Below are 144,179 nucleotides of genomic sequence, written 5' to 3' on the forward strand. Positions count from 1 at the left end.
ACATGTGTATGTATATGCATATATGTGCATATATATACATGTATATATATAATGAGCTGGGCTGGGGATATGGCTCAGTAGTTAAATGTCCCAGGGTTCAATCCCTGGTACAAACAAACAAAGAAATCAATAGCAAATCACAAATCCAATGAGATATCACCTCGCACCCATTAGAATGGTTTCTACTAAAAACAACAGAAAATGACTGGTGTTGTCAGCATGTGGAGAAATGGAGAGCTGCACTCTTGGCTGGAACGTGAAATGGTGCAGCTGAAGTAGGATGACGAGGCTGGAAACCAGGGAATTGTCAGGAAGCAGGTTTATTAGCTGCAGCGATGGGCTGGTGGGGTGGGGCCGCAATCAATTGCTTTTGCTGAAATCAATCAGTCCCTCTGAACCTCTGCAGCTAATAAACCTGCCAATTCCTCAATGTCCAGCCTGGTCTGTCCTACTTCATTTTGGTGATCCAAATGGGACCAAGGAGGTAAAGACAGCTTTTCTGCCTCTCTTGTCTCTGGGGTGTGGCTTCCCCTTAGCCCACATAGGTGACTCTTTGACTGAAGGACGAAGGAAGGACTCACCCAGTGCCCTGGAGCACCATGGAACCCAGGAGAGGCAGGCACCAGGATTAGGGAATTTGGAGCACCGCCCAACTGAACAGACAGGACCCGGATCCATTAGTGGTAGCCCTCCCGACTTCCCCATAGAGGCCTGAGCAGGTGGAAGAGAGGCTTGATCAGCCTCTGTGGGTCCTGAGTACCCTCAAAAGGGGTTGGAGTGGGAAAGAACCTAGGGGGTTCCCCAGTAGTCTCTGTTCTGGTCAGCCAGCAGAGGGGAAACGTTGACTCCCTTTTTTGGCTTGGAGCCTGTGGAATTTGGGGGATTTGGGTGGTGTAGAGATTTTACTCTATGTTGGTGTGAAAGTGTGTCCTGACCCATGATTCCGTGGTACCTCATACAGTCAATGGCGGATTCCACCATCCAGGCAGAAAGCTCCAGGTCTGGGGTTGATACTGACCTGCAAGGCTAAGAGGACCCTAAATCCCGCCAAGGGGAACAGCCAGAGATGGCAGAAGGGAGTCTTGTCCTAAATGTGTGACGCCGATGTAGGATAAGGACATGGGAGGCACACAAAGTAAACTGAATTCCTTGAACCTCTTGGAATGTATGTTGAAAAATTTTAAGAAGGGTTTTAAGGGAGACTATGTGGTGAAACTCATCCCACAAAGGTTGCGTACTGTCTGTGAATTAGAATGGCCCACCCTAGGTGTGGGCTGGCCATCAGAAGGATCTTTAGATGACAGAGTCATTGCTGAGGTCCTTTCAATAGTTGTTGGAATCCCTGGACACCCAGGCCAGTTTTCTTATATTGATTGTGTCAAGAGATAGTACAGAAACAGCCCCCTTGGTTGAAAGCCTGTCTAGATGGACAGTCCAAGCTGCTGTTAGATTGGAGCATAGCAGCCTCTAAGACCCAACAGAAGGCCGCTAAAAAGAGAAAACCTGACAAAGAAAAGACAGAAAAGGACCAGTTTTGCCCAGTGAGCCAGAAGAGAACTGACCAGTTTACGTGGCGCTCTACCCAACCTTACGGAGACTGCCCCTCAGACCCCTCGTCCCCAGAGGCAACAGATGATGGTCCTTCAATACCAGCCACTCCTTCCTCCATGGTGTCCTCAGAGCCAGAGGTTTCCCCAGAACAAAAAAACTCCTCTTCCACCCCTCGAGACCAAGATGAAAACCCGTCCTAAGACCAGAGCCAACCCAGATGAGAGCTCTCCAGATGCCCCTACAAGACGCTAGAGGGCCTGCCTGTGTTGACCAGGAAATAAATGTTCCAGGGGGACAATGCATTTATATGTATCAGGCTTTCGTCTCCACTGATCTTTTATATTGCAAAAATCCCATTCCCCCTACATGGAGAAGCCCCAGCCATGACTGATTTGATGCAATCCATTATGCAGACTCACCAGCCTACCTGGGTGGATTGCCGCCAGCTCCTTCTAACTTTATTCAATACAAAGGAGCACAGACAAATGACCTTAATAGCTTAAAATGTCTAGAGGAACATGCTCCAGATGCACAAGGCAACATCCAAGCCTATGTCCAGGCCCAGGTCCCTGATACTGACCCAGAGTGGGGCCCCAACAAAGAGCAAGACCTCTAAAAGATAAAGAGATATCAAGTAGCCCTCATAAGAGGCCTAAAGAAGGAGGAAGGAAAACCCTAAACATGAACAGGATATCAGAAGTGCTCTGCTTCTGTGAACGACTGTGTGAGGCCTTGTGATTCTTCACTCCCTTTGATCCTGAGGCACCAGACAGCCAGTGAATGATCAATGCAGCCTTTGTGGGACAGCCCCAGAGTGACATTTGCAGAAAGCTACAAAAACTAGGGGGCTTTGCTGGGAAGAATGCCAGTGAGCTGATTGAAGTGGCCACCAGTGGTTCATCAGTCAAGACCAAGAGGCTAAGCAAGAAGCAGATCAGAAGATGAAGAAGATGAATTTCCTTGCAGGTGCTCTTACTGCAAGCCTAGGAGTCACCCAAATTGGGGGTTCCACCAGAGCAGAGCCAAAGCAAATATCAAAATTGGGGCCAAATGCAAGGCCAGAGGAGGATCTGGTTGGAAGAACCACTTCACCCCAGGAATAAACTGAGACCAAACCAGTGCACCTACTGCCATCTAGAGGGCCATTGGAAAGGTGAATGTCCCCAACTGAAGGAGGACAATTGGGCTGCTGCTACTCCTTCCCAGGATAAGAGAGGTGAAGTCATTCAAGGGCCATACCAACCCTACAAATGGGTCCCCCGTGATACTCAACACCACAAACACCTATCTGATACCCCTGAGAAATCTGTGGGACTGGCAGCCATGGAAAATTATGATGAGGACTGGGACCAACTGGGCTCCATTCCTTTGGGCCCCCAGGAGCCTATGTTCTGAACAGGACCATAGGGAAGCCAACCTATGGACTTTATGGTGGACACTGGAGCTCACCATTAGGTGGTGACCCAACCTGTGGGCCCACTTTCAATGAAACAGACCACAATTGTAGAGGCCACAGGCAACAAAGCTCGTCATCCTTTCCTGTTGCCCCAGCATTGCAACTTAGCAGGCCACGACGAAGTGACCCATGAGTTCCTGTACATGCCAGATTGCCCAGTGCCATTGATGGGTTGGGACCTGCTGGGAAAACTCTGGGCCCAGATAACTTTTGATGCAAGAGGCCAGGCAGCCTTATCATTGGGAAAACCTGAAGCAAGAATTTTAATCCTCACACTTCCCCAGAAAGAGGAGTGGCATCTCTTCAGTCTAGTAAAGGCACCACAACAGGGACCAGAGCTTCTTTTCCAAGTACCAGAAGTTCGGGCAAAGGACAATCCACTTGGCCTAGCCCAAAACATCCCCCCAGTGATGGTGGAATTAAAACTGGGAGCCATACTGGTACACCTGACACAATGTCATAGTCCTCATAAGGCACAACTTGGAATTCAAAAACTTTTGGACAGACTTTTGCAACATGGGATTCTCAGGCCTTGCCAATCACCATGGGATGCACCTCTTTTGCCTGTCCAGAAACCAAGAACTGGTGATTACTGGCCAGTCCAAGATTTACGTGCAGTGACTCAAGCCACAGTCACCTTACATCCTATGGTCCCCAATCCGTTTACTTTCCTAAGTCTGCTCCCGGTGGAGGCAGCACATTTCACATGCCTGGATGTGAAATAAGCCTTCTTTTGCATTCAACTAGCACCACACAGTCAGCCACTCTTTGCCTTCTGATGGGAAGATTCTAATGGGAACAAAGGCCAATTGACCTTAACTGGGCTACCACAGGGTTTCAAAAACTCACCAACCATCTCTGGGACAGCACTGGCTGTGGAGGGCCATCAGTGGGCTGTGTGTGTGTGTGTGTGAACTTTGAGCATGAGCACATGAGTGGACTGGATTGAAGTTGCCTCTCTGTTTGGGCTGGTGACATATGTGTCCTTTTTGCTTGCTGTGATCCCCACACAGCACCTGAGATGGGTGTGGCCTCCCAAGATGTCAGTCAATCTGCTGACCACAAGACAAGCTAGACTCAACCCCCTGAAACCTAAGCCCGCCTCATTTGGGGTGGAACTTTCTCAAGTGTCTTCCTCTCAATAAAAAGGGGCTTCAGAATGTCCTCCTCATCTTTTTTCTGCCTCCCTGTGAAAGCAGGAGCAGAGGAGCCCTCACTGAAGAAACCCAAGACAAAGGTATTTTCTCTGTCTCGGTGTGGTTATTTGGTGCCAACCCAAATTCACCTGGAATGACCCTGAATGATTTAGTCACATGTTGCGGCAGTTGGACTTAAACGCCTTTCCTGCAAAACAATGTGGGTGCACATTGCTCTAATATGATCTGTGCTGGCCAGAACAAACAGAGAGGGCAGCTTCTCACTCGCCTGTGTAAGGCTGGTTACAAAGTTTCAAAGAAGAAAACCCAGATATGTCAAGAAAAAGTCAAGTACCTTGGTTTCTATCTGACTCAGAGACAACAGCCATTGGGCCCCGAGAGGAAACTAGTGATCTGCTCAATTCCAGTCCCTTCAACCCATTGTCAGATTAAAGAGTTTTTTTGGAGGGACTGCTGGATTCTGCCATATATGGATCTCCAACTTTTCAGTTATGGCAAAACCCCTCTAGGAAGCCACAGAGTGGGGAGAACAGGATTCTCTAACATGGGGGCCAACACAGCAAAAAGCCTTTGATGATATTAAACAAGCACTCACCAGTGCACCTGGACTAGGACTCCCTGACCTCACGAAGCCTTTCTTTCTGTATGTCCATGAGTGGTCTGGAATAGCTATAGGAGTCTTAACTCAAATGCTGGCACATGGCACCTTCCAGAGGCCTACCTGTCCAAACAGCTGGACTCTGTAGCCCAGGGCTGGCTACCTTGTTTATGGGCCTTTGCAGCCATAGCCCTTCTGGTGTTGAAAGCTGATAAACTGGCTGTGGGACAAGAATTGGTTGTCAGGGTTCCTCAATGAATTTTGACATTATTAGGCCACAAAAGACAGTACTGGTTGAGTAATGAGAGGATGGTCAAATACCAGGTCATGTTAAGTGAAAATCCACGTATCCATGTTGAAGTCATCCGGACTTTAAACCCAACAACTTTGCTGCCCATTGGACCTGGATGCCCTGATCACACTGTGTTGAGGTCATGGACGAAGTGTTCTCCAGCAGATCAGACCTGACAGACCAGCCCCTCAGGGACCCTCATGCACAGTACTTCACAGATGGAAGCAGTTTCATAAAAGATGGGGTTCGTTTTGCTGGATATGCAGTGGTCACTCTGGACTCCATTGTTGAGGCAGAACCTCTGTCTCAGGAACTTCAGCCTTTTGTGCTGAAGGTTTTTTTTTTTGGGGGGGGGGTGCTCTGACCCAAGAACTTCAATTGGCAGTAGGAATATGGGTAAATATATACACAGACTCAAAATATGCTTTGCCACCCTTCATAGTTCATGGAGATTTGTATAAAGAAAAGGAGCTAATTAACTCAGGAAGAAAAGACATAAAATATGAACAGTAAAATCTTAATCTTTTAGATGCAGCATGGGCTCCCAGGAAAGTTGTGGTTATACATTGCCAAGGCCACCAAAGTGGAAACACTGTGGTTACTCAGGGCAACCGGAGAGCTGACAGAGAGGCCAGATTCGCTGCAGGCAAGAAACAGGGAGGAAATCCAGTCCCAGGTTTAAAAGCTGTCCTTCTGCCTGACCCTCTAACAGAATGGGGGCTAAAATATTCCCAATATGAAAGTAATTGGTTTAAGAGTAAGAAAGGAAGGCATCTCCTGAAAGGATGGTGGAGATTTTCTGATGGCTGTGTAGCCATTCCTGAAGGACTAGCCCTTGCTTTTACCAGACAGTTCCACGGGGGAACATATATTGGTACTTCGGACTGTTCTGAATTGGCATTTCTATGTCCCCTAGATCACAAGCACCTCTTGGGTGATCAGTGAACAATGTGAGGTTTGTGCCTACAACAATTCTCACCAAGGGAAAAGGTTTCCACTAGGAATCCAAACTATAGGAGAAGCACCCTTTGAGGACTTGGAAGTAGACTTCACTGAACTACCATGCTCACAGGGCTATAAATATCGTTTGGTTTTTGTATGCTCTTACTCTGGCTGGGTAGAAGTTTTTCCAACCTGCATTGAAAAGTCTAGGGAGGGAGCCAGGATGCTCCTCTGAGAAATGATTTGATATCCCAATAACTATTGACTCAGATAATGAATGGGCCAGCTTTTGTGGCAGAGGTGATAGAATTATTGGCCAAGAGTTTAAATATCAGATGGAAATTACATACTGACTATAGGCCATAGAGTTCTGGTAAAGTTGAAAGGATGAACAGGACTTTAAAGGCTCAATGGGGTAAGCTGTGTCAGGAGACTCATTACATTGGGGTGAACTTCTCCCTATTACACTGTTGAGGATTAGATCCACTCCCACTAGGAAGACTGGATTCTCTCCTTATGGGATAATGTCTGGAAGGCCTCCCCCACTTATCATGGGATTACAGGGAGACTTAAGAGAAATAGGAGAATTAACCCTGAGATGACAACTTCAGGCCTTAGGGAAGACTTTAGAGGTTTTCAACCAACGGTTAGAGAAAGATTGCCAGTAAGTTTGACCTCAGATGCACACTCCTTCACGCCTGGAGATTCAGTCTGGGTCAAAGAATGGAATATTCAGCCCTGAAACCTATTTTGAAGGGTCCTCTCACTGTTATTTTATCTACCCCAACTGCAGCAGCAATTTCAGAGATATGTCCCTGGGTTCATTACACCAGACTCAAGCCTGCAGCTGTGGACTGGGAGTGCTCTCCAGACCCTGCTACGCCCATGAAGCTGACCATCCAAATAAGGAAGCACTGGAGAAGCTTGAGGATCAGAAGGACAACAGCCCTGCTCTAGTCACTCCCGAAGCTTACTAGCCTCTAGCCTGTGCATGTCTGAAGCTTCAGGAAACTACAGCCCTGCTTCAGCCACTCAGGGGCTGGCTGATCAATGCACAGCATGCACAGTGGAAGATAGACTTACCACCAGGATACATGGCTCTTTCAGCCTCTAAGATAGTTCTTATACTGTAATGCATTGATGCCTCTTACTTCTAGCTGTATATATATAGTTCTCTGTTCCTTTTTTGCTATTGTTTTGATAACAGTAATTCCTACTGACTGGGCTCTTGGTAACAAAACTTCATTTATACTTTTTTATCTTGCTTGTATAGGTTTTCTAGGTTCATTTGGTATTATTAATTTGGCTTTGTTAACTTACACTGTTTAACCTACGCTAATCAAAATGTTGGTCTATCATTTAGTTTGGTTTCCTTTGATAATCTTAGGGGGCTCTGCCCTACTCGTGCCCCAACAGTGGAGATCATGATTATATCTATTATAATCAAGAGGTGATAGAAAACATACATTTAGGACCTGTCCCACCAGAGAGATGCTCTAGGTGGATGACTGTCTCTGGAAAGGACAAAGAGTCTACATGGCTTGGATTGAATCCCAATATAAGGGGGGATATAACTTGCCAGGGAATTTCACTCTTACCAGTGGAATTTGGTATTGCTGGCCACTGGACTTTCAGCCTCTGACATGGGAAAATTTTATAAAAAGTGATCCAAAACCAACTGCCCCAAAACCTACTATAAACCCTTGCCCTGATGCTAAAGTTTATGAGGGGTTGAGTTCAAATCTCAACCTTTCTTTCTTGGGGAAAAAAAAAAAATCTCTTTCTGGACCTAGCAGAGAGAATTGCTAAAAACCTTGGAGTTCAAAACTATTGGGTCTGTGGAGGGGCCCTCATGAGGGAAGAATGACCCTGGACTTGAATTTGTCTAGATGCTTATTCCCTACTAATGTGAAATAAGACCCACATGGAACTAAAAATTGAAAGGCCCCCAAGGCTGGGTCCTCACCTCAGAAGTATTTGGTAAAGAGGTCTTGGCAGATTTGGACCCCACAATACCCAATGGGTAGGTGAAACCCCAAGTAATAGAATATTGTTTGGGAACGCTACCTGGTGGCCAGAGAAACCTACGTGGTTTTGGGCAGATAACCCAGGCTGGCTGGGGATTTATGATTTTATATGCAGAAAGCCCTCTAAGAAAAAAAAATTATTTTTAACCATACCAGTTACCAAGAGATCTCCTTGTATGAGGATCTAGGGCCAAGGAAAGAGAGGTCCATTGAGAAAGGACTTGATCTAGGAGGTCACCAATTTTGGGGTGAAGATGACTGGCCACCCCAGAGGATTATTGCCACTTATGGTCCCACTACCTGGGCACGAGATGGCAGTTGGGGATATAGAAGTCTTATTTACATGCCAAACAGAATTATTGACTTACAAGTTGTACTAGAAATTATTATTAATCAGACTACCACAGCCTTTGACCTCCTAGCCACACCGCAGACCCAGATGCAAGCAGCTATATCTATCAAAACCACTTGGCATTAGGTTACCTACTGGCTGAGAAGGGAAGAATATGTGGAAAGTTCAACAGCTCAGACTGTTGCGTCCAAATAGATGACTATGGACAAGCGTTAAAGACAGCCAAAAACATAAGAAAATCTGCCCATGTGCCAGTTCAAAGCTAGCAGGGCATTAAAGCTTGGGATCCAAACTCCCTATTTGGAGGATGGTGTTTAACTCTTGGTGGATTTAAAAGCTTAAGTGGTATAGTGGGTATTCTGCTGTTAACCTGTTGATTGCTCCCATGTTTGGCTCCACTGTGTTATTAAAACCCTTAGATCTACTGTACAAGCAGTTGTTGAAAGAAAGACAACAACTAAGCTTTTGGCATTATATAATGCTTTAAGCCAAGAAGATGGTTAATTTAAAAGATTAAATTTTAGGAAGCATCCTTAAAGGGAAGAATTGCTGTGGTACACCCCTTTCTAAAGAAAATCACAATTAAGCTTCTCCAGAGACTCTCAGCATAATTGTTCTTAGACCATCAGCAAGGATCTTTGCAAAAGAGTTTTCAGGCAGGGGGTCTGTTTGCAGAAACAGAGTGCTTAAGGGATACTAACTCAAGGTCTTCACAGAGGTGAAAAGGCCTTTACAATCCAATAGATAAGAGTAAATGTCGAATTAGGGCCTTGGAAACCAGATGCCGGGTGGGGAAGGGGAGGAGAACTCTCCCTTTCCCAGGCACGGATTTTCACAGAGTGTCCTTGGGGTTATTTTTGTAAAACCTGGCCTGAGTTTATTGCCCAGAATGGTAGGGAAAAAAAGCTCTACTTTTATGCGGACTTCTGCAGATTGTGAGCCTCTGAGCCCCTCCCTCTACACACTGGCTATAAAGTTCTAAAATTTTCTGAACTCGGGGTTCAGAGGGATTGATTGTTTGTGGTGAAAGCCCCCCCACCCACTGGACTGTTGCAGTTAATAAACCTGCTTCCTGCCAATTCCCTGAAGTCCAGCCTGTCTCCTACTTCACAGCCCCTAGTGAAACCGCTGTGGAGGATCCTCCAAAACTTAAAATAGAATTACCACATGATCCAGCAATTTCATTCCTAGGTGTGTATCAGAAAGAATTGACAGCAGGATCTCAAAGAGAGATTTAAATACCTGTTAGAGTCTGTAAACAAGTCAAAATAACACCTGGCATTTAGCCAGGGGAATGTTAAAGTTCGTAAACAAGTCTGGATGGTGCCTGGCAAAATGCCAGAGGGAGTGGTTTGAGAAGTAACAAAAACAAGCCATTAAGTGTGGAGATTCCTTATTGGTTGACTGATGTATCTAGTTTATGCTAATTAGATAAGCTGTGTGGAATGTATAAATACTGCTCCTGTCCTGCAATAAAAGGCTCCTACTCCTGCTGTATCAAGTACATAAGTTATTCGTCACCCCCCCGGTTATTCTGCTGCAGCCGGACTGCGGCAAATACCCATGCTTATGGCAGAATTATTCATAGTAGCCAAAAAGTGAAAGTAACCCAACTGTCTATCAACAGAAGAATGGGGAAATAAAATGTGATATATATACACACAATGGAATATTATTCAGCCTTAAAAAGGAAGAGAAAAGTGTTTTTTTTTTAAAAACCATCTTCACAGAGGCATTTGCATTTCAAAGGACAGTAGTTAGATCCTTGGGAAAATCCTTTACAATCCAATAGATAAGAGTCAACATTGAATTAGGTCTTTGGAAACCAGCTGGGGGGTGGAGAGGGGAACTCTCCTTTTCCCAGGCACTGGGATGGGTATAAAGGCAAATTTTTATGTTAGGAGTATCTTATCACAATTAAAAACATATTTGAGTAACCTGGAAAATATTATCTGAGGAAAAAAAACCAAGATTGAGAAAATGTATGGAATCAAAATAGAAAACTTTCTCTGCCCCTCCCTTTCCTGGAGTGTCATTCTTGATTCTGTTGGGAATCATATATACAAATATGCAGCTTTAAAATATATGATACGTAGGACTAGGTAATCTGCCTTTTCAACAGTGTCCGCCACCTTTGGGAGACTTTCCCATGTCAGTATGTATGGAGTGACGTCATTTTTAAAAACCATTGCGTAGTATTTCAAAACATCCATGGCATAATTTAAGCATTATTCTATTGATTGACAGTTACATCATTTCTGATCTCCCCTGCTACAGACAATACTGCAATAAACATTCTTTTACTTCCTTATGTTCTTTTAGGAGCACTTATTTAAATATTTTAAAAAGATTTCCTCTTGACCTTCCAGGACCCAGGCTACCCTGCCCGTGTTTTTCCTTGCACTCAGTGGCCAGCCAGCTAGACTGGGCTCTTAAACTCTCTCCTTTCCTTGCCCTCTGCTTTCTTTCTAATCTCTTCCATGTGAAGTGGGCTGCCTTGCTTCTACCAGCAGCTGACGCTGCTGCTGTCTCCCCTCTGCCTAGAAACCCCCAATTAGTCAAGCCTTGTCTCATTGCTTACAAAACGTGTCCCATTTCTTAATCTGGAGCTATTTGGATGTTCCCACCAAAATATCCCTAATGGCAATGAAGAGTGAATGTACAAACTGGGATATTTGGGAAGCACATTGCAAATGGTTACAGGGAGAGGGAAATTTCTTTGAAGTCTCTTGTTTGATCTAGAAATTCTTGTATTAAAAAAAAATGTTTTCAATCCTGTCTTGTTTGGTTAAGCTTGGGTTCCAGGCGATGTTCCAGGTTTGACCTATGGCTTGCAGGGTGTCCCTGGTATCCCAGGTAGACAAATACAATTTGAGTTTTATGTTCCCAACTGGGCCTGAAACTCAGGAAAGGGAATCAGAGGGGGGCTTGCCTTTCTGGCTCAGGGGAGTTGGGTAAATGCAGTGCCTTAGTGGTGGCTGCATTTTCTGTCACTGAGTTGTTCAGCAGAGGGGAAGGGCTAGCGATAGAGAGAATCAAAGCCTTGAATGGCACTATGTATGTGTGGGGCTCATGCCACGCTGATACCTGCTAAAATGTACATTAGTTCCCTAAAGATGTTCTAACAAATCACTACCAACTTCTTGGCCTAAAGCAACACACATTTGTGTGCCAGAAGCCTGCAATCTGTTTCAATGGGCTAAAGTCAGGATGGCCCCAGCTGTCTTTGGAGCCTTTAGTGGGGAGTTTCCTTGCCCCTGAAGGGCACCCGAGGCTGCTTTCATCCTTTAGCTCTCGACCTTTCCCCACCTTCAAAGCCAGCAGCTTGGCATCTTCAAAAGTCTCTTTTTGTCCTTCTTGATTCTGTTTTCATCCTGCCATTTCACTCCTTTTGTTCCCTTTTTATAAGGACACTTGTGATATCATACCTGCTGGGACAATCCAGGATAATCTCCCCATCTCAAGATGTTGAACTTGATCAAGTCTGCCAAGCCTCTTTTGTCTTACAAGGTAACACCCATAGGTTCTGGGGAATAGAATGTGGACTAATGGGCGGGGGGGGGGGGGGTGTGTTTCTTCAGCCCATCACACACTGCAAAGTCCGAGAAGTGACAGCTCGCCTTGGTTGCTACTTATCAGCAATGACTTACACATTGCTGGGCACATGGTTCAGAGTCCCTAACAGTCAGTCATGAAATATGCAACTTTTTTTCTAGAAAAATCCCATATAACATTTTAAAGGAGTCCCGGATTCCTTGAAGTCAACACACAGACTCCTGGTTAAGCATCCTTACTGTAAAAAATTCCAGAATATTCAGCTGCCGCTGAAATTCCAGCGAGGGACCAGGGAAAACCCGGCTGAGTCGCCCAGGCTGAATTGCAAAGCAACTTCACTTCTTTACATTCACGTCGCTTAGTCTCTTTGGACAGCAGGTGGCGCCCGCGTCCGCCTCAGCGCCAAGCTGGTCGGATTCCCAGCACCTGCTTTTGGGAAAGCGGCGTGGAGCGGTCTCGGTCACTGCAGTGTCTACAGAACTGTTTCTCAGTCTCTGCACGTATGGAAAAAGGATGCCCTGTTCAGGGGGCGAGAAGCAGCCCAGGAGGCTTCGCCTTCTTTGCGGCACGCAGCTGGAGACGCCGCGGAGCCTGGTGCTGAGCCCGCAGCAGAAACCCCGCGCACCTGGGCGCGCCCTGCGGCCTCGCCCGGGGCCTGGGAGCAGGGCTCTGGGCAATAGCAGAAAACTCAAAAACCCTTAGGAAATATTTATGAGTTTCCAAAGAGGGAAGATGAAACCTTTCCGATGACTTACAAGCTATGAAAGCAATTGCTGTTTGGTTTCTGGAAACAGTTCCCCAGGGCCATCTCTTTAGTCCTCAGGCCAGGCTGTGGCTCTTTTCTGGCCCTGGGCACGGGTGTGGATGTCCATCGACTTGGCCAGAGGAGAGGCTGAATTTCTCTGAAGCCATTTTAGGCTCTCTGAAGCTTTAAGGCAGAGGTTAGGTAAAAGTTAAAACCTGGAGACAACATATGGGCTTGGGGAGAGAGGAGCACCCTTCCAATTTAGTGTTCGGCAAAGTCAGTCCCAGAAGACAGTAGGTGTTGTAAGCCACCCAGGGATGGGCGATAGGGGGTCGTGAAAACTAGCCCTTTCCCATTGGCATGTGTGTTGGAGTACCTTGCTTCTCAAAGTCTGGTTCATGGACCAATTGCAACATTTCCTAAAAATTCAGATTACTGGGTCTTCTACCTGCTAAAACAGATGGAAGGGGCTGAGGGTGGTGACAACCTCAATATTTTTAATAAGCTCCCTGAATGATCCTCCTATTCTCTGGGTTTGAGAACCACAGCCCCAGCTCTCAGTACCCCAAAGTGGCAGTTCAGATAAAATTCCTTCCACGCAGCTGCTTGGGAGGCTGAGGCAGGAGGATCGAAAGGTCAAAGTCAGCCTCAGCAACTTAGTGAGGCCCTAAGCAACTTAGACCCTATCTCTAAATAAAAAATAAAAAGTTCTGGGGATGTGGCTCCGTGGTTGACCGCCCTTGAGTTCAATTCCTGACAAAAAGAAAAAAGTTCATTTCCCAATTGACTCTAATTCTAGCAGCCAGGGGTGCAAATTAGGTCACCTAAACTGACTAATCCTTATTTCCTGTCTAGTAGTCCTCATCTGTGAAACCTCAGGTTCTCTTTAAAAGTCTTCCCCAATTGTTCTGTGAGCCCCTGCGGGTTCCTTTTCTCCCACTACCTCCCTAATAACTGCTTCCTGCAAGTTTCATTAGAAGTAACCATAAGAGTGACTTCTGCCGTTCTTGTTCCTGGTGCATCTGTGAGCTCTCTCCTTCCTTCAGGGTTAGCCCCAGCCCTCCCAAAGCCTCAGAGACTCAAGGGCTAGATGGAATTATCTTCCCTTTGGGTCTCACTGTGTTCAAGTCCTGCTTTGTTCCAAGCAGAATCCTCCTGTTTCCAATGCAGGATTAGACTTTGTCACTAAGGCCCAGAAGCAGCACTGTATCTACTTCAGTGATTCAAAGTCCTTTGAGGAGGGAGCCTTTCCCAAGATTGTATCCAGTACTTTCTTTGACCCACCAGTTAGCTGGAAACATCTCTCAAAACCGAAAACCAAAAACAATCACAAAAAGCCCTAGGACTCTTGATTTTTCCTGTCTCCGCCAAGTAGATCATGCTGAGCTATTTCCAATACCATTGACCATTGGCCGATCATTTCTTATATTTCCAGCCTTTCTGTGCCCACATTGGCTCATATATTCCTCACAGTGATTGTGTGAAGAAGATTCTACTATTGTGCCTGTTTTATCAATGAGGAAACTGAGGCACAGGGAGGCTAGAACTCTTTTCTGGGACCACACAGCTGGTGAGTAGCAGAACAGGAATTTGAACTGAGCTCTGTCTGACCCCAAGTCCCACTCCTTAGTGACCAGGCTGTCCTGCTACTTTCCCCTGATATCTTCTGGACATTGGAATCTATCAGTCACATAACAATCTAGTAAGAGGGAAAAAATTCAGGGTTGGGGCCAGGCAGTGTAGAGTCTTGTTCAAGCCCTTCACTAGCTTGGTGACCTGGGAAAGAAACTTTCTACAGCCTCAGAGATTCTTGTACCTGCTCAGCCTATCATAAGAAAATGGTGATGAGGCAGCACCGTGGACATGGAACTGCTTGGTTAAGTCCTCTGGACACCTACGCTGTTACCTCTCACTTTCTCTAGATCCTCCTTGTTCAGATCTTCATTTCTAGCCTGTCATCATGGCCTCGGACAAGCACCCCCCACACACACTCCAGCCTGGAGTCCCTTCTCCTGTCACTCTCTTCTGCTGCCCAGCAATCCTTGTGAAACACAATTTGGTTGTCTTCCCTTTTCTATTTGCAGATCTTAGGCAGCTCCATGTACATTGGTGTGGCTCCTAGGGAGGCCTTGACCTCCTCTGGCTTCCTTCCGCAGCCCCATTTCCCCCTGTTTCCTCTGCTTCTGTCTCTTGCCCACGTCTGCTCTGCCAAATCCTTCAGACCCTGCTGAGATGCCATCTCCTCCACAAGTCTTTTCTGATTCTGTGCAGATGGATACGAAACCTTGAATTCCCAAAGCCCTACTCCAGTGGCACCTAGTAATAGCAATAGCTGTTCACTGACCAATTACCATGTGCCCGGCACTATGCTACGTATGTCACATGCCCTACCATAACTGATCTTCCTAACAACCCTCTAAGATGGTATAACTACTCCTACTTCAGAGAGCAGGAAACTGACCCTCAGTTAGTCACTTGCCCCAAAAGACACAATTAGTAAATGGAAGAATCATGACTCTCACCCAGTTCTGACTCTGTGGTTCTAATGTTTAACCCGTGTTACATAAACTTTTTTTTCTACTTTGTGCACAGTTTTTAAAAAGATGTTTTTTTGAGTGACAGTCCTATCTCTCCTTTCAGACTGAAACTGTCATGAGAGCAAAGACTAGCTTTTATTCTCTTTTGAGACAGTGGGATCACAAAGGAGATCAAGGTGATTGAAGATAGTTGTTGAGTGAATGAAAGAACAAATGAGTGAGTGAGGCACTATACATGTGTCAGTGGCTGCTGGGTTTCAGGCGGCAGGTAACACTATAGGAGAGGACAGTCCCTAGGTTTCAGCACTTTTCTTTGGTCGCTGGCAGATTTGGATGCCTCTCTTGAAGACGCAGTCTGAATGAGGCCATCAGCAGGGCCAATGCCGTTTGTCTTTGCTAATCCCAAAGAGGTTTTCTTCCTCAAATAGCTTGTCTCTGAGGATTGTGCATTGAGGAGAGAACAGGAAGTCAAGACCTGCAGAGTTTCAAGGTTGTGTCTGGCCCAGGACAGACAGTAGCCTGGAGAGGGGCAGGGACTTAGAGGCCAAACCAGGACCAGAGGCTTGGCCTCAAACTCCTACCTTTGCCAAGGGACAAGGGAGAGAGCACTGATCTGGAAACAGCAGCGTGGTTCAGCAGCAAAGGCCCAGATGAAATTCTTCAGATGTCTTTCCTCTTCATCAGAACTGTCTCCCACCTCCACTAAGTTAGAGGGAAGACCCCCTGCATGTGTTCCTATAGCACTCTGTGTAATCGCTGTTTCCACACTCAGGGCAGGAAACTACATGCGCATTCATTTGAAAATATTTATTGAGCACCTACTATGTGTCAGGGACTGCTTTAAGTGCTGAGAATAGAACTGAGCAGAACAGGCAGAAATCCCTACCCTCAGGGAATGCACATTTCCAACATGTGTGGGGAGATAGACCACACACATGTAAATACCTTCAAAAGGGTAGACTAGGTGGTGATTAGTTCTATGGAGAAAAGGAAAGTGGAGAGGGCGGTAGGGAGTGCTGGGTGGCAACGGTAATGGGGAAGTCAAGCCAGGTGACCTCTGAGAAGGTGACACTTGAGGAGAGAGGTGAAAGATGTGAGGGAGAAAGGGGCTCTAGGCAGATGGAACAGCAAGCCCAAAGGCCCCGAGGGGGGAGCCAGGCTATCCCCCATTTGAAGAAAAGCAAACAGGCCAGTGTGTCTGGTGAGGTCAGAGAGGGACTGGGAACCAATTGCACCTGTGTCCCCTTCCACCCACACTTTAGTGAACTAACTGGTGGTGGTGGTGGGCCTCAGACTCCAGCCAAATCAGCTGGAAGTAAGTGCCCACTGGGAAGCCAGACAAAAAGTGTCAAATTCTTGGCTTTTAAATTTCAAAGGGTAGGTCCACAGTATAGGATGGGAAACTGGGAAGATGCAAATTCTTCCAAATCCAACCCACATATGGGGCAAGTCCCCTTCCAAGAGCCCAGAGCACTCCACCATCCTCTCCCATCCTCCCCAAAGGGAGGTGGAGCTTGATGGTCTGGACAAGGGAAGGGTGGCAGACCACCCTAGACCTTGTCCCTCTTGAATAGGATCACTCGACTTTCTTACCTCTCAGTGAGACTGGGTCTGGTCTCCGTTGAAGTTGTATTTGCAGAGCTAACAGGGGTCCAGATTCATGGCCTTTGTGTGTTCTCTCTGGATGGGACCACTATATATTGCTGGAAGGCAGTTGTGCCAAAACAGGAATTGGGACCAAGGGGATCTAGCAAAACTATTGTCCACAGACCCATGGGAGGGCCCTGCGTGCAGCTTCACTGTATGATCGTCCAAAACCCAGAATCCATTCTGACCTGAAGGGGAAGGAAAGAAACAGAAACCCCAAAGCCCCGCTTGTCACAAAGTACTCAAAGGCGCACAGGAGAAATGATCTTTAATGTCTGACTTTGTTTCCAATCCCATCAAAGTGCCATCATTCATTGAAGAACAAGGAGGGGCTTAAGAGGTACGAAGTCACGAGACAAACAGCACCCTGGCTGGCTGTCTCCGGGGCGCACACCCGCTCTGCCCGCGAGGGCGGCCCCCAACACACGCACACATGCAGACCACACGTACACCGCACAGACACACGCACGTGTACCCACAGTTAAATACATGAAGAGAGAGACTCGTTTATATATATACAGAGAGAAGAGAGAGAGAGAGAGAGAGAGAGAGAGAGAGAGAGAGAGAGAGAGAGGTAAATCCCGGCCGGCGTCGGGTCCCCCAGGCTCTCAGCATGCTCGGCCCAGCTCGCGGCGCTGTACCTGGCACCCATGCCCCTGCCAGAAAAGCAGCTGCCCCTCTCCCGCCCCCCTCCCCCGCTCCCTCGGGCCCTGTCCCCCGGCGCTGACACTCCCCTCCCGCCCTCCGCCCGCCCTCCCCCCACGGTGGCTCCTCCCGGGGAAAGGAAGCTGTGCCGGGGCCTAGAACTGCCCGGGCGCCAGGGGCATGTTGCTCTTGAAGCCCGGCTGCCCGTTGGCCACGTCGGCCTCGGCCTCGCAGGCCCCGATGGCGTCCCCGTCGGTCCCGGGGCTCTCGGGCTCCGCCAGCAGCTTGAAGGTGAAGAGCGGGCCCGAGTCTTGGCGGCCGCGGCGGCCGGGCGGCTCGGGCAGGCTCAGGAGGGCTCCGGGCGCCTTCCACTCGGGGAAGGCGTACAGCTCGACGGCCGGTGGCGCGCCGCGGCCCAGGTAGCCCGGGCTCGGCGACGCCGAGGGTAGGGTCCGCTGGCTGCCGCTCAGGCAGCTGCCGCTGTCGTCCAGCGAGTCCTTGCGCGACTGCGAGCGCTCCAGCGAGCCGCCGCGCGTCCACGGCCGGTAGGTGTAGGCGCAGCCGCCCAGGCGGCGGCGGCGACGGCGGCGGCGGCGGCCGCGGCACTGGCACCCGAGGATGCGCACGAAGGCGCGCTTGAACTCCTTGCTGGAGCACGGGTAGATGATGGGGTTGAGGCAGCTGTTGAAGTAGCCCAGCCAGAACACCACCTTGAACACGGCGTCGGGGGGCTTCAGGGTGGAGAACAGGGAGCCTGCAGCGGGAAGGGGTGGGGAGGGCGCGGGCAGAAACAGACAGCAGCTGGTGAGTATTCGGCTCTCTCCTCCTACCTCCCCCTAAGCAGTGCCAGCCCGCGCCTTTCCTGATCCCTGCACTTTCCCCAAGCCACTGTCTGCCTGGAAGGACAGCCTTTCTTTTCAAAATGAAAGAATCCCACGTTCCCTCATAGGGACAACCTCAGTCATTTCCCTTCTGTCCTGAAACCTTTCCCGATTGAGTGAAACAGCTTCTGAGCTCCGTTATATGTAGGTTTACACATAGGATGTCTATGTATCATCTAACATATAGATGGCAGTACCCCACTCTACCCATGTGACAACAATCCCCATCATTGCACATGTCTTTGGGGGACAGGCTTTGTGGCAGGCACTCTACCTATAAATATATGCTGATTTGTTTCCATGGCAGATAAGAGATGTGCGAAAGACCTAAATCCAAAAGGCAGACTTTTAAAGGTAAAAAATAAAGGCAACCTAAACGACTATCTTTTTGATCTTGGGGGTGAAGAAAAATGACTTAGCACTTCAAAAGGATAAACCACGAGGCAAGAATGGGAAGAAGTTATTTACAATATCCCAAAGAGTTAAGGGATTGATATTTAGAAGACAAGGAACTCCTTATATAAACAAGAAAGAACATTCCCAGGAGAAACAGGAGAAACATGGGCAAAGAAAATTTATGTAATAGGAAGCCCAAAGGCTAATGAGCATATGACAAGATGCACAAAATATTAGGCAGTCAAATAAATTACAATGAAAACCACAAAGAGATGTAACATATCTGTTAGGCTGGCACACATTAGGAAACTGGATAGGCAGAGGTGCAGGGACATGGATAGCTTTCTGCATGGCTGAGGCTCAGACATTTTGGAGAAGACCTTGGCACCACTTGGTCCAGTTAAGTGTACACGTTGTGACCCAGCTCTTCTGCTCTAGGCTACAGATGTCAATGTATTTTCACAAAGTCTATAAGGGCACATGTACAAGGATGCTCAAGGTAGTGTAGTTTGTGGTGACAGGGAGTTGGAGAAAACCTGGGTGTCCCTCCATGGGAACGATAGAATGAGGTAGATGCACTCATGGAGATTAAGTAGTGCTTAGAGACCCAGGATGACATGTCCACAGAGTGATATTGAAGGATCTTAAGTACATCATTCCTTATGAAAAAAAAAAAGGAGGAAATAGAATGAGATTTATGACAAAATATCACTTAAGTAATTCACCACACAACCACAAGCATTTTGTAGAAATACTCTCAAATTAAAATGACATGTTAAACACAGAATGTTTGCCCAAGGGTAAAGGCAGATGGACATGGGAATGGAGAATGGGAATAAAAGGAAATAAATCATTAAAATAAGAGAGAGAGAGTCTGCCATAGACTGATGAAGATGAGATGTTATGAATCCCGAAACATGATTAACTCATTCCTCTGAATTTGAGATCCAAAAACATTTTATGACAATATCAAATTAAAAACCATTTCCATTTTAAGTATAAGGCAAACAAGACTCGGAGAGGGTAAGTGTCTTGCCCCAGGTCACACAGAATATTTGCAATATAGCTAAGATTTAAGCTATTTGAATACAAAATATGTTTTTGAAATAAAAAGATGATATCAGTAATACTTTTTTTGGAAAAGATGGGAAAATGCAAAAAAGCCAAAAGGAAGAAAAATATTTTTAAAAAGTAAGCATAACCCTGCAATGCAGAAAAATCACATTTTGGCACATAAACTTTCAGATTTTTTTTCTGTTGTATATATACATTTGCATATTAAAAATGGGATTGCACTTTACAGAATATTTTGTATTTCTAAGCCACATCTGAACCCTGTCACCCAGACTGTGGTGTAAAAACTTTTATTTTCCTCTGTCAGACTGTGAGTTTCCCAAGGACCTGATCTGTGGGATCATCTTTGAGTTTATTTATTGAATGAAGATTGAGGATGCCTAGATATCTGAATGGGGGGTGGTTAGCACTTGTCAAGACCAGCCATTTTGCATATGGAGACAATGAAGATCTGAGAGTAGCTGAAAATTCCACAGGTGATGGCACGAAAGAATTCCTATTTTGATTTTGGGTTATGCTTGCATTTCCCCCTTGGAGCACTTCACCTTCTTGATTGTATGAGGTTTGGCTATTTTACAGGGAACCCAAGTCTTCTCTGCTTAGCAACCCAGTGGTGGTAGCTGGTGGGAGATGACTGGGCTTCTGGTGCAGGACCGAGGTAGTCAGGGATTTAATCTGGGAACAGGGTCATCCATACCTGGAATAGAAATGCTAACTCCCAAGTTCTGGCCTCTTTTCTAAACTCAGAGAGGAGATATGAGAGACGGCTACATTCTAGGTTTGCTGTGGTGAGGCAGATGGCAATGTCACCTCATAGTCTGATTTGTGACAAGGGCCAGGTCATTAGGTTTGCATCCTACCACTGAAGACAGTCCTTTGAATTAAGGCACCACACAGAAGGCCCTACCCGAGATGCAGCTATGACGTGTGAACACCTAGAATCCCAAGATGGAGTGGGCTGTCTTTGTCCATGGTGATGGGCTTGTTTGCATCACTGCATCTGAAGGGCCTAAGAAACTAGTCTTGACAAAGTGGGAAGCAGGAGAGACTGAGGTAAGGCTAGGGAGCCTTGTGCATTACCCCAGGAGGGTAAATGTTGATGAGCCTGTGTACAGGTGGCACGTCCTCTTGTGTGAGGACATGAGGGATGGCAGCTGAGAATGAAAAGACAGTTGTGGCCAAAGGTTGGGAGGGCCTAGAGCAGGGAAGCCATGTTTACTGAGAGCAATAACTTTCCTTGGTGCTAACTCTGTTGAAGATGGTGGTGAAACAGGGAACAAATGAAATAGTGGGGACGCATCCCGGGGGGTCAACTCTTATGAAGAATGTATAAATAGCAGTAATGCTAATAGCCGCCATTCACATAGCGTGTGTGCTCTACAGGAAATGTGCTAAACTTTTTGCACCGTTAGCCCGTTTAATAATCTTAGGAGTGGGAAGTCAGTCTTGAGGAAGGTGCTATTGGGTCCCATTTTTTGACACCAGGACACCAGCATATGATGGTGGTAGCTATTTAAATTTTTAAACACTCATCCATTTTTTTCATTCATTAATTCTTTCCAGAATTACTGAGCTCCTGACACGTGCCAGGCACTGACAAGCTGTGAATATACAGAGCTGAGTTTGGGATGTGGCATGTGCCCTGCAGTAGCTAAGGGGCCATTGCAACAGAGTACACGTGGCCTTAGGATATGGGCATAAATGTCACTGTGTCCCCCTGGGCAGCATAGCATATCTTTTCAGATTCTTCTTTACCTTCTTTATTACTGGAGGCACTTTGCCACGAGCAAAGGCAGGTTGGATCTTTGCCTTTATTTCTTATCAAGTATCCTTCCAGGACCATAACCCTGAAAAGTATTGAGCCTAAGTAAGGGAGTGCAGATGACCTTTCTCATGAGCATTTATAGCACATTTTGAGTTTGGGCACTTTGAGCTGTTACTCCTCTTAGAAGAAAGCCGTTTTTTTGGGTCCTCAATTGAGGCAGTGTGGGCAAGTGGTTGGAGCACAGGGTTTTGGTTGACATGAACCTACTTGTTATTGAATGTCCTCTTTAGGAATTTGCTGTTTGGTTTTAGAAATGTTAATTAGTTAATTAGCTTTCTCAACCTCAGGTTTCTTATGTGCAAAATGGGAAACATATCTGTGTTAAAAAATGCTTATGAATACATGAAAATATCCATGTAAAATACTTTTTCTGATACCGGGGATTGAACTCAGGGGTACTTAACCATTGAGCCACATTCCCCAGCCCTATTTTGTATTTCATTTAGAGACAGGATCTCACTTAGTTGCTTAGCGCCTCACAGTTGCTGAAGTTGGCTTTGAAGTCATGATTCTCCTGTCTCAGTCTCCCAAACCATTGGGATTATAGGCATGTGCCACTGCGCCTGGCCATGTAAAATACTTTGACACGTGGCCTGACAACTTGAAAATAATAATAAATGGTGACCACTTTGAAGTATGTAGTTTTCTGTCTACATGTTCAGGAGATTGGTTCTAGGACCTCCTGTAGATATCAAAATCTGCAGATGCTCAAATTCCTCATATGAAATGGCATAATATTTGCATATAAACTATATACATCCTCCTTTATACTTTGAATAACCTCCAGATTACTTATAATATCCCAAAGGATGCCAACACTATTTAAATAGCTACTACACTGTACTCTCTTTCTCTCTCTTTTTTCTTTTCTTTCCTCCCTGCCATCCTTGCTTCCTTCCTTCCTTGCAGTGATTGAACCCAGGGGTTTTTAACAACTGAGCCACATCTCTAGCTCTTTTTATATTTTATTTTGAGACAAGGCCTTGCTTAGTTGCTAAGGCTGGTGTAGAACTTGCCATCCTCCTGCTTCAGTCTCCGGAGTCACTGGGATTACATGTCTGCCACCATGCCTGCCTATACTGTAGTCTTTAGAGAATAATGATAAGTAAAAAAAAAAAAAAAATCTGGACTTGTTCAGTATAGATGCAATTTTCCCCCTGAATATTTTCAATCCAGGGTTAGCTGACTTGGATTCAGATCCCTCAGATACAGAGGCTGCACTGTGCTTCACAGCTAGCTCAGTCAACTTCCACAGGAACTCTGTCCCATCAGCCCCATCGACATCAGATGGAGTTCTTTCTTCTGCACCCCATATAAAATGTACAAGCAGATCACCCTGTTCTCTTGTTTGCTTGTTGCTATGTTAAGCCATTCCCGGGCTGGCTGAGTCCTTGTTCACCACCCAGGTTGTAAATTCCTTCTGGTCAGGAGACATATTTTCATTTATTTTCTTTTCCCCTCCAGATCTGTATATTTTTATTACAAAAATGATACATGCTGTGTTAAAAAATTACATGTTACAAAAAAAAATCTATATTGAGTGAAAATTCTTTCTCCATTCAAGCACCAGGGACCAGAGTTAACAGCTTTGTTTTTATTCTTTCTAGATTAAAAAAAAAATGGAGTCATATTTGCAATACCTTTCCCTAAATTGCTTTCTTTGCTTAGAGTGTTTGTATTTTCCCAGGTCAGGATATATTATGCTATTTCACCCCCCCCCCCCGCCCTTGTCCCTGCAATACTGTGTATTTAGTAGTTTATTTAACACCTTCTCCAATGCTAGTCAAATAGGTGATTGATTTCCAATTTTTGACTGTTACAAACTGCAGCAATAGAAAGCCTTAAGCAATTCACATTCTGCATGTTTGAACATTTCTGTAGAGTAAATTCCCACATGAGGAATCACTGGGTCAGCCCCCCATTTATACACTGACAGCTAACTAAATTGCCTTCCGAACTGGTAGTACCAATTCACCCTCATGCCAAGCAGCCTGACATTCTCCCTACCTCCCCACCTCCCCAGTTTCCTTTAGCCTTTTTTTTTAACCCTGGAATGTCTGTAGGTGAACAAGGGCTTTCCCTCTTGTCTCATTTGCATTCAATTATTTTCTTCTCCTGCAGACCCCCAGCATGGCACCTCCCGACCCTTGAACAAGCCCTCAGTGACTTCTGACAAGGAGTCCCCTTTCTTGTTGGAATGGCACTTTTTGGGATGGAATCTTGGCTCTTTCACCATATGACTGGCAATTTTCGTATTGTCCTTGATCCTCGGGTTCTCATTAGAAAAATGGGGCTTATAATGTTAGTGACCTTTTGGAGTTGTTTCCCCCTCCCTCTTTCGAGTCTCGGTTTGCTAAGCACCCATCACTCCACCACCTGGACTAATTATTTTTTTAATTAAAAAATTTTTTTTAGTTGTCAATAGACCTTTATTTTATTTATTTATATGTGGTGCTGAGAATCGAACTCTCCTGAAGTTGTTTCAAAGTATGTCAAGTCCTTTGGGGCACCCTGAACACTACTAAGTGCCTGCCACCCAATCAACTCCACATCCACAGTAACTCACCACATAATAATGATGAAACCTCTGTATCACTAACTGGGCTGGAAATTTCACTTTAGAAAACCTATGTTTGGTAACTTGCTTTCCTGTTCTGGACCTCAGATTTCCTCCTTCAATTTCCTTCTTTAATTTAGTGGTTTGAACGGGGTCCTTTCCAGTCTTGAAATTCAGAGTCTGCATGAACCAGCGGCGCCCAGAGCCCTTCCTGTTCCTGCCAGGATACTCCTGTTTCCCCAGACCCACCGCAGAGGGGCAGTGTGGGTCAGGGACTGGATGACCAGGCCACCAGCGTTTCCCCCTCCCTCTTCCCTCTACCCCCAGCAACTCACTAGCTACTAGGATTAGAGGACTTGTTTGCTGCGCCAGCCTCTCCTGGTGGGAGCCAAAAGCTGAAGTTAATTAGGAAAGGTGCTAAGCCTCTTTGGCATGAAAGAGGATGGGTGACAGGGATCTCTTTCCCTGGGCGCCCAAACAGACTTTTTACTGGGCATGAAGCTGCCAGGAGAGGGGAGTCAATACAACAGGAAATATAGGTTTCTGGAAGGCTGGCTCTCCGTGCTGGAAGTCAGGCTGAGCTGGGTTCTTTGACAATGTCACCAGCTTGCTTGGCATGTCCCTGAACCTGGCTCTACTTTTCTCACTCATGACATAATCCTGATGATTGACCTGCCGGGCTGGGCGGGCCTCCTTCTTTTACTGGGGCTTGGTGAAGGTGAGTGACTCGCACAGTCACTCCACGGTTACACAGCAGAGTCACTAGGACATGTTCAGGTGGCCACTCATCTCATCAACCAATGTTTATGGATCGAGGCAGCAGGTTTAAAGTGTTCAGATGCCACAGGTCGGTAGATCTGGGTTCAAGTTCTAGCCCTGGCATTTCCTGCAGTGTGACCTTGGAGATGAACCTGGTGATAGCTCTCCTCTGGGTGGATGAGGTGAGCATAGGCTTGGCAAAGGCCTGGCACACTGAAAACACTCAGTAAATGGATCTGTTAGGACTGATTCAAATGTGCTGCTTCAGGTCTGCCCACCGGCTGTTAATCCCAGAGTGACTGCCGCAGAGGGGAGGAAGGCAGAGAAGAGGATGATGAGGTTTTCTGTGCTCACCAGGCATTGGGGCTCTCGCCCTCGGGCTCTTTCCCACACAGGTCCTGAGCCTGCTAAAATTGAGTGTAACATTCATGCATTTTTCTAGCAGGAGGGCCCATAGGGTCATTATGGTCTTAAAGGGGTCAGTAACCATTATGGTCTTAAAGGGATCAATAACTCCCCTGGGAGGGCTATGATTCACTCACCTCAAGTCTAGGTTTGCTAAGCATCTATCACTCTGCCACGTGGACTTCCGTTTTTTTTTTTTAATTAAAAGAAATTTTTTTAAGTTGTCGGTGGACTTTTATTTTATTTATTTATATGTGGTGCTCAGAATCAAACCTAGTGCCTCACATGCTAGGCAAGTGCTCTGCCACTGAGCCATGACCCCAGCCCTGGACTACCATTTATTTATGTTTTTCTTTCTTCTTTCTTTTTAAAAATACTTTTTATTGGTACCTTACAGTTGTGCATAATGGTGGGATTTGTGGTTACGAATTTGTACATGTACACCACATAACAATGTAATTTCCCTGGTGCATTCTCGCTTTTCTCTAAACCAATTCACTTTTGGTATCTACACTAAATTCTTTTGAAGGAGGCTTTCTATCACTGTTTTAAAACCTGCATCATTTGTCACAAATGAAAAGTCATGGTAGAGAAAAATAAGATGAAAACAAAATCAATTTCAGTACTTTCTGAATTGCTCCAGGAGGAATTGAGAGGAGTTGAAGACATTTTGGGCCCTAGAGCGGGAAGTTTTCCTCTTTGTGGATTCTAAAGGATGGAAACAGACGTGAACAGATAATCACTTTCTCACTGGAGAGCCGACAGCACATAGTAGGTGCTAAATAAATATCTGCTCATGACTGAATGATGGAAGATGGGACTCAGAGTTTCTTGTACCATCTCTAGCTGTCATTTCAAGCTATCTTGTACACCATCCAAATCCATTGTGAACTTGACCTGCAGGTGAGGTGCATCCCTGGGAAACCATATGCTGGTCGTGGTCCCAAGTCCCCACTCTGGCACCCCCTGCCTGGCAACCTCTAATTTAGGCTTATTAAGCAGATCTAAAAAGAAGACACTTCTGGAAGGGCTTAGAGAGAGTGAAAGCTCTCTACCTACGTGAGGCATTTGCATTATTTTACCCTATTTATGATGGGTGGGGGGAGTAGGAGACGGAGGTTGGGGAGAAGGGACTTTTGAGTGGCTAAGGGTGATTTAGAGGGATTATGAAGTGTGAGATTCAAAGGCTAATGCTGGGCAGCACCTGCACAGGGAGAAGCAGTTATTGGCAGGACATGGTTCTAGCAGGTCACCCTTAAGGGGCCATCTCACAAATCTGAAGAGTAAACAGTGAGCAGTGAAGGTCACAACCCTGTTGAACCTCTGCTCTTTAGAAACATGGGGGCGTGTTTGTAGAATAGTAGGTCCCATTTATCAAACGCTTCCTCTGTGCCTGGCCCTGGGCTAAATGCTCAGCTTTTCTTGGCCTTCCTTTGACCCCTTCAGCAGGCCGAGATCCTGGGACAGCTCCATGTGACTGTGCCCTGCTCAGCTCTATGGTTGCCATCCACACCAACCTCTCCATGCTCCAACCTCCATGCTTGGGCCTGGACACCATGATTATTACACCCAGGAGAACAGAAACTCAGGTTACCGAGTCACAGAGCTAGTGGGTGACACAGAATTAGAATTGGAATCTCAGCAGCATCTAACAAAGGCTTTTAATCACCCTCAGTACAGTTCATAGGCAAACAATGTATATGTTTATGGATAGAAAGGTCTGGAAGGATATATGCTGGAACATCAGCACTGATTATCCTCAAGTGGGAGAATTATGGATGGATTTTCCTTTTCTGTGCTTTTTGGTGTTTTCCAAAATTGTCTCTGTAAACACAAACTACTTCTGTCATTGGGAAAATCCAGTGAATATTATTGAAAAGTTAAAAAAAAAAAAAAACCAACCAAAAGATTCTGTGGTTAACATCTTGTTAGGTGTCAGCCAACTTTCTTTGCCCTATTTCATTTTTTTTTAATTATTTTTTTAAATGACACAATCATAGAATTTGCAGGGAAATGGATGGCACTAGAGCAGATTATGCTAAGTGAAGCTAGCCAATTCCTAAAAAACAAATGCCAAATGTCTTCTTTGATATAAGGAGAGTAACTAAGAACAGAGTAGGGACGAAGAGCATGAGAAGAAGATTAACATTAAACAGAGATGAGAGGTGGGAGGGAAAGGGAGAGAAAAGGGAGAGAAAAGGGAAATTGCATGGAAATGGAAGGAGACCCTCAGGGTTATACAAAAGAACATACAAGAGGAAATGAGGGGAAAGGGAAAAATAATACAAGGGGGAGAAATGAAGGTCAGTAGAGGGGGTAGAGAGAGAAGAGGGGAGGGGAGGGGAGGGGAGGGGGGATAGTAGAGGATAGGAAAGGCAGCAGAACACGACAGTCACTAGTATGGCAATATGTAAATCAATGGATGGGTAATTGATGTGATTCTGCAATCTGTATATGGGCTAAAAATGGAAGTTCATAACCCACTTGAATCAAAGTGTGAAAGATGATATATCAAGAACTATGTAATGTTTTGAACAACCAACAATAAAAAAAATAAATAAATTATTCTTTTAATTTATATATGACAGTGGAATGCATTACAATTCATTTTACACATATAGAGCACAATTTTTCATACCTCTGGTTGTATAAAAGGCATATTCATACCAATTTGTGTCTTCATACTTGCATTTTGGATATTAATGTCCATCACATTCCACCATCATTTCTAACCCTATGCCCCCTCCCTTCCCCTCCCACCCTGCCCTTTCATTTAATCCCCACGGCTCTATGAGGAAGAAGGGATTTACCCTACCTTATAAATCAAGAGATGAACTCAGATGGACAGCAGCACGTGACCAAGGGCCCCACAGGTAAGAGAAAGAATGCTTTGAAATGAAACTTCTTATTGTTAAGCCCAGCAGACTTCCCTATTGGTTCCCAATGTGTGCCCTCTTCCCCTTTCTGCAGGAAGTAAGTGAGCTGATCTTTTTATTTTTTGCATATTCCGTTATTTACATATGCATCCATAGGCCTTCACTGAGTATGGGTTGAAAGAGTGAGCCAATGAACAGGTGTGGAGACTGCAGCGAGGCCTGGGGACCTGCAGCATCATTTATCTGGTCCAAGGAATGTCAATATTGGGCCGAGTGGTTTCTAAGATCCCTCCGGGTGCTGACATTCTGTGAATCCAGGATTATCAATTTTGAATTGACTTATTTCACAAGTTAGTGTCAGACAAGCCCATGCCCTCAGGGGAGCAGTGGGTGGTGAAACCATTCTGATCAACTTGTAAATGGAGAGGAACTTTTTTTTCCAAAGTGGTTCTTACTAGGAACATTTGGTTACACCTTCGGCCAAGCCATGAATCTTGAGCTGACAGAATTCGGCCCAATAAAAACTAGAAAATTTTTAAAGAGTTTCTAATTCTTTCAGCACTAGCTTTGTGAGAGGAAGTTCCTTTGGATTTGGAAATTCCCTTCGAGGGTTTTACATTTTCATTTATCATTTAACCCTGGAACATAAACTTGTCCAACAAATATAGTATCTTTGGGGTCAAGAAACCCATGTTGAATTTTAAAGTAAATGCTGAAAACAATGATAATCACCAAAGGCACCCTTTACAATAACTGGTTCCTAAACCAGTCATTAGGTAGTGTTTGTAAACATTCTCTAAAGCAACCCTTCCAGCAGTCCTGCTATTATGAATTTCATTTTAAGATAAGGAAACTGAGGCTTAAGAGGTCAATGAGATCACGTGCTCAGAAAAGGGTGGGCTGGGATTAAAGTCCAACCCTGAAGCCCAGGTTTCCTAATCATAAGAAAAAGATGCTTCCATTCATTTCAATAAATTCTAGGCAATTTCTCCCTGAACTGGGAACAATTTCTCTGCTGACTTGTCCAAGTGCTTTTTCTGAACCTAAAATGTGGCATTTATCATTTCCTACCTTGAATTATAGTTGCTGGGGTTTATGTCTCATCTTCTCTGATAAGACGGTGAAAGAGATAAGAGGAAAGAGAGGTTCTTCTCTCTGCTCAGGGCCTAGCATAGTTCCTGAACTAAGACAAGCACTCAACCAACAGGTGTTGTGTGAATAACAATAGTAATAAAAATAGTAAAATGGATATGAGCCCCGGGTTACCTGGGTCGAGGTTCTCAGATAAACAGCACCTAGGTGCGGATGCAGACCCTCTCAGCCAGTGCATCAGAATCTGCTTTTTAAAAAGACCTGGAGGTGAGAAGTATTGCCTTAGCCCACATTGCAACTTTATTTTTTAAAAATTGTTTTCCTGAATATCTTGGGATCCAGTGACCAGCAAAGACTGGGCTGAGAGCCACCTCCCCATGGGATGGACTCCCTTGCCCCCAGTCCTCCAGCAGCTCTTATAGTTAGTAGGATAAAGTTCAAACTGCTTAGGCTGGAATTTAAAACCCGTTCAACTTGGCTGCAATTAAGGGACTCTTGTGACACGTGCTCACTCTTCTGGCCCCTTTCGCTTGATTCATGCAGTCGCTGGTCAGAGCGGATGCCCTTTCCCTGTCCCTCCCCCCTTCCCCCTCTCCCTCTGTTCTGGGCCCTGCTGGAATCCTGCTTCTCATAACCACTTTCCTCTGGAGTGTGACAGCAGAAGGACGTAATGAACGTGCTGAGAAGGACTGCCACAGCGTGGGTGACACCTGAGCTCCCTGATTTCGTCCTCACAGTGGGCAGGAAGTCGGGGGTGGATTTTGTATTTCTCCATTTACAGATGTAGAAGTCGAGGTGCTGCCTGTTGGGCCCTCACCCAACATCACACAGCGATGACGAAGGGGTGGAATTAGGATTCAAACCTAGATCTGCCTGGCTCCAATCTGGGCAGTTCCCTTAATACGCAGGAATTTCCCCTGAACTCTGAGTGTATTTCTGGGGTAGCGGAAGAATCACTTTGTTTACTTATGTCTTTTGTGGTTGTGTCTTTATATATTTTTTATTTGGCCATCAAACCTCAAATGTGCATCTAGAAGATAGGAACTCTGTGTCTCTCTGCCCTTCTGGTTCTTTTAAGCTGGCAATTTTTACTGGTCAACCCATTAAGTTCCAAGTTTTCAATTCTGTGACCATAACAACCATCACTTGCAAATTACTGTAAATGATGCATTTATTGCTCAATTTAAGTTTTGATAGGTGTTCCACATCTGGGATAATGGAACAAAAGGTGCTAGCCAGATAAATTTAGCTCCATACATTTCCAGGGATCCACAGGCCCACTGAATGCCATCCATGTATACTCAAGAAGCACTCGTTCCCCTGAGTGAGAACCTCAGCTACTGTCCCCCCAGAGTTCTATTGTAATAGCTACTGAACTTTATTTATTTATGGGAGTATCATTTTCCTTGCTTGTACACTCACGGAAGCCAAGTCAGTCTTTCTTATTTTGTTTTTCCTAGCACTCAACACAAAGTCTGATTTTTGCAAATGTGTAAAAATATTTGCTGAGCCTGTAACTCCTCTTCACAGGTGCCTAGCTCAGCAGCAGGTTCATGGAAGGTGCAGACTCAATGGTTGTTGATTGGTTTCCCTGCTTGTATTTTGCTTTCTTTCTTTTCTTTACTTATCCAAATGGTAACCACATGCCACCATCCAGCTCAGTTCTGATCTCTTTGAAAAACTTCCCTGACTGCTCTTAGCCTCTTGTTTTGTAATTTACCACCAGCATCCATAGTACATGGGTTAATATAGAACTTCATTGTTAGAGGATGTGCCTCTTTTCTCTTTAGACAGTGTGAATGCTCCTTAAAGACAGATCTAGGTTTTATACTTCCAGCATAGGGCTGGGCATACAGTCAGTGACCATTGATTACCCGCTGATTAATAGATGGGTCCATTCCAACTTCCTGTGGGGGAGCTACCTCCTGGCAGAGGCCCATAGCGGGGAGCAGATGGGATAGAATGGTTTCTGCAGCACCCATGGGGCCATCTTTGGTGCCAAATGAAGGTTCCATATTTTGATCTCATGGGAAATAGCAATTTCCCCATAAAATGCTTTTAGAAACTGAACATTGGTGAGACTTATGGGAAGGAAGCCATAAAATTTTATAAGGAGCATAAAAAGAAGACATGCATAAACGGAGAGACATAGTTTGCTTCTGTAAAGGAAGTCTGTATCCAAGATAACTTCAGTTCTCTCCTCATTCCACTGGAAGTTCAAAATGATCTCCTTGAAACCCCAACAAGAAGGGAGAGAAGATAAATGATCCAGAATCAAACATATAGAAATATGGAATATAGCAGAATAGACATGAGAAAAATATCTGGGTAAATGGAAATGAAGAGGAATAGTGGGGAAGGATGTGGGAGAAATGGGTAATTTCACCCTTTCCATAAAATCATAGCAATTAAAAATACTTTGGGCAGAAAGTGGAGGAAAAGACAGAACTATCAATAAAATTTTATAGTTTAGAAAGAGACTGAAATAACCACAAGAACTTTATATGCCATTTCAATGCTTGTGGGAAAAAATAGGTTATTCTATAAATGATGTTGAGGCAACAGGATAGCCATTTATAAAGAAATAAGGCTGGATCTTTACTTTATTTCTTACACAAAAATAAACTTGGACTGACCCAAGATTTTAAATATAGAAAAACCATTAAACTATCAGAAGAGGGTATAGGAATATATTTTTATAATTTTGAAACAGGAAAGACCTTTTAAGGTATAAATTTGTCTGGGACTTTTTTTTTTATAAGGCTTCAGACTTCAAAAACAATGTTAAAAGAAGAATTGAAAGAAGTATTTGTATCTCAAATAACAAAAAAAGCTCTCTTTGCAATCAGTGAGAGAAAAACAACTCTATAAAACTAAATGAATCACATGGATAAGCAAATAACAAGGTAAGTATAGTGCATAATGAATTAATGCAAAAAATAAAATTCCTTTACAAAGTAAATAATGCAAATAAGAAGCAGCTACATGTTTTAGATCTATTAGTGTAGAAGATACTTTAAAAAGTGCTAGGCTCAATTAGGCAAGGGTAGGGAAAAAACCAACATTTTCATACATTCTCAGTGGGGGTAAAAATTGGGGATAGGAAATCTGCATTATCTGATAAAATTATCTCTTTTTTTTCATCATCTGATAAAATTTAACTGAATATTTTTAAACATTCAGTACTAGGGATCAAACCTAGGGCCTTGCGCATGCTAGGTAAGCATTCTAAAACTGAGCTGCATACCCAGCCTTTGATCATGGATTTTGATCTAAGTCCAACATTCAGGAATTTACCCTCCAGAAGTACTCCCCAGAGGGAGCCAAAGTGAAAGTATAAGGAAATGCAGCAGACAGTTCCCCCAAACTGGGAAATAACCTAAATTTCCAACAATAGGGGATTGTAAAGGAAATCATGTAGCAGTCACATAAAAAAACCACACATCTACTAAAACGGTAAACTAAGTCTATGATGTAATGTTGTACATAACAGAAACTTCAGGGAGTTATGTCTAATACAATCTAATTTTTTATATAAAAAACTGTGTGTGTGTATATGTGTGTATTCACAGAAAAAAAATCTGGGTGAATATGTACTAAATCATAATTGGGGCTACCTCTAAAAGATGGATCATGTGAAGATTTTCACTTTGTATTTAGAATTTTTTTTTTTTTTTTTTTTTTTTGCAATAAACAACAATTGAAAATATAGGAAGAAGAGGAGTCAATGCAGGGCTGGAATCTGGCATTTAGGCCTGGTCTTGTCCTCCCTCTGGGCCCCAGTCTATGTACACAAAAGGGGGCTTGCATTGCTATCAGGGCCTCCTCCCTCCTGCTCTCACCCTGTGGCGGTGGAATAGAAGTTGGGGGAGAAGGTTCAAGTACACTTCCAGACAGCTCCTTTGAGCCCAGAACACACAGGCCACACTGTGCTGGATCCTTCCTTCCAATGTGGCAGGTGAACCTGCCAGTGGGCTGAGGGACCCAGGAGACTGGGATGAAAGGTTCCATGAGAGAACAGGGACAATGACTGGCCTTGGGGAGCCAGAAGGTAAGACGGTGCGCTTGGGCCACTGGGACCATCAGCCTCCACACTTGCCTTTCATCCCTTCTCCCAGAAGCTGCTTGCTGCTTTCATGATGTCCTCTTTCTGACTCATCTCTTTGTTCTGGCCTTGGCTGGTGGAGATCAAAACTTTTCCTGTATCCAAATTGGTCTGCCAAGAGTAGGTTGGCCTGGGACCCGTGTATGGCTCTGCATCTCCTTTCTACCTGCCTGGCCCTCTCTTTCCTGACAAATACCCTTAGGGGACCATGCTGTCCTTCTCATATGCAGCCCTCAGTTCTTCTGAACCACAGTGAGTAAAGCCAGTCCACCATCTCCACGGGTGGGGCTTGTCTCTAGAGCTTTCTCTTGCCTTGCTGTATCCCAAGAGCCAAGTACGTTGCCTGTCATCATGACTGTCGTCTAATAAGCAGATTAATTTTTGCTGCCGAATGGGTGTTGTGGTACAAATTCTAGCAAAATGGGTTTTGCGGTACAAATTCTAGCAAAATGGGTTTTGCATCCTGCTCCTCAGTCTAGATCTACAGGCGTGTCATGAAATGACTCTGGGTACCAAGTTACAGTTCAGGAAGCTGTGGTGTGCTATTGCACAGCATGATGATGCACTGTGCATTTCAAAAAGCTAGAAGAAAGGATTTTGAAGATTTTCACCATAAAGAAATGATAGATGTGTGAGGAGATAGATGTGTTCACCCTGATTTCAACATTACACAATATATACACATATTAAAAGATCACATGTGTAATTTTTATGATTTTGTGACTCAATTAAAAAATAAAGTTAAAATTTAAAAAACAAAATGACCCTGAAATTCTTGCCCTCTCTCAGAGCTTGAAGGCTGTGCACAGCCAGGAAACTTTCCAGATAGAGACACCTGGAAAATATTTCATTGCTCAACTCACAGATGTCCTATAGGACACAGAGCTGAGGTGGGCTTGCTGTGGCCGCAGAATGTTTTCCGAGAATTCCAATGAAAGAAGGTCTGAATACGTTCAATATTACTGCCTGTGTTGTTTACATGTGTCACCCAGATATCAGGCCTTTGCACCCCTTGCAAATTAGGTGATGTGATCTCCTGTGTTCCTTTTCCATAACCTGGAAGTTTGAAGCTCTCCCTGGGAGGGACTAGATTCCTGGAGTGGATGAGGGTGTCCCACTTCAATCTGGCCCCTCCTGCTTCTGGGACTCCATACCCCTTGATGATCTCTCTGCTCACATCATGGCAAGGGAATGATTTCATAGGAGAAAAATCACACACACCATGGCAAAGGTGTGCGTCCCCCTAAAATCCACATGTTGAGGCCTCAACTCTCAATGCAGTAATATGAAGAGGTGAGGCCTTTGGGGGTATTTGGGTCATGACGGTGGAGCCCTCAAGAATGAGAGAGAGTAGTGGCCTTTTAAAAGGGACCCCAGAGTGATCTCTAAACTCTCTTTCCTCCGTGTGAGTTTACAACCAGAAGTCAGTATCATGCAGTCAGGAGGAGACCCTCACCAGAACCCAACCATACTGGCATCCTGACCTTGAACTTCCAGCCTCCAGAACTGTGAAGGAAAAGTGTCTGTTGTTCATAGACAGCTGGTCTACAGGGCTTTGCTACAGCAGCCTGAGCCAAGACACCAGACACATGGGAGAAACACTTGATGTTGGGCTTTCTGACCCTGGCCTTGTCTTCGTCCACCTCTGCTCCTCTTCACCTTTCTCCCAGATTGCTCCAGGAGACTCAAAGTTTTGTTTCTGTTTTAAATTCTCTTAGATTCCTCTTTTAAGAGCATCTCTGCTCTCATTTGTGGCGGCTTGGGCACAGGCCTCGCAGGGGAGGAGGTGATGGTGGGAGGTGGGTTTCTTCTTCTAGCTCTACCTCTAAATAGGACATTTTCCAGAAGTCACTTCCTTTTCTCCAAGAAAATCTAGATTTTTTTTGGAAAATATGATTTTATCTGCCTTCTTTCATGTAAGCAAAGTCTCCATTCTCAATCTGACATAGGCTTTTGGATTGTAACTCTCAGTGGGAAGTCGCCGAGCTTTGCTCCACTTTGTGGTAAGCCTTTATTGAGTGTCTCCTAGATGTCGGCAGCTGGGTTGAGCATCCAGTCACGGAGATTAACATTGATTTGGGGAGCAAGGAGATTTCACTGATTATCTGATTCAGTCCTTTTAAGCTTATGAGGTTGGTACAATTATTATGTCCAGTATATATATGAAAAAAAGAAAAAGGTAGCTAAGAGCGATAAAGTAAGCTGCTCAAGATTATACAGTGGCCGAGACGAGATTCAATTCCAGGCCTGATCCAGAGCTTCTCTGGGTCTGCTACCCGAGTCTGACTCCCACAGACTTATATGTCTAGAGGAGCAATAAATGTGGAGGTGTCTGGAAGAAAATTGGGAGTGCTGGTGATGTAAAGGGAAGGAGAGATATGTGGGGGACAGTTAGGGAAGGAGGTGCTATTTGACATTTTACTTTCCAAGAATGTTCCTGAAAAAATGATTCCATCTTCACATACTTTAAGGAGACAGGAGCTGGAAGGGCAGGGAAAAGCACCCCCTACGTGGGTGGGGGTGTCAAGGCAACAGGGCAAGTATTTTAAGTGACTGGAGAAGGTCCTTAGCTCTTGAGAGAAGTCTGACTTCCTACACAGTGTCCTGATTCCAGAGAAGGTTGGGAAATGTGTGCAGACTTTCACTATAGCTAGAAAATGGTCTCAAGCTTTACAATGTTTTCAGAGAAAATATAGAAGATGGTGATCTGAATTTAATAACAATAACGGAAATAATGAAAGAGGTTTAAGAGCCTACAGGTGGCAAGTGTTATAACTCACCCCTAAAGTTCGTTACCCCACATTTCTATGTGGGAGCTAACATGAACTGTCCCCATTTTACAGATGTTGAAATTGAGGGTCAGAAGAGAAGTAATTTTTTCAGACTCACAGAATTATTTCGGAACAACCCCTGAGTTCCTCCTCTCCCATCTACTGCCACTCATGAGATAAGATCACCAAGGAATCAGGTACTGACAGGAAATTAAAGTAGAGCAGATTCCACAGGGGAGTGGAACTTGTAGGAGGCTAAAGAAGAGCCGTGTTTGGATGTGAATCTACTCGTTTTCAGATGACTCATCTTCTCTGCCAAATTCGAGAGAAACTGTAATTATTTAGAATTAAAAGGTCATCCTCTGCCATGCCCAGTCTTTGTGAATTAAAGTCCCAGGCTCCTGGGAAGGTGGGAAGATAAGGGATAATTAACTCACAAATTCTCCCATGATCTGTAGATGGGCAATGCAGAGAATGAAAATGAGAGGACAGGGCGAAGAAGAAGTCTTGGCTGGATGGAAAAAACAATAGACGAAGAGGAAGGACTAAACCAGTCCGTAAAAGAGCAAAATGGCCCACGCTCCCATTCCTACTCCTTTTTTATTTCTGAGCAGGATGAGATGGTCCTGTGTGCAGTGAGACCCCAGACATGGATGTGGCCAGGCAGCCAGGCCAGGGCAGCTCAGATTCCAGTCCCAGCCCGCTGCCTGAATTCTTGATGTGTGTCATGGTGGCCTGGTGTGCCCACTCAGATGGAACTCAGTTCTCCACTGGGTCACCCATAAGAGCAGTTCACTCAAGCTCACCAATTCCTCTGTCTACCTCCTTCCTTACAGGCTGGAAGCAGATGTTCCACCCCTAATTCTGAAAAGGTCACTGAGTGTTGATGGATCATTATGAAAAATGGTCCCATTCCTCCCAGAGGCACGTGCTCAGGCCAAGGAGAGAGCACAGAAAACATCTGCCTGGCACAGCAGCATTCAAAGCAGCTGGGTGGGCAGGCCCTGGACTTCTGTCTCCCGATCCCTATGCCCTAATCCACGGCTCATCATGGAAGGAGGTGGGTGGAGTTGCTGGAGGTCTGACTGATCCAAGCCGAGGCTTTGCAAACCATAAAGGAGCAGGATACAGGGGAGATCATGAAAATCATTAGCGAGTGAAGAAGTGAATTTGGCAAGAGGTTCACAGGTGTGTTCTGAGGTTGCTCAAGTCCATCATAGGGTCAGGCTGGTGCTGGCTGGTCCAGCTGGTCTGCCATCTTAGTGAATTGGTGGAGGACAACATGACCTCAAGAGTCTCTTGACCTGCCTCCCTCCAGTGCCTGCACATTTTATTCCAGTCTCTCCTGATCTGCTTCCTTCCCCTGCAGGATTGTTAAAAGGAATCATGTGGTAAAATCAGCATTTGAAGACTGGGTTTGTTAGTTCTTCTTTAAGTTTGAATTTCAGTGTTACTGAGGCATCTAAGCCTCTCGCCAGCCTAGGAGTTCTCAATGGTGTTTGTCAGCCACTGAAAAATCAGGGGCTATTTGATGTAGTTAGGTATGCCTTCTCTGTAGCTGGCTTCTGTAAGATTTTTCTAAAGGGCTCATATAACAACAAAGAATAAGAACCATTGATTCAAAGAAAATGACTGTCCCAATCAGTACAGGTTTGCACGTGTGCTCCAGGAGCAGGAAGGAGCTCTCAGAAGATTGGGCTTCATTTCTCTAATGAACAATACAAATTTGATAGCACCCTGTGTTCATGCTGATGCAAATACAGGAACATTCATGCCCTGATAGTAGGAGTATAAACTGGTGCAAGCTTTCTGGAGGGCAACTGGGTAATATGACTCAGAGGCCTTAAAGTTTTATGTATTTAGTTTCCATGAAATGAAAATTCTAAGAACTTATCTTAGTGGCTAATAAGTGGCTAGCTTTTAACACTGTCACTTATTGTCTATGTCACCATGGGTAAATTACTTAACCTTTAGGCCTCAGTTTTCTCACCTTTAAAATGGAGATGATATTATGTATTCATAGGATTCTTAGGAGGATTAAATGGAATAGTACATATAAAACACTTGGTACAATATTGGAGATGGGGGCTGGGGTTGTGGCTCAGAGGTAGAGGGCTTGCCTCGCACATGTGAGGCCCTGGGTTCGAACCTCAGCACCACGTAAAAATAAACAATAAAGGTATTGTGTCCATCTATAACTAAAAAAAATTTTAAAAAATTAAAAAAAACAATATTGGATGTGTAATTAATGCAAAATAAATGTTAATTATATTTGCATGCAAATATTTCATTGCCATTTTATTTATCATAACTAAAAATTGGAATCAACATGAAATAGCCAACAAAGGTGGGTGGCTTAATGATACATACCACACAACCCAGTAGGGAATGAACCAAGGAACTGATTAGAAAGGTGTTCACAGTGATGGCTGAATAAATATGTATCAGTCATTTCAGCAATCATGTTTGAGGGATGGCTTTTTGTTATCTCCTATGTGCATTTTCCTCTAGCATCTAAATTTCCTATAATGAACTTTTTGCAATAAGAAAAAAATAACCCAATAAAGTTCCTTTTTGGAAGGAAAAATGATGAGTAGTCTCTGTTGAGAAACACCTTAAGGCTTTGAGAGGCCTTTCTGTGAAGGCTCCTTTCTTCATAATGAGAATGAGAGTGGTTTCTTTTCCTTGTTGAGATCCTGGGAAACTTAAGTGGGAGGGGGAGAGCAAAAGTGTTCTGCCACTTGGGAAAATCAGGGCTTCTTCACTGGAAGGACTCTCAGGAAATTACCTGCATTGAGGACTCCAGAGGCCCAGCTATCTGGACTTTGAGAATGTGTTCCAGTCCTGGGATAAAGGCAGTTGGGCTCAACACAGGGGAGCTTGGTATGGATTGAGGATGAAAGGTACCATGACTCTCAGCTATGAAAATTGGTCTGCAGGCAGAATCCCAAGTTTAATCTCTGGAAAACCGATGGCCAAGTGTGGCCATGCTTACTAATTAGGCAGCAGAGATGTAATTGATCAAATCAATTCCCTTCATGACGCAAAGCCAAAGAACCCAGGAACAGCTTAAGCTTGCAGGAGCTTCCAGAAAGCCGCAAAATGTGAACCCCTCTCCTGGAGATGTGAACGTGATTAGTCTAGATTGCTTTGCTAATTGCTGGCTTCTTTCTCTATCACCAGTAATACAGGGATGCACCGTAGCTTCCAAGTCCCTCAGGTGGCCAGGCCCCGGGTTAGGGGCGATTTAAATTGTGCTCATTCATTTCTTTCCTGGATTTACGGCAAGCATTACTCTTCATCAGGCTTAAAGCGCCACTGCTTTCTGAAAAGCAGCAGAGTCATGGCCCCTTCTCCCATTGCATTTATGAATAGCTTTGCTGTTAATTTGAAAGCCTGTGGTATTAAAAAAGAGTGAAAAGGGAAATCACTGGAAGAAACAGCTTAATGCAGCAACCAAGTGTTGAGACCAATGTTTTCAATCTATTTAGTGCAGATCAAAGGAAGAAAAGCACAAGAGGAGCTGTTTGGGTAGAGTGAAATGGGATTTGGCGGGGCCGACAGAGCTGGTCGTAAGCCACTTGTGAGCCCTGAGAACTCGGGCCAATTATTTTACCTTTCTTATCCTTGGTTTTCTTATTTGTACAATGGAGAGAATTACTCCATCCTTGAAGGTTTGTGAAGGTTAAATAAGTTAACACACTGAAACACCTAATTCAGGGCTGGGGACATAATAAGTGCTCAGTAAATATTAGTTTTCTACCAGTGTCCTGTCCCCTGAAGACAGCCCTGAAATTGCATCTTCAGTCTCTATTACAGGCCCACGGATCTCAGTCCTACTGTCCATGCCATTGGATTTCCAGCCTGTTCTTTTGGACAATGCAACCTGCAGGCTCTCCAGAATTTGTGTCACATTTATTTGTGCGAGCTCTGATTCTTAAGAGGATTCAGAATGGAGGAGTAGGAAGTTACACCAAGTTTTAAAAAAAGCATATTCAATATTACAGCTAATTTTAAATGTGAAAACCCTGTTTTCATGATACATACCATGGAATGTAAACTTCAAGTATTTTTGTCTGATGGTATAAGAAAATCCCTAGTAGAAGGGGAAGCAGCTTTCAGTTTGGAAAAGGGGGGTGTGGGTTAAGCAAGACTGAGAAAATGAGCATTTATTTACATAATGTCATTCTGGCAAAACATGTCACATACATTTGGAATGCTAGAGATTGACGGGAAGAAGGCAGGAGGGGCTGCAGGAATATTGATTATTTTTTCTTTCTTGTTTTGAGTGCAGCTTACAGGAATGTATTTACTTTGTGAAAACTGATAGGACCATGCCCTATGATCGGTGCATTTTTCTGCAGGTAGGCCCCCCTTCAATCAAGTGTTTATTTAAAGAAAAACAGTGGCACACACTTTGCACACATTTATTCTGAGGTGGGATGTCTCACGTGAATTACCAAAGAAGGTGGAGGCATCCTGTGTAAATCTGGATCCCGCTATTTCCTGGGTAGTCTCGGTTTTTATATACAGGAACAGATGGCCATCCCAACCTGCCATTACCTCCCTTTTGGACCTCATAATTGGCCTCTCTACCTCCACCGGTGAGTCTCTATAATTTATTCTTCTATCCAATGAGGTCTTTAAAAATGGAGATCAGATTATGCTAAAACCCTCCAGTTTCCAAAACCTTCCAGTGATTTTCCATTGCACTTAGAGAAAACTCAGACCTCTTTACCACAGCCTACAAGGCCTTACAAGATGTCCATGATACCTTCCTGTCTGACCTCATCTGTCACCTCCCTCCTTCCTCTCTCCAGGGCAGTGCCCTGGCCGCCATTTTCCATGTTAGCCACGTCCAACACAAATCTACCTTCAGGCTTTTGCATTCGCAGCCCCTGATGCCTGGAGTGCTTTCCCCCAGCCTGCAGGACTGGCTCCTTATAGTCTTCAGTTCATGCCACAAAGCGTCATTCTCTCCTGCTTCTCTTTATTCTGACTACCTTGCCTCTCTCTAGCATCCCAACTCACTTAATTTCTTCTCTAATATTTACAATTACTTAAGATCTATTTGTCCAAGACTTAAACTTCATTAAGGTGGAGGCTTGGCTAATCTCCTTTACTTTGTAACTACTGTGCCTAGAAGAGTGTCGGGTACATAGAAGGTGCCTGTGATACCTTTATAAACCTCTCACTTCTGAACTGCAACTTTCACATCTGTAAAATTAGGCTAATAAAACCCTTTCCTGCAGGGTTGTGGTAAAGATGGAGGGAGATGATACAGGTGAGGAAATTAGCACAGTCCTGGCACATGGTACAAATGGTGGCTGTGTTCCCTGGGTGCCAACTATAAGACTCAGTTCAACCCACCAGAGACCTCTCCGATTCATTTATCATGAACAAGCTATCATCTTCTATTAAGGGCACTTTGACAAAATGGTCTAACGCTGCCTGCCCGAGACCAGGTTTCTCTCAGCACAATTCTGATGTTTCCTTGGCTAAGTGTTAACCACTCTCTGTGTGATGTACAATAATTAATTAACAAAGACCTTGTGCTACTTTAGATCATTCTTCAAAAGACAGGGTGGATGGAATTTGTATCTAGAAGGATGAGCAGCTTGCAGGACACTGCACTGTGGGCATGCACCCAATAAATGCAGAGTAGGAGGCAGCAGCCGGCAGGAACAGTGGAGATCGTCAAAGCTTTCCACAGTAATAAATGGAGCCAGTTGTTCCTGGGGCAGCCTGAGTAAATGGGTATCTGTAAAAGTATTCTGTTGAAAAAAAAATTGTTCCAAAATTCAGAAGAGAACAGGGCTGGTTGGCTTCAATAGTCCAAGTTTGGCAAGGTGGAAGTGCACATTGTGAGGTGGTGGGGCAGATAAATGGAGAATTCTTGGGTAAAGAGCATTGAAGGAAGAGAGAAGCTAGAAGAATAAAATTGTGGGGGTGGAGAGGGGAGAGGAAGAGAAAAGGCAGAGGGTAGAGGTCGGGGCTGGGGGAGGAACGAGTGCCAATTGTGATTGTTAGTCACCCGGGTAACAATATACTGATTGGGAGAAAATCACCACAGAATTGTAACTACCAGGTGAGTTAAGTGTTCTATTGTATTCTCTTAAAATTTTATCCTTTTCCCCACTTTGTGATCTGAAAAAGGAAAAGATTGGGAAAAATTGGTGAAAAATCAAATGAAAAGCAAATCTCTTTCATTCCTCAACTCCTAAAAAAATAAAAAAAATCTCCTAAGTAGGACACAGGCCACATCCTTGATTGTGTCAGCAGAAGCTCAGGCTATCTGAAGCAGAAAAGAATTTCCAGGTGATTTCTAGGTAGATCTGGTTAGGGGGAGGTGATGTCACCCAATTGATGAAAGTCATCCAACTAACTACCTCTAATCAGATTGGAAATGGGAATTAGGAACATGGGGCTAAAACCAGAGGATGAGCCTCCAGGTGTATTTTCAGCCCTAGAGAGCTCGGGGCTAAGCAAAGTTTAAGTTAAGTTTGTTTCTCTGGGAGAATAAGAGAACTTGATTAACAAACAGAAGAACCAAGAGATGATACTTCGGTGGTTTATTTCTTTGAAATTTGTTCTTTATTCTATTTCTCTTTATTCCCCCAAAGAGATAGTTCCATTCATGTTTTCATTTTAATAAAGAGTGAATTTAGAATGATTAATTACAGCCAGGTGTGGTGGCGCCTGCCTGTAATCCCAGGGGCTCTGGAGGTTGAGGCAGGAGGATCACAAGTTCAAAGCCAGCCTCAGGAACTCAGTGAGGCTCTGAGCAACTTAGTGACACCCTGTCTCAAAATAAAAAATAAAACAGGCTGGGGATGTGGCTCAGTAGTTAAACCCTCTGGGCTCAATTCCTGGTACTCCTCCCCCCCCAAAAAAAGTTAATGTACATTTAATAAATGAATATTTTTTTCTTTTAAAAATTAAGAACATACTCATTGGCACTGTACCAACCTAATCCCAGGACCTTCCTTCAGTGTTAACTCTTGTGATCTTTTTGGTGCACACCCTTCTAGTTTTGGGTTTTGATGTATTTCCATATGCATACTTATAAAAATTAAATTATTTTGGAGTTTTGGTTTTTCAATGTAACATTTCATACTACACTCTGAAAATTGATTTTTTACCCTTAAAGTTTTGTCTCAAATATTTTTCTTAATAAGTACAGATCTAATTCATTGTCTCCCCTGCATCATGGTTCAAGGCATGGATGGATTAGAATCTATTTTTTTCACTTGCCTATGGATGGATATTTAGGTTTTTTTCCCCTCCCAATTTGAATAGTATTTTTTAAATAAATGAAACAGCTTCATTGAACTATAAAATGCACATAGCATAAAATCCACCCTTTGAAAGTCTACAAATCAGTGGATTTGAGTATATTCGTGGAGTTGTACATCAGCATGGCTGTCTAATTCTGGAACACAGTTATCACCCCAGTTTAGCAGCCGTGCTCACTTCCCCTCCCCAGCCTCAGTAAACACCCTTCTCCTTCCTCTTCCATGGTTTGACTGTTCTGGACATTTCATGTTAGTGGAATTATATACCAGGAGACCTTGGCGTTTGGCTTATTTCTCTGAGCATGCTGTTTTCAAGGTTCACCTGTGTTGTAGCATACATCTGTACAGGCCACCCTCTGTCCTGCAGGGTCAACTGCATCCTCAATCCACGTCAAAAGAATTTGGAAGAAATATTGTATCTGTGCCGAACATACATGGGCATTTTTTCTTGTTATTATTCTCTAAACAATACAGTAGAGTGACTACTATATAGCATTTACATGGTAATCTAGAGATGACTTAAAGTATGCAAGAAGTTGGCACAGGTTATATGCAAATACTATGCTGTTTTCTATAAGAGACTTGTGCATCCGAAGATGTGGTACCTCAGCTGGCAGTGGTGGTGGTGGGCTTGAACCAGTCTCCTGTAGATACCATGGGACAACTGAACTTCATTTTTTGGGGGCCCAAATAATATTCCTCTGTGTAGATATGCCATATTTTGTTTATCCTTTATTTAGATGATGGGTGTTTGGGTTACTCCATGTTTGGGCCCTTTTATGCTGCTATGAACATTTGTATACAAGTTTTTGTGTGAACATATGCTTTTAATTTTCCTGCATGCATTTTTTTTTTCTAAAAGTGGGAATGCTGGGTCATAAGGCAACACTAAGCTTGACTTTTTAAAAAATATTTTTATAGTTGATGATGGACCTTTATTATTTATTTATTTATATGTGGTGCTGAGAATCAAACCCAGTGCCTCACACATGCTAGGCAGGCCCTCTACCACTGAGCTACAACCCCAGCTCTATGCTTGACTTTTTAAGGAACTTCCAACCTATTTTCCAAAGTGGCTGTACCATTTTACATTGCCATGGCTATATTTTTGTATTTTTTCCCCATGGTACTGGTTATTAAACCCAGGGTCTCTCACAAGCTTAGGCAAGCACTGAGCTACATCCCCTTTTTAAAAATTTTACTTTGAGACTTGAACTTGGTATACTCCTTCCTCAGCCTCCAGAATAGGTGGGTTTATAGGTGTACATCACTGCACCCAGAACAAATATATATTTTTAAACAAGAAACAATATTTCATGGAGAAGTGGATGTGATTATTGCTCCTCGGACATCATCAACACGTTTTGAGGGAGCTGCCTCCACGCCGTCCTGTGGAACTCTTTGTGATGATGAAAATGTTTGAAGTTGTGCTGTCCAGTTCGGAAGCCACTAACTGTGCATGGCTATCAAACACTTAAAATGTGATCACTCTGACCAAGGGACTGAATTAAAAAATTTTTTTTTTGTAGTTGTAAATGGACAGAATGTCTTTATTTTGTTTATTTTTATGTACTGAGGATCAAACCCAGGGCCATTAGGCAAGTGCTCTGCCACTGAGCTACAGCCCCAGCCCAAGGGACTAAATTTTTAATTTCAGCTAATTTAGATTTGATTGGCCTCATGTTGCCAGTAGCTACTGTCATAGACAGTACACATCTTCTCCTGTCTGCAAAAACTCATAGCATCCAAAAAGGCCACCATAAAAATATGGGGGGAAGTATCCACCTTCCCATGTGCCTTTTGCTTTTGTCATAGGTGTCACACAGAAGAAATTCAGAGATAACCAGACCCTTAAATGCACTGAATTGAGATACAGGTAACTCCTGAATTTGCAGGAATGTGTTTAGAAAATTGGCATCTCACATATCTCCTTTCAGTTCATGAGCTTAAAGAACTGTCTTTATTGTTTTGCAACACACATTCACCACAGAGAAACATGAGAGAAAGAAAAAAAATTATTATAGATGGTTACTGCTAATATCTTGTGTGTGTATATGTGTATGTGTGTATACCATTAAAGAAAAAAAATTCAATAGTATTTGTTAAACCATGATAGGAAGAGTTTATTCACTCTAGGAAGCCTGTTGAGCTCTTCAACTCTGTGTTCTAGGAAGGTCATTGTAGAAGCAATGCCAAGGTACTTTTTGTTTTCCTTTTCTGTTTTTTTTTTCCCTCCCTTTCCTTTGGCAGTAATGGGGGTTGAACCCAGGGCCTCACACATGCTAGGCAAACACAGAGGTACATCCCCAAACCCTTTATAAATTTTTTATTTTGAGACAGGATCTTGTTAAATTGCTCAGGCTGACCTTAAACTTGCAATCCTCCCTCCTCAGCCTCCCGAGTGGCTGGGGTTACAGGCATGAACCACTGTGCTTAGCTACTAAGGTTTTTTTGGAGCAGTTCAGCAATTCACTTTGGGCTGAACTGCCTTTGATTCATGACACACACACACACACACACACATATCATGTTTTAAAAAACAGCCTCTGAGAATCCATTTCTTTTCGTTTCCCTCTTCTTTCCCAAATGAAAATCTATACCAGCAGCCCCAAAGTTCTATGTTGATTCCAGATTGTGGTGGAAAAGACTGGGGGCAGTGGAGAGTCCTTCCTCTTGCTAAGAGACTAGGGTTAATCTTGTCTCACATGACCTCAGTTTCCTCATATGTAAAATGAAACTCTTGGTATTTCCATTTTTTAAATGCCCTTTCCTTCTTTGAAGTTGTCTGGCTCCTAAGAGCAGTGAGACATAGTAATGAATTTCCTTGTGGCTGCACACCATGATTTTGGGACAGCCAGGACAGATATGGATGGCTGGCCCCCAGAGCAGAGCCTTTGAGTGTTTCCTGCTCAAGGCCGGAGACCCAGCTTTCCAGGCACCACCGTACAGTGTCTTCTTTGGTTTTCCGGCTAGGCCAATGGCAGCAAATAACCCAATTAGGACCTCACAAGCAGCTTGCCCAGTGAAAGCTAATTTAATTAGGGTCTTATTAGTTGTTATAACTACTTTTTAATGAAGCCTTATTACATTCATCTGTGCAGATCCCAAGCAATTGTATTAAATGTTGGCAAACGACTCATTAGTCTTTGATTCCACTTCTCTTTTGCATCCTCCGCACCTATTCTGAGCTTCAGATGCCTTTAGTTCATTCCTTTCTTTTCAAAGTCAGTTGCAGCCTTAAAGGCCTATTTATCCTTCCTTATCTCATTACCCATTCTCGAAGAATCCCTGGACACGGGCTCCAGTGACATGATATTGGAGTGATATGAGGGGTGGGAAAGGCTCCCCGTTGGCCTGCCACATCCCCTAACATTTCCATCATTAATGACAAGATGGCTGCAAAATTTCGAAGACTAAAGTCTCCAGGTTAAAAGGCAAATGCTATTTTGGAGGCAAACGCAGAAACCATTATTATGAATTAACACCTCCACGAGGATTAGCTCATCATATTAGCTAATTGGTCAATAAATGAGACTTCCAGAGCATCACTCCTGGATAGAGGAGTTTTGGTAGCTGTTGATTTGCAGAGGACAATGCAAGAAAACCAGGAGTTAATTAGTCTGTATTGTGCACTGGGGACTGGGCTAGAGACGTTCACATTCGTTATCTCATTTAATTCTCATAACAATTTTGATATGAAAGTCATATTAAAATGGATTTATAGATGAGACCTGGGAGCTCAGAGAAGTTATGTCAGCTTCCCAGTCACACAGCTAGTAGGAATGCAAGATTGTGGTGCAGGCAGCCTTGGCCACTAGAGGGCAGTATCAGGCCCTGGGGGTTAATAACCAGGTGAACCTCAAGGACACTTGACTCCAGAGCACTGAATCTTGACAGGGCTCACAGTTTGGCCCAGGTTGATCTGTTTGTGTTATGTCTTTTTTTTATCAATAAAGGTCAGCGCGATGTTACTGTGTGATGTCATTGTTAAGAGGGTAGGATTTAGCATTAGGCTGTGACCTGGATCCAGCCCTGGTGACAGCCCTTTGCTGTAGGTATGACCCAGGGCACATTGCTTAAGTTCTGTAAGCTGTGTTTTTCTCATCTGGAAAAGGACATAATAGTCATTTTCTTTTATTCTTGTTGTGAAAGTTAAAAGAATATGTGTCAAGCATTCTGACACCAGGAACGTGCCCGTCAGCAGTGGCTGCTCCACTTCTGAACTGTCTTGGGGAGCTGTGTGCCTGCAGTGGGGAGGCTGCAGCATTTGGGGAAGTAGGACCTGGCCTTGAACCTGAATGTGCATCAGTGTTACCTGGAGGGCTTGAGAAAACCCAGATACCTTGGGCTGCACCCCCAGTTGCTTTTAAAATATTTTTTTCTCTTTTTCTTCCCTTCCTCCCTCCCTCTTTTCCTTCTTTCTTCCATTCATTCATTCATTCTTTTTTTTTGTGGTCCTAGAGATTGGACCCCATGGGTGCTCAACCATTGAGCTATATCTCCAGTCCTTATTTATTTACTTTTATTTTGAGACAGATTCTTGCAAAATTGCTGAGGCTGTCCTTGAACTTGGATCATCCTGTGCCAGTCTCCCAAGCCTCTGGGATTACAAGTGTGTGCCACTGCACCTGGCACTGTACCCCCAGTTTCTGATTCAGGTGTTCTGGAATAGAGCCCAAGAATTGTCAGTGTTGATGCTACTGGACTGGAAGGAAATTCACAGAGGAGACCACCCACAGTGGCTGCTCTCTGTCCTGCACACACAATAGCTCTGATTCCTGGGACAGCCACCGGCAGAGTATTCGAAGTCCCCCTCAGCCTGGGGCGAATCAGAAGCACAGCGCTGGCTTCTCCCCTCTTGTCCATCTTCTGTGCTGCCTCTGTGGTTTCTTGAGCCCTGGAGAGCCAGTCCTCTTGAACAGGGGCCAAAAAGCATTCTTTTAATTAAAACGCCTTATTTATTTACTTATTTCCATGCCAGTCCCTGGGCTTACTTAAGTTGAAGAAATATTTGTGGTTTAAATGAACCAATTTTTGTGGCTGAAAGTGCTGATCCGATTCATTTTGCCGGACAGTAAGGAGGAGTCAGGCTCCAAGGAAAAACGTGCAATGAATGGATTCTCCTAAAATTTTACTTTTTCAGTATGTTTACCAATTTGATTTAGCAAATGGGACAGACTTTTGTAGAAGCAGCAATGTTTGCCTCCTACCATTCTTTTTATCCAAGAAGGGACAACCTCACTAGGTACCAGTGAGATACGCAAGTCAAAGTGTGTAACACTGTCTTCCTAGTGACAATCGTACTAATTTACGCTTTTGTGTTTGTTGAGCAAAGGTTTATCAAGCTCTTGTGAAGTGATGGCACATTTCGTTGCAGGGTTTCCCCACTTGAACAATATTGAGTGGGGTAATTCTTCACTGGGGGGACTGTCCTGTGTGCTATAAGAAGTTCAGCAGCACCCCCTCACCCACCGGGCCTCTCCCACTATATGCCAGTTGCCCCCCTCAATGTGACAATAAAAAAGTCTTTTGCTATGACCAAATGTCTCCTGCGGAGCAAAATCACCCTAGACAGATAACAACTGCTCTGCCCAAATAATCCTATCTCATCCCTAGCACAGCAGTTGATGTCATTTGTCCAATTTTAGAGAGTTTTAAAGAAGGAAAGGCAAAGCAGAGACTGGACACTTCCACAAGCCACACAGCTAGCGAGGGAGTGGTAGTGGAATCGGACGGAGGACTAGCAATCCAGACCCTCACTCTTGATCACCATCCTTGCTTATTTATTTATTTATTTATGGTATTGGGAATTGAACCCGGGATTTTGCCACTAAGCTACATCCCCAATTCTTTTAATTAATTAATCAATTTTTTTCGTTTTGAGACAGGGTCTTGCTAAATGGCCAGGCTGAGTCCTTTCCCCTCATTTCTCATTCATTCCTTGCCTCAGTTCCAAAAAGTTTGTTGCTTTTAGTTGCATTTTGCAGATGAGTTAACTGAGGCTTAGCCAGATAAGTGGCAGAGCCAGGACCTCAGACCTGGCTTGTCTGATATCAATTTCCCCGTTCTTTCCAGTCCTGGAAGCTGCCACTCCAACCGCGGCCATGAAGGGCTGACAGGGACGTTCCAGAGGAGAGAGGCGCCAGTCCCCTTGGTCAAGATGAACGACAGGATTTCAATTTCAGAGACTGGTGGCAGGAAGGGCTTTCCCCGTCAGATTCTGAGAATCACTGGCTAAGACCAGGCCCCTGGCTTAAGAACATCTCTCTGGATCCCCTGACCCTTGACAGTGGGTCCAAGTTCACCTTCTCCCTCACTGTCCTAGCCGCTGGTTCTAACACCTCTAGATTTAGTCCAGTCTGAAAATAACCCAGTCTCTTCTTCCAGATCAGCAGTTCAAGGTCAGGATTAAATGACATCCTTGACGGAGCAGGGCCCATTGAGTTCCTGTCCCAAAGCCTCTCCCCCTGGCAGAATACGCTCAGCGGGCCAATCCTTTGCTTTCTGAGAGGTGCTCAAGTGGATTTGCACTTGGTGAGGCTGGCATTTTCCAGGGCTTCTTGGAATCTTACAACTAAAATGTGGTGCACGTGTCTTGCCCCTGTCTAAATATAGGCTGCCACTGCCTTCTCGGGATCCACACAGGCCCCCATGTGGGGTGGGGCCAGTTCACAGGCCCAGAGGAATCCCGACTTAGGAACTCACCCTCAGGGTGCTGCAAACGTGATTGTTTTCCTGGAGGGTGGTAACATTAGTTTTGGAGCCTGGAACCACTGTTGTGGGATGCGTGGGCCTGGCTGCTTGGAGAAAGATCAGATCCGTTTACACACTGTGGGTGACTGCTTTTTGTTCTCCCATCCTGGGGAAAATAGCCAGAATCCGAGGCGGCTGCGTCCTCTGGCTCCCTGGTGGATCGGGTGCTGCAGGCCAAGAGGACAGCCAGCCAGGCCTGAGCTCTGGAAGCTGACACGAATGAACTGGAAGGATTTGAAGATTTCCAGCTGTCTCATCACCTAAGAGGGGCAGCTGACTGCTGGCGTAGACACTGAAGATCCCCGAGTCCCAGGCAGAGAGGAACTAGCAGTGTGAAAAGGCAGCTTCTCCACATGCTTATGGAAGTACAAATGCCACACCCCTTCCTGAGGGTGATGTGACAATATATGCCAGAGGATCCCCGCCCCATCCTCACCCCCAGGTCACCTTTTGATCTGAAAATTTTTTTCTAGGTGAATTTTATCCTAAGGAAATTCTGAAGCACAGGCAGGTTTACAAGCTATTAAGGAAAAATATCTCTATCCAAATATTAATCACATAAATGGCAAACAAATGTACATCAGGAGGGGAGGGATTATAGTGACACTTAACCTCATTCACAAAATTTCCACCTATGAGAATTACAAAGATGGATAAGTTTGATAACGCTTTTGGGTGAATATGTGGGTACCCTCAAATGTCAGTTATGGGAACATACATTGGTCTAATCTCTATGGAGGAAAATTTGGCGATATTTATAAAAATCAAGACATTTACTTAAAATAGTCCACCTCCAGGATTTTATCTGACAGATAGATTTACTCATGTGGAGAACGGTGAAATACATATTAAAATATTATTTTGTAGTCACAAAAATTTAAAACAACACAAAGATGCTTCCATTTCAAAAAAGAAATACCTGGCAGCTATAAAAAATAAGACTGCCCTATTTGTACTGAAATGGAAAGATCTTCCAACACTTGTACAGTGAAAAAAGCTAGTGTAAAATAATGTTTACAGCATGCTATTTTCATTGAGAAGAAATACAAACACATTTACGTATGCATTCAGTAAGTCTGAAAGGATATATTAGCAACTCGTAACAGTAGTTGCCTCCAGGAAGGGGAAATTAAATAGCTAGGTCAGGGATACGAGAGGGACTACTTGTTAGGATGTACTTTCACCTTGTGAATTGAACACCTTGAGTGTGCCTCACCTGCTTTTTTTTTTTCTGTTGTTGTTGTTTAAAATTTATTTATTTATTCTAATTTATTATCTCATTTGCTTTTGTTAAGTGAGTTGCTTACACACCTGATGTGAGTGTGTACTTTATGGTGACATCTATTATGGAATTCCGTGCAGCATTGAACAGATGAGAAAAACAATGATGGAAAAGACTCTAGTTTATTGATACGGAAGAAGTCCATGATTGATGACTAGCCAAAAAAGCAATAGGGATCCAAGTTGTGCGCGTGCGCGCGCGCACACACACACGCACGCACACGCACACACATACACACACACACACACTTCTGGAAAGTTCCACAGGGAAACATCAAACATGGCAATGAGGTGGTGCTGTGGTAAGAATGTTTGAGCCTCCTACGCCCTTAAATTCACATTTTGAACCTAATCCCGAGTGCAGTGGTGTTGGAAGATGGGTCATCTGGAAGGTGAGCAGGTCATAGGGTAGAGCCACCTTCAGAGGAATTAGCGCCCTTAGAGAAGAGGCCTGAGCAGCCTATTCTCCCTTTATACAGCAGGAGGACACCCGGAAGGAGCCATCTATGAGCAATGGGTCCTTAACACATGCTGAATTGTGAACTCTCCAGCTTACAGGCTTGTGAGCAATAAATTCCTGCTGTTTCTAAATTACCTGGTTTGAGGCATTTTGTGATAGCAGCCCAATGGAACTGAGGAAGGTGATACGATTGTGCATGACTTTTCTTTTTTATACCCTATGGTCATGTATGAAATATTTTTTTATTACTGAAAGAAAAATTCTTGGTTTGAAAAGAATATTTTAAAAATCCACAAATAATCTGACAACATGTTTTTGATCTGGGGGAGTGAGCAGGGTTATAAACCACCAAAAGAAGAGGGCAAAGGAATTTCTAAGTGTCAGGGCCAGTAATTAGAACACTGTAAAATTAGATTAAAAAAAAAACACCTAAATACAACCATCTTTTCTTCTTTTGGCCACTGATAGTTTTTCTTCTAAAATCATAAAATGGTGTAATAGTCCCCACTCTAACTCTATTGAAACCCATTTTGCCTTCTATTAAATTTTCTTAATTCAATGTTCTTAATCACAAATAGAGTGAAATAAGAGAGGATATAAAAAAGTTAATAGTCAACTTCTACCCCTCAAAGTGGCTAAGCTAATAGCTTTTGAAAATGGGATTGCACATTATTTGATGACTTCTCTTTTCTTTTGTTGATATCATGACCATTCTTCCTCAGTGATTGATTAGTAGGAACAGGGGTAACCTATTGGTTTTAAATATCACTTTGTGCTTTATTTAATAAAACTAAACCTAATGAGGCTAAAAAACTCAAATACCAAATATTCTTTGCCCCAACTATTCCATTTCTAGGAATTTTTATCTTGACCATGTGGGGATAGGCATAGCATTCATTGCAACATTTTTGTAGTATCAAAAGATAAAAAATAACTTAAATATCAATCAATTTGGAAATTGGTAAGTCAAATATGACAGTATATAAAATGGATTACTATGCAGCCATGAAAAAGACAGCAGTAACCATACATTCTAAGTTAGGACTATGTCCAAAAGGCTGTTGGGTAAAAAATGTAACCTTCACTGAAGTGCTTATGAAGTGACACCATCAGTAAAAATAAAGAATATAAATATACACACATTCCACAGGCATACACACTCTAATACATTCACATTCATGCATATGTATATGTATGCTTATAAATAAATAGAATATTTCTGGAAGCATGCACAAATAATGTGGTAATGGCTTAAACTGCTGTAGAAGGAGTATCAAATGCAAACCTGGGGTCTGGACAGCAATCTTTTTCATTGTTCTCTTTTTCTTCTTTCTAATTTAATAAAAGTCTAGGTATAATTTTTAAATAAAGAAACTAGTTGATTAAAACAGTCGATACAAGAAATCAAGCAAAATATTTCCTTGTGTTCCTAAGACAGTATTTTTTTTTATTTGATAAAGAAGAGTACCTCACATCCTAAAGTATACCCTTGCAGGGGTCCTAAGGCTAGGTTCTTGTTCTGGAGTTGGGGGTCCATGAACTTGGATGGGAAAAATACTTTGTAAAACAAAACAAAATAAGCCTTTGGCTCCAAGTTTACATTTCGTTCCATAGGAATGTAGGCAACTAGCCACGGTAGAATCGGCAGGGTTTGTCACCAAAGAAATCAGATTTATAATATCTCATTACATTCGTTGCAGATATCTTGAAATATTTCCACTTGTCACTACTTCAAAATTATAGTAGTTATTTATTTGACTTGCCACTAGATCTTGTTTATTTAATATGCTAAGAAGGACTTTTTTTTTTACTCTACAATAAATTTGCTTTTCAACGTAATAACAACAACTGTATTTCAAAATAATTGAATTGCTTTGAAATCCTATGTCTTTTCTTTCACATGTCGACTCTGAGAAGGGGCTTTATCGGATTGCCGAGGTGATCAGAGGAACAAAGAAATCCAAGAACTCTAGTGGAAGTCCTGAGGGCTGTGGCCAAGGAGCCACAAGTGGACACTGGGTGGGGGGGGACGTTCATGGAGGTGAGGAAGGGACCCTACCACAGTCTCTGGATGCCAGGGGGCAGTGAATGGCCTGAACAGAGGAACCGAAGATGTAAATTTTTGTTGTTGTTCCTGTTGGTGGATTCTCCTCTTCCCTGACCAGCTGCCTTCCTGGATCTCTGCCCAGCCCTGAGCTGGTGGTGTGAGCCCCGGGGCCAGGGCCTGCGAATGACAGTGAGCCCTGCTTGCCCTTGGTTCCATTTTAACCTCCTTCTGGGGCCCAGCCAGGGCACTGAGATCAGCCTGTAAGCCATGCCTGTTAGCCCGGCAGCAAACACTATCTTAAAGAAGAATTCCAAAATGTGTGCAAAGCCAAGCCCCAAATTCATCCCAGCAGGCGAGAGAGAAAGCACAGAGGGAGCAAGACTCCATGGGCAGACACCCCAGAAAAAAGTTAAAGGGCTCTGTGCGGAATGGTGGGCTTGCATGTGCTAGAACATTCTGTTTCTGAACATTTCAGCCTGAACTGCTCGTTGGTGGAACTTCTATAGCACAGTGTGCGACGTGTCTGCGCCAAAAGGGGCTCAGATGTGCCACCAGTGGGTGTGGCCAAGAGTGTGGGCAGAGTACAAAGGACACAGGCTGCTGGGATGGATTCCACCACATGGGGGGCTGACTCATGCTGTCATGCAGGAGGGGACGATGGATGGGACAAAACTCACAGCTCACCTTCCTTCTCCTCTGCCCAGTCTTACAGCTGCCAACCCTTCTTTCTCTCTCATCTACATTTTGCGGACACCTGTCATTCAGTGACACCATTCGTCTTGTGCCCAAATTGACCATTCCATCCATCCATCCATCCATCCATTCATTCATTCAGTATTTAGGGGTCAGCCAGATGTAGATTCCAATCCTGGCTGGGTCACTTGCTCGTGTCACCAGGGCAACAGGGTAAATGAAGAATACTTTATTTAAAAACTTTAGACCGATATTTACAACAACCCTCGCTTCTCATTAAGGGCACTGTGCTGAGTTGTACCCTTCTCACTCAGGCCTCTCCTGAGGGACCTTCCTCTGGCCTGCTGAGCCTGTGGCTGCTGGCTCCTGTCTCCTCCCTACCATAGGGTCTGACACGAAACTGGGGTACTACTGGATGTCCCCAAGGTAAAGACACTCAGCTTAAAAATAAGGAGACACTTCTCTTGTTCCAACTGTGATTTTTAGAGAATAGACAGAGATTATATATGTTACATGATAATAATCACACTTTTACGCCAGGCATGAAGAGGACTGGCTAGGGCAAACTGGGGCATGTGGTCATTGCATTAGTGGCAGAGCTTCGCCAACCAGCACACTGACCCAGGGTGTCTTTAGAGTGTTAGCAGAGCTGGGGCACCTCCACTTTTTCTGGGAGATAATTTGATAGAAAAGAAATCGGAGGCTGGCGTGTGGCTCACATACAGCATATGCATAACATAAGTGAGGCCCTGGGTTCAACCCCTAGCACCAAAATAAATAAATAAAGAAATTGAATAAAATAAAATTTGCCTTTGATTGTATTATTTTTTTTTTCTGGGTACTAGGGATTGAACCCAGGAGTGTTTAACCACTGATCCACGTCCTCAGCCCCTTTTTGTATTTTATTTAGAGACAGGTCTCACTGAGTTGATTGGGGCCTTGCTAAGATGCTGAGGCTGACTTTGAACTTGTAATCTTCTTGCCTCAGCCCCCCACTGTCACTGGGATCATAGGCTTTTGCTCCCACGTCTAGCTGAATTCAGAATGTTGTTGGCCTGGTTTACATCTATTTCAAGGCTCCATGTGTATGTGTGTGCGCGTGCGCGTTTCCATTTAGAATGACATTCCTGTCTCTATAACTTGAGTCTCTAAAGGTCTTAATCTGGCCCAGCTACAAAATCACTGGGATGCTTTCTTCCTTTCCTCCTTCTGTGGGCATCAACTCTGATTATATTCATGGCACAGGTGAGAGGGAGGTGACGGGGGTACTTAGAATGAGTGGAAATGGGGGCCAACTGGCAATAGGGGGATCTCCCCCAGAGGAGGGTGGAGTGAGAGTCCTAAAAGAGTGAAGGCACTGCCCAGTTTTCAAGCTCATTCCCGGAGTCTAAGATCTTTAACCATCCAATCTTTCTTACTGTTCCCTGACCATACTGATTGGCATTTTTTGTTTTTTTTTAAGAAGATAGCCCATGGCAGTCTTCTTTTAATGTGTTTGGAGGTTCAAGGAGCATGATAAGGCATTGAACCCCTCTAAGCCCATCTCTTTGTTTATAAAATGGCAAAACAACACTAATACCTGCCTGATGGGTTATGGGAGGTTCGGGTGTAGAGGATGTCTGGAACACGTTGCACGAGTCACAGCGTCTACTGTGTGCATTTCTCTGGGCACAGAGGACGAGAGGAGGACACACACCTGGGCCTGTCCTCTTCCAGGGATTTGCAGCCTGGTAGCACTGCTACCTATGTGCACCTCAGCCCTTGTCCCCAGGGACAAATATGACAAGCACTGTAAACCAGGTATAAATGGAGGGACTGCTGCCAGGAGAAGGCGCAAGAACCAGGGATCCATCATGGGAAAGATGTCATCAGAACTGGGTGCTTATGGAGGGGTGGGATCTGGATATTCTGAGGGTGTGGGAAGAGCACAGTGGTGGCGATGGGGAGGGAACGATCTGAACAAAGGCACAAGGGAAGGAAAAGGTAAAAAGGGTATTTGGAAAATGGCAAATAATTCTACTAGACCCCACCCTAATTCTTGTGCTGAACTAGCCATGCTGCTCATTCATCCATCTATCCATTCAGCTGTGTGAACACCCGGGTCAGGCAGAGATGAAAGATTGATCACTGCTTTCAAGACGTTTGCAGCTTGCAGAGGAGAAAGGTAAGTAGGTCTTGAGGTCGCTAGAGCGAGCATCCTGCAGTGTTTGGGTGCAGATGAAGAATGTCCACTCAGCCTCCCTCTTCATGGGCCCTCCAAGGCTCGGGAGGCCCAAGGACATTACAGAAGTTTCAAAGTAAGGGTCAATGAACGATGATCAGTGAAGACCACAGGCTGCTCACATGAGCGTCCCTCTGCTGCTGCCATCACCATTGCTAACCTCATTGGGTGGTGGCAAGCCTCAAAGGGCTGTGAGCATTTAGGGGAAATAGCTAGGAGTTAAGGTACACTTCATCTGGGCTCTGTTGGATTTTTGCATGTGGTTTGCCGTCACATGTAGCTAGGTCATCATCAGCCTCGGTTACTGCAAAGTGGAAGAATGGTGTCCAGAAATACTCTGGTCCATGGTGCCCTCTTGCCAGGCCTCATGACATCCAGCAGAAGGACTAGAGGCTGATCTGTGATAGGGGAGTGTCTTGGGGTTCTGGTACCAAAGATAGGTGGGTGGAGGTGGAGATGAATGCAGTCTGAAATGTATGTGGCTGGAAACTATGAAAAAGTCTTCTAAAGTTTATGTGGTTTACCAAATTTGATAAAAATCTTTAAAAAAAAAACACGTGTGACTTTACCAATAATAAGTTATGAAGCTGAAAAAACTCTTCTAAAGTAATCAGCAATAAGAGCAATTTTGACGTCTCTTACTTCTTTTCTGCTGTGTTCTCCGGGATCTGCTGCCCCTTGGTTGCTGAATGATTGGCAGCTGTCTGCCTTTCCCTTTTGCCCTTCTCAGAACAGACTCTGATTTCCCCAGTTCCTTCTTGCACCTCCTCAAACTGGGGCTCAGAGCCCCACCCCTCGGCATCCTCCAGTGACAAGCCCATCGGGCTGTCTGAATTTGAACCCAGGTCTTGCCATTGATGAGCTGGGGGCCTGAGGTCAATTACTCAATCTCCCCGAGCTTCCATTTCCCCACCTGTAAAATGGGGACAATAACAGCACCTACTGACAAGCCTGTGGAGAGGAGTAAGGGACAGGCCGCCTAGGCAACACCCCAGCAGGGAGCAGCACTGGTCAGCTGGCCGCTGGCGAGACCTAATAAATGGTAGTTCTCAGTATTATTATGATCAGACGTGGTCAGAGAGCAGGAGGACTGCAGAAGCGTCCTCCAGGTATGGGAGAAAGCAATTTCCCAGTGCAGGCCGGCGGCCATCAGTTATTTTTATGAGCCACACATGTATTCAGGTAAAGCCGTGCCCTGCATTACAGATCTTAATAGGCCCATCTCTGATGCAGCTACACATGCATCTGCGGGCACCTCTGTGGCCAGTTTGCCCCCGCAGGCCTGGGTACCTCCACAACTGGCTCCCATCCTGTGGAACCTGATAGGCATAATTGTCACATGTCACCTTTCCATTCCTGCCCCCTCTGTCCCAGCCCATTGAATCTCATGGCTGGGAGGAGGATGACTCCTTTGTCCCTCCCTTCTTTTCCTCACAGATATTTATTATCTAGTCACTGTGGTGTCTCCTGTGATTCTAAGACTTAGGAAATTTGCAGGAAAATTAAAAAAAAAAAAAAAGGCGGGGGATGGGTAGAGAAGGGGAAGATTCCTAGGTACAGGGAGGTCTGTCATGCTGGCTACATAAGAATTCACTGAGGAAACTTGTTAAAAATTGAGATTCTTGCTTGTCCCAGCTACTCAGGAGGCTGAGGAAGGAGGATCAAAAGGCCAGTTTGGAGTTCAGGGCCAGTCCAGTCAACTTAGTGAGACTCTGTCTCAAAATGAGATCAAAAGTGCTGGGGGTGTAGCTCAGTGGTAGAGCACCCCTGGGCTCAATCCTCAGTACTGCCATCAATCAATCAATAAAACAAACTCCTAAAATCTGAGATTCTTGACCCTACAACAAGAGAATGTGGTACAGTAGGTTTATGTTGGGGTCCAAGAAGCAATGTTTTAAAAATCAATCCCCCTGCCAGATGTCTCTTAGGAATAGTGAGGGTTGAGGCCCATGACTTTGGGTTTGACATTCTGTCGGTTTGACTCATGGGTATCTGGTGGGTTAATCCCAGCATGGCATCTTCTGAGCCCTGAATAATGGTCTGAGGAAGAGCCTGTGAGGAATCCTCTGGCTCTACTTGCTCACCCTCTGCCCTGCACCCCCCATCTCAACACACAGTACCTAGGCAGCTCCATCCCCAAACCTCAGAGTGATTATGGACACATTTCTTTCACTCACTAACCTTCCTAGGCCGTCCCCAATCCACCCCCAAATCCTTGAATCCATCTGCTTCTTACCACCTCCACCGTCACCAGCCTGGTCTAAGTCACCATCACCTCTCCCTGGACTTGCTGGGCCTCCGCGTGTCTAGTCTGTCATCTGCTCTCCACATGGTTGCCTGAGTCATCTTTCAAAGACACTATTCAGAGAGGATCTTTTGTCTGCTTCAGATCACCCCATAGTGGCCAATGCACTTAAGATAAAAATCTCAAATCCTTAATGTGGCTTGAAAGTCCCTGCATGGTCTGGCCTCTACCTGTGCCTGCAGCCTTGATTTGTACCCACCTCCCTTTTATCCTCCAGACCCGGTTAGTTCCCCACCATCTCCTACCTCTAGTCTTTTAGGTGTGATCTTCCTTTTGCATGGATTCTTTTCCTACCTGCCCCCTTCACTGAATTAGCTCCTCCAAACTATTTGGGGTTCCTTCTGCCTAACTCTCGATCCCCCAAGAACCCCGTGTTAGACAGATCCCTGTTATGTCTTTCCAGTAGCATCTCTTCCCTTCAAATCACTTATCACAATTTGCATTCATGTTCATTTGTGGGTTGTTCCTGGTTCCCTACTAGAACTAAATTCTATGGAACAGAACTAATATGTTACCGAGGTTTCTCCAGTAAAATGCCTGGACACAGTAGCCACTCAATAAATCCATATATATTCAGCAACTGAATGAACATATGATTTAAGATCTGGACTCACATCCCTAGATGGGTAAGGTCCCTCCAGCTTTTCCCCTTTTGTTGGGTGACTGACCAAGTGCCCAGTCCTAAGAGACCTTAGCAAGAAACAATGCAGGGAGCATGGAGAAAATCTAGCTCTGGACTTGAACATAGATGGACTGCCATGACACTTCATGGGTTGGTGTTTTCTCAGGAGTGGGCAGGTTTTTTGCAACAGAAGCATCATAACCCCGCCCTTGACAGGGTGGCTCTGGGCTTCCTGGAGAACATGTGATGTGACAGCAGGTTGCTACCAGAAAGCAGAAAAGGCCAGACATCTCCTCGGTGCAGAGAAACAGGTACGGCCTGTTCTGACAGACCAAGACTCAACTCTTGGCCTTATTGCTTACTTGTCTGGTGACCTTGGGCAAGGATCTAACCTCATGGAGCTTCAGTGTGTCCATCTGTACATGGGGAGCAGTTACTCTCTCCAGTCAGGTAGCTCTGGGAGGATTAATAGGGCAAAGTCTCTGGGAGGCCCAGCAGGATGTCTGTCATGAAGTAAGTGCTCAATAATCACAGATTGATCATGCACATGGGGCCCAGGTTGGCCTTTGGTTTTATGACCCAGTGCCTAGTACAGAGTCTAGCACACAGTAGATCTTTAGGAAATTTTTCCTTAGGAATAAATAAATAGTCAAATGTATTTGAAGGATTCCTGTGTGTAAAAACTCCTCCATTACCACACACTCCAACCAAATGCTTTCCTTTGGGCAACCCTAACCCCTGTGCTTGGGAATCTCAGGGCTGAGGAATAACGTATTTGTGGGGGTGCATCTGTCCCAAGTCATGAGTCATCTCGGAGACCCTCCTTCTGCCTTGTGCTTGTGGGGGCTGGACATCCTTCAGCCCCCATTTGAATGAGAGGGCCAGAGAGTCAGATCCATGGAGAGAAGGGATCCTCTTTGGTTCCAGTGCGGTAGTGAGCACAACTGTTTCTTTGAAATTGACCTTCATTTATTTGGAGGGGAAAGCAGTTAGTTCAAGAATGGTTTCCTGATGCCTTTCATTCAGCATTTTAAAAGGCGGAAGAAAGATCTGGAGTGAGGCAAGGCTCCAGTGTTTTCTAAACAACTCACTAAGCCTGGCCACTAGTTGGCTGCCCAGCACTTCCTGCTTCCCCCCTTCCTGCACCCCCCACACTGCAAAGCGTATCCCTCAATAGCCTGGCCACTTCTGGGGACCCTGAGCAGGTCTGCCCCAGGCAGGGGAAGTTGGTCTGCACTGCAGTGCCACTGGATGTCTTCCTCACAGTGGATGGAGTAGAAATACTGCTATATTCTATTGCAATTATTTCCTGCCCCTCCCTGGCTTGATTCCAGGGGCGATATAAAGAGGCCTTGTTTGGTGTAGTCCATCCCTGATCCTGAGTGAGTGAGCACTGGTCCCTGGTCCAACTGGTCTGAGGCCACAGGGAAAGGGTAGGGAGGAGGTGAGGAGAGTGTCATGGGTGGGAAGGGCACAGACAGAGACAAGACGCCCTGCTCTGTGGGCAGCCCAACCCTGCTCCCCAAAATAAAAAGAAGGGAAGAAGGAAAACAAATGGGGCACCCCGAGTAGAATCCTGTAGGGGGCCTGGTTATTTTACCTCCTTCCCAGAAGGAATCCCAACCCTTCTCTCCCATGGAGAAGACAAACACAACTATGGAAATCTCATGCCAACCAGGCACCTGAAAGTCTAGCACCAACAGGAGGTCACTCCTACCTGCACTGCTCTGTTTGCCCAGCACGGTCACCCCCGGATCTGCTTTCACCCCTGTGAGTGAAAAGTCCTTCATGGAAAATTTAGCATTTGGAACTTTCTTCAGATTCCAAAGGACCTATTTGTTCTACCTCATGTTACTTTTATTTGGGTGTTGTTTTAACTGACATGAAGTAGGAAAACTACCTCTCCATTTTTTTAGGGGGGATGTTCTCCCTAAATTATTAAGAAAACATTAATTATGCACCTTCCTTGTTGGAGACGTCGAGAACCTTTTGGAGTCCATCCCAAACCCAAGGCCAGGTGACCATGTTCCTCACCTCACCTGTCTGATTTCCAAAGAAGAAGGATGGAGATGGGGTCATCAGCTCAAGTACCATGTCTCAGAAGGTCCCAAGGAGATCATGGCATGAATAATCAGAAAGTTTCCCTTTCTAGGAGAGGAGAAGCAAGCTCAGAGAGCGTCAAGGAGGGCAAGAAGCCCTCACTTCTTATGCATGGAAACCAAGAACCTGAGATGAAAGGAAGGGGCAGAAAGGATCGCAGGATAATGGGAATGAGAACAGTGGACTTGCTTAAGCACAGGACCCAGAGAGGAGCCACATCTTCCCACACCACTGTTTTGCTGGGGAAGATCTAATCTTGGCATCTAAGATATTGATTCTGAAGGACAGTGACAGATCCTCTGATCAGTAATTCTCAAAGCCTGTTCTATGGAGCACCTCTCCAGAATCCCCTGGGTACTGATGAAACATGCAGATTCCAGGGATCCATCTGCTTTATTGAGTTAGATTCTCTGTGACTTGGGCACAGGTGGCCACATGAATATCAAGTTTCACAGGTGATTCTGATATTTATTAAAATTTAACTTCCCTTGATCTCCATAGGATGTTCTCCAGACACGAGATCTGGAGCCCAGAGAGGTAGAGCAACAAGTCTAGGACCATAGAGCTAATGGATGGCAAAGTTCAAATGAGAACTCTGCTGATATTGACCACCAGAGCAGAGCAGAGCAGAGCAGGGTTCTTTCCATTTCAACGTGCTGTAAGCCTCTTGTCTGCTTGTAGCCATTTTCCCTGCCAAAGCCTGCAACTCTGATCATCTCTGCAACCCATGAAAGCCTTTTCCTTCTTGAGCATCACAGAGGTCACAGCCTCTGTAGGCTGGTAGGCAAGGACAGAAGGAAGGAAAGAGAAAGACCCAGTTCTCTTCTGAGCCATTAGTAACAATTGTGAGTTAGTAACACAAGTGAGTAAAGGAGGAGATACATTATTATACCCGAGGGAACGATTGGGTTTGGTTTGTAGTACCAATAGCTAACTTTCACTGAGTGTCTGTGATGTGCTACATTTTGGACTGTCTTTTCCATGCATTAGTGCAAACTCCATGGAGTAAATACTAAGTAGCCCCATTTCATAGATGAAGAAGCTGAGGCTCATACAGGAGTGATCCTTTGCCTGAGGTCATGTGACTAATAAAAGACCAAATAAACTCTATACAACCATGATCTTTGCCATGGCCCCAGGCAGTGTGAACTGTCATCCACCTGCAAAAGGACCCTGAGACTATGGGAAAGAGAAGCAAGCTTGCTTGCAGTGGGATATGACCATTCCTGGCATAGAACTTCAAGCCCTTTCCACTTAACCCTCGTCATTGAAAATATTTCTCAAAGGCATTAGCCTGCAAGCCGGCCTTAAGGAAAGATAATATGGAGAGTAGCTTAAATGGCTTTTTTCTTTCTTTCTTTTTTTTAACAATGAAAACTCTTGATATCAGTGTGCTTTCTTTCCATTCACCTTTTTCTCTAAAGGAGCGTGACTTCACAATTTTGGTTGCTTGAGGGGTTTGGTTATATTCATTTCTGAGACTGGGTGGGATTGCAGGTGTATGTGGTCTATGGCATGTGGCACTGACACCTCTCCCAATATCATGACAAGTCATGTGCCATGATCACCTCCTTTCATTTAGTTGCTGCTCCCCAGGGATAGAAAAAATCAAAGCAGATCAGTGCCCCAGAAAGGGGACAAGGTTTTCCCAGGCCATGGGAACCACAGGTCACAATATCCTTCTCTAGGTTTACCCCCAGCCAGACCTTAGAAGAAATCAGGTAGCCTTTTGAACAATTCAGTTAGTAGGACCACAATATAAAATAAGATGGACACATTGTTGTCAAAGGGGAAGGACACACTGCATTCTGTCTTTCCAGGACCTGGAATCTTGCAGTTGAAGGGGAGGGTCTATTATAATTTAATTCTGGGCATTCCGTAAATCACCAGAGTTGGGAACATTTTGGGGTGAAATGAAAACCGAGAACATGTGACCCTCTAGTCATTTTCTCTTTTAAACCTCAAGCTTCAGATAACTTAAAGGCCCTATGGGGCTGTGTGGCTGTAAAATGTTCCTACTAACTGATAATGAAGGCAGCGCATTGAGATGAAAGACAGCAGTGAGGGAGGAGGGGGAGACTGCAGCCTCTGCAACGCTCTGGAGAAACGTGGTCTCTGCAAGAGCCCTGGAAATGCTGAATGAACACTGCCTTTCTGTGTGTGAGCTGCCTCCCTGCTTCCCAAACGACGCGTCTGCAGTAACTACAAACTATTTGGTATGCTGCATTAGTGACGCCGCCTAAGCCAGCACATCATTACTACCGAAATAACGCTGGTGTGATGCTCAAGCCAATGTCCTTTTTAATTATTAAACCGAGGCTGTTGAGTGAGTCATTCCTTATCCCAGATTTTCCTCCTGAGGTTCTATTTCAAGTGCCTAGTACCTTAGCATGTGCCACTGACACCTGAGTTGGTTTGTAGCCAGCTCCCCAATCTGCAAAGCCTTTGCAGAACAAACAACATTATCCAATCTCCAAATACACAGAGACTGCATAAAAAACAAAAGCCACATAAAAACTTTAGAGTTAGCTCCTCAGGAAACCCTCGAGCTCAAAATGGTCAGTTCCCCTCTGCCAGTCCCCAACTTACCAAGAGGGAGAGCGATGAAGAAGGGAAGCCAACACAAGATGAACATGCCGACCACAATGCCCAAGGTCTTGGCTGCTTTCTTTTCCCTGGAGAACTTAAAAAGTTTGACAGCTATGGAACTCCTGGGGTTGTGGCCCTTGGCCTTGGTACTGCTGAGGGTGTCCTCGTGAAAGTTCTTGGAGTGGATCCTCAGGGTCAGCTCCTTGGAGTTGGACATCTCCTTCATGACTCCCGCCTCCAGGTTCTTGGTGGTCCTTTTGGCCACGATGTAGACTCGGCAGTACATGACCAGGATGACCGCCAGAGGGATGTAGAAGGAGCCCAGGGAGGAGAAGAGGGCATAGAAGGGTTCTTCGGTGACCCCGCATTCCTTGTCGTCGTTGGGCGCCGGCTCCTTCCAGCCAAGAAGAGGCCCAATGGAGATGACCGTGGACAACACCCAGACACTGAGGAGCGCCAAGATGGCCTTCCTCCGGGTGACCAGAGTGGGGTACTGTAGAGAGTAGCGTACCCCAATGTAGCGATCGATGGAGATGGCGCACAGACTGAGAATGGAGGCCGTGCAGCACAGGACGTCCACGGCCGCCCAGATGTCACAGAAGATGCGCCCCAGCACCCAGTAGCCGAGCACCTCCAAGGTAGCCGAGAAGGGCAGGACAGTGAAGCTCAACAGCAGGTCGGCAATGGCCAGGTTGACGATGAAGTAGTTGGTGGGCGTCCGCAGGTGCCGGTTGCAGGCCACAGACAAGATGACTAGGATGTTGCCCACGATGGCAAAGAGGATGAAGGCGCCCAGCACCAGGCCCACAGAGATGGCCCTGGTGATGTCCAGCTGGGGCAGTGTGGAGTTGCTCGAGGTCTGGTTGGGGCCACTGAAGTTGGCATTTTTCAACTCTCCCCAGCGGGCAGGTGCTGATGTGTTGTGGCCGGTGTCCAGATCGGGATTCATTTTAGAGTCCGCCCTCCATAGCCAGGGAGGTGATTGGGCTCGGAAGGGCTGCGGCGAAGGCTCCTCAGCTGCCCTGAAACTTTGCTTCCCCGGCGGTGGTCTTCCCAGAGGCGTCCTCCTGGCGAGAAGGCATGTCCCCCGGGCAGTCCAGCCCGGCAGCGCGTCTCCTGCCTGCACCGAGCTGCTCGCTAGCCTGTCAGAGGGAGGAGGAGAAGAGAGGGGACGAGGCGGCAGCTCCAAGTTTAATGGTCCACGTCAGGCGCGCCGGGCCGGGCTGGCGGGGAGCGGCGGCGGAGGGGGCGGCAGGCGCGGCGCCCGGCTGTGCCCGGCCCGCGGCGGGTCTGCGGTGCGCGGCGCCTCCTCCGCCCAGCGAGAGCCGAGGAGGGTCTGCTTTCAATGAGCCGCCTCTGGGCTGACTGCACGGCGGTGACATCAGGCGGGGGAGCCCGGCGTCCTGACTCCGCGCGGCACTAGGGGGCAATGCGGGTCCAGCCAAGGCGCCCGCAGCCCCGACGCCGCCACCCGGGTCAGCCTGGCGGCCGGCCGCGCCCCCGCCGCTCCCGGCCGGGCCAGCCCTGGCAGGGGCGGGGGCTGAGAGCCGGGACCTGGGCGTGGGATTCCCCACCCCGCCATCCCCAGGGGGGCCCTCGGGGATTATTTTCCCTTCTATTCACTCTTGGGTTCCCAAAGTGGGGTGGGGTGGGGTGCTTACTTCTAACTGGGGGCTCCTGGAGTCAGACCCTGATTTAACAGGAGGTGCCACCCGTCCGGTCCCTAAAGGAGGAAGAATCCAGGGTGAGGCAGGCGGTGGGGTCTTGAATCAGATCCGAGACCAGACCCCACCCTTGATCTCCCCGTGGCAACCTCTTTGGTGTCAATAAAGCCTGGAGGCTTCTCTTCATTCATTCGTTCATTCGCTCCCGCACTTACTCACCCAGTGAGCTTTACCAAGCACCCACTGTCGCCCCGCTCACTTCTAGGCTCCGAGGGTGTGGCAACTGAACAGGCACACACAGACTCCTGTCCTCCAGGAGCTTCCATGCCAGTGATATATCACTTGATGACGCGTTAGGGATAATAAATAAGCAAATTATGTGGTTTATCATCTAATGACAGGGAGAAAATAGAGCAAGGAGAGGGAAATTCAGTGTGTGTGTGGGGGGGCGGGAGGGGCGCAGATTTTAAATTTTTAAATGGGTGCTGGGGATGTCACCCAAGTGATTCTTGAGGCAGGAAGGAGGAAAGAAGCTAGTTGTTTATCTAGCGGGTGAAGGGGAAGAGACAGCCCAACATCTGGGGACAGGTTTTCTTTCCTTTCTGCCTTATATCTATGTTGGACCTGCAGCTGCAGGGACATATTTCCAGAGGTGGGTGAATGGTACTTAGGAGAGAAAGTGCAAGCTGAGAAAAGCCCAGGAAGAGTTCTGTGCTAGTTAACAGTTAACCAACACTTATGTCCTGGACAGCATGTTAATTTCTCTTTACATTTTTTTTTTCCCCACAGCCCTATGAGGGAAGAATTATTCTCCTCCTTATTTATATCTTGAGGATGGGACACCAAGTTATGGAGAAGCTGAATTCTTTGTCCACGCCCATCCAGCCATCAAGGAGAGGAGCCGGGAATGAAACCCAGTTGTGAGATCTGCTCCAAAGTTGAGTGCTTAGTCACCTTGCCCCTTAGAGGAAATGTAGGGGATAGAGGGATTATGGTAGATGGAGCCGTCTTGTAAGTGGTACATTTTGGGGTCTGAGCTACTGTATTGCATGGAATTGCATTTGTTGAACTCTTATTGATAGCCAATATTCAATTTTTTTTCTCTTCACAACAATTCTTTGAGAGGGGCACACTGTTTTCCATGGACAGATGAGAAAATGGTGATTTATAGAGAGTTAGCAAATTCCTAAGTTCACATGGCTAGTGACATGTAGCAGAGCAATGGGCAGTGGCAGCTAGAGATTAAAAAGTCAAGCCCAACATCTCCTTTTACTTCAGTCCACAGTCAACTTCTCCCGCCTTTGAGAAGCCCTGTAGCTTGATATTAAGGGGAAAGCCATAGTCTCTAGGTGTAATTTACATCTAAGCTCTTCAATTTAAAGGTGGATTCTTAATCTCTTTTTATTTTTATTTTCCAGAGAGGAGTGCAGGTGGTCATTATGCATCTATCTAAGGGTTTATCTTCTCCTACTAAAATATAGCTTCCATAAATGCACAAAATACCCAATTTCAAAGATTTTTCCCTGAGGTTAAAAAAAACAAAAACCTGTGCTAGAGATAGCTCTAAAAACAGATTTTTTTTCCCATTTCAATTAAATTGGCCTAACTTGTACCTGAAGATTTTACAATGAGAGATTCACACGTGTATAGTAATGGAAACCTGTAGGAATTCTCAGAGCCTTTGTCCATCTTCCCATTGTGGAAGTGGTACAGGGGGCAGAGGAAACTGACCAGCTTCGGGGGCTGGTCGGGGCAGAGCTGATTATGAAATTATGTTTCCCCAGTTCCTTCCCCTGCTGCAGAAGCAAGCCACCCAGGACAGCCTCTTGTAACTCACACAGTGGGGTGTGAGACTGGTACAGCTCGGGCATGTCTCTGCCAAGGATCTTAATGGGAAGGTGAGGTGGTCCTTGGTCTTGAGGCACATGTGCTAATTTGTCTGGAGAGAGGGTCTGGTGCAGGTGATCTTTTGAAATGCCCTAGCTCCAGGTTGTTAGCTTTCTATGCTGGATAAAATGGACCTGGAAGGCATCCCTGCTGTCCTTTCTCCCATGCATCTTCCACAGTGGGGTGGGGGTGTGTGCCAGCCACTCACTCCCACCATCCCCATGGATTTTCAAGTCTGGGATGATGGAGCTTCTCTTGAAGTGTTTTACTCCCAAGAGAAAGTCAGGGGAGGGAGAGAATGCCAGTGAACTGGCACAAAGCTGGTGATTAGCACAGAGGCAGAGGGATGCAGGGTGAGGAAGGGTGGGACAGAAAGAAGAGCAAGTTCCAAGTCCACATTTTGATTGTGGTGGCCCATTTCCCACTTCCCTGGGCATTAATTTCACCAGCTATTGAGCAGCCAGCAACACACCACTGAATTTACAGAGGCCGTGTCTACATAATCACAGTTACCAGCTGCAATGTGAGAACTCAGCCTAGCAGACATTTTTTTTTTATGGTGGCAAAAGGCCAGGAGAACAAAAAAGAAAAAGGGCAAATCTGAGATTCAGACCTGGTTTATCTTTATTATGAAAGAGGATAATTTGTTGCTTGGTGAGAACTTGTGTCCTGCTTCAGGTGTCAGGATGTGGAAGAGACTATTGAGGCAGATACAGAAATGCAGGATCCTTGCGGGTTTCAGACATGTTGTCATTGACCAGCATCTTTTGCAAAGGCAAAACAAACATCCCGCCAGAAAGCAAACAGGTATTAGCTTTAATAGTGGCCACTAGCGGGACCCCACCAAGCAGCCTTTGCGGATAGTCATTTTCTTGCTTTCTTCCCTTCCCCTCACTTAACCCTTCTGGCTGATTTTTTGACCCATGCAACTGACCGTTTGTTTAGGTGTCATGAGGATGCAGACGATATTTCATTTTCTCGGTACTCCCTGGGGCAAAGCCAAGCACAGAGCTCTGACTCACTCGAGGCTTGGGAAAGAAGAATCTTTTCATTATCCATCTTATTACATTAGAAATCTCTGAAGTTGCAAACTTTCATTTCTGTGAGCCCTCTGGGAGAAGCTGTCACAGAACTTGACTGGTGGGGAAACTGAGGCTGGCAGATTCAGGGATCTGTTTAGGGCCTCTAGGAGAGGAGATCTCTCACCTGTGATCATGCGGTTTTGTACGATCCTCTCCCTAGTTTTCAATTCCACTAGAGATTTACAGGAGCATCTCTTCTGCAAGTTACCACGCTGGGTGTCGTGGCTCCAACAGAGGTAAATTGACTAAGCGAATGAAAACCTAGCCCCGGGGCAAGGTGAGGAATGATACTAACAGTACTTCACCTTTCAGAGAGTACCTACTATGTGTCAAGTGCTGTACTAGAACTGTGGGCAGGGAATTATCCTCATTTTACAAATGAGGAAACTGAGGTTCAGGGAGGTTCTGTGACATGGCCAAGGCCATTCAGTGAGTAAGCAACATTGGTATGCAAAGCTTCATTGTCTGGCTCCAAAGCTTGTATCCTTCTCTTTGCACCAGACTGAGATTAAAAAAAAAAAATGCAGCAGAAGGCTTCACGTTAGCCTGAAGGAAATTACAGCAGGAAACAGAATGTGATCGGGGTCATGAGTGAGGCAGAGGTCAGGGAGGAGAGGCAGAACCATCCCAGAGAGAAGGTTCTGCAGAGGTGCTCCTTGGGCCAGCCTCCCCTGCCTCCCACGCAGGATTTGGTCTGCCAAGGAGTTGAGAACTGACTTGGATTCTAATCTTACTTCCATCCTTAATAGTTGCTAATGTGACCTTGGGTAGAAGAGTAAAGTGAAGAGCCAAAACTCTGGCATCCCATAGACCTGGGTTTATGTCCCAGTTCCACTAATTCATTATCTGTGTGCTCTTAGGCAAGTCATGTAACTATTTTGGGCACCCAGTTTCTTTACATGGGAGATGAAGATCATCATAGTCCCTACCTGTGTATAAACTACCTAGTGCAGAGCAACAGTCATTCTTTAAGTCAGGAGTTACTGGACACACAGTGGGTGCTAGGCATTGGTCCAAAGTGTCTTGTGCCTATTGGCTCATTTAATTCTAATAATATTTCCAGGAAAATGCTGTTTTTATGGACATTTTATAGATGAGGAAACTGAGGTTCAGAGTGGTTAAATGACTTGCGTGAAGTCCCAGGGCTAATAGCACAGTTAGTATGCAAAGACCTTAGTAAATGAGACTGAAAAAGCAAAAAGAATTAGAGGTATGAGGCATTGGTCCATGAAGCATACTGGGCTCTGTGGGGACTCAAAGCATAATTTTTGTTCCCCTCTGCTCCCAGATAAGACAGATGAGAAGTGTCCTTTCTTCTGGTCAGGGGACACTGACTGCAGCAGAAGCATTTCTACTACCTCCAAGGGCGGCCAGTCAGAGGCTCCCAAGAGTGAGGAATTTCAGCTCCCTCTGGGCAGAACTGCTTTTGTCTGTGGTAATTACAACTTGTCACTCTTTGGTGAGCGTGGATTCCCCTAACCCAGCACTTCCGGCCACACAGCTTTCCCTGTAAAGTAGAGAGAGCTCAGTAGCAGCTATTTGTAGCAGACTGGTGAAGATTAATTGCCAAGTCATGCAGGGACTTAACGTACATCCCTTAGTCAGGGAGAGCCCAGGAGCCCTGCACTGGAGGCTGGGGTATGAGCCCATAGGGTGCTGAGCGTGGAGTCTGAAAGGCCTGTCTCTGGAACTGGAGAACAAGTCCACTCTCTCCTGCTACTCTGCCAAGGAGCACTGCCAGGATTGACTCTCTAGCCACATGTGCTGAAATCACCAAAGGTTATAACAACAGGCTCCCTACAGCTGGCTTTTCAATGCCCTGCCCCACTGGTCTCCAATGCCACCAGTCAGGATCATGAACTTCTGAAAGGTCAGAACCAAAAAGCTTTAGACACCATCTAGTCCAGGGTCTGCAAACTACAGGCTGGATCTAACCCAGCCTTGCATGTGTTTTTGTAAATAAAGTTTTATTGGCACACAGCCATGTCCATTTATTCGCATATTGTCTGTGACTGCTTTCATGCAGTAATGGCAGGGTTGAGTAGTCGTTAACTGACATCTCTCCAGCAGAACCAGTGGTTCTTAGACATTTTGGGTCCTAGAGCTTTCTGACAATCTGTTGAAGGCTATGTATTTTTGTGGCTTTATCTGTCACTTTTTTTCTGAATTGCTTATCAGGGCGACCTCAGTGCAAGTTGTTGGCAGGGCCCCTTGATCAATTAATCTCTAGCCTGTTACTTCTTATTTTTCTCTCTCCTGCTAACTCTATCTTGGTGTAACCTCTTTCACTTTGGGGCAACAGAACTAATCCAGTGTTTTACCATTTATCACGGAGCAGGACTTGAACTGAATAAACTGAATGGATGCTGGCCTCCCTTGTCCTCCGGGAGTTTGCAGTTTAAGGTGAAGAATGGAAATGTGCAACCGAGGATGCATAGAGAATCGAGTCTGACATTGAACAGGGATGTGGGTTAAAGAAGGAAAGAAATAACTACATGACACTGGTCTCAAATGTCTCCATCCTTCCTCTTCTTCCTCTTTGTGTGCTCTCAGAACCACACCATGCATCCCCTTTGGGAAATTTTCACTTGCGGTGGCCACCAAGTTCAAAAAGGTCTGAAGGAAGCGGTGGGAATCTTTTCCTTGGGGGCATCTGAAAACTGTATTTGGATAAAGTGTTAGAGCCCAGCTTGGGAGGGAACAGACCAGGCCCCAGGGGAGCAAGGCAGGGGAGTGATGTCACGGGGTGTTTTCTGCCTTCTCATCTCTTTTCTCTGGCAGAAGGGCCAGTGTGGGAGCCTGGGAAGAGCATGGGCATGTTTGGGGAGTGCTGGGCGGCCTCACTTTGGGCACCAGGGGATGGCCAGGAGAGAAGGGTGAGAAAGAGGCAGTTCCCTTTGCCCGTCTCAATGGTGCACTGAGGAATGTTGGACAGGAAATGCCAGCAATTATTTACTGGACACCAAATCAAAAGATTTGGAAGGTTGCCTTGGGAGTCCTGAGAAGACGAGGGGAGAAAGAGGGAGAAAGAGGAGGTATCTTGATTTTTCTGCTCTAGGGAAGATTTTGTGGAAACTCCTAGACAGGAGCAATCTGGTATAACAGCAGTTAGCTACATGATGTGAAGTGCAAGTTCCTGGGAGGGCCCCCAGATATCTCCCCTGCCCCTTAGGTGCTATGCCCTTAGATAGAACTCTTGCTTGTCTCCCTGGACCACGTTTGAATTAACCATGGCTTTCTGAGTGCACTTATGCACCGGCATTTTGTCAAAATGAGCCACATGTATCATCTCAGTTAATCCTCCACCATCCTCGTGGTAGATACCCTTGCCTCCTCTTTATAGATGAGGAAACTGAGAATAGGAGAGTCAATTACTTGCTCAAGGTTATGAAGACATGGGACAAGAGCAGAGGTGATGTGACTAGAAAGCTGATTCTTTTCACCTTTGTGATACCTTAAATTTTGCTGCAGGCTGACTTTTCTGTTAAACAAAAATCAAGCAAACAAAAATCTATAGAAACTTCTGGGCAAGACTCAGCAGACAGGGGACATAGATTTGGAGAGGCAGAAATGTTTGGGGCTGTGCTAGTGCACAATGAAAACACGGGCCCTTCTGTGAGGTCAGATTTGAGGATTAAGTCTCTTACCCTATAAAGAAATGTGTCATATGCACACGATGTAATATTTTCAGCCATTAAAAAAATGAAATCCTATCATTTGGGGGAAAGATGGATGGAACTGGAGGAAAGTGAAAAGAGCCAGGTGCAGAATGGTGAATACCACAAGATCCCATTGATTTTTTTTCCCCCATTGATTTTTAGAGGCTAAAAAAGTAGGTATCAAGGAATAAGAGAGTTAGCATAGTGGGTCACTAGGGACTAAAAGGGTAGCTGGGAGGGAAGATCAGGACTGTTTGACAACAGGTGCCAAATAGTTAGGAAGAATTGGAAGAATCGCTATGGAACAGCACAGCAGGGTAAATGGCATCTATGATAATTTATGAAAAATTTCAAAATGACTAGATGACTGAAGCTTTTCAACACATAGAAATGATAAATGTTTTAAAAAATGGAAATGCTAATTATCCTGATTTGATCATTATGCATTTTATATATGCATCAAGTTATCACACTTACTCCATAAATATATACATACAAATATTATGTGTCTATTAAAAAAAAATCTCTCTTCTTAATCCCTCCTTGGGAACCTCAACTGAGCTTATATCAGGCTCCTGACACACTTCTTCCAAGAAGAGGATGGGAGGCTTGACCAGAGTCTTGTCTTTAAGGATTACAAAGGTTACTGCTCCCATGATGGTAACCAGCTGTCGTTTACCTCAGAGAGAGTCAGCAAATATAGACTCTGATGACAGCATGAGAGATGCCACTTAGCTCTACTGAAGTAGCTCGTTAAACACCAGACTAGTTTCATCTGGATGGATCAAATTTTAGCTCCTGCCACTTCTTGACTTTGACCTTGAGCAAGGTACTTCTTTATTTAAGCTTCCGTCTGTTTATCTGTAAAATGGGGATTTTAATAGCATATACCACATCAAGTTGTTGAGAGGATTAAATGGAACTGTGCCTGGAAAGTAGAGCGCTCAACAAATGTTAGTTATTGTTGATATTTTTGTATAATCTAAAAGATACACAACAGATTTCCCAGGATCTGGAATATGTAGGAACTGATTTTCCTAGTTGATCTCTCAACTATCCTTCCAACCTTGGACTTGCCAAGAGATGTAACTGATACATTCCTTTTCCTGACACAAATTGCCCTGAACAATTGTGGCTGGAAAAACGATGATAAAATAACAGCCAGTATTTACCGAGCACTTACTGTGACTTAGGCACATGTCATGTGCTTTACACGCATTATCTCATTTTAACGCAAGAGTCCTATCAGGCAGGAAGAAATCATATGTCTGGCCTTTGAGATGCAACTTAGGAAATTGCCATATTCGGAGAGCCCAGCGTTTTCTGGAAATAGTTTATACGCAGAGAGGACTCCTAGGTTGGAGGCGAAGTCAGTGTGTGTGTGTTGGTGATCTTGGGCAGTTGGCCCAGTGAGCTTGCTATGCAGAAGGAAAGAGAAGCACAGTTCCAGTCCGTGGGCAGGATCGCAGGCCCTTGGACTATAATTCCTGATCACTGGTACAATTAGGGTCCATGGAAATTTTCCCTGGGCACCAGACAAAAGAGGCCCACACACCATAGACTTCCCATCAGAAGCAGACCACTCATATCCTAGAAGGGCAGGGGAGGAAGGGGAGGCTTGTGTGAACCTCTGTTGTTCCCAGATATGGCAGAGAGGACCAGGTCCCTGAGAAAGGGACAAAGAGGAGGGGATAAAAAAAGCAAGAAACCAGTGCCAGTCCCTATGTATTTAAGATTAAATTCCAGTGGTTGAGTGGAAAAGAAAACATGAAACAAAAAAAATCCAAAATTCAGTCTGAGGAGCTTGCGGGAGAACTCACCCTAAAACAGAGGGATGATCTCTAGCTTTGAAAGCTTGGTTCTTTGGTGTCACCTGAAAACTCGAGACTGTTCCTTTTGTTCAATCTGGGGGCTGATCACTTCTCTTCTTGATGCTGCTCCATCCAGACAGAGCCTAGGGATTTAGAAAGGGAGAAACATACAGCCTGTGAGCAGGTCAAGGCTTTCCTGTGTAGCTCGTGGTGCTCAAACTTCCCCCGGTATAAAGGCCACCTAGAGTGGGCTTTAAAATTCAGATCCCTGGACCCGGATATCCTCATTCTGCAATTCTGATGTGGGGTCCAAGAATTTACATTTTGTAGAAGTAACCCAAGAGATTCTACTGCAGAAGAGGAACAGGGACACGTTCTGAGAAAAATCATTTTGGTCCAACATCTCCATCTTATTGATGTTCGAACGGAGGCCCAGAAAGCTCAAATGACTTGACCGAACGTCTCCCTAGCGAGGATTCCTGTAGGATCTGGGTCTTGAAACCACGTTTCTGATTGCCCCTGCTACCAGTCTTGCCTCCACTGAGCCCATGAAAGATGGCTTTGGTCTCCGCTTTCTGCTGCTTACCTCTGGCCCCGGGGCCTGCCCATTCATCACACTTCCTCAGGTGCGGGGAAGGCTCCTTTGTTCTCTGCTCTCACATGACCACATCCCTCTCCATCATAATGGCATGTACCTTGGTTTGTGGCTACACGCCCCTCCCGTGATGCTGTGATTACAATCTTTCTCTCTCCCTAGACTACAGATGTCATGGGATGAGGGGTGGCCTTTTTTTTTTTTAATGCTTGTCCAAGGGCCTAGTGACAGTGTCAGAGGGGCAGTCAGGGCTGAACAAATATTGACTACGTGAGAGAGTGAGTGAATGAATGAATTAAAGAGTAAGTTGATCTCAGCCTTCCCTGAAACTCAAAATAAAGCAAAATGTGTGAAACTTTTGTTTTTCTATGGTTCTCTCTTTGTAGATGTTTTCTTAGTTATTGTTCTTGTTTCTGGCCCAGCTTTTGCCATTCCGGCTGTTCATCCCATCCCTGAAACCAGGGCCTCCTGAGTTTGAACTGTGTAGGAGGAGGCTGGCTGTGTGTGTGTGTGTGTGTGTGTGTGTGTGTGTCTGTTCACCTCTATTCTCTTTCTATTTCTGTAGTGGAATTTTACGTTGCAAATCCATTCTCTTCTCTGCAACTTTCCTTTCTTTTCAACCTTAACCCCTTTCCAAGATTCCAACACTTTCATGTTGCCTCCAGCAACTCCTAAAAATTGTGACCTTACCAACCTTCTGTTCCCTGTCAAAGTCTACCAACCCAACATGCCATTTCCCAAAAGCCCCGTGAGTGGTAGGAATCCCTTGTAGGCTGGATTCTTGCCAGTGATGGAGAACAACCTCATCAGTTGGCTCTTCTTCTTCCCCTTTTAATAGGACCCAGATCATTTTTTTCTTAATTAAAGATGTGTGATCCAATGAGCTGGTCATACTCAGATTTTATGGAACCCAAGCCTCACTGATGGTAGGAGAAGGGTCCCAAGGAGTGGCAGATATTTATTGAGACCACGTTATGGTTTGAGGGGCATATGAGAATGAATAAGATCATTTCTCCCCCTTGAGGGTTTTATAGAGAGGTGAGTCACGGATTCATATTCATTAATGGAGTGCCAGTTAAATAGCACTTTTGGAGATTTAGTATTTTGTTACTGGACAAACAATGATGGTGGCAGTGCTATAAATTTAGATGAGACTGGTGTTTAACGCATCCTGTATTGGGCCTGAACATAAGTCCAATAATGCTAATTCTTCTCCCACTGAAAAAGAGATAGATGTTTTTCTGGGCTGGAGTGGGTTAGTTGTTCTCCACTGAGGAGAAATCTCTCTTTGAGGTTCTGGGAAGCACATTTGACTTGCAATGAAACTTTTTCGACTTGGCAAATGTACCCATTTATGTTCAGGATTGATTTCTACTTAGAAACAATTATTTTCTTTGAGTTCAAGCAGTTCTCCTAGGATCCTGCGCATGCACACATTTTTACTCGCTCTGTGTAGATAGGGAAGAGTCGTTCAGAATCACAGCTGGAAGGGACTGTAGAGATCACGTGGCCCTTCCTTTGTTTCACAGGCAGGGAAACTGAGGCCAGAAGAGGAACTTGGCCACTCAGAGCCAGATTGATGCCCAGCCTGATAGTCTTGAAACTAAATGGACGTAAAATAACTATATATTATTTTTATTATTTAAGAACAAATGAAAGTAGCTTTAAGAAGATTATTAAGGTGGATTACATGCCTAGCAAAATTATGGAAACAAAAGAGAAATAATTCTTCATTCCTCTACCCAAAGAGACCAGTGCTGTTAACATTTTGGCCCAATGTTTTCTAGATTTTACACGCGCGCGCATGCGCACGCACACACACACACACACACAGACACATGCATCAGTATATTTTGTTTGTGCCTCTGTTTAGAATCTTTGTAAGTGCTGCTGTCCCCAGAGTCCCCTGCCTCTGAGGCCCAGGTTGATCTTCCCCTCCAGCTCCAGCGTTGGGCATGACCCAATCAGAGCCAATGAGTGCCTAGGGACCCCTCTGATGTAGGATTTGAGGATGAGGGGATGTAAAGTGGGAAGCGAGGTTTGGGAGTAGACCACAGGTCATGTGACCATAGTGAGGGGAGCCTGTCTGGGCACAGGAAGCTGAAGGAGCCTGGAGATATGGGTTATTCTTCCCACACACTCCCCTGGGGGTTACCAGAATAATCTTCCTTTAAAGTAGCTAGATGAACACTACAGAGGACCCAATTCTTAGTTGAAGGACTTTGAGCAAGTCAGTTACTTCTCTGAGTCCAGTTTCCTCACCTATAATATGGGATGCCCTTTGGGGCATTACGGTGAGGGTGATACATGTCTACTACTATCACTGCTACTAATAACAAAAATAAGAATCAAACCTACAGCTATATCTATTAGCCACTTGTTGTCTGTCAGGACTTATGCCAAGCAGTTTAATGTACGTTTCATTTTATCTTCACACCCACGGAGAGTGGAAGGAAGGGGAATCTGCTCACGATTGCCTGTGTAATGATTAAATTCTGAAACGCAGAACCAGATCCTGAGTCCTGGTGCCATGCTTTGCCTCTTTGAACGTTTGGTCTGGGGACCTTGGAGCTTTTCAGATCCTCTTGGCTGGGGGCCTCCTTTGCCCCTTGCAGGAGACAGGACACTGGCTCCATACTAGAGAGGGGGACCCTCCTGCCAGGCTGTCATGGGAGAGGGCTGGGACACTGGCCAGAGCCCTCTCTGTCTGCAGAGCCCCCCTTCCTCGCTGTGCCCCAGTGTTCCCTAGGTAACCGCGGGGGATGTGGCACAGATTTATAGGCCCGCTGCTCCCAGCAGCTACCTGACATGTTGTGTCCGAGAGCGATGGTGTCTGGCTCCTGGATGACTCAGGCTGGCGGCATGGGAGGAAGGAAATCCCCCACATTCTCACCTCCCACCAGCAAAGGGACCAGGAGACGCTGCTCCAAAACACAGGCTGTTAAAACAGCAGGTGCTCACGACTCCTCTTTTGCAAATGGGGAAACTGAGGTTCTTTTCCATCAGCTCTGTTATTTATTTCAGGAACATTGACTGAGAAATGGCTTTGTTAACAGGCACCGTGTTAGATTGTGTGGGGGACCCAAACCCAAGAGAAACATCCACGGTGCTCTTGACTAAGTGAGGAGGTGTATAGGATATGGCAACTGGGAAATGTCACCCAAGGGGACCTTGAAGTGTGGGAGGCCTCAGGAGTTAACCTGTCTGGTTTGCTTGAATGGATTCAATTTGAACTCACTTCAAGCATTCCTTTATTTTAAAAAACAAGTTGTGTTAAAAAACACATAAATTTACCCCTTTAACTCTTTTTAGGGTGCATGTTAAAGTATTGATAACTACTTGGATTGTGAGGGCTTAACTTAATCAGCTCATCCTGGTTTGAACAGACTGGCTGAGTGGTGACTGTGGGCGGGTGGGTCTAGAGGAGGTGGGTCACTGGGGGTGTGCCCTGGGAGGGTGCATCTTCTCTGCACCCCTCCCCCTTCCCCTCTCTGCTTCCTAACTCCACCATGGGCTGAGCAGCTGTCCTCCACTGGGCCCTTCCCCCATGACGTGCTGCCTCACCTTGGGTCCTGTGAACCCCAAATAAACTTTCCCTCCTCTAAGTTGTTCTTGTCAGGTGTTAGGGCCACAGTGACGCAAAGCTGACAAGGGCGGTGTTGGTCTTTTCTTGCGATTGACTTATTTTATTTATCATAATGTCCTCAGGGTTCATCCATGTTGTATCATGTGACAGGATTCCCTTATTTTTAAAAGATGAATAATACGCTATCGAATGTACCTGTGGAGTTTTCTTTATTCATTCATCCATCAATAGACAGTCAGGTTGCTTCTACAGCTTGGCTGCTGTGAGCAGTGCTGCAATGAATGTCTTTGAGATCCTGTTTTGAATTCTTCTGGACATGTACCCAGAGAGGGATTGCTGGATCATATAGTAGCTCATTAAAAAAAATTTTTTTTGAAGAAGCCACACAGTGTTTTTCATAATAGCAGTACCACTTGCCCATCCTACCAACAGTCCACAGGTGCCCCAGTTTCTCCACATTCTCACCAACACTTGCTATTTTCTGCCTTTTTAAAAAAATAGTGACCACCCTAACAGGTATGAGGTGCTATCTTATGGTTTTGATTTGCATTTCTCTGATGATTGGTGATATCCAGCATCTTTTGATATGCTTGTTGGCTAACTGTGTATCTTCTCTGGAGCTAGGTTTACTATTTAGCCCATTTTAAAGTTGAGTTATTTGTCACCACAAATATTCTTTTAGCATTTACTTCAAGGGCTGAGAAAAAAATCAGATGAACAAGAAATCCTCAAGACGATTGTAGGAAGGTATTTGGGATTTTTCTCAAGGTGATGTGTCTGGTTGAAATCCTACAACAGGTGCCATCAGTTTGAGCTGGTATTCAGGAAGAGGGTTTTTTTTTTTTTTTTTAAAGTTTTGATCCTACTGAGATTCTATTTGGCTTATGTGGCCAGTGTTGGATAAATCAGTGGGGACACATCTTCTGAGAAGATCTTCCACTTATCACTCCCACTTTGTCCTTTGAGGAAGGTGACCAGTTGCTCTAAAGCAGAAAGAAGGGAAATAGGTTTTGCAGGACTGTTCCAGAGACTGAACTCTCTTTGGTTTCCATTTCTCGGGAGTTTGTTGGAGTAACACACATTGTACCTAGTGAATAATTCTATGTTAATGTGCATACTGAAAAATAGTACCAATTCACCCGTAGGCAGGTTTCCTTCTTCAGTGTGCCTGTTATAGGAGTTGTTGAGCTTATTTCAATTTACTTAAAAAGTAATTGAATCAAAATTACTTTTTCCTCCTCTTTTTGATACTGTTCTCAAACCAGGGCACGTTCTGTGACTATCATGGTCAAGTCAAACTCATTCTTTGAGAGCAGATGTAATTTTAGAGGCAATTTTTAGTTCTAATGAAGAGATCATGAGTTGGTCTATGGACTCCCTGTGCTGCTCTGTATGCCTGGGGGTCACCTCCAACCCTCCAGTGCCTCCTGTCATCAGCTTCCAGGTGGGTTTGGTCATTGAGGGTGTGATAGGAGGAAAAGGTGAGAGAATAGACCTCTCTCTCTGGTTTGGGAACTATTATGGTCTGGGCTCATCAGTTCCCTGGCTCCTGTTCCAACAGAATGGTTCAGTTTTGCGTGTGTGTGTGTGTGTGTGTGTGTGTGTGTATCAGTGGCTTGATATTTACCAATGTTAACTTGCTAGAAAATATAATAGCAACCAAATGTGTAGCACCCAGAAATCATTTTAACCAGAAACATATAGGACCTATATGAAAAAATGATAAAACCTTACTAAGATACATAAAAGAGAACTTGAATAAACGAAAAGACATATGGTCCTAGAAATAGTGTACCAATGTCAGTGCCCTACAATTCAATTTATTAGTTTAATGCAATTCCATAGGAAATACCAGTAGGATTTGGAAGGAACTTAACACAATTATTCTAAAGCACTTCTGGAAGAATGAATGCTAAAACTGGTCATAAAATTTAGAAAAGAGAAGGTTAGGTAGAGGGAATTGCCCTGCTGGATTAAAATGCTTAATTTACTGGAGGTAAAACAGAGTTTTTGGCAGAGGGTCAGGTTGGCAAACTGTTGGAACAGAAAAGACCATCTAAATAGGACCTGCTGTGCATGATAATTAATATATTGATAAAGTAGATATATCCATTCTTCACAAATGGCATAGATTTTGAATATTTGTAAAAGATGAAGTTAGAGCTTGACTTCCAACCTTACACAAAATAAGAATTCCAGATTAACTGAAAATTAAATTAAAATCATTCAAGTAGGAATTTATAGGAAGATAATTTTAGGTTTTTAGGCTTGGAGAAATTCTTTTAAACTATGGCACTAACCACAAGAAATCATTTAAAAAGAGTATGAATATAAATAAAAATGTAAAACTTATGTTGAAAACCCCCCACATCACCAAGTTGAAACACAAAGGCTGGGGCTGCAATTGTAGCTCAGTGGTAGAGTGCTTGCCTAGCCTAGCGTGTATGAGCCACTAGGTTCGATCCTCAGCACCACATAAAAATAAATAAAATAAAGGCATTGTGTTCATCTACAACTGAACCAATTTTTAAAAACTAAAAAAAAAATAAAGAAAAAAAACAACACACAAAGGCTATAATTAAAAATATATTTTCAACATAAACAATGAATAGAAAATCAATATTATAGGTATTGAGAATTTAAATACATATCACATATGAAAGATGAGTAACATTCAAATAAAATGTGAAAAATAACTAATAATTCTTAAAGTATACAGATGTTCCATTATCACATAAAATAGGATAGTAATAAAATAAATGCAAATTACTCAACAAAGCTATCTGGTTTTTAACCTGTTATGCAGATAAAGTAATAAAACTAAGACTGAAAAGAGGGGAAATTGTTTGTCTCATGTTGTATTTTTAGGAGGTAAATAAGCCCATTTCTAATGAGTTTTTCAGAAAATGCATCAAAAGACTTGAAAATATGCATCCCTTTTACATAGCAATCCCCCTTCTTGGAATTTATCGTAAAATCCTGTAAGTCTGAAGTGTTCAATTCTGTGAATATTTTAATGACACAGGTGCACTGAAACAGGTTAATATTTGTAGCTTAACTGAAGTTTTTATAGGGACCATGGAACCAAAATTGCTAAGAAAACATGTAAACAAGTGTACAAGATTTGTTTTTTACAGTTTTAATACAAAAGTCAATGTACAACCCCTCCCCACCCCACTACCACACACACACACACACACACACACACACACACATATAAATTGGTAGCAGCCTGAATGTCCACCAATGAGGAACTGGCTAAAACATCCAGTCTAGTCCATTCATTCAGAGAATACTATGCAGCCGTTTAAATGCCAAAGACATAAAATCATACTGTTAACACATATTTAATGACATTCTGTCCATAACATATTGTAAAGCGAAAAAGAAGTCAGAATGCCAAAACATATAAATAATTAAGTACACTTTTATAATATGTAAATATTTAAAAACTTAAAAAGACGTAGCAAGAATATATACATAAATACTGTCGTGTGCCTCATAATGCTGTCTAAGTCGATGATGGACTGAAGATTAGATGGTAGTCTCAAAGATTATGATGGAGCTGAAACACTGCCTAGATACTTTTGCTCTATCTTTTGTATGTTTAGATATGTTTGGATCACAAATGCTTACCATTTTTTTACAACTGCCCATAGAATTCAGTGCATAAAAATGCTGCGCAGGTTTGTAGCTTGGGAGAAATAGGCAAAACCACATAGACCAGCTATGTAGTAGGCTTTACCATCCAGAGTAGTCTTTATAAACACACTCTATGATGTTCACACAATAACCCAATTGTCTACCACTGCATTTCTCACAATGTATCCCTATTGATAAGTGATGCGTGACTATTAGCTGAGACCATGTCTGAGCAGGTGGAAGGGTGATAGGCAATTTGTACTTTCTCATATTTTCTAGGTATGTGATCTTTTGAAAACACTAGGCAGGTAAATAACTATCCCTCACTCCCCAAAATATTTGTTTTGAAAGGGCAAATCAACAAGGATGGCTCACATACATTCCTGGGGGGACTGCAAATTGGTTCAACCAATCTGGAAAGCAGTACGGAGATTCCTTAGAAAACTTGAAATGGAACCACCATTTGACCCAGCTATCCCACACCTCAGTCTATACCCAAAGGACTTAAAATTAGCATACTATAGTAACACAGCCACATCAATGTTTATAACAGCTCAATTCACAACAGCTAAACTGTGGAAGCAACCCAGATGCCCCTTAATAGATGAATGAGTAAAGAAACTGTGGTATATATATTACTCAGCATTAAAAGAGAAAAAAATCATGGCACTTGCAGGTAAATGGATGGAGTTGGAGAATATCATGTTAAGCAAAGTAAGCCAGTCCCCCAAATCCAAAGGCCAAATGTTCTCTCTTTTAAGTGGATGCTGATTCATTTGGGGGGGGGGCATGGGTAAAAATAAAGGAGCTTTAATGGAGCAAAGGAGAGGGAGAAGTGGGGAGGGGGTCTGGGGGCAGGAAAGATGGTGGAATGATATGGACAGCATTACCCTAGATACACAGATGACTGCAAATGTGGTGTGATGCTACATCATGTACCACCAGAGAAATAAAAAGTTGTGCTGCAGTTGTGTACAATGAATCAAAATGCATTCTACTGTCATACCTAATTAAAATAAATAAATTTTAAAAAGTTAAAAAAAAGAAAGGGCAAATCAATGGATCCAAGTCTATTAAATAATGTAGGAACAAGATGGAAGCCATTTTAAATTTTGTAGAGGTCCACTCAAGTGTGCTTACCCATTTTTCCAAAATCTTTTTGCCCTTTTTTGTTCCTTCTGCTAGACGTGCTCCTTCCAATTTACTTTCCTAATAATCCCAGTCCTCTCCATCCATTAAAATCCTACCCAGCTCTCAATGTTTTGTCAAGTCCCTATGGACCACTTCCTGTTCTTTATGGACCACTTCCTGTTCTTTTGGCATGATTTGATTGCTCCTTCCTCAACACTCCCATGCACTGTGGACACAGTTCTACCACAGCTCCATGTCTGCAGTAGAGTGTCATGGTTTCTTATCTGATTCTATTCACTTCACAGGAATACGAAGGTGGAGTTTTCCAGGCTAGTATGAGGATGGGGAAGGCTGATCTGAGAAAATGGAAGGCATCAAGTTGCAGAGAGCTCAAGGCTAACAACCAACAATGAAGTCCTGACTGCAGGAATTAGGGAGAGAGTTAAATCTGTATGGGTAGATTTAAACTGGAACCAGAGGTGAAAGAACTAACAAGGCTCGTCCTCAGAGAAATCGGAGAAAATGCCCGTTTATTGAGGAACAGCTCTGCATATTTATAGAGCGGGGGTGGTTTGACAGTTATGAAAGTTTAATGGTTGAACGGTTTGATAGTTGGCATGGGGTGCTTTCTGATTGGTGGGTAAGGATCATGTGAGTTAGCAGGGCTAGTCTGATTGGTGGGTAAGGATCAAGTGAGTCAGCAGGGCTAGTCTGATTGGTGGGTAAGGATCATGTGAGCCAGCAGGGCTCACCATTGGACAGCTCTTCTCTGGGGGGATGGGGAAGTTAGTCTTTGGAGCCTGGGCGACTCCCAACAAGAGGCACAAGACCTCTCAGGACCATACCTTTGTGTAAGAATTCTTGGTTCTACATGATAGAACACAGCTTCAGTGGGCTTAAGCTAAAATAGGAATTTATTGTAAGCTGAGTATAGCAGACAGTTCAAAACCCGTTATATATCTGGGCTTCAGTAGCAACTGGAACCAGGGGCTCCAGGCTCTCTGGAAAACTCCTCACATACCACATCTGTGTCTGTCTTCTTTTCATTCTACAGGATGAAACCCTCTCTTACTCTGGTTTATATGTTGAAAAACAAGAGCAGAGAAAGTTGCAGTGTTTGCGCTTTAGAATGCAGGGAGTCATAAAAGCCCAGCTTCCTTTCACCAGCCCTCTCCTCAAACTCCCATGGAAGTTTGTGTAAATTCAAACCTGGAAGGGCTCACATATACACTGATCAACTGTGTCTGGGCAATGGGTTCTATGATTGGTTTGTCTTGGGTAGGCGACTATCCCTGGACAAGCACCCTTGCCAAGGTGAGGTGGTCACATCCCTCTGGGATGGCTTCCATGGTGACTATAGATGATGGGAGGGCCAGTCCTTATGAAGAGGGGCCTCATAGGTATTCACTTCGGGGCCCATGAGGATCCAAAGTGGGTTAAAGGAGTGATAAGCCTGAAAGTTTGTCTAGAAAACCACTTAGCATTTGAAGATTATTTTTATAACCCAGCAGGAGTGGAATGAGGGATCGATTGGACACCTGTCTTATTCTTTTTCCTTCTAAATTATACATGTTTTGAGGTCCTGAACTTTCTTTGATCTGGCTCATTCCCCAGCATTTGTAGTAATGCCTTACACTTAATAAGTTTTGTTGTAATTCTGACTTAGAATATGCTCATGAGGTGGGGGTGGGGGTTTGCAAACTGGATCTGAAGGTCTTCAAAAACAGAGTACCAGAAACCATTCTGATGGAAAGAAATAAATTCACAGCCTGCCTCCCTGGGTGACGACCATGCTGACATTTGGAAGGGAAATTCTGATGGCATGTCAACACCAGCCTCATTGTGTGTAGTTACACGTGCAGGAGAAGCAGGTGGAATCTGGGGTCTTGCATATTGAGCATCTTACAGACCTGCTATTTCTGTTGGGCTCTTTTCAGTGATACCAAGAACAGTTTTGGTCATAGGTAGAAATTCACTCTTTGGACTCAGGAATTCATAAAATTTCAGTTAGGATTATTTGAGCAGAAACCATGTCCCAAACTGCTTAAGTCGAAGGAATGCATTGGCCCTTGGCTGGAGAATGTCTGGCTTCAGGTGAAGCCTGATGCAGAGCTCAAGTAGTGGTCCAGAAAATAGCGGTCTTATTGTGGATTGTGTTCTTTGGGAAGAACACAACTTTCAAATAGGAGTTCCCTTCATAGTCCCCCAAATTACTGCCAAAACTTCTTGAAGCTCCATTCTTCTATACACATATCTAATGGGAAAAGTGAAACCCACTTCTAGACTTTAAAAGAAATCCTAGACTCAAGTCTCCTTGGGCCTGGTTGGGTTGCAGGTCCAGCTCTGATTGAGGCCCTGTGGCCAGGGACAGAGTGTGGGTGAGATGCACTGCTTGGCTTAACTCAGACATGCCTCTCCATGACAGCAAACCTTCAAGACCAAGGGCAGGAGGGCATCTCCTCAGAACTACTCTGAATATCATGCCACACAAGGGGAGGACAAGTTGGGTGGCAAAATCAGGAACAAAGCACACCACATACATTTTTGGCAGAAATTTCAAATACACTATGGTCTAAACAGCTCATGCAGGAGAAGCAGGTGGAATCAAGAGCAAGAGCTCTCCAGTTTCCATTTGAAGCTCTTTGTATGAATGCATCTACCCTTTAAGGACTCATCACTCTTGTTCAGTTCATCATCTCCTGCCTCAGTTTTCATTTCCAGGTGGGATCACAGGAGCAGGGTGGCCAGGTATGGTTGTGCAAGTTAGGACTGCATAATTTCAGGAAGCTCCATTTGCATCAAAAAATACATATAAATGGTACCCTTTGAAGTCTATATGGATATATCAAAGTGTCCCCCTCAGAAAAATGGATTTGGATGGATCCAGAAGATTGATTTGTTCTTCAGCACGAATGGTAAATGCTTGTTACATATAGTGACGTTTCCTTCTTTGATACCCGTGACTGGCATTGCCTGTCAATCATATCACTTCTTCCCACTGAGCCAGACATAATCTGAGAATCTTTCTCATTCAGCTTTCTAGTTTCCCACTGAGTTTTAATTGTAGCTGGCACTTGAGCTAAAATCTATTTGCTTTACTGCTATAAGTGAGTAGCTCCAATCTGTCCTCAGAATTGTCCTTTCCAGGTCTACACCCTGGATTCTAAGCATTTTATTATCTATAAAACCCCCAAACAAGATATTGTCAGTACTGCCAAGGTAACTTCATAGGGTGTTTTAAGGATTGAATGAGATAATCCAAGTAAAGACCTTGGATAGCAACCAGTGTCTGGTCAATAGACAATAATTTATATTTTAAAATAGAAGTAAACTATTTATAAATCCCCTAGTTAGAATCCATAAACATGTGTTTGATGCATTCACAACCCCTAATCTCTGTATCCTCAATCCAATCTCCAGGTTACACACATATATCAGAGGTATACATTACTGTTGTTGAAAATCACATTTATCAGAGTTCACACACACACACACTCACACACACACACACACACACACACCTCCTGGGAATCAGTCTCCATGATCCAGTAGTTTTTAAAATCCAGGAGGAAGAGTTGTCTCTGCTCATATGTCGATGGCTAGCTTGTCTCTGTCTCTCTCTTTTCCTGCCTTCTGTGTTCATAGGAAACCAGGGGACAGTAGGCTGGCAGCACTGGCCGGCATCAGGAGTAGCCGTCTGTCCTCCAGTGGTTCCTGAGCAGCTAAACACATCTGGAAGAATAGCCACCTGTACTACCCTTTTCTCTAAGTGGAACCATCCGTGGAGCCAGGGAGACCCCACAGACTAGCCTGGCGTGGGCTTCTCTCCCTGTGGTCAGTCTCCCTGGCCAGGCAGGCAGGAGGGAAGGAGCCAGCGTATGGTGGGGACACTATTAGCTTTGTGTCAATAGCCTGAGAGTTGTGCTGGCCCCCGAGCTCTCTGGCATAATGGCCTCTGGCAGGAACATTTCTGTTCAGGTGCGGCTACCCCTCCTCCTTGCTCTGCCATTGGTCTTTTCTAAGTGGACAAGGAAGAGTCAGCCAGACTCCTTAGATCAGGACAGTGAATGTCCTAGCGGGAGGGACTTTTAGGATCACAGTGACTCAGACTCTTTGTTGTATAGATGAAAGTGCTGAGAGTCTGGAAGCAAAATTTTGACTCAAATGTTTACCAACAAGGACAAGCTTAGGCTCTTTAGACCTCTCATACTGGACAGTTGTGTTTGTGTGTGTGTGTGTGTGTGTGTGTTGGGGGCGGGGGGAGTAGTTGACTCTTGGCCTTGCAGAGAGGCAGGCAAAGATTTCAGGAACTTTGGAAGGACATTGAAAGAAGGAAGAAAATTAAAAAAAAATCATTCCACTTCAATAGCCACCTGTTTAATGCCCATGGGAAGGGTTGGTTCTCAAAATGGAGGCATGGGCTAGTGGGACAGGAGGAACCAGGAAGACGAATCTCGGAGTCCAGAAGCCTGCAGGTAAAGTACCTCCAAATTTTCCCTCCTAGCTTGGTCACTTCCTTGTTGTGTGATTTTGGGTCAGTTACTTGGTTGTCTGAGCCTTGATTTCCTCCTCTGTAGCATAGAGACAATAAAGCCACTGCCAACTGTTGTCAGAGTTACTGGAGAGAAAATATTTGCAGGTACTTTACCAATTGTCCCATATTACATGCATAATTATTTGGGACCTGGGGAGAACTTGGTTATATGAAGTTATGTTATGTACTCTAACATGCAGGGTTAGGTATTTTCCCACCTGAACTCATGAGAAACGCACACTGACCCCTCATCTTCTCCTCTTGGTGACATAGGGAGATGTGTTTCTTCCTCTTGGTGGGCAGTACTCTCTGTCCTTGAGAATTTTGTCAATGGGGTTTTTATATTTGAGAGTCCAGGGGAGGGTTCTGATGAGTATGTGACCCTGATGTGATCACACCATAAAACAAGACTGAATTCACCAGGTAACTTGATGTGCTTTTCAACATGCTATTGGCTCCACATCTTATTTGGTCTCCAGATCTGAGAAATGAGAGACCCCTGAATCTTACCCCCATCCAAACTCACATTCTCCAAACACTAGCAATTCAAATGTGTCCTTTCTTGCTTGAGGTGTGCACCTTCTGTCTGAATCAGGGGGAACAATTGCAAGTTCCAGGAACACATTTAATGACTTAAAATTATTGGACATCATCAGTCTTTGGGGAATTGATAAAAAAAAGAAGTTGCTAAAAATGTAATTTCTTTTGGGCTCAGATTGGGTTTGAAATCCAAGGTTTGGGAAATTTTACATCTGTCCACATGATCTTGTACCTGAGTTGGAAAGTGTTCTGTCTTTTTTCCTTGACTACTAATAGCTTGTTTGCTGTTTTACACAGAAGAATGTTCCACTTAAAATCCACACTCTTTAGGATTCTACAAAACAGAATGACAAAATCTTAGTGTCATTTAATTTTCAAGTAACAGGAGTATTATTTATTGATTCAACAGATATTCAACCAGATCCTTCTATGTGGCAAGCACCAAGTTATGTATTGGGAATACTATATTCATGGATGGACACCCATCCAGCCTTCATCCATCTGTTCACTTAATAATTATCTATCTGGTCAGGAACCATACCTTGTGAAAAGGACACAGAATTGAACAAGATAGAAACAATTTCTGCTTCCATAGCCCTTAGAGTCTGCAGGGAGCATTAAAACATGGGTTGAGTCTTCCAAGTCCAGTGGGTGGGTGAAACAGATCGTCACAATTGTAGATTAGTGTGCAGCACTAATATAGTTGTGTATAGAATGCCTAAGGCAGAAAAGGATCATAAAGATTGTAAGATTGAGCACTAGTTTGAAGACCTGGTTTGGATTCTAGGTCTGTCTCTTGTAGCTATGTGACCTTTGCCTTCCTTGTTTTTGTAAATTGAGGGTGGCAGTGGCTTCTGGTGTCTGGGTTGTGAAGTTTCAGCGAGGCACTGTTTGTCAGGTACTCAGCATGTTGCCTGAGGTTGCTCTTCTGTCCTCAGATTTAATTCTGATGACAAGTCCCTTGAAAGGTAGAGATTCCACTGGACCTGAGATAGGATCTGAGACAGGGTGAGCTGATGTCATGGGTCCAGTGGGTCTTGCTGTCATCTTGGTGCTCCAGCCAGCTTCAGCTGTTGGCTTAGCCCAGCAGTTCTTAAAGTGTGGTTGCATAGATGACATTACGGTGGTGCATAGGCAAGTGACAAACAATATTAAGACCTGGGTATTTCAGTGTGTATTGCAGATGCCATCTTTTCACTTATGCTTTCTTTAAAAATAGACATAGGTAAGTTTAAAAAAAAAGATTTGATTTAAAGGAGAATCTTAAAGGCTAGCAGAGTGGTCTGTGAACATGGTAAAATCATGAATGATACTTGTTTGATGGGAGTTTGGGAATGCTGGCCTAGAATGGGGCTCACAATGGTATCGGTTCAACATTTCTTTCTGAAATGACAGTAACAATATTGCCTCCTGGAGAGTTGGAGGGAAGGCATGAGGGGATGGGTGAGAAGGACCCTGCACATGGCTTTGGATGAATGGTCTCATTCCTACCTCGTGAGTGGTGATATCACCCTGTTTAATTGTCTTCATTTCTTAGGTCGTTAGCTAAAATTATCTTGTGTATAATTTGTCTCCATAATTTTGAAATTCCAAATACCTTGAAAACTAAATGCTAAAAAAATGTTTGGCACCCATCAGTTTATTTTTGATATACATTTGCAGTTTTTGTAGCCAAGTCTGACCCGAATCATTGTGAGACCATTTGCCTTCTTAATTTATCCCTCTTGGTGTAAATATTTACATGTGCAACTACAGAATTGTTGTGTCTGACTACGCAGAGCTGGTCCAGATGCTGTGTACTAGAGGTGTGTATTCAGCGTATTGGATAGTACCTCTCTGAAATGTGAAAAGTTCTCAATCCCCCAAACATCTGGCGACAAGTGCTTCAGATAAGGGATTGCTGACTCTTAGTTGCTGTTTCTCCAGCCAGCACAGAAATCCCCAGGGATTTCATTTGTTTTTCTTATTTACTACTGGGACTCCAGGCCTGCACCAGAGCTGGCAGGTGGTAGACACTTGGTACTGGTGAGTGGAGCTGCTGGACAGATGTTTCTCTGTGGACCATGATGGCCTGACTGTGGTTAGGGGCTTGCTAACAGCTCAGCACAGTGTGACTTTTGGTTAGCTGGCCCCTTTTGGTGGCAGGTGGCCGTCTACTTTGGCCATGAGAGGAGCTAGCCTGAGTCTCCTGAAATCAGATTTACTTGGAATGGTTCAGACTAGAAATGGTCATCCAGAGAGGCCTTTCCAACGAAGTACATTATGGCCTCTTAAAATTCCAGAACTTTTGCAGCTCCCGTGTCTGGAGTTGAGGGGGAAAACTGCAAGCCCCCACTTTGCTTCCCAACCCATAGTGCTGTCCCCAAATCTCTACACAGTTACTTTCAAAGTTTTTGGATGACAGCTCTGTGTCTGACTGCTACCCTTCCTACCTTCCTCACACAGCACCAGCCCCTACTCCTTTCAGTATAACAGGGCACACTGAATGTAGCAGGGATTTGGGAAATATTCATTGAATGAGTGGATGGATGAGTGAAGAACAAATTGCAAAAGAAAAAAAAAAAGAATAAATTGCATCCTTTTTGACATTTGACCTCCCTTCTTCCTGGTCTAGTGCAACCCTTTAACTCTGAGATACTGGCTTGTGTTCCTCACTTAGTTTTGCAATATGCAGACACCCCTCTACTTAATGGGGTCCTGTCTTGATAAACCCATTGTAAGCTGAAAACATCCTAAGTTGAAAATGCATTTAATACACCCATTGATCATCTATACCTAGCCACATGACCCTCTGTTGAGGACTCTGTATTTGTCCTGGTGATTGTGTGGCTGATGGAGTACTAGTTCACTGCCATTGCCCAGCTTTGAGAGAGTATCAGACCACTTATTGCTAGCCCAGGCAATGACAAAAATTCAACACTCGACGCATGATTTCTACTGAATTAATTCTGCATTACCATCATAAAGTTGAAAGCTCACAAGTCAGACCCTTGGAAGCCAGGGATTCAACTGTCCTTGACTCCCCTGGCTCTGGTTGCCACCAAGTCCTTCCTTCCAAGCTGCATCCTCATCCTCACCTTTGTCCCCTCTAGGCATTGCATGATCACTTCCTAGATGCCCGACACTGTGCCTAAACTTGTTATCTCATAATTATTTTAATCTGTCTTTACTGAGAGGTGAAGTAACTCCCCTAAGGCTACACAGTAGTAAGTGGCAGTATGAACTCCAAGAGACTATGGTAGGTACTCAGCAACATGTGTTTAATTAATTAATTCTATCCAAATAATCCATTCCAGCAAAGCCCTTAGCTTAGTGACTGGCACAAACCAAGCTTCTTCAAGGGGTAGCTGACATTTTCATTTGCCACAAAGGACCCCTTTCACATTTCAGCATCAATAAGTCAAGCTTTTTGACAAGTGAAAATTATGCCTGTTCTCTAATCATGGTTGAAACCTAAAGTGATTTTTTTCCCTCCACAATGATGGGGTCCTAGATTCTCTATATTGGTTGAGCAGTCTAGAGCTGGGACTCCATTCTGGCTGCCCTGAGCACACTGGTCTCCTCTTGTCTCACACAGAGTTCTATAACCAGAGAACCGAGGGTGCAAGGCTGCAGGAGGGTGTTATGAAAATTCTCAGCAATGAATCACTGATGCTTTGCCTGAGGGTTAAAAGCACAGTCAATTTATTTGGTGCTTTTCCGCCTTCAAATTATCCAGCTCCTGTAGGAGCTTTAGCTTGGGAACATTAACTCAAGTTTGCCGGAACCTCCCCTTTCTGATTGTGTAAGCCACCTTCTTACCTGGCTTCCTCTCCCACCTCAGCAAGGTTGTTGATGTGGAACTGAATTTTTATGCGGAGGTGCCAGCCCCTGAGGGGATGGGTCTTAATGAACATAATTCAAGGAGGCAGAAGCCGAGCGGAGGATGTAGAGTGTGAGGGTTTATTGAACCAGGTTTGTACTTGACTCTGTGTGCTTTTATATTTATTTACTTTTTTCATCAGAAAAGTCATCTTGGAATCTATTGATTGGAGGGGCTTATGCAAGCAAAAGTGCGGTATGAACTATAAACCAGCGTATAGCTCTAAGGAGTTATTGAAATTAGTATTGTTGAGTTAATGTTTGTAGCAGGGAGCCCTTTTGTGATGACATTTGCTTTATGACATTTCTTTGTTTTTCTTTGGAAGGAGCCAGAAGACCATCTGGAACTCACTCAGTATAGCTCTCCGCCCCGCCCCTGCCCCTTAGAAGGTGGGTAGGTGTAAGGTGTTCAGGACTCAGGAACAGCTTGCATTTACAAGGGAAAGTGCAGAGTGAGTGTCCACATGTCCACTGAGTCCAAAGAGGTTTCTTTTAACCTGGGAATTATTGGAGTTTACTATGGCAGAGAGTGTTTCCCAAGAAAACTGCTTCCAAGTGTCTGCTATCTTACAATGAGGCATTGGCACTCCTTCTTTGAGAGGTAGGGGTATCTCTTCCCTTCCCTTGAATTGGGGCAGATCTTTGTAACTGCGTTGACTAATGGAATGTGGTCAAAGGGGTGCCACATGGCTTCCGAGGTTAGACTGCAAAAGACAATTTGGTTTCTGTCAGGTCTCGGAACCCAGCTGTCATATTGCAAGAAAGCCTGGGCACATGTGTGCATGTTTCAGAGGATGGCTCAGCTAGGCCCGGTCCACCAGCCACAATCACCTGCCAGGCATATGAATGTATGAATCTGTAGATGAGTGCAGCTTCCAGGCATCGAGTTTTCTACTTGAGGACTCCAAATATTATAGAGTAGAGACAAGCCATCCCTACTGTGTCTTGGCTAATTACTTGGTCCCCATAAACCACGACAGGCAATAAACTATTGTAACAGACTACTGTTGTTTTAAGTCAGTAAGTTTTTGGGTGATTTGTTGTGTAGTAATAGACGACTAATTTAACAGATGATGATTTAGAATAGGAGCAGGGCGAGTATCTTACTCTTTGGAGGATTCTTGGCTGATACTGGAAGAAGGTTAGGGTTCTGAATTTGCAAGGGAGTAGAAGCCAATCATTTTTGACAGTGTTTCCTATTGTTTGGGAGAGGTAGGAGACATCAGTGCCAGGGCTTCCTGGATGGAACTCACTCAGTATAGCTATTCCAGGTGTCTGCTATCTTACAATGAGGCATTGGCACTCATTCTGTAAGGGGTCAGTCCTTACAGAAGAGGCAGGAAGACAACTCTATCTGCCATTGGGTTTCGAGATGATCCTTGAGACAATCACCCCTTTCCTACAGTCGTGGCTAGAGATAGCATGCTGTAACCCCCCTGGATGCTTGAGGCTAGCTGCCTATCCTTGTACCTCAGGAGTTCTGGAAGCATCTATGCCAGTGCCTGTATATCTTCAGTTGTTGATTGATTGAATATTGTAGGAGATTAAGCTCTCTAAGACCCTTAGATGATCATCAGTGCTAGGTTCAAGATGTAAGATCTCTGGTGACAAACAAGAAGAGGTTTATGGTAGTGGCGATTCTTGGTTGTAACAATTATCCTTTATGATTTAAGTAGAAAATGAAGTCATTGAAAAGATTTGAGTAATCCTCAAAATCACTGGGAAATCTAGAAAATAAGAGCAAAATCAAATTATACAGCCAGCTTAGAAAAGGCACGGTTGTCACAGCCATTGGTACTTGGATGTCATTGAATCCCAAAGAGGGCCTCTGGCATGGCTACCATTTTGGTTCTGGGAACCTGGGTATGGCTACTTCTCCATCAGGATGGAACCTCCCTACTTCTATTTATTTTGGTCGCTAGATCCTGGTTCCAAGTTCAGGAGCAGAAGTATCCGATTGGTGGATCCTAGGTCATGTACCACTTCCTAGCTGCATGGAGAGCTGAGAAATGAAGGGTCTAGAGTTTCATTTTTGTACAATGGGAGATTCTCCAGATAGGAAGAGGATTCAGGCACTGGACAGATAAAAAATTACAAATGCCTACTACTGGGTTGTTTGGGATTTATAATTGGGGCCACATCAGCGTGGTGATACATATTTATGGGAGAGAGATGGGCAGCAGAATTTGAGAACTGTGGGGAAATTGCCAGGAGGAGCATTTCATTAGAAAACATGGGCAGGTTGGTCACCTGCCTGTTTATTCTCAGCATCATTCTTGCCCTCCCATGCTCTGCTCTGCATCATAGGTTGTGGAGATCCAGGGCCCTTGGTAGGTTCAGGAAGCAGGAAGCCATGGTAGAAGGCTGGGAGGTGCAAGAAGGTGGAGAGTGTTCTCTCTCTTCTGTTGTGCATGTGGTCTCTGGGAGAATCTTTGGAAACTTCTCCTTTAGCCACAGTATCTCAGTACCTCCTGTGTAAGCCCTCCTTGTTGGTCTTGCCACTGCTCTGATGGCCTCTCCTTAGTGGTCCTGTCACCTTCCTGACATTCCCAGGTACAGTGGTGAATCCCTGGGCTCAGAGAATGACATGTTTTCATCTTTGTTTCCTGCCCTAGGAGGAGTAACTGCTCCCTGCTATTTCTGGACTCTGGGTTTTCTCACTCACCCCTCTCTACCATTTCCTACACTTTGTAACTAGTTACCTGGGGGAAAAATTCCCTTTATTTGAAAGACCTAATACGCTTCCCATTTCCTGACTGAACTCTGACTCATATGCATAGTAACTCAGCAAAAGTGGCACACTTTCCATCTGCAACATAACTCTCAATTTCAGAGCTTTAAAGTCTAGAAGGCTCTATTTCTTCCCCTTTCTATCTGGTGAATCCATTGCCCTATTCAAACTGTGTTCAGGCATTAGTCCTTCCGTGAAGTCTTCCCTTCCCCCACTCTGTGACCCTAAGCTACAAAGTGCCAAATACAGTTCCACACACCCATCGCAAATGGGTAACAGAAGTGTTTGCTGATGTTTACCATGACAGTATTAAGATTAAAAGTGTCTGTTCACAAGAAAATGCTTCCAATAGCTTTCCTTAGGTAAGTGTGTTGATCTCCAAGTCTGAAAATTTAGTCCAGATTCCGTTTGTATCTAGTTGTGCAACCTTGGACAAGTGAGTAGACTTCCCTGGGCTGCAGTTTCCTCTCCTGAGAAATGAGTGCAGGGTGGGGATTTCAGTTGGGGGGGATTTCCAAGCTGTGAGTGGTATTGTATGAACACCACTATGGTATGTTGAAAGAGAAATAGATATACCGGTTGACATAAGAAGAGGGCAACCCAGAATCCTGTGCTTTCAATGCTGCTTTGACCCCAAATCCTTGTTGGTAGCTCCAGCGAAACTCTAGGGGCCTGTGGAGCATGGTCATAACTTCACTAGATGATTTCTTCTATATGTTCCAATGCTCCACGGAGAATCAGTATTAGGTGACCCAAAGCCAATTGAGTATGATGCCTATGCATTATTCAAATCAGTCTGCACATGACCTTATTCCTACCACTAGATTTGGAAATATGGGTACAAATTTTCCTCAAAATCATGTTAAGACATGCATATTTTGTCAATTAGATAAGCACATCACACTCAAGGATGTGTAAATGGAATCATGGGGGATTTTTTTTTGTGTGTGATAGTGTAATTTTTTTCTTTCCATATCTTTTATTGGTACATTATAGTTGTACATAATGATGGAATTTGTTATTACATATTTGTACAGGCACACAATATAACAATACAATTTTGCTAATATTAGTCCCCAGAACTGGGGGAATATTTAAATAAGGACAGTCCAAGTCTTTTTACCATGAACTTGTTAAGATCATCATAAAAGCTTTGAATGCCGAGGATTAATTTTTCTGTACCCAACATTGTCTCTTGAGATGAACCATATTTGTGTTGGTTCACCTTGTCCAACTTGATTTGTAGCCTGAGTAATTGGCTCTCCTGAGCTGAGGTAGGTGTTCACCATTAACACAGCTTGATAAATTGGGAAATCATCTTCGTGGCTAGCCACAGAAGTCACTTGATTCTTTGGGATAAATTTCAAGTGTACTGAATTGTGTTTTTATTAAGAAGGAAAGAAGTATAGGGCAGGTGGGAAATTAGAGGCAGAGAGTCTCTTCTAATGAGGCTTGGACTTGTCCTGAGTTGTTATTAAACAGGAAACACTTTGACCATGAGAATTATCATATGTTCTCTATCCACTTAATTTTTTGTCATCATCATCATTATAATCACCATCATCATAATCATCATCATAATCTTTGCAGCCAATATAATTGTCTTTGAAGGTGTTGAGCTTTACTAATGTGCCAGGAATTATGCTTATCATATCCAAAATTCATGACCACCCTACTCTTATTTTTTTACACAGGAAGAAACTAGGTTCAAGGAAGTTCCATTGCTACTATTTCTGTATTTAACATCTAGCAAGTATCTTAACTGGGAGTTAAACCCATATTTGCTTAAGTATAAAACCACGCCCTTCACCATGAGACCCTACTGCTGTCCCATGCTGACAACTTCACAATGCAAAGGTGGGTTCCCCATTCCTGCTCATCATATTAGCATGATGATGTTGCCATCCCCAGCCTCTCCTCTCTCTCATGGACGATGCAAGGCCTATGAGGTTCCCATGGTGAAGCTCACTGTGACTCATCCTCAGATTGAGGCAGCTTCAAGTGTTTGCCTACTTTCCATGTCTGAGACTGCTGGCCACTGTTGAGCTGTCAGCTGGCTTGGGAGACCACTGAATCAAGACGGAAACCAATTAGCATGGGAAGCCTGCCAACTCATCCTCCACAGCCCCAGCAGACAGCCTAATTTCCTTGTTGGTGAGAACTCCTAACTGGCAATGATCTTGCCCCTGCCATGGGGGTTTTTCCAGAAGAGTCACATGACTCTCTTCAGTGGCTGCAAAGAGTCAATTAATGAGCTAAAGAGTCAGAATTGAAGGAGGTGGAAGATGAGCATAGAGAGTCTAAGAGGGTAGTTAATGTTTGGAGAGAAAGACCATGCATTTTAAGCAGACTATGGGTTCCATGAAAAGGGATGCCTTGGTTAAGGGAGTAGTGGGCTGAATTCACTGAAATCATCACCATCAGATGAGCATTGAAGAACCGGAGTTTTAATCCCTGGATGACACTGACTTATGGTGCTTTTTGAAGCAAGTCTTTCCCTTTTCTGGGTTGCATAGCATGGAGGATAAAAGAGACCCTGGTGTTAGACTGCTAATATTTTGAATCTAGTCTCTACCGCTTACCAACGGATTCTGGGAAAATTAACACATCTCTCCAAGACTTAGCTGTGTTTTCAAATGTAGAATGGGGATAATAATGGTAGTCATCTCACAGAGATACCCTATAATGCATGTAGGGTACCAAGCACAGTGACAGGCACATGGTAAGCACTGTCAGCCTTGGGCCGTTTTTGATTACAACTAATTGAATCTTCAACTCAAAGTGGCTCTAAAGTGGATTACAAAAACTTCACATAAGCAATTCAGGAAGAGGCCATCTTCAGGGCTGGTTGAATTAGTGGCTCAGTAATATCATCAAGAACTTGGGTCTTTTCATATTTCTATTTTGTGATCCTGAGTGTTGGTTCCAATCTTAGGTTAATAGCAGGATATGTCTACATCACTCTTGAGCATGACTTCTAGATATGTCCACGTCCACAGGATGTCTCCTTTGGGTCTTTCTATTGGAGGCAAAGGAACTTTTTTTTTTTTTAAATAGAATTGTATCAACAAAGGTCTTCTTCTTATGCCTCATTGCCCAGAATTGGGTCACATGCCTATTCCAACAGATCATAGGTACTAATGGCACTCACCCTGGAGCTGGGGGATGCAGTGGGCTTCCTGTGAGGCTACATGGAATATGTGTGTGGGGTGTCTAAACCAAACTGAGGTTTTATTAGGCAAGAAAGCAAATGTGAGTGCTGGCTAGGCATTTGACTATGATCTCTACAGTCAGTACATTTTGTTATTATTATTTATATTATTACTGCTATTAGCATCCATTTCTCCCTTAGACTGCTTGCTCTCCCAGTCTCCTTCCTGTTCTGAGAGTCTGTGGCTCTGATTTTACTCAGCATCTCAGTGTGGCGTGGGCTAAGTTTGGTTTCTGCCTCATCTGATGAGAGGATAACTGAAATGTACCACTTCGACTTCCAAGTTTCTTTTCCCTCTTAAAAACACAGCAAGTGTAATAGTCAAATACTCCAGAATGAGCCAAAGGAAATTAATTTAAGATTGCAGCATCTGTCACTCACAGCACTGAGTTGTGTAACTGAGCTGATGACACAGCTGGTTATGTGCCAAAGCAACTGCCCTTTTCTACTTCAGTCCTATACCTGGAAATCCTTGCTCTATCCAAGATGGCAAGCCCACCTCAAATCGTTTGCAATGAAGGATGGTAGATTTGAACATTTGAAGTTCATTGAGCTAGCTCCTCCAGTTTAATGGTTACAGATTGGGTGGTTAACACACTTTTCTTCTTCTTCTTTTTTTATTTGGAAGAGAGATCAATGTGAATGACCTGATGAAAAACAATTCCCATTTTTGGAGAAAAATCTTCTGAACATAATAGCAAGCCATTTGGAGGTTGGGTCAGTATTTCCCAGTTACATGGTACTACAGATTTATTTTTGCTATCATGCCCTAAAACAGCTTAGTTCCACAGCCATAATTGAATTGATTTTTTTTCTTTTTAATTTCTTTTTGGCTTTTGGCCACAATGAAGCTGTGTGTTGAGCAGATGGCATAGGGCCACTCTCTTTGGTGCAGGCAGCCGGTTCAGTCAACCACCAGTAGTAACCCCTCGTCCTCTGGTCAGTTAGCTCAAGGCAACCAGAAAGTGATGTTTGGTTTTGGGGATAGATATGAGGTATTGACTCATGGTTTAGATAACATTTTTTCTCCAAGGGTCAGGTCAGATCCTGCTGTCTGATGTCATTACTCCTAGGCAAGTGGCAGAAATTCAGCACCCTGGGATACGCTTAAGAATCAGCCAGAAAGTCTTCGGAATCCGGTGAAGTGAATTCCAGTTCATTGAGTAAGACGTCCATCACCCACTTTTTAGAAATAGATTTCTTTTGCTTAATCAGAGAATCATGGACTTTTAGAACTACAAGTGACTTTGGAAGTTATGTGTTTCAATGTTTTTATAGCCAAGTCCTGGAGTGGGCCTAATTTGTGTTCCACTGCAGGGTCTCTGACACAAAGGTTCTGTTTGTATGAAGTCCCCAAAGGCCTTCTAGGAGAACTGGTGAGGAAGTATTTGGAACTGACTGCTTGCTCTAGGCTAAAATTTTTGAACCAAGATGAGGGGCCTGGGTTGCTTCGTACTCTTGCTGTGAACTGACTCTTAAGTTTGGGTCCAGCTCTGGGAAGGCCTATCAGAGAAGGGATAATTTTGTATGCAATACTTTTTGCTCTTTTTTTTTTCCCATTCTAATCACAAAGGCTCCCCTCCCCAATCCTGGTTCTCAGAAAAGAAGACGTGGTAAGAAATTACATGTGCAAATCAAATAGAATAATTACAACACCAGGCTACAAGTCAGCGTGAGCCTGAAGATACTTTGCTTAGGTAAGTGTTGGGTCTTATGATTCGAGGAGTGGAGTCGGGCATGGCCCAGGTTGGACTGGGATTGGACGGAAGAGCAAGTGCCACTCTTGAGCTAGAGAGGCTGTGACTGAGTCATACCACCCAGGACTTGGTGGAGGGTAAACAGGGTGGCCTGAAAAACCTAAACTCAGCATTGGTTCCAGGGGTGGTGGCTGTGGCTGCCAAGTGTGTGATCAAGGGAACTGAGCTTGTCCAATCTGTTTCTCTCTCTCAGGACCTTGAATCTTGGGAGGGTAGATGGGATTTCATTTATTCCAGCCACAGCGCCTTGACATTGTCGGTTTGGAGAGCTCCTTAACATTCTGTCACAGTGTCTCTCTCTCTCTCTCAAGTTAGAATTGAGGTCTGCTGGTTGCGATTTAATTACCCTGGTATAGGGTCCCTTTAAAAATTAGCTGGTAATTGCAAGATAAACAGATAACTAAGGAGCCAGTTTGACAGTTTAGGGATTTGAGCCCCGAAGCCACCAGTTTATCACTGTTCTGCAGCTTGGTCACTGCCAGACACAGCTGTGTGCTCGGGCTATTGGGAGGTAGAAGCACGTCAGCAGCAAATGCCTGATGGTTCCTGCAGGTGGAAGCCACAGATGGTTAGCTGTCACGACACTTATCCTTGTCAAAAATCACTGTTCCCTTTCTTGTATCAATATGACCTGTGGCAGCAGAAGGAGGGTTTGGGGAGTCAGCACAGCTGGGAACCAGTGCAGCTTAGGCCCTCGCTGTGTGACTGTGAGCAAATCACTGCCCTCTGCAGTTTCCTTGCCCAGAAAAGAGCAAAACAACACATAGCAACCAAATAAAACCAAGAACAGTAGAACTGCACTGTTGCTGGGAGGGTGCTGGTGGTGAGGGCTGCCTACGTAGCCCTTCCTCTTACCTGCTCTCTGGTGCTAGAGGGACTTCTGGGAAACCCTTCAATCTGGGTTGGATGGCTATGTGGTAGCAATTTTTAAGAAATCTTCCAGCTTACAATTCAATGAACGTCCTCTTACAAAACAGTCATATTCCCCCATTGTCCTTCTCTGTCTCCTCTTTCTACCCACAGCCCTTACCATGGCATGTACACACACACACACACACACACACACACTGCACACCACACACACACTTCCTTTATGTATCTAAGAACATGTGGGCTGTTTCTGGGTTTAGCACTTGTCGATGGCATCTTTTGCCTTTCTGAAGATTTCCAAAGTCATCAACAAGATGCTCAAGAGCCACAAATAAGTCCTGTAAAGTATCATCTTGCAAGAGGAAAGCTGAGGCCTGCTCTAAGTCACCTGTGGCTGTTAGGATTTCTAGGGTTTATGGCCCTGAATATGAATTTCAGAAGAACAAGAAGTTCTGAAAGTCCCTAGTCCCCACAGCCTGTGTCTGTACATCCTGAGGATAAAAGTCTTCTCTGGGCTCACCCTGAGTATCTGGTATTTAAAAGTGTACCAGACATGCCACCATTTCTTTTCACCACAACCTTTCCAAAGAATCTTCCCTCCCCTCTAATATAACCTTAGAATCCTTGATAAAGAACTACCTAATGCAGCTCTGTTTGTACCAGGAGAGCCCCTCCCTGCCTGCTGGCCATCACTCATTGGTCTAGGAGTGATCACCTGACCCTACTCTGACCAATCAATTAATGACCAATACTGGGTCATAGAACCTCTGTCATCTAGATGCTGATGAACCTGGAGCTGTATGTGGGTATGGCTTTTGGACAGCTGCCATTTTGAGCAATGAGCTGCAGAGAAAACCAGCATGTCAAGGGGCAGACACACTAAGGGAAGGCAGAGAGCAAACACAAGGGGGAGAGAGAGAGAGAGAGAGAGAGAGAGAGAGAGAGAGAGAGAGAGAGAGAGAGAGAGAGAGAAACTAGCTTTCTGATATCAATTCATTCCATGAGGTCCTATAACATTTTCACATCTGGCTGTCTCTAGAGTTCCTTACATCCTTCTATCAAACCTGAATTTTACTTAAACTAGCCAGAATGGGCTCTGTGTCTGGTAACCATCCAATCCCTAATTAAGATAAAGGCTTAATGAGATATGTCCTGACATCATCCACCCTGAAAGGGCTCACACATGACTTCATTCACACAGCTGGTACATACCTAACCTACATGTGGCAGCAACGTGGGTACTAGCAGGAAGGATTTTTGTGATGAACAAATATCTCAGGATTTAAAATTATTTCCAGTATGGAATGGTTGAAGGGTGGGTCTGGCTTGGGGAGGAAATAGCACATTGATTGTCATTGGTTATTTCAAAGGCCATCACTTGCTCTCTGTCTTCCCAGAGGGCGTATGAGAGACAGATTGAGCCTCAACACTGGGGAGAACTTTCTAGCAGTTTGGCACTGTCTAAAGATGGCACAGGGCTGTATGTTGATATCATTTGGGTGTTCTCCACAGTGTCTTGTGTTAAAATCTGAGTTGCCCACATAGCAGGCCCTTGAAGAGTTGGGCCATCTAGGACAGCCTTGGCCAAAGGGGTGCTTTCTCAGAAAGGAATACAAATCATATGGAGTGAGATCTTACATGAGCCAGTTATTATAAAAGCCTGAGCCTGGTCCCACTCAGCTCCTTTCCTATTTGGGCAGCTATGTGACTCCTTGCTCCTACCCATGCTCTGTCCATTGCCATCTGACATGATGTGTTGCTGCTGAGAATGTCCTCACCAGAACAAAGCCAGCACAGATACCATGCCCTTGAACCTCCAAAACTGTGAAGTTAAATAACCTTCTGCTTTTCCTAAGCAGCCTACCTCAGGTATTTTATCACAGCAACAAGAAGCTGGAGAATACAAACAGCTTCTTTTGAGAGCTGAATTTTGTCTACCCAGAGTCTGAATGACCGGCTTTCAGGGATTTTAGGAGTAGATGCAAGCACTAGATGAAGGTTTAGATGAGATAATCTCTAAGATTCTGCCCCAAATTCTTCAACTCAAATCTCAAATTAGACCTTCATGGTCTGTGTGATTTTCTTAGGCAAGTTATCTATCTTCCCTGGGGATATTTTCTCATGAGTGAAAAACTTGAATAAGAGACAGTCTTGCTGTGCTGTTGTGAGGAATATATTATGCAGCACTTAGTAAGTGCCAAGCACAAAGAAGAAGGGATTCAATAAATGAATGTCTTTCTCTTCTCTGTTTCAGGTAAGGCTTTTTCTTGCATGAAATGCTGCTTTCTCAACTGCTGCTGGGACTCAGGGATTTTATTTGCTTTAAGCAACTGCAGGCCATGAAGATGGTAGAACTCGTATCTTATCCCCTTTGCTTAGCATAGGACAGTGCACGGGGAAGGGTCTGAATTAGCGTGACTTAAGGTGGACTCATGGCCAACAGCTGTCATGCTGGAACCTGAGTGACAGATGCAGTTCCAATCTACCCTTTAAGATGGAGCAGCGAGTCACTAGCTGACACGTGCACACGCAGACATGCATGCATGTGGACTGCACCTAAGTAAATGTCCACGGTGCGCCACAAGAACGGCCACACACAAGTAGGACTTGCACTCTCCCCTTCCTGTAATCAAGAAGATGGATAAAGAATCAGCTTGTGGAATGAGTCACAGAGGCGACCGGGATGAAGGGCAGGATTCAGCATCCCGGGGGACCTTTATTTATAGCTCTGGCTGCTACAGAGGGGGGCTGAAATCATTCCTAAGAAGTTTCAGTGATGGAGAGTGATCAGATAACCAAAAGATGTCATTCCCACCATAGTGCTCTTTTAGAGGTGACACTCAGGCGCCTGTTGCTGCCCGAGTTGGAGCCGGGAGACGCGCTGTGTCACTCTAGGGCTGCAGTCCACAGGGAGGAGTTGTGCTGACTGCCTTCCAGCTGGTCTTTCAACAGCTGCTGGGCCCCTTTCCCCAGTGTACAGGCGATCTCGAGACTAACCCGAGCAAATTCACCCAGCCACAAACAAACAGAAGCCTCCTGGGGCCGACAGAGGCTACTGATCACAGAGGATGTCGTTTAGATTCAGAATGACACAGTCGAATCTACTGGCCCAGGGACCCTGCCTCTGACATGGTTTCTGGAATGACCAGAAAAAGTGGCATGGGGGCATGCAACAGTGGACCCAACCAGCTTACCCAGGGCCAGAAGTGGGGTTGGAGGAGGCAGGGGCATCCTTCCTGGTTTTCTAAGATGACCTGAAAAATTAGGTCAGTTGTGGTTTGGATATGAGATGTCCCCCAGCGGCTCCTGTGTTAACGTAGGAATGTTCCAAGGTGAAATGATTGGATTGTGAGATCTGTAACCTAATCAGTCCATCTGAGTTTGAATGGTCCGATGGGCATATCTGGGGGAGGTGAGCCGTGTGTGTGTGTGTGTGTGTGTGTGTGTGTGAGAGAGAGAGAGAGAGAGAGAGAGAGAGAGAGAGAGAGAGAGAGAGCGAGCCCTGGAAGGGGCCTCTTTCCTTAGGCCTTTCCTTTTCCCCTCTTCTTTCCAGCCACCATGAGTGGAACAGCTCTCCTCTGCCATTCCCTTCCACCATGACGGTCTGTTTCCATCTTGGGCAATGGAGTTGACCAACCATGGACAGAACCTCTGAACCACAGGCCAAAATAAACTTATCCTTTTCTAAGTGGTTCTTGTCAGGTATTTTGGTCACAGTGATGAAACACTGACTAACAGAGTCGGGCAGTGAGTTCCTTGGGTATGGGCTGTGGGTGCCATTTGCTGTGGCCTCCTCGCCCAGCACACTGCTTGACATGGAGGCTGTGCCAGAAGATGTTAGTAGCTGGGTTGACACATGTGTGATCTTTGCAATTTTTCAGCTCTGTGGTCTCCACAGTTCTAGTTCTGAGGTAAGATATATGCTGGAGAGGAAAGGAGTCAGGCTCTAATCCTACCTGATCCTCTAGGGGACTTTGGCAGGTCACCTCATCTCTCCAAGTCCTAGTTTGCTCATTTGTTTAATGGAGACTCTCTGACACCGATTATGCTGTGAGGGTCATGGTGAGGATTAGAGATGGAGAGAGTATGGAAGCTCACTAGGACATGTGCTAGCTGGAAGGAAGGGGTATTATTACTATGAGCCGATAACATTTTAGTTGAATTAATTGGCCAGATTGCACCTGGTAGGAACTAGGGCACCCAAGACTGCCTGGGACTATTTGTTCTGCTGTTCTCTAATTTACCAGCCTCTCTCTTGGCCTGGAGTCCTGTTCTGAATGTGAGTTCTCCTCCGGGATCTCATTGCTTTCCGTTGGCTCATGAGTGTGTGCCAGAAACTGTTCCTAGTAGCGGTGGGAGACCCTTGGACTGGACACCAGTTGCCTAGTACAGACCCTGTGTCCTGCCTCTTGCATGTCTTTCCTTTTGGTACTTGACCATGACCTTGGCTCCTGGCCAGGGACATGGCTTAGGCAATTCCTGCCACTCATTTCTGGACTCTGCTGTTTCGAGGGGATCTCTCTGGCCTTGCTGATTCCAACTGCCCAGACTGTAAGTGTTGCCTGAGAGCACCCTCGCACTGGGAAATCCCGGTCAATGTCCTCTTCTGATTCTTGGGTCTAACTGAGCTCTGGCATCCTATTGATCTTTTGGAACGAAGCTAAAAAGACCTAAAGCTGCTCTTCTATGTAATAGAGCAGTAATCTAGCTCTTGAGCTTTAAAATGTTCTCATGAAGGTGAGAGGGCAAGAGAGAACAGGAAGTGAGGCTGGGGGGCAAGAAAGAATCAGGGGGTGGAGGCCAGTTACCTTAATATCTAATGCTCATCCTTTATTCTCAGGATCTTAACAGCACCCTGGTCACCATCATTCCCCAGACTGTGCTAAGGTGGCAATGGTCAGTACAAGTCCTGTTTTTGTACTGGACAGATATGAGTTTAAAAACCTGGCTCTGTCACTTGTTACCTGGGCAGTCGCACCATTTTCTAACGCTTTGGGTTCTTTGCTGATAAAATAGGATTTATAACAGGACCTACCTTATGGTGCTGTTGAAAGCATTAAATGAGATGATGGATAGAAAGTGCTTATCACAGTGCCTGGCACACAGTAGGGAGTAAATAAAATAGAGGTTATAATGATGGTGATTGATGGAGTCTGCTCGGAGTTGTCACAAGGAGCTGCTGAGACAAGAGATCTGAATGTGTTAAAAGCTGGTAAGCGTGATGTTGTCACAGAGTAGTCAAACAATTATTTTCTTAGTTTTTGAAAATCTGTCAGTGGATGTGCCGTGGGACATGTCTTGGATGTATGACAGTCAGAGAGCTAGAGGGCTCCCCAGACTTGCTCCAGAAATGACAGTTCAGTCTGGTGCAGTGGGAGGGACAGTCCTCTGATGGTCCCAGAGCTCTCTGAAGCCATCAGCTTTGCGCATGCCTGCCAGCTGATCAGAGAGGTTTAATAAGGGGTGTGTGGCTCATAGGACCAGGAGCTGAACATTTATTTGATAACTGTTTCCCAGGGTTGGTGGCTCTGAGGCTGCCCGGGGTGCAGTGAACAGAAGTGGAGACAGGGGGCCAAGCAACAAGCCCAAATTTATGATTTGAGGCATCCGTTCCAGAAACTTCATCATCAGCTCCTTAGGAAAGAGAGATGAGTCGCTCTTCTGACTGTAGGACCGAGGCCCAGGCCTGCTCCCTAGGGCAATGTCTTTTTATATACCCCCGAGGGGAAGAGAGTCTGGTGAGAAAATTCAGAGCTGGGGTCAGGAGGGAAACCTGCTCTCTGCTGGCCAGGAAAATGCCTGAAGCAAAATGCTGGTCCCTAAGGTTGAACTGGAGGGGTGGCGGCGTTCACAGCCAAATGCTCTCACTGTGAGTCTGTCACACACAGAGTGCAGTAGAAGGGACAAGCAGTCCTCTACTTTGTATTCACACCATATCTTACAGTCCCTGCAGACTCCAGAAGAGTGAACTCCTCAGCACGAGCTCCTTCCCAGCATCCTAGGTGATGCGTAGCCAGGATAGAAGCAGAGTAGAGAGGCCCTGCCTTACATACATGATATGTGTTGTGGTCACCTACCGTCCTCCCCGTTTTCCTTTTTATTAGAATCATGATGTGCTAAGGAGGACCCAGGAGATGAACCACGTTGGGTCTCACTCCAACATGACAATTTCATTCTCATCTGCCAGTGTCTTAGGGGATGGTCATGGGATCCAAAATTCTGGCCAATAAGACCAGGGTCAAAGTCTCTGGAAACTTCTGGAAAGATTTTGCTCCCTGATAAGAAAGATATAAGAGACATTCTGGACTCTCTCTTTGGTATGTCATTGTATGAGCATGTAGGGCTTCGAGCTGTGGCAGCTTTAGTGCCACCATGAGAAGAAAGTCAGAAACACTGCAGAGAAAATGATTTAGAACTCGACATTCCAACACAGGAACTGCCAACTTGTAGACTTTTGTTAAATAAAGTAACAAAATTTCTTTTTGTTTAAGTAACTTTTAGTCAGGTATTCAGTCAGTCACCTCCATCCCAAATTGTCTGAACTAATGTCCCCAGGGATACTTTCTCTCATGGACCCTCTTTCTTTCCTCTCCCTCCCCAGATTAACCCAAAGGACTCAAGACTGTATGCCTCCAAAGGTCTGGAAAATAATACGGAAACGTGCATCTAGTGTAAGAAGTGAATTCTGTTTTCTCTGTAAAGGGGCTGGGGCCGGGCCACTCATCTCCAGCTGCTGGGGGTGCAGAATTCTAGCAAAATGTGGCCAGACATTATTATTTTTTTTGAAAGAAACTGGAAAACTGGATTGTTGTGTTGCGTCTCTCCATTGAAGATGCTCACTTAAATGTCAAAGACATTTACGTAGGGACCCAGCCAACATGTGTGTGCTGTGTTAGTCTGAGGGTTCCACATTCGTTCTTGGCTTTGGCTCAGAGTTCTGTGTCCTCTTGGATTTGATTCTCAAGGGTGAATAGTCAGAGACGGTTCAGATTTTGCTCTTGGCTAAGACTGTAGGTATAGGTTTAAGTAATTTGGGGGTTGGGGAGAGAGGATGGGAGGAAGGAGAAAAGAGTCCATGACTAGGGACTGTCATTAAGGTGCCTCTGCAAGACAACAGGCCTTTGACCTGTAGGACAAACCTCTTAGCATAGGTCCTGTGTGTGACTTTACTGAAGAGGTCACTGCTGCTTTCTCCACCATGAGCCATGTTACCAGAGCCCCCTCCTCTGATCCAACCATTAAGGGACTTCAGAAATGGTGCTAGAGTTTAGATCTCGAATGCACCCCAAAGGTTCCTGTTTAAAAGCTTGGTCACCAGCCTGTGGTGGTATTGGGATGTGGTGGAAGTTTAGGAGGTAGGGCCTAGCAGAAGGAAGTTAGGCCACTGGGAACATGACCTTGAAGGGGATATTGGACTCTGATCCCTTCCTCTCTCTGTGCTTCCTAGCAACCATGAGATGAACAGGCCTCCTCTGCCACATGCTCCCTCCATGATGTATGGTGTCACCACAGGCTCAAAGCAACAAGGCCAAGCAACTTCTGAAACCATGAAACAAAATAAACCTTCCCTCATTTAAAGTTGATTATCTCAGGTATTTTGTCACAGCAATGGAAAGCTGATTAACATAAAAGGGTTGGAGAGGACCTATCCCATCAAACAGATATGAAGCTACTAAGTTGGATGCAAATTCCTAGGAAATTGCCATCCTACATGGTATAATCAGTGCAATGGAGACACATTTTTTTTTGTTTGTTTTTTTCTCGGAACTGTACTCTCAGTTCCCATTCAACCCAGTAAGTATTTTTTTTTTTTTAAACAGAATAAAAATATCCCATGGAAAATCCAAGGACACTGTCTACTAAAAGAGGCTTGTGTTGAAGTATCATTCTCCTTCCATGTTAGTAGCACTTTGGCAGATGGTAAGTTCAAACAGGCCCCTCTGTGGGCACCCAGACCTTTGCTAAATTAGCTTTCCATGACCTAGGATCCTATCTCCCGGGGGGCAAGATCAGAGTTCCTGTCCCTGCGTGACCCAGGCTTAATTTCCTTTTGCAAGCTATAAAACTGGAGATCTTCATGTTTGGCCCTAGGTCATCAAATTAAAAGTTTTCAGAGTGCTTTTGATGAAAGGCCTCAGAGAACTTCATGCAGTGCACTGGGGACAGATCAGCGATGCCCCTCGATGACAAGAGAGGATGAGTCACCACCAGCTTCAGGGATTTGGAAGAAATGTCAATGAAGCCATGAATAATCGGTGCTGTACTGACACCTAAGAAGGTTAAGGGCAGGGATTAGTTGGCAGGAAAGAAAACCGTGTGTGGGGGAGGCCAGCCACAGCTCCAGAGAGCTTCTGTAGCTTGTTGCCATTTGATGGGATGGCAGAGAGAACAGGTGCCAAGAGTGAAGAATCTCTTTCATTTTAAAGGAAGAAGACACATGGGAGATGGTCGTGGTGGTGGACCCTTCCTGAGCACAGAGAGGGGATGTGAGGCTTCTGGAAGCTCTGCCAAGCTCTGGGTCTTATTATGGGTGTGGGGGCCAGCAATTAGAGATCAGTGAATCTGAGCACTTGGGCAAGCATCCTGGTATCTTTGTATGAAACATTCCACAGAAAGACAGGGGCCAACCTTTGCCTACGTCTAGAGGGAAGGCTCCAATGTCCCTGAAGCGCTAAGGAATGGAAGGACATGTTTCAATCCCAATGGGAAAATGCCCTCAGAGCAGTCGTGGTCCTGAGCCATGTCCTACCTTCCACATAACGGACCAGAGGTGAGGCTGAACACCAAGGAGTGTGCCTCCACACATCTTCCAATCAACACCTTCCTGGTGATTTGTGGGTGGACAAACAAAGCATGTTCCTCCAGAAAACAGCAAGTGTCTCACCATCCGATAGTGTCCCCACTTGCTTGCCAGTCTAAATTAACCAGAAAATCTCTGTGCGAGCAGCCCTGTATTCTATCTAGAGAGGACAGGAGGTGATACCACCTCTGTGATGGTCAGCGCCATTGCTTCCAACACAGCTGCCGCCATTTTCAACTATGTAGAGTGAGCGGTTGTGTGTAAAAGAGCAAGAACAACATAAAAGCCCACCATGAACAGGGGTTGGCATTAGGACTGACACCCGGGGAAGGGAGAAGAAGCAGGATTTTTGGCCAGGTGAAATTGAACTGCAGTGTTCATTGGGGTTGTCCCTCAGTGGACCCCAAAGGCTGAGCCATTATCAGTTACTGGATATGGGCTGCTGGGGAAGGGTACCATCCACGGGCAAGGAAGCTCTCCATATCTGTGAAGGCCATGCTCAAGATGATAGCTGGAATATCCCCTCAGAGCACTTCAGCTGCAGGGTCATGGCTTCTTCCTGAAAGGGGTTTTGTGTGGAGCATATTCACGCTATTCACAAAGATCCACAGAAATTCCTCCTGCTAACATGATAAGCCACAAAGCAGCCTCTTGGGACCCCAAGTTATATCTCCTGACCTCAGCAGTCGGACCAAGCAATTGCTATTTTCTATGACAGTAATGAGAGCAATGTGCAGCAAGACCTCCAACATCAGATTCAGAGAGACCTGGTTGCAAAATCCACACTTATTCTGTCCATGTGCAATTATGTCATCTGCTCTGGGCTCCGTGTCTCATCAATGATAGCATGCTGGTCCTGGCCCCACTTGTCCTCAGATCCATGCCTCTCCCTTCCCTCCTTTGGTTTGCATCAGAGGGGGCTGAGTTCTGCAAGTGGTAGCTCCCTGGGTCAGCTGGGTTTGGCCAGTGATCTTCCAAGGACAAGAAGAAGGGCAGTTCTTGCCTCCCCATCTGCCTTAGGTAGTGTCCCCAACTGTTTCATTAACCTCTAAGTTTGGGGTACTTTGTTATGGCCACCCTAAGGAACTAAGATTATGACTTCCAGCTAGACTGTCTCCAGATGTAGCTGCATCTCCACAAATGAGCTTGTACAAACATGATCACTCTGGAAGGGTCACATGTACAGGTTTTACTAATGTTGACAAGCCAGTGGCTTGGTAAAGGTGATTATAGTTGATTAACTATCTTTCACATGGAGCATGAGCTATGGGAAGGGAATATTGATTAGGACATGCCAAAGCAGTGAAGTGTGTCAGGGCTCGTTAGGTACCAGAAGGGTACGTGAAGTAGGAGAGGAGAGCTTTGGGGTGTCAGATGGGGATAGTAAGGTAGAAGAAGGAATTCTACAGAGAGGTGTTTAAACAGCTGTGGAGATAAAAAATAAGAGTTGCCATTATCACAACTCTGCAGAGAAGTAGACCCTCTAAGTAATGTGATGCTGGTACTTGAAACCTGTCAAAATAGGGTTTCAGTACACCTCTCTTTCTTAGACCTTGTAGTGGGTTAAATAAAAGATATATCCAAGTCCTAATCCCAGGTATTTATGAATGTGACCTTATTGGAAATCTTCGAAGATGTTAATTAAATTAAAGATCTTGAGATGAAAGCCGGCTTGATTTAGCATGGGTCCTAAATTCAATTAAGACTGGTGTCCCCGTAAGAAAAATGAGGGGGGATTTGAGAGACAGAGACACAGAGAAGGAGTCAGATGAAGGTGGAGGCAGAGATTAGAGCTACAGTGCCACAAACAAAGGAGCCCTGGAGTCATCAGAAACTTGAAGAGGTAAAGAATGGAATTTCTCTTAGAGACTCCAGAAACTGTGGCCATGTTGACCTTCATTTTAGGCTTCTGTTCTCCAGAAATGTTAGGGAATAAATTTCTGCTGCATCACCCATCACATTTGGGGTATTTTGTTATGGCATCCCCAGGGAACTAATATAGACCCCAATTTCCAGGTAGATCGTGTCAGTGAGCTGTTTCCTGAATCGCCCAGCTCTTTGCTGACCTCAGGCCTTTGGCTGTGCTGTTTGGATACATATCATATTTATATTTAATGCATGAAAATTTAGCTATTTAGTTGGCAAAAAATTTTAAAAAGGGGATAGATCGATGGGTAGAAGCAGAGAGCCAGAGAAAGCTGAAAGCTGAGGAGCAGAGCGATCTGGCCACATTTGCACACCAAATAGAGTACTGCCCAACAGGAGGCAGGAGGCAGGCGTGGCCACAATCGTCCCTTCTGCCACTCCCATGAATTTTCTTTGCTTAGAATTTCCTGGCGAGGCCCAGCATGCCACCTCTTCCTTAAAGTTCTCCCTGAATGCCCCCATCTGTGTTAATTTATAACTTCTTCATCCTTCCATACCATTCCCTTCCATCTCCCGCATGCATCTTGGCTTATAGGAACTTTCCCCCAGATCAGCCTCCCTTGAAGGATTCCTGGAGAGGTTGACAGGCTGGCTGGGTGGATGAACGGAGAGATGAATGGGGCGATGGGTGGGTGGACTGATGAGTTTCTAGATTTCAGAGATAAATCAAATGGGATCTAACAGCCAAGTCCAAGAGAGCCTATCTACCCTTATAGTGCCCAATGTAGAGCCTTGATGCATAAATGGGGAAACAGATTGTCATGGAATTCAATTCAATTCAATCCAGCCTTCGTCGAGGGCTGGATTCTTTCTTTGTGGATTTAAAGTAAAGCCAGATATGGATATATCCCTTTAAGCCACTGGTGATGGGATATATCTATATTGCAAGTCTTGCCTAAATGTCACTCTACCTAGCATCTCCCAGTCTACATGTTATATGCTATCATAGTGTCCTCTGCTTTTCCTCATAGCAATTGTCAGCTTGAAACTACGTTCTTATTTTTGTGACTTTTTGTCCAATATCTTTTATGTCATCTCACCTCCTGACCGAGCATGTCTGCGTTCTCAGTTCTGCTAATCCAGTGTCTAGCCCAGGGCCTGACACATTGCTGTTGTCTATCGCAGGAGTAACATATTAGTACTGCTATTAGTATTTTGTGCTACTCTTCAAAAGTGCTTTTTCATAAATCATCTCCTTTCAACTTCAATACTACTCTGAATTAGAAACTATTATTATTCCCATTGTATGGATAAGGAAACTGAGATACGGAGCAGCTAACTTATCCAATAAATCTTACAGCTAGGAAGTAGATGAGTTGAGATTTAAACCCAAGCATGCTGGTTCCAAAGTCGGGATGCATGCACTAAATATGTGCTCTGTAAATGACGGATGCGATTAAATATTACTGTGCACTGATTGACTTAAGGAAGTTAGAAGTGCGGACCCTAACATGCATCTGAGCTAACTTCCTGGTCAGTGCAGAAGGGTCGTCTAGAGCCCTTCTGAGAGTTTCTGAAGTCTTTCTGGCTTTGGGGATTCTCCAGATTTTCCAACTGGGGTGATCTTCATTATATGAAGTTCAAGTCCACCTTCATGGTGCTCCCTGCCGTGGACACTTGTTCTTACCTCAGAAGTTTAAAAGAATTGCCCTCCCTTTCCAATCAGTTGCCAGCCTCTGTCCCACCAGTATCTCTTGCTTCTGGCCAAGCCAGAGTGTATTGGTTTCTCTGTTGAACCATGGCGTTCACACCTGGATATGTGGCTTTTCAGGCACGATTGTCCCAGGCAGAGAACAGTGAGATTATTCCTCTCTGTATCCCTGGGGACTAAGGTGCTTCCTGCTTGTTGAATTGAAATGGAGTGATTTCGTGGTGGTGACAATCTCTTTCTTTCGTAGTTGAAAAGTCATGATACTTTTGCATGCTCAATTTTTGGTTGATTTCTTTACAGCGTCATTTAATCTGTGCTATTCTTCTGACCTGAGGCTTTGGGACATCAGGGCTGCAAGCACAAGAGATGCTTTGAACACCAGAGAGGCTAAGTGGCTTGCTTAGGGTCTAGCTAGGTTTCTTTCTAAAACTGATATTTTCTAGAAACTTTGTCCTTATCACGATTTCCCATAAATTTAGTGGCTTTGCAACTCCTGGTTCTTTTTAATGTATCAATTGTGGTCAAAATTGTATTGGCAATGAACATCTGATAATTAGATGACTTTTGGACTAGGATGTTGAAACTACAATAACAATTGGGACATCTAGTGACTGATAGTCTAAATGATCTTTCGGGTAATAAAACATCCAGTCATATTATTCTATGTCATCTGTGGACTGCATGGGGTCAGGGAGAGTTCTAGCCATAAGGTATTGAAGACTCCTTTCCTGTGCATTTTAATGGTGCATTATAATTGTAGGTAATGCTGGGATTTGTTGTTACATTTTTGTACATGCAGCATTGAAGTCTTCTATCAACCCAGCTATTTCTGAATGTAGCAACATTGCTCCTTACATTACCTGGTAGGAGTTAATGTCATCCTTCAAGACTTAACCACAACCAGCAGTGCACAGCTTTTCAACACTGACAATAAACCATTTGGAAGTTCCCAAGATCCTTTTTCCAAAGCTACCTATTTTCCACAGCCAGCTCAACTTCTGTCTGCTCTGGGAAGCCTTTCTTAATCTTTTCAATCAAAATGAATCTCTTGGGGCTGGGGCTGGGGCTCAATGGTAGAGCACTTGCCTGGCATGGGTGAGGTACTGGGTTCAATTCTCAGCACTGCATATAAATAAATAAAAGGTCTATCAACAATTAAAAAAAAAACCTAAAAAAAAAAGAATCTCTTCTTCCTACACTCTACCATGGTACTCTACCTACCCCATAAAACACACCAAAGTCAGCCTCATACACTGTTTATTTATTTATTTGCATACCATTTATTATTGTTAGTCATGTGCCAACCAAGCACTTTACATGCCTACCCTTTGTATTTTGGTTTTGTTTCACCTTATTTATTCTTTACAATGACCCCATCAGCTAAGGGTTTACAACATCATCATTTTATAGAATGAGGTTGTCATTTTCCCAGGATGATACTGTAAATTGGTGCCAGAGCTGGTTCTTGAACAGAGGCCATGCTTATTTCATTTCTAATTTTTCTTTTTAAAAAATCTACATCTATATGTATATTTTTCCTAAGATATAATCTGACATTTTAATTCATGGATACACTGGGTAGTGATCAAGTCAGGGTATCTATCATTCATAACTCCTGAAATTTTATCATTTCCTATGGTGAGTGCATTTAAGTTCCTCTCTTCTATCTATTTAGTGGTCTACAATAAATTATTATTGAATATATTCACCAAAAGGTGCCATCCAACTTCTTATTTCTATCTAACTGTAATTCAGTGCCCACCGATCAGCTTCTCTGCTCCCTTCCCCTGCCACTCTCCTGTCCCTGACAACCTGGTAACTCTCCGGTGGTCTCTCTTTTCTACTCTCAATGTCTCTGAGATGAAAGTTTCAGATTTCATGTGTGAGGGAGGTCATTTAATGTTCGTCTTTCTGTGCCTGACTTATTCCAATTAACATGATGTCCTCCAGGTCTCTCCGTATTGTCACGAGTGACAGGATTTTATGTGCTTTTCGAAGCCACGACAACTCTCTTTTCTCCCCAGTCCTAGCCTAGCACTTTGTACCCAGCAGGTATCTAACAATTTTCTTTTCTGTGGCTGATAGCCACAGATTCAGAGCACATGAGACCCCATTCAGCACACAGAGGGCCTGTGGTGCCTGAGAATCAAAGCTGGGTGGCTGCGCTGGGCACCGGATGGAGGTGACAGCAACCTGAAGGGCTGCAAAAGAGAACAAATGAGCAAAGAGAACCCCGAGGAGCTCCGCGATGACAGGGACCGTCTGTCATCTCTCACTGTGTGGCCAAAGGAAGTACTGGAAAAGATAAGTGATGGTCTGCATCTTTGATCTCGGTCTTAGGTAGAATATTTCTTTTGTCTTAACAGCTGGTCTGAGAGTGCCATCCGAGGAGAGACCTACCGCAGTGGGAAGGGACACTTTGACAAGCGCACTTACAATACACGTTGAAGCTGGGGGCAAGTCTAGAATTAAAAAGCACTGTGACTTGGGACTTGGTGGTGGAATGGGATTAGTGAATGAAAGAGGTTACCAGGGAAAAGCAAAGATCTTGAGGACAATTTAAGTCTTTCTCACACTGTGGAGCCAGGGATCAAGGCAATGTGGTTGAGATGTCAAGGCTTCTTTTGGGATTGACCATCTGCCAGTTGGTAACATACCGACAAGAGGTCAAATGACTGAGTCCCCCTGAACAAAGAGGATGTAGGTGTTTCTTGAACACCAAATCCGTGCCAGATGCTGGGCCGGGTTGGACATCATCTCAGGACCGCTGGAGAAATCATGCAGCTGAGCTATGGGATTGCTACCCATTTGTTCTGAGGGGAGATCTCTTGATGCTGCTGGCGATCACTAGTTTCTGCAGTAATTAGCAGATCATCCGTCCAACAACAGAACCTTGGTGTGGGAGCTTTCTTTCCTTACTTTCCCCCATCTAAACTGGTCCATGTGCAGGAAGCTCTAGGAGGTCTTGAAGAGTGTTCTGAAGTTAATCACGAGACACCTGGCAGGAAATCCTGCTGCAGAATCTTCTACCTGTTTGACTTAGGGCAAAACACTTAACATTTCTGAGCTGTTCTCCTTTGGGTGTGTGTGTCTGTGATGGTTTTTATGTGTCTGTTGCCCCATATGCTGGGAGTGGCACACATAAGAAGCATCCTTATCTTGTCATTATCTCTATCGCCCTGCTGTGCTTTTGCCAGTCCATAACATTTGGTATAGGAATGAATGAACGAACGAACACAAACCAGTCTGCTATTTCCGTGAAGCTCAGATGAGTCAATGAATACTAAAGTCGATTTAGAAAACACAATTTGCCTTTTGTTGGAAACTCCATCACCACAGCTAGCTGTCACATTAGAAGTAATTTAGATAGACCAAATTTATTAAGGAGTTAATGTTTGACAGTTAGCTTTATGGATTACCTCTGCTAGAGGCTGCTTGTGTTTTCGTGTGTGGATTTTGGGGAAAGTATTTGTATTTTATAAAGGAGTTAATTAACCCATAGGAATCATAGGCAGCAGAGAAAAGCACATCAAAAAAGGAGTTTAGGGACACAATGGAGGGATTTTTGGGTTTCTTTAAGGAAGAAATAAAAACCTTCCAGCTTCAGTTGTTCCTTGAAGACGCCAGGCCCACATCATCTTTTCTAAGAGTCCTAGGGACATGCTGGGCCCGCACGATTTTTTCTGAGTCCTGGGGAAATTCTGGGCAGTAGTGACAGGCTGGATCTTATTTTTTGTTGGGGGGAGGTACTGGGGATTGAACTCAAGGGCATTCGACCACTGAGCCACATCCCCAGCCCTATTTTATATTTTATGTAGAGACAGGGTCTCACTGAGTTGCTTAACACCTCGCTTTTGCAGAGGCTGGCTTTGAACTCACCATCCTCCTGCCTCAGCCTCCCGAGCTGCTGGGATTACAAGCATGCACCACCGAGCTCAGCTGACAGGCTGTATCTTTAACCCAGTCTCCAGTCAAAACCAAGCACAAGAAACCAGAAACAAATGACCATCTCACAGCCACTGTGGGATGAGCCGCCCACGTGGGCCATGAACCACGTGAATTGCGGTTTTCTTTTGGCCTTCATGCAGAAACTGCATCTGCTTTGCACAGTGACTTTTTTCCAGAGCACCGTGAATGAGTTATGACTCTCGGACGCCGCATCCCACCAGATGACACAAGGAACAGAGGAAAAACAAGCCATCGAGCCAAACTTGGAAACAAAACAACAAGAGTAAGCATGGGCCAAAAGTGGATTTCAACGTGGCCTCTGCAATCTTAACGGTTTTCTACTCACCAAAAGTACCCCTTCTTCCAAAGGGCACCCCGTCCCTGTGAAGATCCTCAGACTTCCTTCCGCTGTTGCCAGCAAACTAAGTCCAGGTTAGTGTTAGGTCCCCGGAGATGTCCAGGAGCGTCCAGCTGCCCGGAACCCTCCCCTTTTCCCTAAAAGTGAACTTTGTAGTCGGATTGCAGAAAGTTTCATGAGTCTGGTTAATGATTAGATCAAAGCATCGATGGGAATAATATCTATGCGGCTTCTCATTTCACAATCACAGAGTAATAGAATCTTAGGGTTTGTGGGGGCCTGGGATCACCTAGTCCTACCCATTATTTGATAGATAAAGAAGATGGTGATCAGAAAGGTGGAATGACTCACCCAAAGCCACACAGCTAGATGGCCTCTAGTAGAGTGCAGCCTCAGAACAGTGTTGCTCATGTGTATTTATCAATGAGCTCCCACCTCCTTACTTAAGTGACAACACTGAATAGTATCTGTCACCTCCAGGATTTTGGAGCTGACTGCTGACTTGTTTATTAAACCTGGATCAGTCCAGGGAGGTCAAGGAGGCAGGTAATGGCTTGCAAGGTCAGGGCTGGGTTGAAGGTTAAGTCTTGGGTTGCAGGCTGAGCAGGCTGAGATGCTTTCCCAAGGTCTTGGTCACAAGTGGCCAATCATGGGATGCGTGTGTCTTTGAAACCTGAGGTCTGGCTCGATGGCTGTGTAAGCGCCAGGTTTGAGGGGTGCATTGACGAACTGGGGGTGAGGCCAAGTTGAGGTTGAGGATTCGCAGAGGGCAGGTGGCAGAGGCCCATGGCAGGTTGTGGGCTGTGAGCAGGCAGGGAGACACCACATGGAGGGGGACGATTTGCTGGCTTCAGGGAGCAGGACTGTGCTATTGGTTTCCAGTTTAAAGTAAGCATGGAAAAGCTCCCGCCCTTGGTTGTGATAAATGCGTGTGATCCCATGTCCCACACCAGCCTGTGGCTGCCGGGCCATGTAGCTTCTAGTTAGGAGTGCAGCTGAGGAGTCAGGGACCTGGAGTTTGTGTCTTGGCTCTGTCTTCTATCAGCTGTGTAAGTCCAGTCACTTAACCCTTCCATGCCTTAGGTTTCTCAACCCATAATAAAGGTCTGTGAGAATGGAAGCAGGTCCCTGAGCCCAGCACCTGCTACGTAGTGAAGGTAGCTTTTGTTCTTGTCAAGTCTTCATCTTTGGAAATAAAGTAAATCTGGCTTCGAAACTCAGGACTGTCATATGTTTGCTGAGTGCCCTTAGACAGGTCACAACGTCTCTGAGCCTCAGTTTCCAATCTGTAAATTGGGGATGATAATCACCACATTGTGGGATGTAGTAAGGATTCGATGAACTGACATCAAAGACTCAGACCAAAGTACTCCAGGAAAGGTAGGTAGTTACAGGGGCTGGGGGTGCCGTGATGAGGCTGAAATTTTGGACAAGAAAGTCATAGAAGACAAAGAAGTGATGCTCATAAAAATACTGATGGCAACTCCTATTTCCTTCATCGTTAGTTGTCTGTTGTTTGAAAAAAAGCATTAGTAACGAGGCTGTTCTATTGAAAAGGAAAAGAATGGTTAATCTCAATAAACAAAGATAACACCTACTGCTTGTTTCACAATCCTCCAGTGATAAGAATCAGTAGGCAAAGCCCCAGGATGACAAGCTCCTCCGACTGTGATCAGGACATTCTGATGTCTGGAGACTTCTCTCTTAGCCAGAAATCACCATGGCTGTTTTGGACCAGGGTAACCAGTTTTCACAAATCACTTTATCCGGCCGAGTGTTTTGAGGGTACGGATGCCATCGTAGTGAGCACAGGGATGACCTGGTGGACCATGCTGAATCACAGAGTTTCAGATCTGGATATTATTCCAGCCAGGCAAGCTTGAGGGACTCCTCTCTGGGGAGGGATCTAGGAACCCTGCCGCACCATGTCGCACCTGCTCTCAGACGCGGCTCCCGCTACATCACCCTCTTATTCTGATCTGGGAGCTCCATCCCCGTCTCTGTGATGGCCTGAAAACTTTCCCTCAGGGGTGCAACTGTCCAACACGGTGATGTGGGGACCCTTTGGAAGATCTCTAAACAATGGGCTTCCCCAGAAAAGCCCCAAACTTCCCATCACAAGAAGGATCAGCCATATATCCATACAGTCCTCCACTCAGCCAAAATTTAAAGCAAGTCTTAGAGCCAGGCATGGAGCTAAAACAAAAAGGCAAAGAAAGAAAGAAAGAGAGTGTGGGGATGTAGAGCTAAAACAAAACACAGGGGGAAAAAGTAGATTTTATTTAAAATTAGTGTAGAAGAAAGGCACTGTATGTCAGGAGTGGGGAAAACTGGCACTTTGGCCCCAGATCTTCTACAATAACTGAGCAGCTGTATGTAGGCAGCTCTCCTTCCCCTTCTTTGGACCTCAAGTTTGCATTTGTAAAGTGAGGAGGCTGGGCAGCTGAGATATTTGGAAAACAGCCTTCCGTTTTCCATTTTGGAGAATAGAGGGAGACAGAGTGCTCATTTCCACGGGGGTTCACACCAAATCATTCTGGGTATTTATTTACTTTTTTCTTTAAAAAATTCATAACTGAGACCTAATGTGTGTACATCTTCTGGGAGATTCATTACGATCACTCAATGCATCCTTCTTGTGAGCGGAGGGAATTCCCTGCTGTTCCAGAGAGTCCACGGAGGACGAATCTCTCCCACCCCTGGTGTCTGTGAAACCAGTCGGTGGACTTGGCTGCCTCACCTAATGTCCAGGTTGGTGGGGAGGCAGCTGGCCTGGGAGTTCTCAGTGTTGGCAGCAGGAGATCTGGAATCAGAGGAGTGGACGGAGTGTACGTGGTCCAGACAGTGCCACAGCCCATCTGAAAGCTCTGGGAAGTCACCACTGAAATGCTTCCTTCTGCATCACCCCCCACCCTCCTCTCCATCCAGATGAATTAGGAGTTCATTCCAAGCTTAGTGAGGCCACGCTCGGCTTCCTAGCACAAGCTTGTATTTTGGAGATCTTCAGGGGTTTTGCTCCTGGCCACCCCTCAGGATGTACTGCTCAGCTTGCCTTCCCGGGGATGAGGGGACCCAGGTGAACATGGATGTGCTGAACCTGTCCCAGATGGATTTGGCAGCCATGGAAAGAAGACTCTGCAGTGGTGACATCTCCCTTGGTGGCTAGCTTGGGTCTGGAGCCATGGGACAGGAGTGGATGTAGGCTTGATCCCTCGTGCTCTTGGAGACATGGAGGGGTCAGGACTTTGCAATCATGTTCTGCTCTTCCTGCCACCATGGAGAGGAGGATCCCACTCCTTAACTAGGACTCCCCGGTGCTTCCAGCACTAACTCATGGAGTCACCAGATATGGCACTCAGTTGTCCTGTTGGTAAAATGAGCAGGATGATAGGTGCCCTTTAACAGATAAATGGATAAATAAAATGTGGTACATATACATACCATGGAATATTACTCAGCCACAAAGAAGAATGAAATAATGGTATTTGGTGGTAAATGGATGGAATTGGAGAAATCATGCTAAGTGAAATAAACTAATCCCCTCAAATCCAAAGGTCGAATGTTCTCTCTGATATGTGGATGCTAACACACAATAAGGGGGTGGGGAGGGAAGAATAGATGTTCATTGGATTAGACAAAGGGGAATGAAGGGAGGGGGAGGGGGAACAGGAAAGACAGTAGAATGAACTGGACATCACTTTCCTTGTTCATTTGTGAATACACGACCAGTGGAACTCCACCTCCTGTACAACCACAAGAATGGGATTCTAATTAGATAAGTTACACTCCACGTATGTGTAATATGTCACAGCACACTCTGCTGTCCTGCATATCTAAAAATAAATCCAAAAAATGAGGAGGATGAATGAGACCAGGGCTTGGGCCCTGCACTCTGAGGCCCTGAGTGGTCCTCCCAGGTGTCTGTGGGCCCCTAGGGCAGGTGAGGGGCTTTGGTGTGTAGATCAGAATGGATAAATGGGGGACAGCTCCTCCCTAATCTCCATTACTTGTGAACTTTAAAGATTTCCTTTGAAGAAAGTTACCTTTTACAAAATGAAGACATTACAGGAAACCAACAGAGTAAATGCCGTCATTTATGTACCAATGTGTCTGGTGCCAGCTGTGGGCCAGACCCTGCTCCAGGCACAGGGGATTCCAGACGCCATTGCTGCCTTGCTCTGACCCCCTGGACTCTTGGTTCCTTTGCTCACCTGCCTCTTTCTGCAGCAGGGACTCTGCTCAGGGTGTCCTTGGGCTGCAGCAGCATGCTTGGCCAATGTGCAAGCCGGCCTGGAAGCGCTGGGGACCGGCAGCTGCAGGAGTAGCCTTCAGCTACTAGCAGGTGGGAGTTGGTAGAAACCCCCGCTTGGTGGGGCAGCCCTGAGGCACGAGCTCTAGGGCCTCCCAGGAGTCCCGCTGGGAACACAACTCGGTTGCACATTTACCCATCATATTTGGGTGCCTTTCCTCCTCCTCCTCCTCCTCCTCCTCCTCCTCCTCCTTTTTTTCCCCATCTTCCTTTCCAAATGCCCCATTGGTGCTTTCTGGGATCACCTCCCAAATGAACCGCTTGCACGTGAATCCTTGGCTCAGGGGCTGCCCTGGAAGGGACTGGGGAGGGGGCATCTTACTCTGTCCAGTGGAGTTTTAGTTTTATTTATGTGTGTGGTTGTTAGACAGTGGCTGAGGTCCCCTCTGGCTCCAGCCTCACCGAGGAAGCCGAGCTAGGGGCTTGAAGCTGCCTCTGATGGTGGCAAGCTCCAGGCGGCCTGTTAAGCCACCTCCTCCCCAGTTGCCAAATGTTTACTGAGTGCCCGCAGCGAGCCGTCCTGGCCTGGGCCAGGGAGCCAAGCTTCCGAATGGAAAATGGACCTTTCAGTCGTTCCTTTAAGGTCCACTGGTGTTTGCTCCACTCGGGGATAGAGCACAGCCCCCGCCCAGGGAGGCAGAACCTGGCAAGAGCAGGAAAGAGCGACCCACCAAGCAATTTGAGAATGAAGGCAACAGGAGGTGGAAATTCTTGGTTTGTATTACAACTTACAGGTGCCATGTATACAGACAGAGATTAACTGTTAATTCTGTATGAATGTGAGCGCGCGTGCACGCACACACACACACACACACACACACACACTCTGCTTACTTTCTAAAACTGGAGAATCAGTGTATCCGTAGGAAATGGGCACTTGCCTGAGCCTTCAGAGGTGGGGCGAGGGTTGGTTCTGAGCCCTAGCTGAGCAGGCTGGTCTGTAGAGGACCCCCTGCCAAGGGCAGAGGGACCCTCTCCAAGGCACAGACCACAGTCACAGGATATCCCACCGCAGAGTGCCGGGTCCAGAACAGTCTGATGCGAGGTCCTTCCAGTTTTTACAATGGATGATGGCCCTGGTGGGGGGGGGATCTAATCGCTGTAATGGAGGACTGTTCTCCTCCACAGGCCTGGGACCTTCATTTCACATGGTATTTTGACCTCCTCCTCCAGCGGGCACGTTGGCTCACGGCCCTAGATGGTGAATTTGCACGTTTTGTGCGTGCGCCTGGGCAGGCGTGCTAAGCCATTAGGTGAGCAACTCTGCTAAGTTGCATCCGAATTCGGAGGTTGATGTTGCCTGGCACTGGAACAATGGTCTATGTGTTCTAATAAAACAGGTCGATTCATTTAAAGGAAGCAAAGGCCGTGTGGACGGCTGTTCAGCATGATGAAGACAGAGATGACCGGCTGCGGCAGGAAGTCCCCCTGCGGCAGGAAGGCCGCCTCACGCTGTGCAGATTGAGCTCTTTTAGAGATACCCTTTGTCGACCTTTTCCCTTTCCTTTTTTACAAAATAAACTTCTGGATTCCGCAGCCCAGACTGCAGTTGGCCAGAAGGGATGGCTTTCCTCTTCCTGGCTCTGTCTTCTGTCGTTGAGATATGAATTATCAAGGGGCTGGTCTCTGGGACTGGGGGTGGTGATTCAGATGGACAGGGGCTGCAGTCTCTCTTTGTTTCTTTAAGTCTGTGTCCGAGCCCAGCCCAGCTGTGCAGAGCCCCAGCCCAGCTGTGCATGTGCCTTCAGGCCAAGAAGCTGTCCCTTTTTACTCCCCCATAGGACCAGGAAGAGGCTTCAGTGTGGCACTAAATAACATGGGGTTCCTGGAAAGGGGGGCTGGTGGGTGTGCCCCGTGTGACTGGAGTCTCCTGGGGGTCTGGACAGTCCCCTGGTAGAGTTTGACTTGGTTTAACCCAGTTCCTGCAGTCCCTGAGGACTAGACCAAAACACCAAGCAAGGGCTTAAACATCCGGCTCCTTATGATCGGCCGAGTTCAACTTTCTCTCAGCGGACAGCGAGGAGGCGTCTCCCTTGAGGCTGGTGCACAGTAAGGGCCAGGGGCTGGCTGTCCTGGCTCCCCTTTGGTCTGCAGACAGAAGGCACTGCTTTGGGGGGAGCTGGGTTCTAGAATGAGCAGCAAAGGAGAAAAATCAGCTGTGGTCCAAGTTTCCGCCGCACTCCCTGGGGAAGGGCTTGGTGCCCTTGCTGGACCCGACAGAGCGCACACACAGCCATTTTTCTTCCAGTGTGGGACTAGACTGCTGCGGCTTCTTGGAGCCTCTGATGACAAAGGCTAGTTCACATTTAGGTGCAATAAAAATGTGCATCTTCAAAGTCTGGAGTCACCGAACTCATGCAGTGGAGACAATGCTACATAAGGTGCATGACCAGGGATAGACCCTGCGAGCACACCTTCCCTCTGACACGTCTCAGGTGAAAGGAAGGTGGGATGCATACTCCCAGCCTGTTTCCCTCTCTCTCTGCTTTGTTTGCATATCTAACTGAATCTGTGCAAGTTGCATGTGGCTGTTGGGTGAGTCCACTGTATACTGTACACTACAGTTTGGACCTTAAATGTCCCCCAAAGGCACATGTATTAAAGGCTTGGTCCCCAACATGGCTCTTTTGGGAGGTGGTGGGACTCTTAAGAGGTGGGGTCTAGTAAGAGGTCTTAGGTCATTGGCTGTACCCTCGAAAGGGATTGTGAAACCCTGGTCTTTTCCTTTTTCTCATATGCACCCTATCATAAAAGGAATGGCTCACCTCTGCTTCATGTTCCCACCATGATGTACTTCTCTGTTACTATAGACCAACGCTATGGGGACAATTAGTCATGAACTGAAACCTTCAAAACTGTAAGCCCCAATAAACCTTTCCTCTTATTTTTTTTTTTAGAGAGAGAATTTTTTAATATTTATTTTTTTTTTTAGTTTTCGGCATACACAACATCTTTGTTTGTATGTGGTGCTGAGGATCGAACCTGGGCCGCACACATGCCAGGCGAGCGCGCTACCGCTTGAGCCACATCCCCAGCCCCCTTTTCCTCTTTTTAAGTTGATGAATCTCAGGTATTTGTTATAGTACTGGAAAATGGACTAACACACTATGGCGAAGAGCAAGAGGTCTGGAGTCACCCTGGTGCAATTTCAAATTCTGGCTCTGCCCCTGTCTTGTAATTTTGTGCCACTTACTTCTCTCTGAATTCTTTCTGTATTTGTAAAATGGGAACGACAATACTTGCCTGGTAGGGTTCTTGAGAGATGTGAGAAAACATGTGCTAAGTACTAGGCATGGGGTCTGGCTCAGATGAACACTTGCTAGTTGCCAGCTCTGGGGATGCATGCGAGGATGTGATGATAAGATTTAATGGCTTTCCTGGGAGCAGAGAGTGTACAAATATAGAACCCTTCTCACCTGGAATATCATGGATTTTTCTGCTCCTAATCTCCTCCCTATCTCTTTTTAAAATTTTATTTGTTCTAATTAGTTCTACATGACACTAGAATGCATTTTGACCAATCATACATAAATGGAGTATAACTTCTTATTCTTCTGGTTGTACTTGATGTAGGATTATACAGGTCGTATAATCATATATACACATAGGGGTAATAATGTCTGATTCTTTCTGCTATCCTTCCTACCCACATACCCTCTCCCCTCCCTTCACTCTACTCTATCTAATCCAAAGTACCTCTATTCTTCCCTAGCCTCCCTCCCTTGTTGTGAATTAGCATCCACGTGTCAGAGAAAACATTTGGCCTTTAGTTCTTTGGGATTGGCTTGTTTTGCTTAGCGTGATATTCTCCAGTTCCATCCATTTACTGGCAGATGTCATTATTCCATTCTTCTTTAAGGCTGAATAATATTATTTTTTTTAGTTGTACATAACACAATACTTTTATTTGTTTATCTATCTATCTATCTATTTATTTATTTATTTATGTGGTGCTGAGGATAGAACCCAGTGCCTCACACATGCAAGGCAAGCGCTCTACCATTGAGCCACAACCCCAGCCCAAGGCTGAGTAATATTCTATTGTGTATATATACCACGATTTCTTTATCCAGTCATCTGTTGTTGGGCTTCTAGCCTGGTTCCATAGTTTAGCTATTGTGAATTGAGCTGCTATAAATATTGATTGGGCTACACCAATGTATAATTAAGTCCTTTGGTATAAACCGAGGAGTGGGATAACTGGGTCAAATGATGGTTCTATTCCAAGTTTTCTGAGGAATCTCCGTACTGTTTTCTATATTGGCTGCACCAATTTGCAGTCCCACCAGCAATGGATGAGTGTGCCTTTTCCCCACATCCTCTCCAACACTTATTGCTTGCACTCTTGATAATTGCCCTTCTGATTGGAGTGACATAAAATCTTAGAGTAGTTTTGATTTGCATTTTTCTAATTGGTAAAGATGTTGAACATTTTTTCATTTATTTGATGATCAATTGTATTTCTTCTGGGAAGTACCTGTTCAGTTTCTTTGCCCATTTATTGATTGGGTTATTTGGTATTTTTTGGTGGTAAGTGTTTTGAGTTCTTTGTATATCCTGGAGATTAATGCCCTATCTGAGGTGCAGGTGGCAAAGATTCTCTCCCATTCTGTTCCTCTGTATCTCTTTTAATTTGTCGGTTTGCTTTTTTATAATTAGTTGAAAATTTTAAGCAAAAGCCAAACAATGAGTGTGATGGTTGTTGGGTTGCCTTGCAGGTCCCAGGCATGGGAACGTCTGTGCCCATGTGACTTTCCATCTTTCTGATGTGAGATAGGTGTGTCCTCAAGGAGAGGGAACGTATTGACTGAGCGTAGCATCAACCGACTAAGGACAGAGAGTTGCATTGTGGTTATCAATGATCTCAAGATTAATAATTTAGACTCATTGTTATTTATGTTGAACAAATGTTCAGGGACATAAAAGCAGGGTTTTGTGCCTGGAACATATTCACAATGTATCCTTGAGCTACTCGCTTTGTACAATGAAGAGGTTGAATTGTTTTTTTACTAGTGCAAACTTTTCATCAAGCAAAATTCTATTTATATAAGAAAAAAATGCTACTAAATATCAGAAAAACAATAGCAGCAACAACAATTTAAGGAAAAAAAATAGAACAAAATGGAGACATTTGTCTGAAGAGTTCATGGGTGGCCTAGAGAGTTCCTAATTTGTGATCCTCTTTGCGTCGCCAAAGAGTTTATTAGGGACCTTCAAGATGCCCTCTGCTTCCCAGAAAACTAACCCTCTGTCGTAAATAGTCTTAATCAAGTGACACTTTCACCTTCTACAGCCTGGATTTCTCCAGAAAAAAGCCATCAAGAAAGGGACTCCATCTGAAAGAGAGTTTGACCTGACTGCGGAAGTGGGTGTCATCTGTTTGGGGGCTGTTTTGAAAGAAGCATTGCTTAGCCTCTTGCAGAGGTCATTCCATTTAGTCTAAAAAAAAAAACACCTTTCTTGAAACTAGTTACCACTGTGATCGCCTCTTTATTGCTGAGGAAGTGGAGACTCAGAGAGGGCAAGTAAGCGGCCCAAGGTGACCCAGCAGCCGGCATTCCTTACCGTTCATCTAGCTTCCAGTGGCTGAGGTCAAGGAGAGAGAGAGTCCATTCCTGTGGCGGGATGGCTCTATTTTATTGCCTCGCACTCTACTTAAAACCACAGTTGCTGTAATTGTTTAGAAGTGGTTGCCAGATGCAATTTTTGTTAATGGCTCTGTGTAAACTAGCCTGCTATGAACATAAATAATTCACACCCTGAATGAGCTTGCTCGTTGGTGTGCCCTCTTCATCAACACGGGGGCCACCCAGGCCCCAGGAGAACTGCTAGGCCTGTACCCCTGGAGACAGGCAGGCGGACGAGCTTCATAGAAGATCCTGCTGTCCTTGGGCCTGTTTTGGCTCCTGTCTCAGCTTTCTCCGGTCCCTGGCCAAGTTCAGGAGCCCCTCCCCGCTCAGCTGTCCAATCAGTGTAGTCAGAGTCAACTTCCCACGAGCCAGGCACCTGTTAATGGGGTGACTCAAGCCAGAGGCTAAGCCAGCAGCTGTCTTGACACGGTAAATGATGCAGATGGCCCAGAAGACCCGCTGGCCTGCTCGGTCCCTCTGACTCACCATCCTGTGTGTGACTTGACTGTGTTGTCCCCTTCTCCCACTTCTGGGCTTTATTTGTTTTGCAAAACAAATTTAAAAAAATCCAGTGTCTTATTGAGTCCCCCAATCCCCCCTAGGAGCTAGGCCACTCCAGTCCCCATTTCCAGAAGTAGAAACCAAGGTCCGGGACCTGTCCCATGTCTCAGGGCTGCTCATCAGCAGAGCCGTCATTCAAATCCAGGCTTTTCTGTCTCCAAATGATGCACCCCAGCTCTGACTCAGGCTGAGGGTCTGAAAATTCCCTGCCTTTCTTTTCCCTCCTGTTGATGCGTGGTTTCCTAAGTGCTGGTCTCTCCATCCCTGGTTCTATCTCCCTGGCTGATGGCTTGTTTCATATCCTGATAATGATTCCTTTTGCACACCATCCACCACGTCTCTCCTTGGACCCTTTCTCCTTCGCTGGGACTTTCAACGTGGGTGCAAAATCAATAAATAAGTGAATTGGTAAATAATTTATAAAATGCTCAAAGAAACAACAACGAAAACCAACATTAAAACAACCATCCTCCCCGCAAACTTGGGGGAGGGCTTGAGAGTGAATTGCAAACCCACAGCTCTGCTGAGAGTCAGGGTGGGCGAGACCTGCATGGGGAGTCACATCAGGCTTTGTATTCAGAGCCCAGGCCAGAGACAGGGTAGGGAAGGGGCGAGGAGCGGAGATGCCTGCAGGCTGAACCTGGCCCGGCCCACAGGTGCTCCTGTTGAGCCTACAGAGAAGTCCGGAAAAGAGCGAGTCACTGACATCTAAAAATCAGTCCAATTTACATACAAACCTGCGCTTCTGGCTTCTTCCAAGATGGAACTAGCTGGCAATTCCCAGCCTTCCTCATAAGGCAACAGGTGGATAGGAGCTGAGTCGCGGCTGCCCCACCTGCCTGGCCACTGGAGACAGCAGCCCTTTCGACCCCCACGTAGAGTCTTGGTTGGGAAAAAGCCGTGGGCCCTCCTGTTCCTTGGATAATGTACTTTTAGGTGGATCTTTATTTATTTTTTTCTTTTCTTGTTTTATCTCAAATTCTTCAGGTTTGCTCCTGGTCCCATTCATAAGATGCAAATCTGATCTTCCTAAGCAGAGGGTTGGTGGCCCCAGAGGAGGAGTGCTTTGCTAAGTCCCTCCCTGTAGCAGGTGCAGGGTGGACATGGTTATTCACCCTCTAGAGTCCGTGCAAGCCATCATGCCCAAGGAAAGTTGGGATTAAAAGGCCTCAAGCTCTGCCCACTAAAGAGAAAGGACGGAGAGTGTTGGGAACCTGACATTGATCTTGGAGCAAGTAACCATCCAGATTAAGGCTGGGGAGCAATTTGTGATTTACTCTCCAATTGCCCTTGGTCTGATTTTGCCCCGTGTAATCTCTCTCCTGTGATGGTGAGGCTAAGCGGGACCCCACAAATCCATCCTTTGTTCTCCAAGGGCTTCCTGCTGCCCCTTTGCTTTTATGAGAAAGTCAATACAATGTTTTCTCCTTTAGCCTGTTTTTGTGAAAAAAAAAAGAAAAGAAAAATAGGAACCCAAAGGCACACCTTCCCCATGCTCCAAAGAAAACAGTATCCTGAGTTCTCACTTGTTTTTGTGCCCTGCCTGAATTCTTTGAAAACCCTGAAAATGATATTGTTTTCTTATTTATTTACTCACTTATTGAGCAAAGTGGCTTATTGTAGCTGAGGACTTCATAGTAATAGTCCTGGTTCTAGTCTCTGAAGGGGTGGCCAGTGACTTCAAGGGGTGCCTTTTAATTTGTCCTTTCGTAAGACATTATCAACTTAGTGCGTTGAACACAGTGTGTCGGGTAAAAAACTGAACAGGTGGATTCCTAGACCCATATTACTGCTAGCTGACTGTGTGACCTTGGGTAAACCACTTACCCTCTCTGAACTTTAGGTCGTCATTTATAAAATGAATGGATCGTTCTGGATCAGGCTTCTTGAAATGCAATCTTTTAAGACCCACTTTCATGATTTTTGCCACGAACTTCTATTATCTGTTCTAAACGTACACCATGATCAACAGACTTTGAAGGGCATTTCTTCTACCAATGTATTTCATTTTGTATTAAAAACAGAAAACCGGAATCACATCCCCCAGTGAGAGAGTAACCTTAAAAATAAGTACAACGGGGGCAGAGTTGTTAGCTGAGCCAGGCAGTTGCTCATTGAACCCTTGTGGCAACCCGGAAGGAGGACTGTTACCAATGTCATTCTCCAGATGAGGAAACTGAGACCCAGAGAGGGTTATCAACTTGCCTCCGTCACAGGTCACAGGTCCTGGGTGCCTTGGCGGGGGTTCTCACCCTATTGACGTGTCCTGTTCTCTGTCAGTAAAGGGAGATTATCTTGTGGCGGAGGTGTTGGGCACAGAGAACACCCACAGGGAGCCATCTGCTCACCAGGTGACTGGGGGTCCTCTGGCCCTTCCCTCCTCTTGGGTGTCCGACAATGGATGACGGACTGAATACATTTTTATTTTGCCACCCACCTGCTCTGTACTTAAAGCCTTATCTTTCTTCTTTTCAATGGTTGAATATCACATTTTGCCCCTAGTTATTTTGCTTAAACTAAATTTTAGGGGAAAAAAAAAGACACAAAATAGGATTTTTCACAGGAGGTGGCTCCCTGCATTAGGAACACAAAGGGAGCCGGAGATTAGCGGCAATCAGCTAAGTCCGCATAATGTCGCGGTAATGACTTGGGATATCTTTTAATAGCAGCCAACAAACCCTGGCCAGCCAGCAGGGGCAGCTGTCACCGCAGCCCTCAGAGATTCTCTCTTTCATCCTGGGTTCCACCACCAGGGCCGTGGCTGGTGACTGCAGGTAGGACTAGGGGGAGACCCAGGGAGGGAGGCCGGAGCCTCAGGACTATCTCTGGCGCTGACCCTAATCCTAACCCTAACTCTGACTGCAAGTCTGACTCATGGTGGGACCGGGCACAGGGCCAGAGTCATGAAAATTTGATTCAAACATTTGTGCAAAGCACTTTCCTGATGTGCAGTAAAAGGCCCCCCCTAAATGTGACACGTTCCCCCATTTTCTGAGAGAAGCGGTGTGAGCCGCGCTGGCAGGTGCGAAGGCCGGGAACTTCCCGCCATGAGTGGGGTCCACCCCGCTGCCCAGCCCCGCAGCCTGAGTGCCTTCTCAGGGCTCGGGTGGGTCAGGGCTGGAGGGGTGGTGGCCCAGTGCACATCACAGGGGCTGCTGGTCTGTTTTTGCCTCAGTAATCACCCCGGCAGGGGCCACGGAGCCTGCTCTGTCCACCAGGCCTGGAGCTCAGTACTCCCCGGGCAGCATCCTGCGGGATCCAGCAAGGCTGGTCCCATCCCTCCATCACGCAGTGGGACACCGAACCCGCGGCAGTTTGGTAACTGGTAAGTGGTGTAGCCGGGGTTTGAAGCCAGGCAGTCTGGCTTGAGAGCCCAAGAGCCCTCCCGTGAGCTTGTGCAGAAGGAAGGGGCTTCTTGGGCAGATCCTCCACCGCTCACTGAATAGGAGAAAAGAGGAAGGTGAGGCTGACCCTGGGGCACCAACCGCTTCTTTAAGTTACTGTTGTTGAATGACAGCTCCCGCCAGTCTTCAGAATGGCTGATATACTGAGGCTGTCTTTAGGCTTTGCAGTTTGGAGGGGCAGCTGATCACAGAATGAGCTGTATTTTATTATCCTTCGCTCTGGGTTCAAATCTGACTTGGAGGTATGAAGATATTGCCGTGTGGCCTCGGGCAAATAAGTTAACCTCTCTGGGCCTTAGTCTCCTCATCTATGAAATGGGGATAATAATAGAAGCTATCAGATGGGACTGTTTCAGGGATAATGTGAATAAATATTTGCCAAAAATTTAGAATAGTGCCTGCCATTCTGCAAGCATAGTGGAGGGTCAGTGAACAAAGAAGGGGGTGCTGCGTAAGCCCAGCAGCTGTGGGTCCTGAACCGTCTCGCAGGGTCCCATGTCTCCCCTTGGTCGTCTCTGTCAGTCAGCTCTGAGGAATGTGACTGTTTATCCTGCAGTGGCTTGTAGGCACAGTCACGCTTCAGAAGCTCAGCCGAGGACCTTTGAAAGCAAGTAAAGGAAGAAAGAAAATGTCTAGAGTCTCTCCCGCCATTGGAGATTCAGGCCAAACATGTGCTTCTGGTTTCCCAACCAGAAGATGTAGGATAGGAACCGCGGACAGCGCTTTACGATGTGACGGACTCGGCCTCACACCCTCTCCTGTGCTTGCTTTGCAGTACCACCCACGGGGGTTTCAGAATCCCCTGTGCTACCTCCATTTTACAGATGTGGAAACTGAGGCTCGGGCCCTCACGTGAGCAGAGACCTGCTACCAGACGTCAGAGCCAGGAGTCGAGCCCAGGTCTCCAGATGTCCTGACTCAGGGCTGGCTGTGCTTTCCATCCTGTTCATGAACGACAAGAGAATCATGGCTGATTCTCTCTCCCATCAGTTACCTGGCATGGCCTGTCCCCAAGTCCCATGACGAGGGTGACTTGAACTCAGGCTTTTGGTCTGATTTCCCTGGTTCCAGCCTCAGCTAAGCTCTTGTGATAGTAAGAGTGATGATAGGTATTGCTTACTGAGGAATTAAGCAAGGGCTTCTCTTATATTAGTTAACTCATCTGATCCTCCCGGCCACCCGTGAGCTCAGGGCTATGAACAATGCCATCTTAGCACAGAGGACACCACTGAGGCTCCAGGGGAGGGAGCCGTTCAAGGTCAAACAGGACAAGGAGCCAGGCTGGGATTCGAGGGCCAGGAATGGGGCACACTCATCTCTGCACTGGCTTCGGAGCAGGTCCGTCTCCCCACGGTCTGCTCTCCCAGTCCCTGCGATGTGGGCCTGGGGCTCCCTGCTCCTGGCTTCTGTCTTGCTTGGGACACCTTTTCTTGAGCTAGAGAGATGCCTCTCACTCGAGATTCTCCTCTTTTTGCATTTCTCAGTACTCACCGACACCCATTATGCCTTCTCCCAAGTTACTTGTTCATTTCTTTTCTTTTCTTTTCTTTTGGTACCAGGGATTGAACCCAAGGGTACTTTACCAGTAAGCCATATCTCCAGCCCTTTAAAAATTTTTTTTAATTAGAGACAGGGTCTCGATAACTTGCTTACACCTTGCTAAGTTGCTGAGGCTGGCTTCAAACTCATGATCCTCCTGCCTCAGCCTCCTGAATCACTGGGATTACAGGCAAGCGCCACTATGTATGGCACTTGTTTGCTTCTTGTGCTCATGAAAGTGCCACCTCCCAATTCACACTAGCTAACTGTGGAACCAACAGAGATGCCCTTCAGTAGAGGAATGGATAAACAAATGTGCCATATATACACAATGGAATATTACTCAGCAATAAAAGAGAATAAAATCATGGCATTTGCAGGTAAATGGATGGAGTTGGAGAAGATAATGTTAAGTGAAGTTAGCCAATCCCCAAAATCCAAATGCCTAGTTTTCTCTGATGTAAGGAGTCTGATTCATAGTGGGGTAGGGAGAGGGAGCATGGGAGGAATGGATGAACTCTAGATAGGACAGAGGGCTGGGAGGGGAAGGGAGAGGGCAGGGGGTAATTAATGGTGGAATGTGATGGACATTATTATCCAAAGTACAGGTATGAAGACATGAATTGGTGTGAATGTACTTTGTGTACAACCAGAGTTGAAAAATTGAGCTCTATATGTGTAATAAGAATTGTAATGCATTCTACTGATACATATATATATATATATATATATATATATATATATATGCCACTTCCATAAAGGCAGGGACTTCCTGGTCCCAGAAAAGTGACTAGCACAGAGTAGGTGTTCAGTAAGAGGCTTTTGAATAATCATAGCTCATTGCATTAATTTTGATTTCTTCACCTGGGATGTAATCGCATAGGAGAGGAACCAAAATGGCTTTTGTATTCCCTAGGGCATCTCAATAGTTCCAGAATGCCATACAGTTAATATTTTTTGACATGAAGCCATGTGTTCTACTCAGTGACAGCCACCACAGCCATTGGCATCGATTCCAGAACAAGGAGAGGTGAGTCCCCTCCAATCACTCTGCTGACCCCCAGCAGGATCCAGATGGCCATCTCTAGCCCAGGGTCTGTGGGGAGGAGATCCTAACCCCAGAGGACACCGTGGACTGAGCTCCAGGTCTAAATCACAGTTGTTCTTTGGAGGACACCTGGTGCTGGCTCAGGTGCCCTGACCACGGGAGGCCAAAGCCTGTCTCCTCCTGGCCCCTTGGCACAAACCAGTGCAGATAAACTAGAAGAGGAATTTCTGCCTTTGAGGCACAAGCCAGCTGGGCTGTTGCTACAGATCAGCTAAGAAAATAAGTCATCCCAGCCTCCTGCAGTTCACCCAAGGGCAGGCGCAGGAGTGGGAGCTAGGGAAGCTCTTCTTGGGAGGGCTGCGAGCTTCCAGAGGCAACTCTGGGCTCAGGTTAACCCTGCGCTGCCAGAGATAACCCTGAGCTCCTGTCTCTGTACAGGAAGCCCGACCTTCAGGGCGACTGGCCAATGCTTTTATTGTCAGGCCACGGTCTCACAGTCCACCCCTTGGCTGATCTTCTAAGTGCGAGGAGGCCATGGTTCACTTGAAAATTCTTTTCATGGGGTGCATTTATGTAGTTGGGGTGGGCAGGGGACCTCCCTCCTGTTCCACGGGTGAGAAGATCCTTCTGGTTGATTTGTTGTGAAGGGGTGGCCTGCGGTCTTCACCCTCGTAGTCCAATCCCGGGAGGGCTACTTCCACTCACTATGCCCCCTGCCCCCCTGAGTCCTGTCCTTGAGTCTTGCCATTCTCATGGCTGTGGCTTGGATAGGATATCGTCCTCCGAGGTTCTTGTGTTGAAAGCTTGGACCCCAGTGTGGTGGGGTTGACATGATAGAGTCTTTAAGAGGTGAGGTCCAGTGGGAGCTGATAGGTTATGGGGGCTCCATCCTCTTGAGTGGATTAATGCTGTCTTGCAAGAGTAGGTCAGGTTTCCTGGGATGATATTGGTTCCCATCAGGGTGGATTTTTGGAGAAGTGTGAACTGGACTCTTCAGTCTTTTGCTTCCTCTCACTATGTGAGTGTCTTGCATGTGCTCCTGCCATGTCATGCCATCTGCCATGCTGTAACAGCCAGAAATCCCTCACCGGAGGCGGGACACATGGGGCTGCCCAATCTTGGGCTTTCGTCTATAGAACTGTGAGCTAAATAAACCTCTTTTCTTTATCAAGTATCTAGCCTCAGGTATTTTATTGTAGCAAAGAAAATGGGCTGAGATACTCATCATCACCCAATTAAACTCAACTGAATTTCCAGGAAGTATAAATAGGTAGGCAGGTGGTCATGACTGTAAGGAGAAGTGTCCCCCAGATGCCCCACCTCCTGCCTTTCAATGTTTTCCATTTCTCCAGCTTCCTCTTCAAGTTTCTTTCCTCCCTCAGATCCTCATCCACCCCCATTCTCCTGAGAACTTTCTTGCAAATGTCATTTGAATCAGGCTCCGACAGGAAGTGAGGGCACAGGAGGCATTGCGATGACTTGATGATTTATTGGGATGTTAATTTGTTCTTGAGCGCCCTCCCTTCTCTCTTCCTGCACACACTAAGCAGGTGGCTGGGTCCTCGGGGCTTCTTGTTCCAGGGATACCGGACAGCAGGAGCAGTCTGCAGCCCACAGTTCATCTGCATCACTTAAAGAGACACCACTAAGTGTTTGGGGGTGAGGAGAAGAAGGGAGGCAGCCAGGGCGTCTCCCCTGGAATGGAAAGGGAAGAGAAGTCTGGGGCAAGGTCAGACGGGAGAGACCAGGCACGCATGTCCTGGGCACCTTCCCAGAGAGGCACTTTCTGCTCCGTACGGAGGTCTCCTGGGCCCTCTGCTCGGCGCACCTTTCTATGGCAGCCCCATGGGGATGGCAACTGTGGGCCCCAGGGAAGGCAGGACCTGGGATGGGGGTTCTGTGCCCATACAGGGCATGGAAAGGGAGTGGACCTGTCATGCTTCCAGGGCCCCTGTGGGCATAGGTCTGGAAGATATCAGTGCCCTGCACAATAGACTGGAGTTTCCAGACCCTGTTCTGTGTCCAGAGCATCACAAGATTGTGCTGTGTGATTCGTTATTCGTGCCTGAGAAGGGGAGGAGACAGGGTGCTCCAATAAGAACAGGAAACCTCTGTCTCCGGCCTGGCAGATTGAAGTTCAGAGTGGGAAATCAAACTTTTTTTTTTTTAAATTAAGAAAATTACATTTCTTTTCAACTTGCCCTCTTGGGAGAGGCAAACTCATCCTGAGGGAATGGGGTCTTTTTCTTTGGCAATATTTCCTTTACCACTGTACACTTTCTCTATTCCTTAGGCATTTGCTACGTATTCTCTAAATCCATGAGTGTTCATGGGAGGTACACGATTTGTTGGGTGCTGTGTTCAGCAGAGAGGATACATGGTTTTCAAAGTGGGCCTTGCAGCCAGCCTCATTTGGGAAGACGTCCAGGCACCAGGTAAGTCTACAGATATTCACATACATGTAGGTGATGAGATAACCACCCACCTAGAGAAGGAGAGCTGCTGCTGTCGGCGTGGGTAGTAACAGAGCCCACACAGTCTGGAGTGGGGCTGGAAGTGGAAAGGGTCGGGAAACAGGAAGTGCTCTCTGAGCTGAGCTTTCAGGACAAACGAGGTGTGTACATAGGTGTGCGTGCATGCTTGTGCAAATGTGAGCTGCACGAGTGTAGGTATGGGTGCCTGTGTGCACACGGGTATGGAAATAGGTGCATAGAGAGGATTTGGGGGAGAAGGAAGAACAATCTAGAAGGTGCCGAGGTTGGGGAAGGAGCGGGTGGTGAGGCCAAGGAGAGAGTGAGGAAGAAGCTTACCTTGGACAGAGGTTGGGCAGCGTGACCTCTGCTATAAGAGAAATGAGAGGTCATTGAAGGATTTGAAGCCGGAGTTTACAGGATCTGATTTGCATTTTGAAACATTTCTGTGCCTGTTGTGCTCAGCCTAGATAATGAGCAGATGAGGCCAAAGCAGGGAACCCAGGACTTTCTAAGGAGGTAGAATCATCTGTAACCGGGGGAAGGTGTTCAAATCTGATTGAGTGAAAACAAACAAACAAAAAACAAAACAAGCTGCAGAAACAAAGTGCAGTGATATTTATATTTTTAAAAAGAATATGCATCTGCATGGTATGCGCTCCCTCCAGAGGAGTGCAGGCACGCATAACATCTTCCCAGCCCTTTGCTATTGCCCATACTTCATCTTGGATGTGGGGGGCCACAGGTTGACCTATTGTTCTATTTGCTCACTTTGGGCAGGTCTTGTGGCTTCTTGGTGCCTCTGTTCTTTCATCTACAAAACGAAGGCCTTGGATCAGATGAGCTCCACACACGAATTCTTCCAACCTTTGGATTCTTGTAACTTTGAGAGGAAGAGCGGTGTGACTTAGGGAGGCAGTGCACATCATGCAGGCAAGTCACATCACCCAGCTCGGTTTCAGCACCGCCGAGCGAGGGTGACATTCTAGAAGAGCAGCAGCAGCAGGACCGCGCAGAGTGAGAACATCTCACGGGCAGCCTGACAGTGGGAGGAGTGGGCAGCTGTCTCTGGTTGTGATTTGCCACCTGCTTGGACCAAAATAGCCCCATCTCCTGGCCTGCTCCAGGGAACGCGGAATCAGCTCACCCAGGACTGGCGCTAGAGCTGCAGCAAGCCTCTCCCCTCCAGGACCCCATGAGCCCGGGGAGGCTGTGACGCTGGCAGAAATGAAAGAAGGGAACCAGAGGAAGGAAGGGCTCATGATGTAGACAATTTTGAAAGCCCCTGTGACTGGCCTGATTGGGATGGATGCTAGAAATAGGGGAGGGCTGTTGTTTTTCTTAGGCTGTACCTGGGAGCCCAAGTTCTTCAGGAGGCAACAGGTATCGTTCAAAACGGGGATTCCCTGTTCAAATGAGTTTAAGGTTGAGCTTCTTGTTTAAATTAAATTAAATTTCCAAGCTAATTTGATCATGAATCCTTGACAGCGGTAAAATAACATACAGTGTTTCCATTTTTTTTTTTTAAAAAAAACATTTTCTTGGATAAATCCCTCAGACCACACTATAGGAACAACACACTAGGCTCTAAGCTCATTTGTGAGGAAGGGGACTGGGGACTGGGTGCTACCTCACCTGAGCACCCAGAACCTACCACATTGATCTGTCTGTGGTGGGGTTAAGGTAATTACTGAGCAGAAAACTTCCACGTTAACTTTGCTAATTTTAAGATGTGGCTGGGGTGACTCTGATGTCTACATTCCCAGGTAACTCTTTTTAGTTCTTATCACATGGGTCTGTTAATATCAGTAGAGTGACCATAGTAACCTCACTAGAATGGTTTCCTTGTGAAACATTAAGAGCCTCCTCCCTAATTCCTTGGTCAAATATCAATGCGCATCTATTGAAAGGAAAGGAGACCTGAATTCAAGATGTCCTGGTGACTATTAAATAGCTACACTAGCTAACTAATCACCTGAAGTGTCAGGGCCATGATTTCCTTGTGTTTGAAAGTTGAGTATGAACTAGTATTAGTTTTGCAGCAATAACAAATGATCCCTAACCCTCAGTGGCTGGCAGTAAAGAAGATCCATTTCTTGCTTGTGTTCCATGTTGGCAGTGAGTCACCTTCCTCTGTGTAGATGACTGGGTGTGTTCATTTTGGGTCCCATATGGAGGCATGCTAGTCACCAATGGCTCTTAAAGCCTCTGCTTAAACAGGGCCTGCCTCATGTTTACTCACATCCCATTGTCCAAAGCAAGCCACATGGCCAGGCCTAACACCAATAGGGCTGGGAAGGTACCTCTCCCACAGGAGGACACTGAAAGTCACACAAGGTGGTGAAGCTGTCTAGTCCTTTTACTGAGAGTCACTGGGAATTGACACAATCTACCCCAGACCAGATGATATTTAGGCTGCGGCAGCTTTAGTGTTGGTATTTCTGGTTTCCTGTTAGCATGAATCTCAGTGTGATGGAAAACTTGTTTTCAACAAAACTTGAAGAAAGAGAGATAATAGATTTCTACTTGTCAACCAGCAGCAAAATTCTACACTGAGTATTTGTACAGCGTGCTGAGCAGTGGTTTAGAAGGGGTCTGGGTGTTTCTGCCTGGTTCCCCAGAAATCATTCCAGGTACAACTCTTTGGTTTTAGAGGGGTTCTGAGGCCACTGGCTTTGGTGAATGATGTGTGTAGTGAGTCTGGCTTTATGGAGAACATTGGTAGCATCATTTTTTGCTTGAGAGGAGATATACATCTTGGAGGGCTCATTGTTTCCCTGGGTAACCAACTGAATCGGGTAAGTGAGAATGAAGAGGCTAAGTCACCCGAGGCTTTGTGCTGGGAGGTCCCCACTGGGCCCATACTTTTTGCAACATTTGTATTGAACCATAGTTCACCAGATCTGTCCCTGACACTCAACTGGGAAGAGAAATAAAAGCAGGGTGTGATGGAATTGGGATCCTCTATAACAATCATGGTAGGATAGAATCAGCAAGACGAAATTGAAAGGGATTAGATTTTAAGGTTCAGTGTTTGATGACAAAGGTATGTTTAACTGGAAAACTGTCCTTCTGCTAGTGGATGATAAACTATAGAAGTTTGGTCGAGAGTAAGTTGACTATGAAACAAAATGAAATGACTACAAGAAATATGGTGTAGCTAATGATTTTAGATTTTATTGGTAGAAGTATAGTGAGGTCTTATTTCTAGTCTGTGGACTTGGTTGGAGCAGCTGGATTGGGAAGGGATGGAGAGAGGGAGAGAGAGATCCATTGATTCAGAGGGTGAATCACTGACCACTCAGCCAGCGTGTGCCTCCGGTTGACCAGGAGCTGAGAATTGTTAATCTGCTATTCCCTTTGCCACTTTCATTTCGTTTTTATCTGCGTATGAGTACTTCCCTGTGTTGCATCTAATTCTGCTGCGTATAATTGGAAATAACCAATAATCTATTAAGTGCATCAAGTTATGTATAACGTCCATGAACTACCAGTGACTATTCTCAGAATAACATAGAAGGAGAATATCCCAGCACAAGACAGCACTTCAGATAATCCAAGACAGTTCTCACCGTCCTCTCCAGCTTCTACAAGCAGAACATCCCCGCTCCTTGACCCGTTCCACGGACATCCCACCCTCCTCCTGGCCAGCTCTGATGGGTCAACATCCCTATCTCATTTGAGCAGAAACACTTCAGCTCATGGATGGCTACATATTTTAATGCCAAGTTGAAAGTGCAAATAGCTTCCTAAAGACAGGCAACTGCTGGTGTGAGCCATCCAAGAGCAGCATCTGTTCCAGCCCTTCGGGAAACCTGTACGTGTTGGATTTCTTAAGAGGCATGATGCTGTTCCCCAGAGAAGCACCTCTGTACAAGGGGAACTTAGGCAATGTTCAGATTTTGAGTGTGGGCTGATTTTTAAGTCCACTTTTTACCTGACATATGACTCAGGGATGGATCCATGGATAAGCTGAGGTGTTTCTGCTCTAATGTGATAGGGAAGTTGACCAGTCAGGGCTGACCAGGAGGAGGGTGAGATGTCAGTGGAAAGGGTGAAGGAGCGGGGATGTTCTGCTTGCAGAAGCTGGAGAGGATGGTGAGAACTGTCTTGGATTATCTGAAGTGCTGTCATATGCTGGGATATTCTCCCTCTGTGTTGCTCTCAGAATAGTCACAGGTAGTTCGTGAACATTATACATGATGTGATTATCATGTTATTGGTTATATCTTTATGTCTAATTATTAGAATGATTTTTCTAATAATTTAGCACAAAAAATGGAGCAAAGAGCCTTCACAAGATAATAAGTTCCCAGTCCCTTGAAGTGATCCAGCAGAAGATGAATGACCACGTGTCTGGAAGTTCATGGGGGCTTTTGTTTTGCCACTGAATATTCATTCTCTTTCTCTTGGTGGTTGTGCCTGATTTTTGTCTCACAAAACTCCTGCTTGGAATGCCATTTGCAACCCACGTGTCTCCAGTGAAGTCATTGATTCCGTCCTTAGCTTCAGGGATGAGCCTGTGAGATTCAGATCTGGCCTCTGATCCTTCAGGCTGCAGTGATTGGTCAGAAATGAGCATGTGACCTAGTTCTAGCCAAAGAAAACTAGAGCAAGCAGCCTGGATCTCTTTTCCATTGGGTTGGAAGCAGGAAGGGATGTTAATCTGGAGAAGAACCAGGACCTGAGGGAATTAAATGGGGGCCTGAAGTTAGCACCCTGCAGGGCTGATCAGTCATGTGGGCCAGCACATTCCAGTTTGTGGTGAGAGGTTTGCGGAAGGCTTTCCATAACTTGCAAACAAGAGTCCTTGATAGCTACAATGTGTGCCATGAGGTTTGTGTCTGTGATTTTCCACGTGATGAGTGACAGTCTTATTCTCCCATTTATCTCTTAGATGTGTCAGTGGAGGAGCTAAATGCCATCAGGGGCCTCGTGAGCAAGAACACATTGCAAGTGACAGAAAACTTCTGAGCACAGAGCTGAAGCTTTTCTTCTTAAATGCTTCTAGAAGAATCCTCTCTTATACGAGAGGTGGAAACAGTAGTAAGAAGGAGAAAAGGAGAGCATTTAATTCGAACACCCTTGGGTGTTCTTAAAGTCTCTTAAAATTCTTGGTTGATACTCATTTAACCAGAAGTGACCTTTGGAAGTGGGATGGTGTCTTGGTGTTTGTGGAGTCAGCTGTGTTGTGGGAAGTTGCAATTGCATCAGAGGAATTTAATGAGCTCAGCTGTGGCAAAAGCAGGGGCCAAAAAATCACGGAGTCATCTATACCCAGAGATTAAAAAGATAAAACAAAACACCTCAATGGATTCCAGCCCTTCTTGACCAACAGTGTGGTCTCAAGCACAGTGGGAGATGTGGGAAGCCTTCAGTGGCTTCCAGTTTCACACTCCAATTCCTTCCTTCTCCTTTCATCACTGAAAAAAAAGACCTATTCAGAGAGGTTGTATATTCAATCAATACACATTATAGATGCTGTCTGAGAGGGTTTTAGGTGTTGGAAATACTTCAAGGGACCAGTTAGGTCCTTCCCTCATGGACAGTTCTTTGAGGAAAGACAGATACTAATGGGCAAAGACAAATAATATGTAATATAACTTTAGTTTGTGTGTTAGTTACTTGTTGTCTCTGTAATAAACTCCAACAAACTTAGTGGTTCAAAACAACATAAACGTATATCTTATATTCTGGAAGTCAACAGTCTGGTGTGGGTTACAATCAAGGTGTTGGCAGAGCTAGGAAACTCCAGGGAGACCCTGATTCATTGCTTTTTCCTGCTTCTGGAAAATTCTCATCTTCTTAGCTCTTCCCTTTCTCGTTACTGACCTCTGTTTCCAGTGTCACATGTCCTTCTCTGACTTTGACCCCTCTTCCTTCCTCTTACAAAGAACCTTTGGTCCCATTGAATAGTGAGGATAATGACCCTGACTTGAGAGCCTTCATTTAACCACACCTGCAGAGACCTTTTCTGGGTAAGGTGGCTGTGTCAGTCAGCCTTTCATCATGGTGACCACACTACCTGACAAGAACAACTTAGAGAAGGAAAGTTCATTTTGGTTCATGGTATCAGAGATTTGGTCCATGATAGGTCAACTCCATTGCTCTGGGCCCAAGGCCAGGCAGAACATCATGGCTGAGGGTGTGGTAGAGAGGAAAGCAGCTCACCTTCTGGCAGCCAGGAAGCAGAGCGAGGGTAGGAAGGGAACCCCCAAAGGGAAGGGGAACCCACCTCCAAAGACCCACTTCTTCCAGCTATACCCCACCTGCCCACCGCTACCACCCAGTTAGTCCATTCAAACCAGGAGGGACTGCTTAGGTGGCGGCTCTCCCAATGCAATCATTTCCCTGTGCATATTCCTGCACGAACACAGGAGACTTTGCAGGATAGTGCATATCTAAACCATAACTGTAGCAGAGTCACAGATCCAGAGTTTGGGATGTGGCAGCCATTTGCTGCCTGCTGTAGGTAGCTGTAAGTGTTATGAAGAAAAATAAAGCAAAGTGAAGGAAGAGAGAATGCAAGGGGAAGAAGAGGCCTGGGTGGTGGGAATGCTGGTGTCGGAGCATGAAGTGTGGGCAGGAGAAATGGCAAAGCCCAAGGAAGGACTTGTAGGTAGAGGGGACCGGGGAGGCACAGGCCCTTGTAGGGAGTCAGCCTGGGCCATTGGAGAGACAGAGAGAAGGGTGGGTGCTGAGCAGAGTGGGCAAGAAGAAGAGTGGGAGACAACCAGGAAGGCGGGGCCTCAGGTGGGGCTTCACCATTCATGCTGAGGGCTTCTGATCTTATTCCAAGAGTAACGAGGACGTGTTGGTCAAGGAAATGACGGGGTCTGTTGTAGTGACGGAGAGGACCCATCTGGCTGCTGTGTGAACAGATCACAGGCGCTGGGGCGAGGAGAGAGACCAAGAGACAAGTTAAGAAGCTCCTGGAATGGTCCAGGGGAGAGATGCAGGCATGGGCTATGGTGTGGGGTGATGGAAAGTGTTGAGATTTGGGATCTGCTTTGATGTTAGAGCTGGCAGGAATCACTGATAGACTGGATATGGAGCGAGAGGGAGAGAGGTGGGTCAAGATGACCATTTTAACCTGAGATTCTGGATGCCATGAGCTACAATGGAAAGCACTGGGCAAGGAGCAGGTTTTCTTGTAACAGGACTCAGGGAAGGCAAGAATTCTGCTTCGTCTATGTTAAGTCCGAGAGAGGTAAAAGATGTCCAAGAGGCAATGTCCAATGAAAAGTTAGATAATCTAAGCTGAGAGTTCTGAGGACACGTGGGGCAGAGGGTATAAATATTTCAACTCAGGTATGGCCTTCAAGCCATGGGGCTGGATGAGATCACCAAAGGAGTGACAAT

General features: G+C 45.2%; 1 protein-coding gene across 2 annotated transcripts; it reads right to left on the reverse strand.

Annotated features, from left to right (window-relative positions):
• Window positions 1-17,110: 17,110 nt before the first annotated feature.
• Window positions 17,111-117,986, reverse strand: Adra1b (adrenoceptor alpha 1B). 2 transcript variants are annotated; one of them, XM_046462189.2, is made up of 6 exons: window positions 117,844-117,986; window positions 74,724-74,857; window positions 66,273-66,334; window positions 64,612-65,753; window positions 29,544-29,630; window positions 17,111-18,258 (listed from the first exon to the last, which is right to left on the reverse strand). In XM_046462189.2, the coding sequence occupies exons 4-6, from the start codon at window positions 65,558-65,560 to the stop codon at window positions 17,660-17,662; spliced, it is 1,635 nt and encodes a 544-aa protein (XP_046318145.1). In that variant the 5' UTR covers window positions 65,561-65,753; window positions 66,273-66,334; window positions 74,724-74,857; window positions 117,844-117,986; the 3' UTR covers window positions 17,111-17,659. The 2 variants fall into 2 exon arrangements, with proteins under 2 accessions (XP_046318145.1, XP_046318149.1); XM_046462193.2 differs by lacking the exon at window positions 29,544-29,630.
• Window positions 117,987-144,179: the final 26,193 nt, after the last annotated feature.

This window comes from Marmota monax, unplaced genomic scaffold, assembly GCF_021218885.2.
Source record: "Marmota monax isolate L192 unplaced genomic scaffold, Marmota_monax_Labrador192_F-V1.1 WCK01_AAM20220418_F8-fsc00236, whole genome shotgun sequence".
NCBI lineage: Eukaryota > Metazoa > Chordata > Mammalia > Rodentia > Sciuridae > Marmota > Marmota monax.

Excerpts from the sequence above, each read along its gene's own strand:
- Adra1b (XM_046462189.2), bottom strand. The coding sequence starts at position 65,560 with ATGAATCCCGATCTGGACACCGGCCACAACACATCAGCACCTGCCCGC. Across the intron at positions 29,631-64,611 it reads CTTCATCGCTCTCCCTCTTG|GTCTTTTTAAAAAGCAGATT; the intron begins GTAAGTTGGGGA and ends TCTCACCTCCAG. Across the intron at positions 18,259-29,543 it reads ATCTGAGAACCTCGACCCAG|GCTCCCTGTTCTCCACCCTG; the intron begins GTAACCCGGGGC and ends TTCCCGCTGCAG.